Consider the following 124,972-nt stretch of genomic DNA (forward strand, 5'->3'; position numbering starts at 1 on the left):
GTCTTCATGTTTCAGAATTGCTTCACAATGCTTTAAATCAGTGGTTCTCAAAGTGAGGACCGTCTCATACAAAACATTTGCTTCAAATGAAATAAGCAAAGATAAACGGGAGATTTGATACCCTTCATTAAAATAAAAAAAATAAATAAATGTAAAAGCCACCTCTTGAATCTATTTAAATAAATGAATGACTTTCCTTTTATACACTGACCAAAAAAATGTCTTTCCTTTAAAACCTCCATAACTGTCGCACTCATATTTTCACACTCTTGAAAATTATTATGTAATAATTAATATGTTTTTTACTTTTATGTTATATGTTTGCTCCAAGGGACCATTTTGTACTTGGCACACTTATTAAATAAATAAATAAATAAATAAATATATATATATATATATATATATATATATATATATATATATATATATATATAAAAGCTATTAACATTGATCCCAGCTTTTGAACACCTATCGTTTTAATTACTAGGCCAGCCTCATTATTACACTGTCCATCTATGGCCAGACTGAACTAATGATATTTTGCTATATGTGTATGACCTTACAGTGATTAATGTGCATTATGAGTTCTCTGACTGTGATTGAAAGAGCTGCTTTTCATGCAGCCAGATGGTCTGCTTTAGTGTATGTGGCTGCATGTAGAAAAATCTGAAGTAAATAAAATGTTGAAGCAGACCCATAAGGTGATTAATGTCAATATGTTTTACATGGGGTATATTAATCAAAGATGACTAGTATTTCAGCATGGCAGGACTTGTATTATATTCTTCTAAAGTTACCTAAAGAAAAATGAAATTTCTGCTGATCTGTGGACTAATAAAACTCCATAAATGACTGCACAAACATGATTGTTTAAGACATCCAGGCATCTGGTTAACTTTACAGAATACTAGACATTTTAAAACATGTACAAATGAAATAGATGAAATATGCTAAAGTCACTTGGCTTTTTTCATACAAAAACATAGTATAGTATAAGACTACAAGTCTGCAGAATTGTGAAAGAGCAGATGAGCTTTTTCCAATCTTCTTTCATCCAGTTTCAGTGAAACTGTTTTTCGTAAAGCCTCAGATTCCTGTTTTTGGCTGATAGGATGGGACCCAATGTGGTTTTCTGCTGCTGTAGACTATTTGCAGCATGGTTGGACGTGTTGCATGTGTTTGTGTGTTTCTTGATCTCTAGATGTGTAAACCATGGAACGTTTGGAGGCAGACCACCCAATTTTTGGTGGTAACTTAATGTTTGATTGCGTATCCCTTGCTTGCATTAACTGCATCATTATGGCAACCCAAGGACATCGCAAAACTCTTGCATTTTTTCTTTTTTTCTTCTTGTTTTAGGGGGGGGGTTTCTCCTTTCTGTGTCTTCTTCAGGAGGTGATAAACTGCTCAGTTTGGTTAAAAATCTGATGATTGACTTTCCCAGTCTAAAACCTTCCACTTTTCCCATAGATGAAGTACTTTGTTGTGTTGGCAGTGTGTTCTGGATCATTGTCCTGCTGCATGATGAAGTTCCTCACAATTAGACTGGATGCATTTCTCTGTAACTTGGCAGACAGAATGTTTCTGTAGACTTCTGAATTCATTCTGCTGCTACCATCATGAGTTAAGTCATCAATAAAGCTTAATAACTCGGGTCAAGAAGCAGCCATCTAATGTCTTTTTTTCTTCTTTTCTTCCATTATCCACACTTTGTTTTTTCAATCACTTTGGTAGGTTAATCTTGGTTGAAGAACTTTTGTGGCTCATCACTGTAATTCTTTGCAAATTCAAAGCTAGCTTTCTAATTCCTACTGCTGATGAGTGGTGTGCATTTTGGTATGGTATGGCCTCTGTATTTCTGCTTTTGAGGTCTTCTTCAAATGTGGATAGTGAGACCTTCACTCCCGCCCTGTGGAGGTTTCCTTGATTGAGCTGTTCAATGTCTGGTTGTTGGTACACAAATAGTTTTTTTTCTTTTTCAGGACATTTGAAGAAGAAGACTTTATATGGCACATACATTACAGCACAGTGAAATTCTTTCTTTGCATATCCCAACTTTGGAATTTGGGTTCAGAGTGCAGGGTCAACCATGATACAGCACCCCTGGAGCATTGAGGGTAATGGGCATTGCTCAAGGGGCTTGGTGTACCAAACAAACAACCCAGAGCCTTATCTGCTTGAGCCACCACTGCCCCAAATTGGTGCATTGATTATGCCCAGTACCTGTGCAATGACTCTAATTGGTTTTGCCTCTTTTCTCCACTTTTCTCCCATTCACAGCTCTCTGGTTTTCATGTTGTTCTATCCTTTTTAACAAATGCAGTCTTCCAAAACCAGCCTGGCTTTCCAAATCTCTGAGCACACAAATGTCTCAACATTAATTACATGAAGGTTTGTATTTTCTTGTACACTGTTTGCTGCTGATACCTTCTTCTGCTTCTGTTTGCACCAGTCCCAACATGATTACATAATATCCCTCATGGGTAAATGTGAATTATACTCTGTACTTGCAGTGCTGTTGTAAAGCGCAAAAGAATAGCTATAAAGACAAAAGAATTTGGGCACACCCCCTAAAAACTGAGTTCAAGCTAAACCTGTTGTTAACGGGTGCATGGGATCAAGCACATAGCCATGCAATTTCCACAGACACACTATTCCAGTGCCATTCCATTCAAGAGCTCAGTGACTTTTTTGGCAATGCCCACTGTTAAAAATGCTACAGAAATAAAATTCCGTAAAATGAATTATGTGCAAAATAGATTTTATGCTTGTTCAGTAGACACTTTTATCTTCATGGAGGCAAAACACAGTCATCACACACACCTCGGCTGCTTACTTTCATTGACCCACCATGAAGGGGCTCTCTCACTAACACAGAATCTTGACGATTGAGCCTTGGTGCCCATGGTTTTGAGCCTGACAGCACTGACAAAGTTAAAGAATTGCTTTTGGACAAAGAATATTTTTCAATGGTTAGAAATATACAGCCATCTGGAGTGTTTAACTGAAAATATACCCCTGACTGGTTTAACAGATGGAAACTATAGCAGGAGCAGCTAGACCCGGCCCTGCAATCTGTTCACACGAACCCTACAATGCTCTTTTATTCTGTACGTCTCTGCACCATATGTGCCTTCTACAGAGTATACAGCCACTGCGCTGCACATACCCGGAATCTGTATAATCAATTAGGCCACTGGGTCTTTAGACTCCAAGTGTGCTGCATGCTAGAACTGATCACATTTATTATCAGAGGAAATATACTGTACTTTGGCGATGACAGGATTGTTACAGGATAATATGGCATGCAATATGTAATTTCATATTTTATCTCCATCTCTCATCCTTCAAAAAATGCAAGCTCTTGTGTAAACCCAGCAGAGGCCAACATATTTTAATCTATTTAATAATTATTATGGAGTGAAGACTCCTTGAAGCGTTTTCTTGGTGCATTCACCCGAGTCTCATGGCTTTGATACATATGGCTAGTTCTGAACAGCCTTGAGCATTTCTTATCTGCTTGTTTGAATGGCTTCCTCGATCTCTTTGAAGTTGATCTTGTTTTCTATAGCACTTGGAGGAAACCTATGTGAAACCAGTGCATGTGTCTCAACTTATGCACCCATGTACGTAAATGTCTGTCAACAATTTCATACCAAAGGTTTCTTTCATTTCCGTCATAACGGGTTTTCTTCTCATAGTATAGAGAAAATCTATTCCATCTGAGCCATATAAGAACAAATTATGCACATATTCCTAGAAACAAAAAAAAAAAAACATAGCTGGTTTTGATTGAGATAAATGGTTCCTGTATAATCATGATAACAATGAATGCCAAGAATTCCTGCTGATGTCTTATTAACAGCCATTTGATTTTAAATGAAAGCTTTTAAGAGTGCATTATTCAGGGTTTCGGTAAAGGCAAATTTGTGTGGGATTGTGTTTGCAATTTAATATATAGCCTCTACTGAGGACCACTGAGCTTTGCAAATAACACCAGTCTGGTCGGTACATTAGGGAAATGCTTTGTGTATATCAGAAACTGTGTACTGAATTGTCAGAGCTTAAACATCAAATTAGTCTGAAATGGCTTGTGCTCAAATTCCCTTGACACTGTGTCTACTTATTTTCTGTACACATTGTGGATACCAAGACCTGTATACAACTTTTAATTCATATAGACTAATAGGGTGCAGGTTAAAATATGCAAAACCTCTTTTTAATCTGAAAAATGAGGACTGGGCACAAAAATGCTACAGTGGAATAACTGATACTTTCCCGATTACGACTCCATTTTCATTCAATAACTCCATGTACTAAACAGATACACCAAGATGTGTTCCACTACCACAAAATGAGCTATACACATTATGCCCATGTTCAAATAAATAAAAAATAATATATTAATTTCAATTCAACTGACAAAATGAAATTCTTTGCCAAGTCATTTGAAGTCAGATCTTCAAGATTCTTTCCTCAGGAAACGTTTGGAATTGCATAAGACTCCTGTGAGTACTGCTTTCCCTCGTGGTCTTCTTCTATTCCTCATTGCTTTGTGGCACCTGAAGGAGACTCCAAGCTCCTCCATCAGCTCACTGAAAAAAATGCACTGAAAAAGAAGGTGAAGCCAGGAGTGAGTGCTCATTCAAAAAGATTAACACTGCTCCGCCTTACCTTAAAATCTTAATCAGGATTAAGTGAAAGGGCATCGGGCATGTTCATTTAAAAATTGCTTACTAATTTAAAAAACCTTTTTTTTTACTAAAAACTTACTAAAGCCTTACTAAAGACATTTTCAGCTTGAAGTCAAATTAATGCAGGGCACTCGTCATTTCATGACAGTTTCTGTCAAGTGCTTCTCATGGTTTTACGTTCAAGCGGCCTTTTGTAAAAAAAAATAAATAAATAAATAAAATAACCTTTCAGCCGACATGCACTGTCATGTTCCGAGAAGAAATGCAGCCTAATGCCTTTCTTTCTCTAGTTGGAACAAATAACCTATTTAATTACCTCAATTAATCTATGTCACATTAATGTAAATTACCATGAATAATTTTCTTAAAAGCAGACTAGATTAAATGAGTCAGAAAAGACCAATTCAAAGAATTGCCATTAGTAATGGAAGTCTTTTGTTCTCTATTATTTATCTGTGAGGGGGAGGCATTTAGACAGTGTATGTACACTAAATTGGAGTCACAAAAGAATAAAGGTCTGGTCATAGGGACGGGTGATTAATAAGGTCACACGCACCCCTTCGAAAGCTACTGAGGTGAGAGTGGGAGTGATCAATGCAAGGAGCATACATCATCCTCAAGAAGGTGCCCACTCTCTAAATCTGTGGATTTGGATGTGCCAGTGAGCGAGGGTGAATCCCGTCTCTGCAGCTGCCGGGACTGAACCCCATAATAGAAACAAAAGGCCTTGCATATGAAAGACACAAAACATATAATAAATGGAGATAAATAAAATCATGCAAATAAAAACACAAAAGCAATATGAATAAATGAGTCATTACTGAGAAAAATAAAATATGGTAAAATAAATAAAATAACCATAATCCATAAGCATGTACTGATACTCTGATGCTGAACTATGAATTCCAGTCCAACTATTCCTAAACCTGTAAAATCATTATGCTGTGAATTATAAATACACACATAATGTTTAACACACACTCTCCCATCCCCACCTCCTCAACATCACTGTTCTGGCGAGATTTGTAGACGAACTCTCCGATTGCCACAAAAACAGAGAGAACGAGGCCAGCAGCGAGTACAATGAAGATACCCCCTATGTTCTCTACTCCCAAGGCATTGGCCTCCTTGTTGTTCTCCTCGGGACAGCCATTCCCCCTCCACCACTTCTCCTTCATCATGTGGAGCTTGCCCTCCTCCTGCAGCTGCAGAATAGCAATGGTCACCTTGTCCCGGTAAGGTGAGCCTGGGAAAGACACAACAATTATGCTGCAGCTTGTGTTTGGCGTATTCATCAGTACATAGCACAGGTTCACAAACAATGGAGCCGTTTTGGACATTTTGTAGAATAAACAATATGTGAAATGATTTATTCAAATATTTCCTCTCAGCTCCAAAAATAATCCAAGCAAAATCAAAGTAGATAATAATAAACAAAACCTAGAAAATTACATTTTTTCCTGAATTATTGAACTCTTATTGAACTCACAAATCTTATCAGATAAGCTCACACAATAGAAGTATGCATTTATAAATTTCTCTAAAAGTTTTTTTTTTTCCAAAAAAATATTTCATGTGTTTGTTAATCTGTAGTTCTTGAAATCATCAGCTTACCTATAGGTGTGCCTACTCCATAGCCTTTGGAGTCTATGAGTCCCCCAACCTGTGTGAGGTTACAGTTTCTCTGGCTAATGTATTCTATGCTGGTAGACTCCATAAGGAGGGCGTAGTCTGTGGTGAGGACACGTGTGATGCCCTCTCTATTATTCTTCACCAGGGCCGTGTTCTTCCTGCTGCTCATGAATGCCCACATCTTCTCGTATGTTGAGATCTTTGACTTCTGAAGGCAAACAAAAGCAAAGCATAGTTGCTACTGACTAAACCTTCTAAGGGTTAAGAGCAGTCCTGTGTTTCCTGAGAACTATGTCTATATCTAATGTCAACTTATCAATGATATAAAGTGGGTCAGATCTGTGCAGGTGATGTGTAATAACATCGTACCCACTGCCTCTCAGGATGAGGTGAAGAAGGCAGCGTGCCACTGATATGCAGCCTGTGTGTTCAGAGAGCTCAGCCAGGAGAAATAGGCCAGCTGCATTCTGAATCTTTCTGGGTTGATTTAATTTGTTTTGTTCGCCTACATGTCACTGTTTTATCAGCTACAGGAATGCAGTAATCATGGGCTTTAATCTTTTCTGGATAAACCGTACCGGCTGTGCTAGTTCTCCTGACCTCTGCATGGGTCTCTGCTGCATGGGTCTCTCTTTTTGCTTGAGTTTTTCTTGCACTTCAATATTACTCTGTTTGTTCTTCTGCCTCCATCCTTAAAAGCAGACGTAAGTGGGCTTTTTTTTTTAATGTAAACAGCACAAATATAGCTCATATTCTACAGAAAAGGAAATATGGTCTGATGAAATCCCCCAATATCATTTACTTTTTTAGGTGCTAAAAAGACAGCACATATACAGACACTGCAGTGTGAAATCTTACCTTAAAGAAAGTCATGGTGGAACCATCTCTCACTGCTCCATATTCTATTCTGGTCTGCTTGGCTAGATCGTCAGCTGAATCGATTGGAGCGTCCATCCGCTCCACGGTGAGAAAGGCAGCCAGGTTAGCAGTGTAGGATGATATGATGATTAATGTGAAGAACCACCAAATACCCCCAACAATTCTGGTGGATAAAGCCTTGGGCATCTGGTCTGACCCTGTCACAATAAATAGAAGCATTGTTCAGTGCAATATAAGAAACACCTGTGACCTGCAATAAAAGTGCTAAACTTATAAATAATTCATAAAAAATAGTAACAATAATTTATCCTAATTTATTGTCATAACTAATTTGTGACCAATTTTTTTTTTAATAATATGTAGCACGGGCATTTTACAAACTACATGACTCTACTAATATACACTATATGGCCTTAGGTTTGTGAGCGCCTGACCAGCACACCCACTTGTGCATTTTTAATTCAACCCATTTACATGGACATGAAGCATGCATTCTGGGAGAGAATATTTACATTTATAGATAGATATTTATATAGAGAGATATTTACTCTTATATTCATTTTATAGCACAAGACCAACACAGGACAGTCCATGGAGTACAGTAACATTGTTTTAAAAATATTAACATGGACTTACTGAAGCATTTATAATGCTAACTACTTCATTATCTTGTTTGTAAGAATGTTCATTAATTTCTGTGTCTCCAGAAAGCCCTCATTACTAAGATAGTACTTAAACTCATTTCTAAATTAATGAGTAACCTGACCCATTTGTTATTCATTAAGCACTTTATTATTGGAGCTTGCATGCAGTTCTACCATGAAAAGGTAGAGGCCACTAATTTCTTTACAAGAAGTTCTTTACAGGTTATATGTGCCATTCATTGCCTTGAGATTAACTTTATTACTAGAATTGCCTATGGCATCATGGAATAGGACAGTGTCAGTGGTTCACAGCTTTGACCACTTCATGATTGTTAGCTTTACTATTGGCATGTTCAGATCTGGTATTTTTATGTGTTTCTAGATGTCAGGGGTGTACCAGTATGCAGCCTTTCACAACAATATCCGATCAGAAGAAGCTTTGTTTAACATCAGAAGAAGCTGATGTCAACTTGTGATAGGATTTAATATAGACAGATGTTAAAACAAGATCTAAATCATGACCCCACCATACACACAACACTATCCTCTCTTCAGTACCAGAAATGTTTAAACTGCATCCTGAAAACATGCATTCAAGGGTTGTAATATAGTACTGCACAATGTTTGTGGATAAATATTTAGGAAATGTTCTGTTTATGACAAAGCATATTAATTTGCCCTGGGTTTTGCGTAAGGTTAAGGCCAAACAAGAATTTGTTTGTAAACTCATGTCAAAAGACTTGATGTGTAGGAATATAATGAAAATGCAGTTTCTTAGAATATAAAGACTTTCATGCATGACTGCTCAGAAGACAGATAGAGTAGACTCAGCTGATGGTTTCTGGTTTGGCTTTGACATTTCCTTTGACTTGTCAGCTATTACTATTACCCATCAAAGTACATCAAACAGCTATGTTTAGTGGAATGCTGCAGTAAGCAAACACCAACACACAACTGCCAGTACACTGTTTTTTAATGGGCGGAAAAAAATGAGTTCACAGTTAAAGGAAATGTTCATGTGAAAGCACTAATGCTAAGCATTAAAATTAAATATAGCTCTATTATACTGATTGAATGACAATAGCCGTCAGATATGAAGCGTATGGATGGACACACACATACACTTTAATAAAGACTTATGGATATGTAAGAAGTTTCTGTCTGGCCAAAAACTGGATTATGAGCTTGTATTATCTGGAAGACCCATTCCATTAAAGGGATGCTGAATAAGCTGCAACACCAGATGTTTAAATCTCAGCTTTGACCTGGGACTAGGAAGGGCTAACTGAGAAACGTAGGATTCTGCAGTACTGAAGTACTGCAGTAAAAGAAAGTACATACTTTTCTCTTACAAGATGCATTTTGTAATAAACTTTATATTTTAATATAAAGTGTAGTGATCAAGCCCAGCAAATAGCATCATTATTCCTTACACAGCTAATTGTAGTAGTTATCAGTAAGTTAAATTATTAGTTAACAATCCAGAATCACATAATCAGCCTGCAATTGAAAGCAAGACAAGACAGGTCACCAAAGGTCAACATAGATGGGACATTCAGGCAAAAAAGGGCAAGCTCAGAGATCAGAAGCCCTCTGTGAGAGTCTAGGGACAAAGAAGGCTTGGTTCAGCTGACAAACATTCAAAACCGGACGTTAGGTGTAAGGTGACACACAGAAAGCCACAACAGTCAAACTGTAGCTGGCATAATAATCTGATCATTAATTGCTTATTCAATTGCTCAGCTACCTAAAAGTAATTCTATGCTACCAACTTAAAGCAGAGCCACTTCTGTGCAGCAAACCACTGACCATACCTTACCAGACCAGTCTATAATAGTGGCTCAGTGATTTGTTCATTTCCTACTTCTCATTTCCTATTAAAGCCACACTTGCTGCAAATTCATGCAAACTTGCGTGCACCATCCATTTATTTCTGTGTCCTGCACTGCAGAACCAGCGAGTCTTCACCAGCCATTATTATAGAATAAGCAGGATGACACTATGAGGCTAGGTTAAATTAGGTAGTCTAATATCTATGAACTCACCTGAAAAAAAAAAAAACTTAATGAAAAGATGTAATCAAAATAATTGTGAATAGCGAGTTCATTCTATTTATGGCTGTCACTCTACCTGTTTCTGTTATAATGTACACTACCGCTCAAAAGTCTGGGATCACTCAATAATTTTATTGTTTTCCAAGGAAACACACACGAAATGAGTCTGAATAGAAAATACAGCAAAAGAACAGGACATGAGTTAGAAATAATGATTTTGATGGAAATGTTTTCTTCAAACTTTGCCTTCATTAAAAAAACACCTTTTGCAGCAATTACAGCCTGGACATTCTTGCTGTCAATTTTTCAAGATAATCTGATGAGATTTCACCCCATGCTTCCTGGAACATCTTCCACAAGATGGATTATTGCGTCTTCCTCCGTAGCTGAAATATGCAAGTGATCCCAAACTTTTGAGCGGTAGTGTATGTACAGTGTACACAGTGGCATATTTTATTTAACAGAACTTATTTCCTACCTTGCCTCATGAGTGCTGCAACTCCAAACCACAAACTATTTAATAACGTAAAGTTGTTTTCCATCACATCTGATGAAGGATTGCAAGGATGAGGGTTATACCATTCATATGGTGTGAACCTGTATGGAGATTAAACAAGAGAATTATGCACAAGCGATACAAAGTCATGCCCATAAAACAGTTAAATATTTAACATTTTCAAAGTAGAGGAACAACACTTCATCATTAGGAGACCCAATTTTCTGATCTGTCTGGTGCAAAAAGAAGGTCAAGATACAGTCAAGGTTACAGCAGGTTTTGCAGACAGATTAATTCTCCTGTATTATGATGAAACTCAAACTCAACTCATTTGGATTTCCATTGCATATACGTGTGTGTAGCCTTGCTAAATTGGTTTCTTTATTCCATAAATTCTCCCTATACTCATAGATAGATGGACATGAAAACTGGATTTAAAACCACACAAAAGATCTTTTGACAACTGATCTAGCTGGATAAAGGTTATTAAAAAAAAACTGACAATAGCAACATTCTCAAATGAAACATCTTTCCATGTGAAAAACAACACATTCGGCGCTGGCATTTTTTCAGTTTCTCTGAAAGCCTGGTCTTGAAAAAAGGTGTCAAAAATGCAAAATGTCTAAGCTTAGGCATGCTAGAACACAGATTTCTTAATATACCTAGCAATAATGAACAGCACGCAGCTGACTCCCAAACACGCCAGCAGCACATACATCCAAATGTCTGGGGTGAGAGGGTTGAGGAAAGAGAAGACTCCTGGGTTGGTGCCATTAGGTTTACGGTACAAGATACTAATCCCTAGGGTCATAAATGGCTTAGAGAAATCGATGACTTTCTCTCGCACGTAAGTAATGGTCAAAGGTGCCACAGCCAGATCAGCTACCTGGAGAGAAAGTAAACAGGTGGTTGTTCATTTACAGTAAAAGAAATCCATGAACACACGACTGATGATCTGCACAGTGATATGAACCAATTTGGAAGCACTTCAAAGAATTCTAGCACTAAAACCTTGAAGACTGATGAAAATTACTGTGAATCACACAATAAGTTTTAAAACTCACAGTATAATTAAATGAGTGAATTGACAATTCACTCTTTTTAGCATTATGTTATTAAATTAATTATCCAGTTACCCATACCGAAAATATGTAGTTAATTAAATGCACATTCATTTTCTAATCAGGTTCTGAATCTGTATTATACTGTCTGCTTTATGCAGCAGCATTTTGTGCAGCAGCAACACGATCCCAAAATAATAATAATTAAAATTACATTTATTTATATGAAATTATTAACAAAACTATTTCTCCTGCAATATCTGAATGAATACCTAAAATAAGCAACAACGATATGTAAGAGGCAAAATGCTATGGAAAATGAGGCCCATAAGTGTATGAGACTCACATGGTCAATGAGCTCCCTGACCATTCCATTCCATTCTCCCTTATCATTCTGGGCACCGTACTTGCCATCCGACACCAGCCTGACCTCATAGCTGAATCCCAGAATGTTGGAGAGCTCCTTCAGCAGATCCAAACAGTAGCCTTCAAAGCGATCATTCCCATAAAGCACCTTATCAGACTTCTTATACATTACATACGGGTTCTCCTGCAAACACCCAACAATCCACCTTATTAAAATACCTTAATAGCCCTACACAAAGGTTAATAAGAATCAGTAATTATTACACAGTTAACGTTAATTGCATTAACTAATTATGTTATGCATTTCTGTTAGAATTCAATATTTGCAGATAATAGCACTTACCAGAATTGTGGTAACAATCAGAGTTCTGTTGGCTAGAGAATCTGTGATGTTATTAGAGCTGTCCCTTGTTTCGGTCAAGTTTAGACCAGTGTATGATTTCCACACCCCAATCTATGAATAATGCAAAATAAATACATTTCAGGAAGAAACAAAGCCAGCATATTATAGAGTGAAAAAAAATTCAATAACACTTTCCTATAGACAACAAATCATGGAAATATATAAATATAGGTAAAAAAAAAAAAAAGAACAGATGCATAGATTTATCTGATTTTGTAGCTATAACACAACAGTTTAAAGGTTCAGCAGAGGGTCCATTACGGTCGTATATACAATATGTTATGTATCCTATCCATATGTGTATCCAAATATGAAATGTCTCAAATCTGGATCTTAAAAAATAAATCTTTGCAATCTGTGTAACACTAGAGTTGACAAGACAGAGGATTTGTGTAAGCCCAACCTTGTTTTGTGAATTTAAGGTGAATTTTATGATGTAAATTCCCCAGAGGCAGTGGCTCATTGAATTGTGTTGAAATAATTTTTTAAAGCATTTTAGTAAGACAGTGCATTTGCAATTCAATTTCAATATACAATGTAATTTAACATTTCAAAAAATCATATAATTATTGGAAAAATCTTGTGGTTGTTTTTTTTTTTTGTTTTTTTTGCTATAATGGTACAATGACCATTGTCATAGTTATGTTTCTTTGACTCTGTTCCATGTTTCATAATGCTTGGCACATAACTTAAATGACATTCGTTCAACATTTTCAGACTTCATCTTTTACAGTGAATCAAATTTAACAATAAACCTAATAAACTATTAATCACACTAAAATCACACTTAAATATTCATTTGATCATAATTAGGATTGCATTGTACGAACTGTGAAAGGCAGTTGTAACACAACCAGTTAGGTATAGGTGCTCCAAAGTAGTATAATGAGTTTAGAGTCATAAAATGGAAAACAGAGAGAGCTGGCTGGGATTAGCACAGCATTACCGCCACTGTTTTTATCTAGAAAAATAATCCCACAATCTGACAAAAGGAATGGGTTAACAGTACTCACAGAGGAGGGATGCCAGATAAATAATTATTAATAATTTGCTGCAATACATTTGACTTACATATTCTTGAAAAGATTAAATACATTCATTTATAGATGAAACATGTCTTGTGTATGTAACACGACGGGGTGGTGATGGAGCAGGACAGAGAACTTGTGGAAATGGGTCTGAATGGAATTAAGGTTTTTAAGGAAAGTTGGAGATGGGGAGAATTTCGTTCCACTGTCAAGCTTGAATCTTGGACTTGATAAAACAAAAGATAAATAAAAAGCACTCAATTTGACAACTGCATAAATTTTCAATTATGTATTCTGGTGGATTAACTGGAGCTGTTAGCCATATGAAAACTGGGGGCAATAGCACCATAAAATGACAAGCCTGAAACAGTTTGACAATGTATTTATTCACAGCACCATAAACCACTGCAAGGATAGTGCAATTCATACAGAACCACTCCAGGGATTTCTGGAAGCCCCCCCCCCAAAAAAAATAGATTTAAAAAATAAATGAGCGCTTCTCTGCAAACACTGCCAGTGGATTAACTGTGTTTGTGTTAGAGCCACTTTTGGAAACATATTGTTTCTTAAGAATTCAGTACTGACTAATATGGAGGCTTTTCATTACTCTGAGTACATAAAAATGTAATCGGTGCCATTAGTTATAATTTAAATATTCCCAACTCAGCTCAGCTGTGTTTTATCCTTGTGAGGGTTCAGGGATAATCAGTGGAGGAAATTAATGAGGAAAGTTTTATATAGAAAGATGACTAGAAAGGAAACTTGTTTAAGATCTGAAAAATTAAAAAAAAAAAAAAAAAAAAGACAACAACAAACCTTTGTCCACAATTTTGTACGACGTGGTGCACCGTCATCTAAATGCTTTTGAAAAGTAAGCACATGAAATTAGGTTCTTTAACAATTCCTGTCTGCATTCAGGTCATTTTTAGAATTGCTAGATATTTCAATGAATAAAAAGTATTCATTTAGAAATTTCAGAATTGTAATAATATAGTACAGTAGTATGTAAGATTTAACAGACAACATATAGTGTCCTTCAAAAGTACAAGGCCAAATCTTTTCTTTTTTGCCATATTTGTGTTTTGAGACCTTTTGTTTGAACCCACCCATTTTTCAAGTGATCAAAAATATTAAATCAATTGACTAAGTCTTAGGTAGGTATTGTTGTCCAGATTTGCCTTGTTAGATTGATTGTTTAAATAATTAGTAGCTCTGGAAATCTACTCCAGGCTTGAGCCATGGGTTTCACCTGTGAAGAATACATTTGCTGTTAAAATGGATAAACCAACATGAAGATCAGAAAGCTGTTTATGGGAGAACAGCAAGGCCAACATCAACAACAACCTCCACTGTGCAGGGGTGACAGTATCACAATCCACCGTTTGAAGAAAACCTTCAGAGCAGAACTATTAGAAGCAAAACCACAAGATGCAAAGCACTCATCATCAGTAAGAATCAAAAAGGCCAGATTGGAATTTGCAAAGAGATAGTTCAGAGATAAGCCAAAAAAAAGTTTTGAAAGCAAGATTAATCTCTACAAAAGTAATGGAAAGTGTGGACAAAGAATGGATCTGCTCTCGATCCAAAACATACAAGCTCATCAGTCAAGCACGGTGGAGGTGGTATCATGGCTTCGGCAAGGCTGCTTCTGGTACAGGCTCATTAATATTTATTGATGATGATGGAACTCATGATGGTAGCAGCAGAATGAATTCAGAAGTTTACAGAAACATTCTGTCTGCCAAGTTACAGAGAAATGCATCCAATCTAATTGGAAGGAACTTCATCATGCAGCAGGACAATGATCCAGAACACACTGCCAACACAACAAAGTACTTGAAAAAGATTAAAAAGAGATAAAAGTACTTCAAAAATTTTTTAAAAAATAATAAAATCTAAAGATTTTAGACTGGCTAAGTCAATCACCAGACCTTAAGCCAATTAAACATGCATTTTACCACCTGAAGAGGAGACAGGGAGATATTTCCTAAACAAACAACAGCTGAAAGAGGCTTCAGTAAATGCCTGGAAAAGCATCATAAAAGAAGATTGCTAGAGATTGATGTCAGTGGGTTGCCAGGCTGATGCAATTATTGAAGGCAAGGGATATGCAAACAAATACCGGCCTTGCTGTAAACAAAAAGTCCCCCTCATACTCTCATACTCAAATATCAAGGTACATTATATTATGATTAACATTCAGAAAGAGGTGTGTAAATGAATAGATTGGATCTAGACAAATCTATCAATGATCCATCAGTCCAAATACTGCTGTCAGGGGCTTTAATTTTTTTTTTTTCCAGAGCTTTAACTGAGTTGCCTCACCTTTGTTGTACCTTCCTCCATAAGGCTGATGAGGTCCAAGTCAAAGTCTCTCCTCAGTCCATCAGTCTTGTTAAGGACAATGCGTCCTGTCAGACCATCCCATTGAGCCTGGAGTGTCCACCACAGTGAAGAAGAAACAAACGCTTAGATGAGACACAGTTAATTATTAAGTTACATCTCAGTCAGCTGTGCAAACCAGACTAGGATTTTTAGACAATAAACAAATACTGGTTATTCTGATATACCTGCTTAAAAACTATGTAAATAAAATGATGGAAACCACTCAATGTACAAGACATTTATAGCAGGTCCTTGTGCATGTATGATATTGTAATACAGTACCTTGCACAAATATACACCTCACCCTGAACTTTTCCACAATTTATAGTGCTATGCCATGGAACTGAAAGGGACACAACTGGTATCACAAAACCTATTACTACACAAAATAGCCTATAACACTGTAATACTTCTGGGATTGCACCTTTGATGGCAGAAAAGCGAAACCAAAATAAAACGTGCTTACTGTGAGCATGCCTTCTATCTCCTTGGAAGTATTACACTTCACTGCAATGTGGAGGTTCTTGTAGATTTTATTGTCTGCTGTTATTTGGGTTCTCTTGGTACACACTGCAAAGTTTCTGACAGTTTTCTTTGGCTGATCTGTTCCATAGTTATAAGTACACCAATGGTTTCTTTCCTTTTCATGACATTTCAAATAATTGCATTGACCATGCCCAGTGCTTGTACAATTGCTGTGATTGATTTCTCTCTTTTCTCAGCTTCAAATTTGTTTGCATTTCCCCCATAGACAGCTATCTGATCTTCATACTGGTTTATCCTTTTTAATAAAGGATTCTGTCTTCACAGGCAAAATCCAGGGCTCAAATCAAGAATAGATATTTAGAGCTAATAATGGTTTAAACAAAGAATCTAAAAGGCAATACTTGGGCAACAAGAAACATGCTCTTTTTGATCACTTGAAAGAAGGAGACAAAAGCTGAAAATTCATCGACCTATCATCTCATCTTCATCTTTTGATCTGCAAACAGTGTCTTCAGAGTATAGCAAAAACCAGACTTTCAGAAGAGATTCTATTACAAAGAAAAATAAATAAAATGATTTACATTTAACTTGCTCTCTCTATATAAATAAACATAAAAGGGCCCAAAGTCGACTTACCTAAAGATACAGCATGAAGACCAGGGAGCTATTAAAATAAGTCCACGACAATGGCACAGCTACAGGCTAGGCACTCCACAAAGCTGGCTTTATGGAATTGAAAGCCATTACTAAAAAAAAATCCATAAGAAATCCTTTTTGCAATTTGACTACAAGGCATTTTGGAGACTCAGCAAACATGTAAAAAAAAAAAAAAAAAAAAAAATCTCCGGCCTAAAAAGTCTTTAACGTTTTGGCCTTGGCACAAAACCCAGACCTCAATTTAATTAACGATAAGTGGAAAGATATAATTATAGTTTACCCATAATATCTAAAACAGATTTTTAGCAACTTTGTCAATAAGAATTTGCAATAAGGGATCCAAATGTGCAAGTGCAGACCCAAATGTGGAAAAATTCAAGGGGTGGGTGCTGATTACTTATGCAAGGCACTGTGCCTCACTGTAATTAAGTACTATATGAGACATTTATATTTTCAACGCATTTTGAATTAAATGCCATTTTATTTAAAAAAGTTAAACACTAGTTTCACCTGCAGCCACTGGGAAGAGTACCATACTTGAGTCAGATCAAGAATGATATAAAATACTTAATATTTATTCCAGTGAAAATATTGTTATTGTGGTAAGCACATTATACTCTTTTAAGGCTTCAGTTCCTTTGCCTTAAGAAAGATGCATTAACAGAATCACTGCTTGTAAAGAGGAACAGAGGGGGATGAACGGTGATACATTAATATAGACAGTTAACTCTTTTGATTTCTGCTAACCATTCTGCTAGCCAAAGACACCGGTGCTAGTCTTCACAGAAGCAGGTTTCTAACCTGTCATAACACCCAGTCATGTTCTGTCAGAGAACCAGGCCATTACACATTTTCTCTGGCCATCTCTGTGATGATCACACTTCTACTCCCTTATCTCATTACCATTCAGAAGTCCAAATCCTGTCCATGAGGATGACAGCAACACTCTCTCTCTCTCTCTCTCTCTCTCTCTGTGTTTTCTCAGATCCAACACACCGGATTCAGCTCATGAAGGGTTTGATAATTAGCTGTTAAGCCAGTCAGGTTAGGCAAAAGAAAATACTACACACAGCAGTGCCTTAAGCCTCAAGCGCTACATTTTGAGCACCCCTGCTATGAACAGTAATGAGACAGAGAAAAATGCTGTCATTCAACTGGGGTGAATGGACCATGAAACTAAAAGTGACGCTGGCCAGAATATATAGCTGCCATCAACAGGGGACCAAATTTAAAATTATGTAAATACATACTACAATCAATTACAGTTTATCTCTGTCACATACAGTACATAAAATAAAGCCTTCAAATAGACTCAAGTATATAGCTGAGATTTTTCTAAAAGAGCTAAGGAGGATATGATTCATGACCTTGCTCTTTCCAGGATACTTATTTCACAGGGCTTGTGAAATAAGAGCCCTGGTGAGGAAAGCTATATCAGCTTCAGCAATGAAATGTGGTCTTGAAGGGCAAAGCAAAGCTCCACAGTATAATCTGCACAGCAGTAAGCATATGCTTAAGTCCTCAAGCCCTAAATCAGATCCAGTACATTAGTTAGTATTATAGCACCGTGGATAAACTGTGGAAAAACATCACAATGCAAAAAAGTTAAATAACTTAACAATGATGTAATTGAGTTTTTATAGGTCATTTAAACATGGCATCTGGACTCATTTGAGACTCAGCCAAGCTGAGTGTGCCCATTTCTCTCTCTCTCTCTCTCTCTCTCTCTCTCTCTCTCTCTCTCTCTCCTCTTTCACTCAGCTGTATTGCAATAATTGTACTCTCTGATTTTCCTCTCACATCCACTATTGGAGAGTCTAATTAGTCACAAATACTGTTCTTCTATTCTGTCCAATTCATACTCACTTGTGAAATGTTATTAGCCTTAGGGTCTGAGAGATTCCCATTCATATATGTAGTGCTCTCTGAACTCACAGAATTGTTGTGTCCATTATTACTGAAGTCATTCAGTCTGCATGATATGAACAAATATCAAATTGTGATTACGTGGTTACATGATATTCTGCTAGTGTGCAAATATTCCGCAGTATTCACATAATATTACATTAATTATTTACTGAAATTATTTAAGTTATCAAGAACCCCTTAAAAAGATGGAATATATGTGACTAAGCATTTAGCTGAACAATTATTTAATGTGCAACAGAAACACTGGGAACCGTTATTCAGTAATAACTAATAAGTTATATACTAAGCTTCACTAATCTGCCAAGTGACAAAAAAAGCATGCAGCTGCATTGCATTTTCATTCGAGTCAAAGATCTGGAGCCGCATGCTCAAAATCGAATTTTTGAGGCTGATGTCTGTAAGCCGTCTTGAAGATTTAACTGGAAATGTGTTGAAGGAGTAGTACAGCCTAAAGCACCTCCAGGAACTCATTTAATAGTCATCTTTTGTGTGATGAATTCTTCGAGCAAAGAGTAAGCACAGGCTATAAAATGGACAAGGCCAGTGATTTACACTGCATTCAGAGTGTATGGAGCAACACATTTATCAAAGTCCATTTTTCTGCTCCCATATTCTGGCCTGCAAAATATCTTTGGCATCTTTGGGAGCCTTCAGGTGAAGCGAATAAAAGTGTAATACATCAGATAAACAGACATGGAGGTCAGAAATTACTTCAGATATTTCAGAACTAAAACGCCGGTTTTTAGATGCAAAATGGAATTGGTTTGTCATTTTAATCTCTTATGTTATATTTGCTGAATAATATGTAATATATATCTATATTCAATGTAATGAAATAGGGCTGTAACGGTATGTCCTATAGCCTGTAATTATGTTATGCCAATACTGTACATCTATAGTGGTATAGATGATGAGTTCAGGGTGTTTGCACGGTAGTACATTTAAAATAAATAAATGAACACACAAAATGGACTTCTCTTTATGCTCAGGTACCTGTCAGTAGTTTAAGAGCACTGCAAGTACCTTGTAAGAGTATGCAGTTTTAGAGGCCCAGTGGTGGAAGGTTTAAAGGCAGGTTATAAAAGAAACTGGAGAAAAATAGTGGGCGATATTAAATCTTGTTTTCCAGCACTACAAACTACAAAGGAAGCTGGTGACTGTTCTTCTAAATTGTTGCTCACATTGTCTCACATATTTTTTTCACATATTTAATGCAAATTTTATATAGTAATTTATTCACTTTCCACCAAACAACAAAAATAATTCTTCAGTAAACATAGCTGTGATCTTTATTTAGTGTTAATTGTTTATTTTGCATTCTTGCATGTGGTCTATAACTAAGTATTTATTAAGTGAGAAAAGAGAGAAATTAGTCAGCTGCATTTTATTTGCTGATGATATTGCTATGTTATTCAGTTGTGATTTTCAGTTATATAGTTTCACCATACTGTGAATTTTTCACACAGTCACAGCCCTAAGATGAATATGACTTCACTCACATTACTGAATAAGGTGTATTTTCTTTTGTGTCGCTTTTGTGTTGTTTGTTATGAGCACCCACCTCCTTAAACAGGTTCATGAAGCGTGGTCCATACCGCCACGGTTTGTGCCTGTGGCACTGCAGAGAGCTCACTGTCATCTGACTGGCCCGCTGGGATGCAACGGCAACCATGAACACAGCATCGTACATGAGAGCGGCTGACGTCTGTATAGGGGGAAAAAAACATTCCAAAATATTCTCGGAGATCAAATTAAGATCTTTCCTAAAATGTTGCATGACACCTGAATATGCAATGACATGGTTCAAAGCTGACTATGACTAAATTGTCAGGAAGACAGGGCAGAGAGGAATGGCTTCTATTTGTTGCCTCCAAAATATAGTAGGACAGTGTGCCCTCTAAGTGGCTTAAAGTACAGTTGGCAGCATAGCTTTTAGCACAAATTCAGTGCTGCAGCAATGGTGTTCAGCACAGTTTTATGAGGTGTAGTAGTCCCTGTTAATGTGTCACTGAAATGTGAGAGAGCCTAGGGCATGGGGACAGAGGGTAATTACAATTCTGGCTAAAATTGGGGCACTCAAGGGGGTCATAACATCCAGTATATAGGAGTATTCTTTAAAAGTAAATCTGTATTCATATACATTATATGTAAAAAAAAGAAAGAAAAAAAAAAGTCTAATATTTATATGATTAAAAATGATTGCGTAGCTTAGCATCCAGTCACACCAATTTAGGGTATGACAGGCTGTGCAAATTCTACATCTGAGCAAGTGTTATGCTGAAGCCACCTTCAAATTGTAAAATATGTGTCTGGAATACAGAGGCATTAGTTTTCAGGTTTAAACAACTTCAACCAACTTGAATAATTCTAGCTAGTGTACAGTGCTGGCTTTCTCACTTGTACATTGTATTCTGGTCTATAATCTTGAAAAAATATAATGAATGAAAAACCTTATTCATAAATAAGATGAGATCAAATGCATGAATTCTATTCAAAACATTTGTTACACCTCTAACACACATGGATGAAATGGAGCTTTAATGGATGGGTGACAAGTAGAATAGTTGAATCCTTACAGTCATCATGCCACTCATCAGGCTACTTTCAGGTCTGTATGGGGCAAACTGCCAATCCCCACTCCATTTCTGAACAACAGATGCAACATAGGGATTGTCCAGGTTTAGCAGGCGGAAAGCAGTCATATTTACACCACTGTATCGGTATGGCTCCAGGTCAAGTGCAAAGAGATCCTTAAAAGTAGGCAAGAAGTTTTTTTAGACTGATAGAAGCTGGTGACTCCTCAGAGAAAAACTGTGAGAGAGAGATAGCAGACAGGGAAACAGCAAAGTATAGAAAGTTTCCCAAAAACCAGGGCATTTTGGACAAAGGCCCTTCATCAGCTGTGTAAGCAAAGTGCTTCTGAGGCTGTAGGAGGTTAAAACTTGATTGCACTGCTGATGAAGGACTTTTGTACTAAATACCCTGATTTCCTGAAAAGATTGTATCAGGCTACAATTTTACTACCTCAACATTTACTAATAAATTGATGAATTTATTAAGTGAAAATAATACTGAAAATAATACTTATAGTACAGTATATAGAGTAACTGTGTGATCAAGACAGTGGGAGGTACACATATACAGCTCTGGATTTTTTGTGAACTGCTGACAATATTTTTCCTAAATTCAAAATATAACTATTGTTATTTAGAGTGTATATTTAAAGGAAATGACAACACATCAAGATCATGCAGTATTTGCAGAGCTTTAATAACTCAAATTAAACAAAATGCAAATAATTTGTAAACAAATTGTGTTAATGCTTTGGCTAAATAACATTTAGAAATCAGTATTTGGTGGAATAGCCCCGATTTGCATGCGTTTTGCATGCAACATTGCTGTTGGGGAACTTTATACCACTCTTTTTGCAAAAAAGCAAACAGCTCAGCTTTGCTTGATGGTTTGTGACCATCCACCTTCCTCTTGATGACATTCCAGAGGTTTTCAATAGGGTTCAAATCTGGAGATTGGGCAGTGGGCTCTTATTTTTTTTTTTCCAAAGCTGTATAGTGTGAGGATCGAATATAAAGCATACACTGGGAGTTGTAGGCATACATAATATTTGCATGTGCATTTTCAAAAATTTCTGTTATTTTTATTTATATTTCTTTCAGGCAGTAATGCATTTCACTACACGCCATACAGTAAAATTAGAATTTGCAAACTTACCAAAGTAGTGAAGAAAAAATGGTAGTATTCAGTCATCATCCCCATTGACATTAGCTATATGAAAGAAAAAACCCAAGAATCTTAATTTTTTTAAATAAATAACCATATTGCAAGTGTAATAAAATGATGATTTACAAAATAGTTGAAAAAAAGAAAAGAAACAGATAAATAAATTCACAAAAGCTTGCATAACAAACCCACATACCTTTAGCCTGACTGGAACATTTCACAATACAAAGATGTTTAAGAGTTTAAGAGTCAAAGAAACTTGTGTTTTTTTCTTTAGCATCTGACACCTGTTTAAGCAGTTCAGAAGCCATTTGGTAGGAGCAGTCAAAGATGACAAAGAACTCCTGCTCCTTCTTCATCTCCTTGAGAAGTGGACGAGCGTCACTGCTCCCTGTGGGCAGCTGGCGAATACGCACCTTCATACCATTCCTGGATGGGGCTTTGATCACCTCCTGCATGCGCATTAGGCCTGTTAAAAGTGAGCATAAAGGGAACAAATAAAGGACATGAAAGTTTGAAGGAACCAAACTCATTTTGGGATGGAGTCTTTGCATGTTTTTGATTTCCCTGGTGTGAGGATAGTGCTGCTCTGTATCACCAAAATTCAGACCATAATCGTCTATTTACCTTATTCAGCATGCTTATAATTTTCTTTACTCTAAAATTTCCATTGCATAAATGTGGGGAATGTTTGAGGGACATGAAACAAGTTTGGAAATTTTTAACTACTTCGAGGACGTTTTGTGTGTGAAGAGGGTAAACATCTATACAAATCATAGTTGAAACAACTGCTTTATCTCTTCGAATAATGATTGGTGGAATCTCATGTAGATTGACAGAGTTGTGTTCAATGCTGTCTTTAATGAGGCAATACCTTAGTATTCTTTTGAATCATAACAGTGAATGCATTAAATTTATATATAAGATTCAGAAAAGACTAGAGGAAATAATCATCTGAAGCTTTAGTTTAGTCAACTAAAGTTTACACGAACTAGACAATTCAGACAAAAAAGACCATCAGTCACATTTATTAAACGTCCAGATGATATAGTTTATATTATTATATTGCTCAGACCCATGACCTAAAATCCCCAGAACCTCTAAAAAGAATGGGCATAATAACCATAATAGAACAAAACTCCTGAGATTAGATATCAGGACACATGGGATAAAGTTGCTTCATAGCTAGCTACATGGAGTACAATTAATTAAACCTCCGAACATAAAATTGTGCTTTGTATTCAGACGTTCTATGGCAGAGAGGATGTGGTTTAACAGTACAGAATTTTATTATTGACATAAATATTGTGTTGTTATGGTGTTCTGGGGCTTATTAGATGTAATGGCTGTCAGGCTGTGGAAAACACTTTTGCAGAGGGCATGCAAACATTTGGTGTGTGAACATCAATTTACTGAATGAGTTCACTAGCGTGACCATACAATTGGAGCCATCCAAAGGTTATTAGAATATTAGAAATTCACACTACATAATAAATATAAAAAGGTCAAATTTAGTCTTGTTTCTGTAGTGACCTCTTAGCATGTGATTTTGACCTTTATATTTAATCAGTTAATGTGCATTTATTAAAGCTAGTCCACTGCCCATTACTCCAGTTTCCTAGTAATCAGTTACTCTGACAACTTACAGATTTTATTCATGATTGCTGCTTGTCACCTATGACAAACATAGTACATGATAATATAACAAATGATAATGGAAGTGCATCAAATTATTATTTAACCTCATATCTAAATATTACCCACCGACAGCTGTCAATTTTCCCTCTATAAGTTTCCCCTCACACAACTGATGGTAGAAAAGCATTCAACAATTTTTGATGTCATTTGAATTTTTTATTTTACGTATTTTGCACAATTTAAATGTAAATACACTGGAGGATGGGTTGGGGTCAGAAAAGACAGTGAACAATTATGTTAGTGCTTGAAACTGCCTCACAGTTAGTATATTCCCAGCCTGCCACTATTGTTTGCTACTGCAATGACATTTCACACCTCACTGCTTCTTCAGTGAATCCTACGATCCAGGTAAGAAACCTGGGGTCTGGTCTTCTAGCACAAAGCAACCTGGAACAAATTGTTTTCCCATTTCTACAGCTTTGGGTTCACTCCTCAAACCACAATTGATTAATTAATGCCACCGTTGGAACTGCAAATCAATTGTTTATGCAACACTAAATGACATTTGGCCAAAGATCATCTCCAAACAAATAGAATAATTGAGCTGACTGAAAATGATTGAAAATCAGTAGACCCTGCCATATCAGTCTTTTTTTTCAGTTGTGGGACTCCATCAGTGTCTATTCAAGATTAAAAGCATTAGTGAGGTTGGTCACTGATGAGAGACAAGAACGCAGCCTCAAAAAGCAAAGCCTTGACATTTATTCTCAATCAAATTGAATTTTTTATAAGCTCTGGTTTGTGGTATAATGGCTTGATCTGTGTATGACCTTTGTTTTTTTGTCCCCACGTGTAAATTACCACTCTGGATCTGTTAATGTTCATAGTATTCTGATCTCTAGCTGGCTTTTTCACTTACCCTACCTCTCTGGACCTCCCACTGTCTATTCTGAGGTATATGTGTATTGACCCTGGCCTGCTCTTTGACTTTGGGTATTGGATTGTGGATTGTTAAAAAAATGCCGGCAAAGGTGCACAATCACTGATTATCCCTCAATGTCACAAGGTCAGCTTTTGGGTGCTCACGCTCCACCAAATCTCCACCACAGATTTGCTTTCAACCAAACATCAAACAACTTAATACATACAATGGTTCTCCTAGAGAATGCAAAGAATTTTTGATGCAATACTCTAGCTTCTACTTTTCCCAGAGACATGGATAAAATCAAGTGCTCACTCTGCTCATTGGAAGAGCACCCCATCTTCGATTTCAGAAAGTTTGAAGCTTTGACAAGGTTTATCAAGTCTTGCTCAGTCTGTGTACAGTTCTTTACCCAAGACAACTCACTGGACTCTTGGAAGCTTTATGTATCCCACAGCATCCTTGGTATCACATAACTATAGTTCTTGCCACTGATCTCTCTGCTTTAATTGCCTAATATTTAAAATCTTGTGGTACATCTGCCCCACAGCCATGGAAATGCAGAAGTAATCTGCAGAAGGAAGTGTTCAGGTATTAGATTAGTGCTTACCTCATTCTGCAGACATCATTGCTAGTCTTGAGAAGCCTGCCATGACATGAGACATTCTATCACATAACAGGTTCAAAATCACCAAAGTTGTGGCAGTTCACTGGTGACCACTGAGCTAACATCAGCAACAGAGCTACTTTTTGAAGCACTATACAGGAGCTAAACCCTCAACTGCCGTGGCTAAAGTTCCTCACCCCTAACAGCAGTAGGGTTCTCCAGGCAAAACTTCTTCCTTAGCCATGAGTGTCAGGAACAGCTGGATAGTTCTCTGCCAGGCCTGGAGAGGGCACTGGCAGGTGAACCTTGGAAGCCTGCTTATTTGTGTGTATTTTGTGCCACGCCTTTCCCATTGTTCTCCTTACCCTGTTGTGTCACCTGTTCCCAATTAACCTTAATGTATAGCCATTTAAATAGGGATCCTTGTGTACCTGTCTTTGTTGGTTATTGTTGAATGTTCTGGTTAAAGTCATGTCGGAGATTATGTTAGAGGTTTTGTTTGTTTTAGTTTCGTTAGTGTTATATTAGTCTAGTGATTAGGTTTGTCTTCCCCATGTCTGTCTGTCTGTGTGAATAAAGCTGTGCTGTGTGGAATCCTGCGTATGGGTCTGTCTCCATGGTGTGCCGGCGCATGCACCACCACGGAGTTCCGGGTTCGAGCCCTGCCCAGGGCGGGGGCGACCGGACGTGACAATGAGGAAGCATACTTAATCTACAGTTTACCTAAGACCAACATCTCAAAACTACTACAACCTATTTTTCTTAGCTTTTACAGATCCTTCTCAATGTCTGTTTTATGGAATGTTTACTTTGTGGGCACTCAAATGTCTTTTGTTATAAGCGTTTATGATCTGCATACACTCCATAGTTACTTAGCACAGCTAAGCAATGCAACATTGTAAGCCACACGTCAACACTAGAATAAAGTTGATTGCTGCACCAGCTTCAACATGTAAGCAAGGACAAGTAGACTTTTTTGAAATAATAGTTAGCTTGGAAAGGAAAGCTCAATGCTATTACTCCACCAAAATATTATTACATTACATTTATGTGTCCTATCAAAACACTCGAAAGTGTTTTATAACTGATCAGCTTCTGTAACTTTTCTTTAGAAATGATGAATTTATGTGCATTAGGAGAATACACATGCATGAGTGAACAAATGTGTTTTTAATGGAAAGATGAATGACAAAATCAGCACCCATTTTGTAAATGTTAGTTAAAAAAAAAAAACAGATTTGTTTAGTAAAAGTTGCCTACTTTTTATTATACTATATGTTTTTCACTTTATTTGCCAAATGTTTTTGTATTAAGTCATATGCTTTATATTTCTCAGCAAAACTATTGTTATGACACTACATTTATGTGCCCTATCAAAGCTCCTCCTCACAATGAAAATGTAAAGCTCAGGGAAAATCTCACAAAGTTCTCCTGGGAAAATGTGTAATAGCAGAATACAGACCATCACAAGCCTTGTCAGACTCACCTATGCTGTCTTCATAGACAACTGTTATAGTTTTCCACTTATAGTAGGTCACAACATCCAAAATGGCCCTGCTAATGGAGCTGTGCTCTGGATAGAGATTTATAAAGAAGGAGTCCTTGTTGTCCACAGAGGGATGTTTCCAATGTGTCTGGATGTGAGGGACTTCCAGGGCATTACAGATGGACTGGACCGCACTGACTGAAGAACTGTGAGCAGGACCAAACACTGCAGCAACACCTAGAGCTAACTGATCACATGCTGAAAGCGGATGGATATAAAGGGGTAACAAAAAAACGAATATGCAATGTAAAAAGAGATAAAACAAGAGAAGAGAACCAGGGATTAGTCCAAAATAAAACACAGTAAACAGGCACGTTTAGACAAGAACAAATGTTCAATGAAAGTAAAATTAATATACTCATAGTGATACAGCACGATTTGTATTCTGACCTCTTCGGGAGGCTTCAAAACTGTCGAAAAAGTTCACTCTTTGGATGTCGTAGGTCAGAGTGGTGTTTGACATTAGTGTTCTGTTGCGGTTGATACTGGTCACAGCAAATTTGAAGGCTAACTCATCCACGCTCACTGGCTCATTCTCCCGAGTTTCAAATATGCCCCCTGCAAATGGAGATAAGCAGAGGAACAAACAAGAGGAAGAAGAGATTAAAGAACTGACTAATATATTTGCATACGTGAAAGCCTATTGTCATTTTGCCATTTTAAAAGGGAAACAATAATATAAACTATCAATACAAAAAAAAGCATTTTGAATAGAACAAGCATTGATAGAGATAAATAAATGATCTTTAGTTGGTCAGAACTCATAATGGTCCCAGAAATAACACTTGCAATTTACTTTAAGTCATGCAAAGAACTTGCAAAGAATTCTTAACCAAACTTAATTCCACATACAGAGGGGAAGGAAGTGATTTCACTCAGTTGGCATAATGAATTATCTCCTATAATGACATGGTAAAATAATATATTGATTTCTGTTGTAGGCACTGCCAATATTACAATAGCATTTCACTTTTCTCATGTTGGCAGCATGGAAATTGTTGAACATTTTGATTTTCACAGTATTTGATGTGTCTACTGAAATAAAACACATATTAAGAAGTTGTAGGCAAGACTGTACAGCGAGGTGATGGTGAATGTGGCTGTTGACAATTGCTCAAATTACCCACAGTCGTGGAGCTGCTTCAAAGTCATTAAAACTCAATGTAAATATTTAATGAATGTTAATATTGCAGTGAGACTCAAACACATGCCACAAATTCACAGAAACAAAGTAACATTCTGTAATGCTACAGCAACAATGATAAAGCCTCCACTGACACACACACACACACACACAACAAATAACTGTCATTCCCTCAGATATTGATATAAAAACCAAAGATATTTTACATGTATATAGCACACACATATATAAACAGACGGCTAGACCACTGGATCAGAGCATCTCCAAAACTGCAGCTCTTGTGGGCTGTTCCCGGTCTGCAGTGGTCAGTATCTATCAAAAGTGGTCCAAAGAAGGAACAGTGGTGAACTGGCGACAGGGTCATGGGTGGTCAAGGCTCATTGATGCATGTGTGGAGAGAAGATTGATCCGATCCAACAGACGAGCTACTGTTGCTCGAATTGCTGAAGAAGTTAATGCTGGTTCTGATAGAAAGGTGTCAGAATACACAGTGCATGATGGGTCAGGGCTGTTTTGTCAGCAAAAGGAGGACCAACCCAATATTAGGCAGGTGGTCATAATGTTATGGCTGGTTGGTATACATTCTTCATTTTCATATTTTTTCTCCTTTTACTGGTGCTGCTATGTCAAATTGTATTTCCCCTACAAGGGGGGGGGGGATTAATAAAGGTTAAATCTCATCTCATCTCATCTCATTAAAAGTGTAACTATAACATGGCAGTAAGAAAGGAAAATCAGTGTCATGCTCTCCTGCCTGGACACAACGCACAGGCTGCTTGTTTAAACTAATACACTGTGCTGTCATTAGATGGATAAAAATGAAATTTGGTAGGATATACTTGGAATAAGGAATTTAAAAGGGCAAATTTTATAATATGAAAATCAAACATTGTACATCATGTAAGGAAGACTGTAGGTCTAGCTGAAAGGGGTAGAGTAAAATAATTTATAGGGACTTCTAAAATAGGTCTTACTTCTGTTGGCCACCGAGAATAATATCCTAAGTGTAGTGAAAACACTGTTTATGAGCATGGTAAAAAGACAGTTTAAGACATTAACTTGTAAGCATAGAGCACAAGGCACTCATCTTTAAAGACAGACAAGGCTTAAACTATTAAATTATTTTACTACACAGAAAAAAAACTAACACACACACACACGTGGTTATAGTTAAGCATTTTGCAGGTTGAGCTGATTCACTGGAGGTCTTGTCTTATCTGGAGTGACATCTTGGGAAACCAGTCAAAGACGATGTGTGGACCAGGTGAAGTCTTGCATACAGATTTCAGATTTGCATCCCATTTCAGATTTACTCTCCTCTTTTCTAGAATAATAACCTCCACTCTTCTGAGAAGGCTTTCTCAGAAGGAGGAGGCCTGGGGTGCAAATGGTTTTCAAGTTCATCAGGTTGTTCATTGGATTGAGTTCAGGGCTCTCTGCAGTCTAGTCGATTTCTTTCAATCTAACCTTGGCAAACTTTGTCTTCAAGGACCTTGATTTATACACATTCTGTCAGTCCTAGTTTTGGGGTTCCCATCAGCCCTGACTAACTACAAGAGATCTGATGACCCTATCACTTTCCCCTTAATTTCAGAGGTTTCTTTGTCTAGATGCTACCCACAGTAGGTGTTGACTGTGCTGCTGTCAGTCATTACTATAAATAATAATGTAGTGCAAATAAGCAGCAGTGTAGGCAGTGTGTGGGCAGAATCTATGAGTTGTTGAAATATGTCCTGGGCTCTGAACAACCCCAAAAGGGATGGTGACAAATAATCCAAACAGAGTGGAAAGGACATTTGTTTTCTTGGGACATATGAGTCATGTAGATCTGCCAATATACCTTAGTCAATTCTAGTGTTGAATAAAAGGGAGCTGCACATAATCAGGTGAGCAAAAGGCCAGAAATAGGTCTATAGTACTGCTCAACATTTTTGCCCTACCCAGAATATATGTTCAAAACTTAGCAACTGCTAAAATACAGCATGTGGAGACATCTCACAGAGATGAACTAAGGTATTCTTTTTAAAAAAAATATGTATTGAAAAGGGTTTAAATACGAACTTTGTGCTATGAAGTGTGTAACAGTTGCTGATTCAGTATCAGGTCATTTGTTGTGCTGGCAATGACATAACCTGAAATTAATTTTGGTGGGATTAGAAAATATAAGATATAAAATGAAATTGCTTTCCTAACCTGTACATAACATCTGTACATTTGTGCTCATGCATTTCAAGTAGATGTTCAACAGCAGCTGGAGCAGTCATCACACCGATTTTTTTTATTTAATCAGTTAAGGCAATGTTCTGATATTAATAACATTGCCATGAAATGCATTTATTACATAGCAATAGATGAAAATAATGAATAAAATGGGTTTTTTTTAATTACGGGTAAATGACATCTTATATTATAAATCTTGAACTATTTTTCTTTTGCAGTAAACTCCAGCAGGCAACTTCTCCAGCTCTCACCTTCATATCTCTGTGCTTGTAGTGTAGATATCTGATTAGCAGCTTTCAAACAGGAACAAAAATTCATCATCCTGTTTGGGCTAATCCTGTTTCTCATCATAGCAGCTGGTATCCCATAAAATGCGATTAAAAAGGAATGCATTCATGAAACCATTTATTGTAATTAGTATAATAAATGTTATTGCCTAAAATTGCATACATTTCACAATTTCTATACTTCTTTGTCATAGAAACATCTGTTCTAATTCTAAAGCCTAGGTTATTGCTGATACTTGACAGAATATGTTAAATAAGTAAAATCTAAACAGAAAAAACAGTGATAATGGCCTTCATGGTCTTACAAATTTTTCTCAGTTCTTTTAAAAAGGGGACCTTAAATAATGGCAGGCGCAATGCCACAAATGAGGCACCACCTGCCACAAATGAGGTGAATAATCAGTGTTTGATCCTGACCTAAAAGTCCAAACATAGGACCATGATGACCACGTGGAAAAGATCTTCCTGCATTTCTTTGCATAAGTGTCCTGCGTCACTCAATATAATATATATTTAATAACAGAAAAGAAAGGGTAGGACAATAAGGGTTGGTAGACCATCTATTACATTCAATTGCTTGAGCCAAGCACCGGTCGATCTTCAGTCTGCTCCTTGAGGAGAGCCTCTTAACCTTGTAACTCAGTATGCAGCTCAAGCAGGGCTTTATACTGGCTTAGTTATATGCTGGTAAGGGTCTGGATGAGGTCAGCATGGGGCAAGGACTCCATAACGGCCTATCTTCTTCAATCCTGGGTTGAAAAACACTTGGTAGATGTGGTGAGAAATGAGGACACAGGAGGCAGGCTTTAGGAAGCGTGTCTCACTTTGCTGTTTTCTTTTTCTTTTTCTGGGGTGCTTTTTTTATTAACTGACAGATGTCACTAAACAAACAAACACACACACTTCCACGCTTTCCTCTGCTGACATGTCTGGTCGTTAGTACACTTCCAATATTTTGGATCCCTTGAAAAATGGGTGGGTTTAAAACAAAAGGTGATAAAACATCAGCCTACTTGAACTTATCCTATACATAGATAGACGCAAACTGATTAAATGATACATTGATCTTTAATAAGTAATTTGCAAATTACTTTGCAATTTAGAATTTTATGAATTATCGGAAAAAAATAAGTAGATGTTAAATCTGCCTACAACTTAAGTACGTGAGTAATTCCAATATTACAAATTATCAAACTGTATTCCTGCTCTAGAAATATCCAAATATAAAAACTGCACTGTCCGTATCACCACAATACCGTAGGTAAGCTTATAATTCTGCATAACTGAATATAAAATGAAGAGAAAAAGCAGTGAGGAATATTACAGATTCCCTTTTCCCAAGAAAAGGAATGAAACCCAAAATGCAGCCTAAAGCTATAAACAGAAAGATGGTCTATGGGAAAGTTACTTGTGTGATATGTGTGTGCGCATGTTTCTATGCAAACTGTGAGAGAGTTGCTGTTAAGACAACCTGAGAAAGACAGGTGCCTCTGGGCAGAATGAGGCTCCTGCTAAGTAAACAGAAGGAAGAGGCAAAACTGAGAAAACAACTCTTTTCATGACACGAATATAAAAATCATGTTAGTTACACAATAAATCTTACACACATCATTAGCACAAAAGCTGTATTCCAGAAATGGAATAACTACAGAATAATGTTCCATATACAACAACAGGAATTTGAGACCAAAATATATTTTAGTCCACTGATAAATGCATGCAGCAAGTTTCACAGCGTTACTAGAATAAGCAAAAATCACAATGATAAAGAACTGAAAATATCTATAAAATATTTCTGAAACACATTCATAAATGTTAAGGTGTTTTGCCCCATATATAGGGTCCATGTCAGATGTAAGGAAATGTGGCTTTAACAAAATATGATAATAATGACTATTTATAGTTCCAGGGCTAGATATAATGTGTGTGATACTGAATTGATGATGTTTATAATGTTGCCTGTAATATACACTATATGCTCAAAGGTTTGTGGACATATGACCATCACAATCATATGTGCTTGTTGAAAATCCCAAGCCCCTTTGCTGTTATAATACACCCCCCCCTCTCCTGTGAAGACTTTCTACTTGATTTTCGAGCATGGCTGTGTGGATCTGACCATTCAGCCTCAAGAGTGAGATCAGGCACTGATATCAGAAGAGGAGGCCTGGGGTGCAGTCTGCATTCCAGTTCATCCCAAAGATATATGAGGTTGAGGTCAAGTTCTACCACTCTTAAATAAAATAAGATAAATACTTCTTATGCCATAAATAAATTACTTCTTATGCCATAAATTGAACAAAAATAAAAAATAAAAACATTATTATGGCACTGTGCAAAAGTTTGGGCACTCCAGAGTGCCAGAGTCTCAGATTCTTTTTACAAGGTTTCAGACCTTAATCAGCTCATTAGATCTGATGCATGGCAACAGCTGTCATTAGTAAATGCCAGTTTCAAAGCTTTACAAATACTTTGACTCTTCAAACCTTGTGCACACACTTGCGGACACTCAACAACCATGGGTTCCTCTAAGCAGCTGTGTAAGACTCTGAAAATGAAAGTTATTGATGCCCACAATGCAGGAGAAGGCTACAAGAAGATAGCAAAGCGTTGTCAGCTTGCAGTTTCCACAGTGAGAAATGTAATTAAGAGATGGCAGTTCAGGGGAACTGTGGAGGTCAAGATGAGATCTGGAAGACCAAGAAAACTCTCGGAGAGAACTGCTCGTATGCTGGTCAGAAAGACAAATCAAAACCCCCATTTGACTGCAAAAAACCTGCAGGAAGATTTAGCAGACTCAGGAGTGGTGGTGCACCGTTCCACTGTGCAGCAATGCTTGCACAGACAAGACCTTCATGGAAGAGTCAGCAGAAGAAAACCTTACCTGCGTCCCCATCATAAAATCCAACGTCAGAAGTATGCAACAGAACATCTACAGAAGCCTGATGTGTTTCGGAAACAAGTGCTGTGGACTGATGAAGTTAAAATAGAACTCTTTGGCCACAATCAGCAAAGGCATGTTTGGAGAAAAATAAGAGACCACTGCAAAATAATCAGTTTCTCAATCAATATTTCTCCTAAATTCAAAATATAACTATTGTTATTTCGAGTGTATATTTAAAGGAAATGACAACACATCAAAATAACCCAAGATCACGCAGTATTTGCAGAGCTTTAATAACTCAAATAAAACAAAATGCAAATAATTTGTAAACAAATTGTGTTAATGCTTTGGCTAAATGACATTAAGAAATCAGTATTTGGCGGAATAACCCTGATTTGCATGCGTTTTGACTCCATGCTCTCCACCAGTTTTTCACATTGCTGTTGCTGTTGGGGAACTTTACACCACTCTTTTTGCAAAAAAAGCAAACAGCTCAGCTTTGCTTGATGGTTTGTGACCATCCATCTTCCTCTTGATGACATTCCAGAGGTTTTCAACAGGGTTCAAATCTGGAGATTGGACAGTGGTCTCTTATTTTTTTCCAGCGCTATATATATATATATATACCCCATTAATTATTCAGTTCTTTATTAAGAAATGTCAATGTGTCAATTTCAGATCTTATTTTAATTTGTACCTGTAGATGAAAGTGATGTAATTGCATGTCAACAAAATATTACTTTGTTTTCACTTATTAAACAAAAGAAATCAACAAATATGATTATTTCACTTAAGGAAAAAGTTAGGACACCCTATGCGCTAATAGCTAGTGTTTCCCCCATTGGCTGAAATAACCTCAATGAGATCTTTCTTGTAGCCTTCTACCAGTTTCTTACATGGACTGGAAGAAAGTTTCCCCCGCTCCTCAATGCAGAATTCTTTCAGCTGTGTGATTTTTGGGGGGTTATTGCATATACAGTCCGTTTCAAATCTTCCCACAGGATCTAGATCTGGGCTTTGACTTGGCCATTCCAGAATTCTCCATTTTTTACTTTTCAGCTAGTCCTTACTGGATTTACTGGTTTGTTTCATGTTGCAAGGTTTAGTTCCGCTTCAGGTACAATTGTTTGACAGATGGCCTTACATGTTCCTCAAGCACCTTCTGATACAATTCATAATGGATTCTATGATGGTGAGCTGGCCAGGTCCTGCTGCAGCAAAGCATCTCCAAATCATAACACTTCCACCTCCATGTTTCATAGTTGGTATGAGGTTTATTTGCTGAAATGCTGTATTTGGTTTACACCAAACATGCCCTGTTATGGTGTCCAAAAAATTCAATTTTAGACTCATCTGTCTGAAGCACATTATTCCATAAGCCTTGACCTTTGTCTCTGTGTTCTTTGGGAAACTTCAGTCTTGCCCTCATGTTTTTTAGACAGCAAAGGTTTCCTTCTTGCACACCTCCCATAATAATTAAAGTTGTGTAGTCTCTTTCTGATTATAGATTTATGCACTTTGGCATAAACTGTAGCAAAAGCTTGCTGTTGGTCCTGTGATGATATTTTAGGGTTTTTGGAGACGTCTTTGAGCATCTTGCGGTCTGCACTTGGGGTGAATTTGCATGGACGGCCTGACCTGGCCATGTTATCAGTTGTTTTAAATGTTCTCTACTTGTAAATGATTTTTTGGACAGTGGAATGGCTGATTACAAATACTTTTGAGATCTTTTTATGTCCCTTACCAGACTCATAAGCATCAATAATCTTTTTTCAGAAGGCCTCAGAGAGCTCTTTGGATCTCACCATGGTGATACCTCTCACTTCAAATTTTTTTGCATTTAAATTGCATTTAAAAAACTAGTTTTATTTGTTTAGTTATATTACTGTTAAAATAAAGATCAAATGCCCATATGTCTATGTTAAAAAAGCACAGGCCTTCATGGGGTATATATATATATATATATATATATATATATATATATATATATATATATATATATATATATATATATATATATACAGTGAGGGAAAAATTATTTGATCCCCTGCTGATTTTGTACGTTTGCCCACTGACAAAGAAATGATCAGTCTGTCAGTTTAATGGTAGGTTTATCTGAACAGTGAGAGACAGAATAACAACAAAAAAAATCCAGAAAAACACATTTCAAAAAAGTTATGCATTGATTTGCATTTTATTGAGTGAAATAAGTATCTGACCCCTTTGCAAAACATGACTTAGTACTTGGTGGCAAACCCTTGTTGGCAATCACAGACATCAGACATTTCTTGTAGCTGGCCACCAGGTTTGCACACATCTCACATCTCAAGGAATTTGGGCCCACTCCTCTTTGCATCCACGACCCATTTTCAATGCCCTGGCTGAGGGAAGGAGGTTCTCACTCAAGATTTGACGGTACATGGCTCCGTCCATCGTCCCTTTGATGCAATGCGGTTGTCCTGTCCCCTTAGCAGAAAAACACCCCCAAAGCATAATGTTTCCACCTCCATGTTTGACGGTGGGGATGGTCTTCTTGGAGTCATAGGCAGCATTCCTCCTCCTCCAAACACGGCGAGTTGAGTTGATGCTAAAGAGCTGGATTTTGGTCTCATTTGACCACAACACTTTCACCAGTTCTCCTCTGAATCATTCAGATGTTCACTGGCAAACTTCAGATGAGCCTGTACATGTGCTTTCTTTAGCAGGGGGACCTTGCGGGCGCTACTGGATTTCAGTCTTTCACGGTGTAGTGTGTTACCAATTGTTTTCTTGGTGACTATGGTCCCAGCTACCTTGAGATCATTGACAAAATCCTCCAGTGTAATTCTGGGCTGATTCCTCGCCGTTCTCATGATCATTGAAACTCCATGAGGTGAGATCTTGCACGGAGCCCCAGACTGAGGAAGATTGACAGTCCGTTTGTGTTTCTTCCATTTGGGAATAAAAACTGTTGTCACCTTCTCACCAAGCTGCTTGGTGATGGTCTTGTAGCTCATTCCAGCCTTGTGTAGGTCTATAATCTTGTCCCTGACATCCATGGACAGCTTTTTGGTCTTGGCCATGATGGAGAGTTTGGAATCTGATTGATTGCTTCCTTCTGTGGACAGGTGACTCTCCCCGAGAGTGCTCCTACTGTAATCTCAGCTCCTTACCTGTATAAAAGACAACCGGGAGCCAGAAATCTTTCTGACTGATAGGGGATCAAATACTTATTTCACTCATTAAAATGCAAATCAATGTAGAACTTTTCTGTAATGTGTTTTTCTGGATTTTTTTGTTGTTATTCTGCCTCTCACTGTTCAAATACACCTACCATTAAAATTACAGACTGATCATTTCTTTGTCAGTGGGCAAACGTACAAAATTCCCTCACTGTATATATATATATATATATATATATTTCAAATTTCAATTCAGTTCAAGTCAATTTATTTGTATAGCGCCTTTTACAATGGACATTGTCTCAAAGCTTTACAAAAGAAGATAAACAGAGAAAGAAGAGGGGGAAAAAATAAATAACTAAATAACTAGAAATAAAAATAAATTATTAAATTAAATTTTTAAATTATGAAACTATTTTATCCTTATTTTATTTTATCCCAGTATATATATTTCCATGATATTTTTTATGATTTTATTATTACATCAACAGTGATGTAGACTTCTTATATCCATTTCATTGAACATTACATGACAGTTAAGCTGTTTGATTCTTTTTTTTTTCACACAACAGTGGCCTCAGGCTAATGGATAACACACACAGTTTATTGCATTGAGCAAAGGTGACATCTAGCCACTGGGAAAAATAATCATGTTCAGGCAATTATGTATGAGGTGCAACAGGCCTATTTTCAGATTTTTTGTTTGTTTGTTTTTATTATCATTATTTTAAAGCATGAGCATGTCATATCTTCTTGACAGAGCATTTACTGTTGAAGATTGATACTAGTATATGAAAAGAAAATCAGCCTTACAAAATGTGTCTATACTCATGTTGAAAAATTAGCAGCAGACAATTAAAACATCTGCAACGCATTTGATTCGCTCAAATGAAAATCACAGACAGAACAAGAACTCAGCTTGATTATCACAACAGGACTCTACACAGACCAAACTGTGAAGTTTTTCGTTGCCTCTCATTGGCTGAATTTCATATGATGTTTAATGCTGAATTGTATTGTCTGGTATATTCCATTGGTCTCCATGGATACCAGAGAATTTATAGAGCAATCTGCCCACACAAACTTGGCTCAGCTTAAGTGTTTAGTGCTTAGTCTTTGAGGAAGAGATAGATAAATATGGGTTCAAATAGAGAGAATTTGGATGTGCATGCTTATATCTGTCTTCCAATCTTCCAATAATCTCTACAATCCCTTTCAATCAAGTTTCTGTTCCTTCCACAGCACTAAAACTATTCTTCTCAGAGTTGTAAATGATCTTCTCTTTGGGGCCCTTTCTATTCTTGTTCTTTTGCACCTCAGCTCTACCTTTGACACCATTTCCTATACTCCTACCCATATCCAATCCATACTTCAGCTCTCAGCCATCTCCGGAAAACAAAGTGGAAATGACGAATAACACTCAAACCTAGTTTTATGAGTGATCAGAAAACTATTACACCGTTTATACATTAGCCTGCAGTTTTAATTAGGTTTTAGTATTTCACTGAAGTTGGCTGACAAATGCACTTTAACTGCTTGTCAATTACCATTAGGGTCATGTCTGAATGAACAATAAAGCATGAAAATGTAGCCTGCATTGCAAGAAATTTCTGAAATCTCTTGCATCATCTATCTTTAGCCTAACTATTGAATACAGGTTTGCTGGCTGTTATGCACTGTTTAATGTTCCACACCATTTATTTTGATGCTGTGGCTATATTAATTTTTCTGTAGGCAAAAAAAATATCTTCTTAAACATGAGTTCCTTGCTAAAAGCCATAAAGCATCACATTGACTGACTTTCTGATAAGACAAAAAAGATCCTCCATCTTAAGAATTCTCATGGAGGAAATCTCACTGAAAATCACAAAACCCTGCGAAAATGTTAAAACGTCTCCTAACAGCAAATGAACATAATAATAATAATAATAATAATAATAATAATAATAATAATGATAAACTTTTTTAGTAATAAACTACATTTGTGATAGCACTTATGCATGCTCACCCACAGCACATTGAATGAAAATGAGTAAAACACATGACATTAGTTCACTGAAAGGAAATATGTTTCAAGGTAAGTGTAAAGACCTGTTCATACTATATACACTGTGTCATACCTTATTCAGTTCTATTTTAAAAAAAAAAAAAAACATTTTAGTGTACACTGGGTGTGTTAGTGTAGTGTCTCTTGCTTGCATGGTGCGCTGCCCTTGTTTTACACTCTGAGTCTATTTTTTGTCACTCATGAGAGTGAAACCCACTTAAAATACAAAGCCACAGTCACTTTTTGTGTAATGTGCATTTAATTTAAAATCCACGTTGTGTGACCTGTAGCTGCAAGCCTCATAGCTGCAGGTTTCATAATTACAGCTGGCATATTACTATGGAGAAAATGAGCCAAACAAACGAAGCCTAGCTGTGTGAGCTTTCCTTTCTATCAGCACAGTCTTCCCAACAGTTTCCCGAAACGCTTTAGCTCAGCAGTGGAGCAGACTTATCAAATGCGCTTTTACATCTTATTATATAGCCTTGTATATTAATGTGTTTCATACTGAGCAACAATTATAAAGTAGTAATAAGCTTATAGTTAACAAGCAAGTTTAAGTATAATTAGTAAACTGGAGAGTTCACTCAGTGTGGATGAGAGAGGGGCATGCATATAGGCAGGGGGACCTAGCAGACTTATTCCATTCTTTACTACACATTAAACAGTTAATCTCATTCACTAAACCGAAAAGAAAATAGCCATAAATGGAAAGTCACCTACTCATAACTGATGATCAAATGCTATAGATGTAGATGCCAGGACAGATAAAAAAAAGTGCTCTTTCTGCAGCCAGTAACTTGACACAAACTTTGACCCAACATTTACATTACACTTCTGAGCCGAATCGAGGGTCATACAAATGCAGCTTTATAAGGGAAAGCCAATAAAGAAAACAATAAGGACAAAAAAGAATGGAGAAATAATATATTATTGCACAGTTCACCTCAAGCTATGTGTTTCATTTATTCACTGAGTATAGCTGATGAAAAGATTCTTTTTCTACTTGTTCAGATTTTCTATAATAATTTAGTAAAGCCAAATTATTGGCTCAGATGGCAATAATACAGTTACAATGCATCCTTGTTTCAAACCACTCACAGGTAGTAATTTTTAACCAAACAACAAAATCAGCTAAATAAACAGTAATAACATAAGGTCTACTCCCAGGGCGCTGGTGGCTAAGTGGTAGGTTTCTTGCCTACCATGCGGAAGGCTCGGGTTTGATTTCCTGCCACTGCCCAAACCCCAGCCACTGGACGCAGTGCCGTTCCCAAGCCCGGATAAAATGGGAGGGTTGTGTCAGGAAGGGCATCCAGTGTAAAAACTGTGCCAAGTTGTGGCGACCCCTCATACATGTAGGGAGCAGCCGAAAGATCAACAACAACAACAACATAAGGTCTATGCCCAAAACTTAGTAAGCAGTTCTGAGAACAGGATTATTCCTGAATAAGTTTTGAATAATTTAAAAGTTTTTTTAATCCATTACAGCAAAGATATACTAGAAGAGCTGGGCTTCTCCAATGTCTCAAGTATTAAGACAAATAATATAAAAAAGAAATTTCCATCATTTCCATTAAAATGTGACATGAATGCTTTTGCCTGTAATTAGTCAAGGCACTGGTGGTCATCTTCATCTTCACTAACCACTTTACCATGAATTAGGTAGGCAAACCTTGGATGTGATGCCAGTCATAATCATAGCTAAGGGCAATTAAATTAAAGTGGAAGGGAAATAAAAAACCCAGACATGATGAGAAGATGTGAAGCAGATAGTAACCCTCTACCTATTGATTTTTTAATCAGTCTTTAATGTTCTATGGTGTGTGCCGCTATAAGGCCCTAATACATGTGATTACGTCTGTGTGAGAAGTTATTAGCAAGCTGAGAACAATTTGGGAGATGATATGTCAAGCAAAATTGACAAATGTGTGTATACAGTAAGCTTTGGTGTTTCTAATTGATTTTTAAGGCTGCTCTTTATTGGCGTCTGTTATATCCAAGCGTTAACAATGCATTAATAATGTATTCTTCTAGCTGGGAATTGATTTTTTAAAAATATTATACACAGTCACTAACATGACTCTATACAAATATGCCAATATGCTGCCTTCACCAGCAGCGCTGGGTGAAGTGATAAAATAATATCATTAGCACTATGAATTAAGTTATATACTTAATGTTATATATGTTATATACATATATGCTATATACTAAAGTTTTCTACTAAAAATCATCCTGCAACTTATTTTTGAAGACTATTCTTTAATGCTAAATAAAATATTGTTTTATTGCATTCTGCAAATCTATATATTGTGATGTATATTGTGTATTGTAGAGTCAAGTCAACGCTGGAAATGGCTGCCTTGGACTACAACACCCAGCTGTCACATTCAAGTTTCTTACTGATCACACACACCCCTGCTCATAATCATAGCTCAGTATTATAGGACGTCCTAACCACAACCCTTTGTGAAGTATACACTCTGTGTTTCTCACCAGTCATTCCCATACCCTGCTATTTGCTTTAGTCTTGCCTATTCTACATTGTTTGCTCATCACCTGTTTGCTTGCTGACTACTCTTTTACCTGACATTTTGAAATTGTCTGCCAGAGTCTGTAAAAACTCTTGCAGATAATAGCTGTTTTACCCACACTTGTATTCACTTCTGCCTCGTGACATATAGAAATATCTTCAACATAATTTTTATTTCATATCCATCCCTATCCCCAGTGCAAACCCGTTGCTAAAATTAAACACACACACACACACACAAACATTATATATAGCCATGGCAAATATGCCATCCGTGCCCACAAGCCTTCCATGCACACGAGACTAGAAAGCAAAACTGGAAGTGCTCTTTGGGTGGGAGGGATGGCATTCTCTCTCTCCCCTGTTAATCACAGAAGCACTAGCCAATTGTGGTTCTCTTTGAATGTATGCATGTAGAAGTGGGCAAAATTCAGCATGAGCAGCATGAGCAGATTTTGTTGTTTGGACTCCTCTGACTTCAGTCTCCCAACATCATAACTCTGCGATTTCTGTTCCATCAGTCCACAGCTGATTTTTAAACAATAATTTAGTTGAGTTGAATGAAAAAAAAAAAATGTATTCGCATGATTAAGGTTACATGGCAGTCTTCCCAGAAGTTACTAGCATTTGTATGAACATATTGCACATATTACAGGGTGGAGAAAGAATCATTTCCCACATGATACGTAGTGTACTTATATAGGAAATAGGAAGCTAAAGTAAAGAGACCAAAAATTAAATAAAGAAAGGAATACTCAAGTATTCAAATTGTTTGGAAGTAGCTCCTATACAGTTAAAGAGTTTGAACAGAACAGAAAAAATGTGACAAATGTGGATAGGTTTAGTAAAGAAGTGAGGACACAGCTGGGACAAAACTAGGCCACACAAGCAATATGTCAAGCCCTTCAGTACAAACCAAGTCCAGTGTTTGGCAGATGAGGCTCAGATCAAGCTCTAGATAGAAAAGAGGATTAATGGAGGTTGATAAAACTGATTTGGGGATTTTCCGAATGGCATTGGCAGACAATATACGCAGGCAAGATTTTTCTTAGACAAAACACAGCTATAAATGTCTGTGTAGTCATCCAGGTCATTTTTATTTGTGAAGCAGTAGCACGTCTAGACAACATTTTTCATACTTACTTACTTCATACCTTAAAAACAAAGCCTGCATCAGGAAGTGATCAGCTTTTACACAAAAGCAAAAAAACAAGTCGTGAGACAAACCTGAAAGCATGCAGGCATACAAGATGCATCATGATATGATGTGATTAAATTAGTTGAGAACTGTATATTGGCATGAACGAGAAAATACAAAAACCGCAGCTGATGTTGCTGCTGTAAAACATTACTTGTTGCAAGCCTGCTGTACATATGACTGTGGGTTTGCAGAAATGAGTGCTCCCCCTACTATCTCTGGATTATGCCTTAAGCATATCGACACCTGGTACATGTGATCAAAAAGAAGTAGCAAACATTTTCATGCATATGGCATGATGACTGAGAGACTCAGTGTGCCAAAGATCCAAGCTACAGCAACCTTGATTTTACCAGTTATAGCCACTGGAGACATCAGCTGTGGGTCTTTCAAATCCACATGATAAACAAAATGTTTTTTGGCTCACAGTCTGAGCTGACTAACAGGAATAGACTGACACTATACAGCATAGTTTCACAGTGCACCAACACCTCTGTCTCCCAATGTCATAAACATAAAACAGTAGCAGAGTTGCTGGAGCTTTACAAAGCTGGAATTTACTGTCAGAGCTGGGAATCAGAAACCTTCTGGTGTCAAAGACCAATATGTGAAAGTGAATAACTTGGTATACAAAGCTTTGACCCCTGAGTAATTAAAAAAAACACACAATTAGGATGGTTTGATGAGTCAACTTTCATCATTTCGTTCATCCAGAATGGATTTATATAATCGGAGAAAACCCAACAATGAATTCAGGACACAATGTCAGCTGCCAACTGTTAAGAATGGGGGAGGAGACACAATGGTATGTGCAGCCTGTGGAAATCATTTGATCTAAAGACTGATTTTTTAATAATCTTTCCTAATGAAGTTCCCATGGTGTAGGATAATACAATTATCGAAACCCCAGTGCATTTTTAAAATTCTATTATGCATTCATTGTATCTCCAGAAAGCCACTTGTTGTCCAAATTCTGCAGCTCACACTGTTTCATTTGTATCATGGTACACATATGTTGCGGAAACTAATGATTTTTTCGTTACTTCGTTACTTTACTGAACAAGTGTAGAACCAAGCATGAGTTCGCTGGAATTGCATCACAGTTACAGCGCAACCAGACTCAGACCACCTCCTACAGGTAGTGTTGGGTTATGTACCCTGGTGCACTTGCAGATCTGGATGACAGCTTTCACATGACCAAATTGTCATTGCTCTGTTCGAGACTGCAGCTTTACAGAACATAAGAAACATAGTACAAAAAGTCCAAGATTAATGTTAGACAAAGTTCAGAGTTGCTGTGGTTTAAATGACTTCTTTCGAAACAACTAACTTTAGTAGAAAATATTGCAGTTAAAAACAAAAAGAACTGCAAATGGGATCTGTCAAACATTTTGCGGCATTGCCTTGGGATTGGTCAACCTTCATGCATGAGCTGGAGGGACTGAAAAAAATATATAAAAAGAAATTACAATGAAACTCAACTTCCATTTTATAAAATGAACCCAAGAATAAGACCAACTGATTTCACCTGCACAATATTCACTCAGTCAGTGCAGGCCTGATGCACTGACAAGCACCATTGAATGAAATTACATTTCACAAAGACAGAATTTTAAACAAACAAATGTTAAAACTGTGCAAAATTGTTTTCCATTTCAAAAATTACAAACGTCGCATGTGCTACATATGAGTCACAGCATTGCATGTCTCATGTCTTTATAGATGCATGTAAATGGTACCCGGTGATGCACAATGATGCAAACAAAAGCACCTGAAGTAGACTAATGTCATCATTTTCCTGTTACATAATGCTGCATAGACAGAGCTTGATATTTGTCAGTATGCCTGGGGAAAACCTAATTGATGTCACTATGGTGGATTTTTGGATAGCCTATCCAAATGCATATGATGAGACTGAAAAAATGTGGCTAGAACATGTATTGACACCTCAAGGTTGGTGTTCCCATTTGGGTCTTGTACCTCTCAGGGTTTCTTCCTCATATTAAATCAGCTTACTGAATTGCCTTTACCATATTTACATTAAAAATTCATTTATGGCCTAAACGTCTAGTGGAATGAGAGCAATGTGTGAAACAAATCAACAAAAAAACAAGCTGCCCTCAGACACCAAAAGCTGAAAGACAGCTAACATTAGCTGTATAATTTATGAGTGCTTTGTGATATGGCAAAAAGGCCCTTCGTGGAAAAAAATGGTTCCCAATTTCTCTGTCAAGAAAGAAGGGTTCAGTAAATTGCTGCAAACAGTTGATCCTAGGTATGAGCTGCCTAGTCGCAAATACTTTGTAGAATTGCCTTGTCTGTATACTACTATCTGTGAAAGAGTAGCACATAAGTTGAAGAGAACACTGTGTTATGCTACCAAGACAGACTTTTGGATTAGCTGTACCTTTCAGTCCTACATGAGTTCACTACATCAGTGTAGCCTGGACACTGCAAAGTGTTTGCCTCCAGACAAGAGGCTTCTTCCCTGACTATCACACTGGCAAAGTAATAAGCCAGGGGCTTTAAAGAAGGTTTGGCATCTTGGAAGCTTAAAAAAGGCAGACAAGTCTGTGTGACTACTGACAGTGGAAGCAACATGATCAAAGCTATAAAGCTGATCAAGTGCAGTCATGGACTCCACAATGCCACTGCTACGTTATAACTCATTTATGTGTTATTACACTTAATTGCACAGAAAAAATTGTGTAATTGAGTAATTGTGTGTGTGTGTGTGTGTGAGAGAGAGAGAGAGAGAGAGAGAGAGAGAGCGAGAGAGAGCGAGAGAGAGCGAGAGAGAGCGAGAGAGAGAGAGAGAGCGAGAGAGAGCGAGAGAGAGAGAGCAGAGCTCCCTTTGGTGTTTTCACATACATTAGCAAAATAGCGTTTAGTGGATTTTTTTTTTTTCGTCAGAAAGAGTTGTGAGTGCTTTTTTTTCAGCTGGAAGAGAAGAAGAGATTTGGCTTCAGCTCCGGATAAGTTTGGCCCACCCACTCATTAGCTAATTACTGAGTCCAAGGCAGGTTCCAGACCAAAATTGACACACAGGATTTTGGAACAGGAGAAAGCCATAGCCTGGGTTCTGGGTTCAAATCAAGTCTACATGGCAGCACATAGGGGTCTTAGAGCCAGTAAATAAAGTCCACTAAAAGAGTTGGTGAAGAGCATGTGAGCATGTTCTACCACAAACCTGTGTTTCATCAATTTAACAACATTCTACAATCAAATGCACCACAATTCATTACCTCAAACTGTAAACACAGTGACACTGCCACAGATGAGCTCATGTCTGTTCGCCTCTCTCATGGATCCTTGTATCCAGACATTTTATCGTGAACAGGAGAATGAGGAGAGAATCAAACACAAGCTGTTAAAGAGTCAATGTCTCATCTAAATAACAAAAATACAAATCAGCCTGACACACAACAACAGTTGTGATTCAAGCAGCAAGCAAGCAAGTATACCAGTGCCCCTTCTGAGCAGGTTTCAGTACAGCTGTGTTACCTGTCAGAGGGCATCCCTCAAGCCTGAAATGGTAGATAGGCTTCTGATGCTCTCAAGAAACATATACCGATCTGCCTTATGTGTCTGTTTTTCATATTTGACAACTTGACAACAATTGTTAGGAGCTTATGTTTGCTCCTTGTTCAAAGTGAGAGCTGCTTGCTATTCTAGAAAAGAAACAGTTAAAGAAACTTATGTTTCTTACATTACTTTTTTTCTAGTTTTGTTGTGCTTGCTGAACCCTTTAAAAGGATATTTAAATGAAAACATTGTTCTTATTTTCTGATCACTATTAGAGGTTCTGTTTATTATTTTTCACACATCTACAGTACAAGTATTACTGTTCTAATAAAAAAATAACAGTTTCCCAATATTTATGTTCCCAATAACAATAGTTTCCCTTTGCAGCTGCTTTATGTAAAACAATACAAATTCAAATTTTGATCAGGAATCATCTAAAATAAAAAAGGGGATTTTATTTTTGCTGTATTGCCCAGCCCTGTTTACACTAAATGGTCAAAGGTTTGTAGACACCTGGTCTTCTCACCAATATGGGATTTTTGAACATGTGAGGTGCCAATGCTACCTGCTAATAATCAGTTAACACTAAAGTAATGTCTATGCCAGGGTTCATGAAGTTTGTTTATGCCGAGATTTCTCAATGATTTCCTACCATATAGGTTGGAGATTACTGAAGTAGCATTACCAGAATTACAGAAGAGAAGGTGAATCTTGAAGTTTAAATTATAATACAGCTCATATAATAAGGAATAGGCTGTTTTATGAAGAATAGCCTATTTTATTATGCAGTCTTTAAAATGTGTTGTTTGATTCACGGATGTATGGAATTGCGAACAAAACTATTCAATACATCGTATCGTTACAGCCCTAATACTTTACCTCTGAAGAGGTTTGGTAACGCTGCATGACCGACCAAAATTCTACAGCAGGCTCAGGTCAGTGAGTCAGATGAGGATCAATAACCCAGTTCTTTTGCAGGGAATTCAGGTTAAAGAAAAATTTAATTGCTAATGTAAATAAGAAAGACTTTATGAATAGTTATTTTGCTTCAACAAAATTCTGATTTTACACAGCCTAGACAAAAACCCCACACTTGTTGGACCACCTTTTGCTTTGATTGCGACCTTCGCTGTGGCACAAGATGCTGTATTGACAATGGGAGAATCAGACTGCTGTGTAAAGTCTTCTCCAGCACATCCCAAAGATTCACAAAGAGGTTATGGTCTGGACTCTGTGGTGGTCAATCCATGTGTGAAAATGATGTCTCATGCCCCCTGAACTCTTTCCCAGTTTGATTGTGATGATTCCTGGCATTGTCATCTTGGAATATGCCCATGCCATCTGGGAAGAAAAATTTCCCTTGATTGAAAAACCTGCGCATTCAGTACATTCAGGTAGTCAGCTGACCTCATTTTTGGTCACATGACGTTGCTGAACCAAGACCTGACCAACTGTGAAACAACCCCAGTTCATATCACTGCCCACACAGGCTTGTAGAGTAGGCACTAGGCATGATGGATGAATCACTTCATCTGCCTCTCTTCTTACACTGATGCGCCCATCACTCTGGAACCGGGTAAATCTGGACTCAACAGACCTCTTGACCTTTTTCCATTGCTCAAGTATCCAATGTTTATGCTCCCTAGCAAACTGAGGCTTTTTTTTCCAGATTAGCCTCACTTATAAATGGCTTTCTGAATGTTTTATGGTTTTTATTTGTTGTTTTTTTTTTTTTTTTGTTTTTAGCATTTTATTTCACCAAACCTTTAAGTTATCTCCAATCCTGATCATTCTAGATTTATTTATTTTTTGACCACATTTCTTCCTTGAAGATGACGGTTCAACACTATCCTACCAGGTTTAATCCTACCTTGGACCATTCTTAACCGAATTTTAGTCGTTTTAGCAATCTCTGTAGTTGTTTTCTTTCCTTGAAGCTGGCAAATAATTTGACTCTGAAACAGAGTAACATCTGTTCCACAACCACAGGATATGTCTTCATGGTTGTTTAAGACATGAGAAGCATCAGTAAGGTTTAAATAACTTGCTGCCAGCTGAAACATAGTAATCACTGCAGTCATTAATCAATGGAAGGCTCTTACCTTTTTGCTTAGTTTAATCCAGATGGTGACTTTTTTTGGACAGGTAGATACCGTCCATAACACCGATACTGATATCAATAGGTATAACAAACAATATTTTATTATTGTTATTATTTAAAATGGGAGGGAGTGTTAATGAGTGTCAATGAAGCTCACTCCATAGGTAACCACAGTCATAATTAATTTGGACATAGCCACCCATGAGGTCTCTACTTTCTTTTCGTTTTTGGCTCATCATCCTGCTCTTAAAAGTTCAGGAGCAGGGAATGTTTATCTCACAGAGACTCTTGCTTTCTCACAATGTATACATAAACTTTCTGAAAAGAAAGACGATCTCCAGAAACTAGAACAGATAAGTTCACATTAATCGTTAAGTTAAATCAAGGTGACTGAATAAGAACAACTGCTGATGTCCTATACAAAAACAAAGGCTACACAATGTCATGAAACTTACCGATTCGGAGGACCTGGTGCTCACTGAGACATAACTTCGACATGATGAAGAACAGCGAGAGCAGCAGCCTGGCTCGTTTCTCCATGGCTCCGTAATCCAAACTGGTAGTAAACTTCATCTCCAGCGTCTAATGAAGACGCTGTCGAGTCGAACGCACTCGCATCCGCTTCCCTGCTCTTTTCCCCACGCTTTCGGACACCTCAATGAAAACTGGGGAAAACACGAAGCCCTCTTTACTGACTCGAATGTCAAATATTTTTTTTCTTCTACCTTCTGTCCGTTTGCTGAGCTTTGTTTTGTCCAAATCCCAACACTCAGTTTCTATATGAAGAACACCTGGATGAGCGCGTGAGTTAGGGCGCGCTCGGTTCAGGCGCGTGCGTCGAGCGTCCACATGAACATGTTTAAACCCGAAGCATTCAGAGTATAAGCAATTATTAACATTTCGCTATATACGTGGAAATGTCAACCCAGCATTATCAAAGCTGTTATACTGATCATTTAGAGTGTTTATATTTCACTACAGTACAGCTTCGACATTTCGTATACAAGCTATATAGAGGAATGACAATAATACCGCCTTGATTTGACTTTACAGTTTCACTGGTCACTTGAATTAAATGTTGTTGTTTTTTTATTATCCAAAACTCAAGAACTAAAAAATAATGTAAACAAAGTAATAATATAGTAGTTTTCTAAGAGTGGAAACTTCATTATATCTAATAGCGAATACTAACATCTATTTTCTCCCATTTCATTTTTCATCATTCAGTTGATGAACACTAAATGGATCTAACCATAGTGTTAGCTGAATCATAAACGATTAGATTAGATTAGATTAGATTAGACAGGTATTTTAATTCCATATAGCTTGGGCCGTTGTTTTTGGACTAAATATTTTTTTTAGACTGAATTTGCAGTGACAGCTGACAATAGAGGATCACTTTTTATCGTGAGGTGGAGAATGGCGCCATCTAGTGAATATTTATTTTCAATTATATTAAGGTATTTTATATCCACAGTTAATGCATTCTTATGAATATTCTTGTATAAATATGGATCATACACTGATCAGGAATAATATTATGACCACCTGCCTAATATTGTGTTGGTCCCCCTTTTGCTGCCAAAACAGCCCTGACCCGTCATGCACTGTGTATTCTGACACCTTTCTATCAGAACCAGCATTAACTTCTTCAGCAATTTGAGCAACAGTAGCTCATCTGTTGGATCGGATCACACGGGCCAGCCTTCACTCCCCACGTGCATCAATGAGCCTTGGCCGCCCATGACCCTGTCGCTGGACCACTTTAGATAGATACTGACCACTGCTGCCATCACAATTTGGTCCTTGTCAAACTCGCTCAAATCCTTACGCTTGCCCATTTTTCCTGCTTCTAACACATCAACTTTGAGGACAAAATGTTCACTTGCTGCCTAATATATCCCACCCACTAACAGGTGCCATGATGAGGAGATCATCAGTCTTATTCACTTCACCTGGCACTGCTTATAATGTTATGCCTGACCGGTGTATTTGCTTGTTGATTAGTTGTACTGGATACTTGGACATACATAATAATCCTAAGTTTATAAGTATACACATTTCAATTCAATTCAATTCAATTTATTTTGTATAGGGCCTTTTACAGTGAACATTGTCTCAAAGCAGCTTTACAAAAGAATTGGAGAAAGGGGAGGGGAAAAATATATAACTAAATAACTAGAAATAAGTATAAATTATTAAACTATTTTTATTTTATCCCTAATGAGCAAGCCTGTGGTGATGGTGGCAAGGAAAAACTCCCTGTCACATCAGTTTATTACCATTTTAGAAAGTGTGTGCAAACAGGGTGATTATCTAACTAAACTAAAATGTGGGTAGAAAAGGCTTGCCAGACACAATGTGTTAGACCGCCAACAACATCCTACATTCCCTAAGAGCAGAACTGGTAATCATCAACCCAAATGTCAGCTACTTGCTTGTCCTGCAGACATATCAGAGAGCAGACCGGGTCGGTGCTGACTCAGGTTTCAGCAGGTGAGGATTACCTGACTGCCTATCCAGTATATTGTGCGGGCAAAAGGCAAGTTATTCAAAGTTTGGTGGCTGTAAAGTACTACTTGTCTCAAACCAAACATATGTATTCAAATCATTTAATATTTTCATAGTATTTTGTTAATTTGCTGGAGTAGGAGTATAATCTGTCCAGCTACTGTATATGTCCCACTCCCAAGCTTCCAGTGTTCTGAGTTCCCAGTGTGACCACTTCTTCTTTTCGGACCTGCCTGATCCATCCAGATGCTCTACCCCTGGTGGCTTGGTGGTGGTCACTGCTGCTGTGGATAGATGTGCATGGACAGCCTGTGATCCAGGGGACTGCTGTGGATAGAACCACTTGAAGACTATCAAGCCATCCCTGAAGTGCCATTGCATCTGTCAGCTTGTCACAGCAAGGAATTAGTGTTAAGTCTATAATGAACTCAGAAACTACACTGACCTAATAGTTCCTCAAGAGCTCTTGGTTGCTGTTGTAGGAAGGACATTATTTACTGTCCAGTGTCAACCAAATGAGGAGGGGTTTCCTTTCTGAGCCTGGTTCCTCTCAAGGTTTCTTCCTCATATCATCTTTCCTTGCATCAGGCTTGCTCATTAGGGATACAATGTACAATAGTAACTTGACTTTAAACTTTATAATCTTTTTTTCCCTCTATGTTTTTATACTCCTGTAAAGCTGCTTTGTCTTGTCTGTTGTTAAAAGCGCTATACAAATTGAATTTAATTGAATTATCAAATTTTATTATATCCAAAAGCAGGAGAGGCTCAAATAATTCTAATTGGAGCTCTCACTATGAACTGAACTGAAATTTAATGAACCACAGAAAGAACTTCTTATTCATTCTTTATAGTCTCTTTATCCTTATTATTTATAGCCATTCAGTCCTTTTTACATTGAAGTGGATATTGTTTATTATTTTAAGTGTTTTGTTTAAACGCATTTTAAAGAAATTCTTTTTTTTTGTTTGTTTGTTTCTCTTCCTCTTTAGTTTAGGGTCATTTTTGATGAGGCTGCTTACTAGCCATAAACAGCTCCACAGTATTCCTTAACATTAATTGACTGACAAACATAGATTATAAAATACAACTGCTAATTCCTGACCATAATGAATATCTCACTCATGACACTATGTTAACCTTCAAGGGGAAGAATTTCCACTGTGTATAGCTGCAACAATTGGGTTAAACCCTACTGAAACAAAAATCTTGAAGTTGGACCAATTATCTATCTATCTATCTATCTATCTATCTATCTATCTATCTATCTATCTATCTATCTATCTATCTATCTATCTATCTATCTATCTATCTATCTATCTGTCTGTCTGTCTGTCTGTCTGTCTGTCTGTCTGTCTGTCTGTCTATCTATCTATCTATCTATTCTTTCTTTCTTTCTTTCTTTCTTTCTTTCTTTCTTTCTTTCTTTCTTTCTTTCTTTCTTTCTTTCTTTCGTAAGTTGTTTTCTGTGCATTCAACAATGACGGACTTAATACTCAAGTAATATATTAAAATGCCAATATAAATAAAGAAATTTTTATTTAAAGAAGCGCAATAATAATAGTTCACAAAACTATGAGTATACATTTTCAAAAATGCACAATGTAAAAGTTGAGTAATATTTACAGGGTTTTTTTTTTACAACACAACTCTGCCAAAAAAAGTGTCAAAACAACATATACAGTAATTGATTGCATTTCACATCGTCCATGTTCATTTTAAAAAATATAACTTTTTATTAATATGCTATATCCACCATCATCTAAACAACTGTTGTATAAAATACAACAAAAGGTCCAAATTCATCAAATCCTTATGTTTCACATGATTCATTTCAAACTCACTGCCTTTGAACTGTTCAACTGTTGTTCACTACATAACAAGCGTGACTGGTGATGTTATATCATACAGTGTGTCACTGCTGACCTTGAGTGGGTATGTAATTCAGTAGTATACCATATAGAGGAGAAAATTGTGATGAGTTTGGTACCTTGAACCAAAATGCACTCACATTATTGCAGTGTGCGGGGCTAAAAGGTCAGGGCATTACACCTTCCCAAAACGACCGTGATAGAAAATTCAAGTACAGCAGGATCTATAATAATAATTTAAATCATCCCTTTAGTGAATAGGGCTGGGTAATACTGGACTGGAGGGTATACTGTAAAACCAATAGGAAAGGAATGAACAAAAATGTTGCAAATGCTTAAGAGTAAACAGTGACTTTCAGAGGAAAGTACTAGCAACACTATGCTCTTGTGCTCTGGACAAAGTGATCTGTGTGGTGCTGATGAGTAAGATAAGGCTCGAGCTTAGCCGTGATTCCCTGGACATCACGAACACACACAGCCCTTGAGTATAGAACAGTGGTCAAAAGCTATAAAAACAGGACAGACCCACGCTCCTAGTATTTTTACAAAAATAATTATTTTGGCAAATAGATTTGGAAAGGAAGTGTAGCTGCCTACAGGATAGGAGTGCACATCATGCAGCATGTCAGTACGTGTAAGATTCATAGACATGTGATTGTGCAGTAGGTCCCAGGTGAAAGTTTATATGGAGTCCACATCATTGTGCAGTTCCATTCAGATCTTTTTTTTGCAACCTTAAGTTAGTTCATACAGTCCTAATGCACTGCTTAAGAGTTTGGAAATAGTGTCACTACAGCCAAACAAGGTGTACAGGGACTAGAAGATCCATTAACAGTAAGCTTTCTTAAACTTATTGTCATATGTATTTACACCAGCAACAAAGCATCTTTTGATATTTTGTCTGACAGTAAGCTTAATCTATGGATAGAAAACTGGCTCAAATGTCTGTATGCCTCTATGTTTTTCACCATTGACTTCAGAAGATATCAGTGCCACAACCACTGTTAAAATCATCTCTGCGGACCCAGATAACCTCCATCTCCCTCTGAGCCACCTCATCCTCTACAGCACACTGCTTACGTAGCGGCGCCAACCTTAGTTGGCCAAGGGATTTTTCTGGGAGTTTGTTCTCTCTGTCTTCCTCCTTTTTGTCCTCCTCCTTTTGGTCCTCCTCAACCTCAGCAATAAGAGCTTCAAAAGACTCTTCTAGGCTGGGCTCAGCTGAGGATCCCTTGACAGACTCGCAGTATTCATCGTCATCGCTGAGGATGTCTGTCTCCTTTACATCAGTCTGTCTGTCATACATCTGCAGGTCAAACTGCTCCTCCACCCAGTGGTTTGTGTCTCCATCAGTTTGCTGATTGTTCTGGGATGGCAAGGTATGATGTCTCTGGGGAAGATCTGTGGAGTCTTGGCTGGAGCAATTGTCAAAAACAATGTCGGTGTTGATTGTGAAACGGTTGCGTACAAGTCTTTTTCGGCCGATGTTTCCAGGTGGTGCTGAAACTAAGAAAAAGAATAAGAAGAAGAAGAAGTTAAATACTGTCAGACAGTTGTGCTGAAGTTTCATGACTTGATCAGTAAATGCCAGGCAGGTTTCACACATGAAGACAGCAGATGAAGATTTACCTGCTCTGTTCATGGGCCGGACTCCTTTCAGTGCAAGAAAGCGTTTCCCTCCAAATGGAATGTACTGCTGATTAAGAGGCAAACTCTCTGTCTTCAACAACTGCCTACGCTGTTTGTCTCTTAAGACAGAATGAACTGTTTTCAGAAAGTCCCTCTTACTCTCAGAGGAGCTGGAACAGAAAATAGAATGGGTCAATACTGTACATGTTTGTTTTTTGTATAGATGTCCCAGCTGGTTTTAATGTCTGGGACCATGTAATAATGTATGTAACCCACAATGCTCTGGGGAGGATTCTTTTTAGATTCAAGCAGACTATGAAAGCAATTGTATGAAATAATTACACAAAGTGAAATTCCCCCAAAAGATAGTAGACTTTAGCCCTCCATTCTAATATCATATAGCCAAATGCCACTGCTAGTTCTATTAATAATCTATTCATGTAGGAGGAAACGCATATGTGAGGTCTTACGGTTGGTGACTTACCTACAGCACAGATGAAAAGTCCTCTCTGGCCTCCCTTCAGACTCTGATCTTACGTGAACTATCTCACATACTGCCGTTCCATCTGAAGCTTAACAAGCATAGACAAATATTTACATTTGTTTTCCGACTTTAGTTGACTTTAAACCTAGAATGTAAATCACAGGACATGACCTGATCAGATAATCGCTAATTTTGTGGTCTGCATGGACCCAAGAGATGCCTGATATACATTAAATAATCACAGGCTACTGAACTTCAGGGCAAGAAGTTAAAAGTGAACATGCAGTGTATGGAGCCATTTACCAAGAAACATACCCTACAGTCCTGCCCCAACTTTGTAAAAAAAATAAAGTACATAAAATATTTATCATCCCCTGTAAAGAATGAGTGAATGAAACGTAATTACATGTCATTAGTAATAGGATACTTTATATCTTTAGGAAATGAGATGGATAGGTTATTTCTATGTGGCTCTAATTACACAGAGTATTGATCTTCAAATGAAAAATGTCTCAACAAAGTTCACAAGCATGATTAATGGCCATAAATCGCAGATACAATGGTAGACAAACTTGTGTTTTATGTGTCAAGCTCATACAGCATCGCCATTTAACATCAAACTGTCAGAATAATTTATTTTCCAAGCTTTTAACTTTTTAGCTTTTATATGGCGAAATGCTGGAATGAAAGTAAATGGAGTGGAGAGACTCACTGGTAGTATTGCGGACTTGGAGAGCATCTGAAGGAATCATGTGCCTGAATCGAAAAGGGTCTTTCTCATCAGAAATAAAGCCTCTGTGAGACGTTCCCTACAACAAGAGAAAGAAAAAGAAGAAAAAGAGAAATATGAAGAACCGGAGTGGCAGAACAATGCATAAAGTCACAAGAGATTAATAGAATAAATGGCACATTAGATCTCACTGTATCAGAATTTTGCCACATGCCATATAAAGTTTAATTTAGGGTCAGGTTCAAAATTATTAGCACCCTTTAATAGAACAAGAGAAAATTATTGTATAAAATAAACAGCTTTAAAAACTGGAGAAATATCTTTTCCTTTAAAATAAAAAATAATTTGAATATAGATTAGATTAGATTAGATTCAACTTTATTGTCACTGCACATGTGGTTACAAGGCAATGAAATACAGTTAGCATCTAACCAGAAGTGCATTTTTCGACGTGCAAATAATTTGCGCATATAAACAATATGTAAAAATATATAAATATATAGAGTTATAATGTATTAAAATGTAGTACCTATATATTATAATGTATTCCCCATATATTTAAACTCACAATAGTATTGCCCAGTGTATTTTATTTATTAATGTATGTATTTTTGCACATTTTAATAAACTCTGCCGAAGGGTGCAGTTAGTAAGGTAAAAGTCAGTCCTTGGTGACTATACCTGTTTTGACAAATAATGGGAACTTTAAGTTTCACTTCGTGTAAAGAGCTTTTCTTTTCTGACATTTTTATGGAAATGATACACAAAGAAGGGCACAAAGAGATAACCGTAAATGCATTAACAGTAATCATGCTGTCAGGACCAGGCTTGTACTGCCCACGCTGTAATTCTCTTATAAAAAAAAAAAAAAGAACAAAAAAGGGGTCAACAAAAGCACTTACAATTTTCTTCTTCTGCTTGAAGCAATCTTTGTACACAAAAACTATGGCTGTCTTGAAAACTGAAAACGAAAAACACAAAGAAAGGCATTAGATCCAGGAATTCAAAAAGCATGTCAGAATTTTGTAGAATTCTCCAGCACAGATGGCTGACTATATTGCACTTGGGGCTCCATTTCTTTTTTTTTTTTACTATCCTTTTAGTTTAGCATTTAAATGGGAAAATCTTCCCTGACATGATGACCCAGGATAATGAGTAATCCATCTGCGGGCAAATCAGCTTTAAAATCATCTGTTGAAGCAATGTTAATGTGTATAGCACCAGCTATGTTTTCAGATGCATCCATGGACAGTGGTGTATAGTAAAAATGTAGAAACATACCCCTAAATTTTAAGAATAGTTTTTACCCCACTATAATTTTTAACTTCATTGCATATTCAAAAACAAATGGCTATTGTAACTTCTTTACTTCAATTTTTAGTTCTTTATTATTATTATTATTATTATTATTATTATTGTTGTTGTTGTTGTTGTTGTTGTTGTTTTGTTTGTTTGTTGCAAAAACAAAATGTATAACATCTTATATACGTACAAAGACCCAATCAAACAGAACGGTAATTTACTAGCTTGCTAGCTAAAAGATGATAATGTTTGAGTTGCCTTTTGATAGCTACCAAATCTGCTATTAATATGATCGATAAAAGACAATTTCATATATTTCACTATTTCTATCATTTTTGTAAAAAGGATACTACGTGACTGTTGAAGCTAAAATTGGCCAATGATTATTAAATTATTCTGTTAACATGCTTGTTTGATGAACACATGTTTTGTTTATATTCTACACTAAATGAAATCTGTTAACTAACTGATAATTGCAAATTCATGTTTGGGTTCATCTTAGTTAGTTAGCTGGCTGAAGTGCTATTAAGGTAGCCTACATTAATGCTAGGCAAATGCTTGAGTAAAACTGTGTAAACTGTTGTTAACTACTTGCATAATAACAATATAATTACTTGACTTTTCAGCTAAACAGTCAACATACTTAGTGTACACACTTATGGATAACAATAAATGAATACTAAATTAACACTAATGCCTGAGCTGTGGATATTTCATCTCTATGCTCAGAAGGTGTCTTTATTCAGCTGACTATCCTGTCATTACCTGCAGCAGCCTGTAAAGATTGTCTGACGAAAGAAGGTTTTGGCAATAGAAATATAGGTCATTGGGGGTGTTCTTTAAAACTTAATACTTGAGAAGTTTCTTTCTGGAAAGTCATTTTCCAGAAATGTACAATATCTTGGCTTTTACTTAAATCTGACTGATGGATCCTTTACACAACACTGACCATGTGAGAGTAAGTGCAGAATTCTGGTAATGAATAAGAGAAAAGATGCTATTCCTGGAAGCAGTGTACCACATTTTCCATTACCCCTTCAAAACATACATAGACATCAAGACACACAGATGCACACTTACCAAAGGCAGCAAGCTCTGGGTCTTTCTTTCCCTTCAACAGAGATGATGGAGGATTCATCCAAACCACAGTGGCATGCAGTAACAGGTCACCCATAGACAAATCGGCCACCTAGCACACATCACAAAAATGTAGGCTATTAGTATTAAAGTGAAAGATGATTATTATGTATGAATATGTATATACTACTAGTTTAGTCCAAAATGAAATATGAAAAGGAACTGCCTTTAATTGATGAACTACACATATAAACACACTAACTTACCTCCTTCTTGTCTGTACTCTGCTCACTGATGAGTTGGTCAAACACGGCTCCATACTCCTCATGGATCTTCTGCATCTCATTGATGTGACTGGCCACTTTATTCATAGCCTTCATAGCAACTGTTTATAATGAAAACCAAAGGCAATATAATCAGACTACAAAATAGCATGCACTGAGCCATGTACCTTAACCATGATGCATTAAACTGAGAAGTGAAGTGATGTACCAAAAATGACACAAAATGTTATAGATAATGGTTGGGACAAAATGTTGATTTTGAAATTGGAACAATGGCTATGAGTGTATTGTAGACTGGCAGCTGGAATTGTGTTTAGTTACATCTAATATCTAGCTAGAGATTTACAGCCATAGTAAGTAGGCAGTTTGTGGTCTAAATGTGTGTCCTTGCATCATTGGTTTCCACAAAACAGGGCTAACAAAAGGTAATGGTAGATGCTATGGCTAATGGAACCATTTGCTGTTTCTCAGAACAAAACAGTTACTGAGCAATCAGATACACGCTGTAGTATAATTAAGCAGACTATTCCTGTAAATATTGTTGGTTCAATTTTAGACCATAAAACATAAGGCATAGCCGTTTCTGTACTTACCATTGAGATGGTAGTGCTCCTCACTATCAGGGTCGGTGAGGCAGTAGAGCTCTCGGAGCAGCAGAGGGTATTTCAGTACCCTCTGGATTGGCTTAATCAGGTAGGACTCCAGAGTGGATGAGTGTTGCTGCCTTGGGTTTCTCTTGGCAAGGAATGCCTTAAACTCGGGGTCTGTTTTAGCTATATTCATCCAAATAGAGGAAAAAATGGTTCTTAGACACTTTTGACAAGAGTGTTTAAAAAAACCCATATGTGATATACAATATCTTAGTATTCTTTGCATTAGTAATGTAAAGTATTACATAATTATCTTTAACCATGCTACCAGTACACTGGTGTTTTATTGCCCCGGTATAACAGAAATCAACTCATCAGTCATTTTTAATCAGTATAAACATATGAATCATTTTATCTTTGCAAGTCTTTGCAACCCTAACCCTTGATGAATCTCAGAGAGAAGAAATTGGTTAAGTTACTGCAGTTTCATTTTTTTCTAATCCATATTCTTGAAGCCTGTGCTTTTAACAGCATATGCTTACTCCGATCTGTGCATTAAACAGTTACTCTTTTAATTTCAGTCTAACCTAGGGAGTGGGAGTGGGGGGATGCTGAAAACCTGGCTGAACACTGTTCATTTATTTATTTTTTGCTATTCTCCATTTGTACCTCACATGCTGCCAAATGTCATGCATTAAGATATGGCATAAACAATGTGCCCTGCACAGTGAGATAGAAAACAGCTGTGGGTCACTCCATGATGTGACGTTCTAGGATGTTAGGCAAGGAGACACATTTTTATTGTCTTTAATTAATCAGCATTTTGTATGGTTTGGGGCTCTAAGTATAGCTAGTCATTGGAAATTCCCACCCATGTGCTAGTTCTTTGCATTTGTATGACAAATACCAACCAGGGTGAAACCAACATGCTTGCTCTGAGACACTTTAAGCCAGCCCGCACATCTTTCTGAACTGACGATCATGCAGCTAAACACTGGAATCTTCATACATATTTTTATATGCAAGCTCACACATGCCCACAGTTGGTTTTCTGGTGGTGTTCTGGGGCAGCAAGAACTGCACTGTTTCTTGTCCAAAGTGCATGACCAATTATTCTAGGCCAAGGTTGTAATTAATGTAAAAACAGGTTTTCTGGCACAATGATCTTAAGGCTAAACAGGAAACGAGGGTTACCTTTGGTGAGGACTTTAGGGACTTTTGTATGGCTGGCACAGAAAGCACTGTAAATTTTGAAGCGGTCTGCATAGTAAAGGAAGGAGCCACCAAGGGAGAACAACACTTTCTGTGGAGTAAAAGGAAAAAAAAATTACTAGAACACTGGAGGTTTAAAAAATGAAGTTATTTACAGACAATAGATATCCAGCCCATTGAAAAAAAATGATGGTTTGAGTATAGCACCTTGAACTGATCCACTCTCTCAAGCTTGTCTAAATCTGTAACCAATCTTGTTCCATCTTCCAAAGTCTTAAGAAACTCCACTTGAAACTCAACCATCTCTGGCAAGTTCCCAAAAAGCACGTCCAGCTGCAAACACACACAAACAACACATCAGCATCCAGCTTTAACCTTTCTGCCAGTGTCCCCACTTCAAATCCATAGCATCAAAATACACACAACCCTTTCTCTATATAATCAAGTTATCCTGCATTTCATTACTCATCATTTGTTAGAAATGATTCAGTTAGTTACTGGAATCCTTCTTTCGAGTTCTACAGAACTTGATCCTAGGTTACTTTTGGCACCCACCTCATCCTGTGACAGGAAATGTTCCTTCTGCAATGGAGTCAGGTATCTCTCTATCAGAAAATGTAGGTCCTATTAAAAGACAATGTGAGATAATGCATAAACAAAATCAGTGACATTGTGGCATTCTCAGCAGTTTCAGATGTTAGCAGAAATAAGGATGTAGCTGTTTTGTTTTTGCCTACAACTTCAGCATACAATAATCAGGATTGGGTCAGTGACCTCAAGAGACACTTTGTTATTCTTCAGTCATTTCCTGATTCAGTAAATGTACTTTTCTGGCATGATATTTGTGTCCACAATTTGTGCTTGTGTCACAGAGTAATCAGTACATTAAATTGCAACTATGCAAGTGTTTAAGCTGCTTTAATATTAAATGTTTCTCTCCAGCAGGGACTGACCTTCACATAGGTGCGCTCTGTGTTCACCAGCTCACTAATAACCTTGCGCAGTTTGTCAGCATCGGAGAGCTGGCGCTGGGTGGAGGGTACAGGCACTGGAGAAATAGGGCTGGGTACACATGAGGAAGAGGCCGACGAGGAAGAGGATGCAACAGACTTGGCAGGATTCATGTCATGAAGGCTGCGGCAGAATGCAGTCATTTGCTCTGTACTCTGAAACGAGAAAGTGAGAGAAAGACCCCCATTACATACCAGGTATTCACTTCCTTCTTTTCAGGTTCACTCTTCACTTGTTGGAGAAGGAATATTTTAATTGATCATATAAAAATACTAATTTATTTATTTGAAATTATAAGCAACAGCAGTAATAACACAGAGACCAGAGTTAAGTGTAAGTAGTGAGCTTACTACTGTAGTATTGTTCTAGTAATTTTGGCAATTCGGCCTCAATAGCTAGCTGTAAATCATCTTAAAACAGGAAAAGTGGGGAACTGTGCTTGCACTGAAACATGTAAGATCAACTAATGCATCATGTCTCTTGCTTCGTCACATTGCAGCAGAATAGAACATCTGCCCTCTGCCACATAAATGAGCTCACAGACACCCACAGTTGGTTTGTGTTACTCTGATTGACATGAGGTAAAGTAATGCCATCTCTCTCACCCAGAAGGGACAGCGAAGTTTTTTTGCTCTTCTGGAGGACAGATGGTTGTGACAATGTCTGGATTTCCCAAACAACAGGGTGAAAACATTTCTTTCGTGCCACTTGGAACCCACTAAGCAAGTACCTTAACCCTCAAAATGCTGAACTCCACTAAATTGTTTACTTTTACGTTTGGACATAAAGTGCTGGAAATAAATTTTGTTTGAGGACAGGCCATGCTTCTTAAACTACACAGAATGTAATGAGTATGTGAGTCGTGCTAGTGCTTGATCTCTGACTCTCTGACTCTTAGAAATATGATTATTAAGGGTATTTTTTTTGCTTTGCTGGGAGTTGTGTACAAATTGCAGAAGGTAGGTCAAAGACAAAAAACGTGGACTAGCAAGCCTGACTGGATGCACACACACACAAACCCACACCCACACACAAATACACTGCAGGCGCCAGTTAATTATAATGACTTTTTTTAAAGCAAAAAGCTTCACTAACAACTAAAAAAATATGAGCAGATCAAAAGTTATAAATGAACCTGAATGTGCTTAGCATGCAGTCTCACATACTGTATTAGACAACAACAAAACAAGTGGAGCTCTGAGATTAATGACAAGGAACCTCTTGCTCTGGTTATAGCAACATCATCAACAAAAGATCTTTTCCAAAAATAATAATTAGGATACTGATTCTCTGCCTGCATCGGATAAAAGATTTGCAGATTAGATGAGATACCTGCAGCGATTCAAATTGAAACGGAACGTTGTACACACACACAGAGAGAGAGAGAGAGAGAGAGAGAGAGAGAGAAAGACAAAGAGAAATCCTAATAGACTGTAAAGATAAGTCTGAGAACATAGTCCTATGAATAAATTTAAAACATGACATTCCATGAAGTGTCAGTGCAGTATGTAAATCTGTAAATCATATGCTGTAACATGCCGAACGACTTCTTAGAATTCCTGATCTGAAGAATTTTCCTCGAGGAAAGGTGAGAGAGTTCTCATGTGTGTGTTCATGTTACTCTGGAGTATATTAAGGCTATGGCCTGTGTGCCTCTTGCTGTTGAGAAGAACAACATAAACACACACACACACACACACCTCACACTCTGGCACTCTGTTCGAGTTCTGTATAATCTGATAAATCGCGTGAAAGTCCATCAGAAGCAGCATACAGTCTGTGCGTGAGAAGACACATGTGAGAAGTGTTTTTGAACACTGCACAGATGAGCCATAAAAACTGGTCGTGGTGGAGGTGAATAGTTTGCCTTCTAGTACTGACAAAATATCATAAATTATTATATCATTAACAGTAAAATACCATATAATTAGTTGTTGCCTGTTGTTGTGGTTGGGTAAAAACACAAGGTTTCGATTCCTCATCGCAGCAGTGATATTGTAACAACGAAGATAACACAATTTATAATATAATTAATGCAGTCCTGTATGCTGTAATAATACCCAACAGGACTAGCAGCAGAGGTGGAACAGATCCACAAGGACAGCAGGAGGAAAGGACAGATGTGGCTGGCAGCAGCATGGCCTCTCGCTTAATACACAGAGACAGACTGACAGCCCATCACTGTCTCCTGTAAACTGCTGAGACAGCCAATGGAGAGTAGATCGAAAGCAAGCTGAAAGACTGACAGATCTTTTGGATCTACAACAAGTAATGATTAATTTTACTCTCTGTGAGAAAGGGAGAGAGAGAGAGATTAAAGAAAAAAAATGTCTGAGAAAATCAGATTTAGAAGGTCATACAATCTGTGAATGATTACATAATATTCCCCATAGCACACACATGTTCAATCAAATACACACACATACATACACACTTGGTTGGCTCACCAGCTGCAGCATGTCATAGACAGACTCAGAGGAGCGCTTGGAGCTCCTATTCCTCCACAGCACCGACATCCTAATCCTAATGTTTAAGGGTATCACAACAAAATGACCCCTAAAAGAAGGGCCGAACCCAGCTCCACCTTGACCTTATCTCCTCACAGTAGTTCCCCAAGTGTGAGAACAAAACTCAATGTTCTGACGAGAAAGCCTGCCTTCTGCTTTAGTTCAGTGTTTTATCAGCAAAACCCTTTCCTCTCTGCATCCCTTCCTCTCTCGCTGTGACTGGTCTGTTCTCTGGGTGGACGGCACAAGTGGTTGCGTTCGACAGAGAGTGCAGGAGAGAGGGAGAGAGAATAATAACAATAATAATCCCATCTGGAGCAGGATGAGAGGGACAGGAGGGGAGGGGTAAAAGGCAGAAGAAGCTCGGCAGCAGCATGTCACTCGCCCCCACTTGCCCAGCAATGCACAGCTTAGTGCTGCTAAACACCAGTAATACTGCAGATCAACAACAAGAGCTCAGCGTGTGACTGTGTGATGCTCGTTGGTTCACTTCACTTTGACTTTTCTTTTCTCAGGAGAATGAGTGTGAACAAAATTCCAGTGTAATTACTGTATACTGCAAATAAAGTGCTGTTGGTCTTGACATGCCTCAAGTAATGCCTTTTCAAATGAGATATGAATTGAATCTGTCCATGTACAGGCACGGAGCTGTGCGTGACACATAAGCCAGACATTATGCAAATTAACAACGACTTCAGCATACAGAAGTGAGAACTTTCACCAAAAGACACGCGAATCCAGAGATCCTCATTGCAATGCTGCAGAAAACAACCACGTGCAGTTCTAAGAAGGCACAAACAATATTTTCAACATAAAATTGGATATATGGATATATATATTATAGAACTGAGTATTACAGCCATTATTTACGGCAATGCCATAGGGTTAGGGTTAGGGTTAAGTTGGCAAAAGCAACTAGTGCAGATAAAACTTTTGATCAGAAACTGTATAAAGTAACATAAAAAACCTGCAAAGAAAGAAAATGAACGTGAACATTATATTGAATGTGCCATACCTCCATCCATGCACCTAGTACCAGTAATGAGCTCAAAAGATGATGAAAATAAGAACTAAAAAAAAAGGGAGCAGTCGAAAGTATGAGAGTGAGAAGGAAGCGAGTCCAAACCTGTTCACAGACTCTTGCTTTGCCAAAGGAATCTGAACTAGGACAACGTTTTGTAGGCGTAGTTTTATACTCCAAAGTTCCCACCTCCTAACTTATACACTACAGCCAAGTGCTTAAAGAAGACTTGTCTTATCAGAGAAATGACTCATGGGAGAGGATGGCAAACATTTCCTTCCCTAGAGAGCACGGATGTCCTCTTATCAGCCACTTCCATTTCAGCTCTACATTACTAATGTTAAATGGTGAATGTGCTTGACAAATTAACTGAGCTGTAAACGAAACAGTTTAACGATTATTCAACAGTTCAATAAATATTGATTATTAAACTAACTTAAAAGTGCACTCCTTCCACTGGTACACAACTGCACACACTATACTATACACTCAACAATTAAATGATTAGGAACTCCATTCAAAATCTGATTGAGACTGTGTGTTTGGAGATACCTTTCTGTTGTAAAGTGAGATTATTGGAGTTACCGTGCCCTTCCTGTCAGTTTGAACAAATCTTCCCAATCTCCTTTGACCTGTGTCATTACCAAGGTGGACCGTGTGCAGGAAGGGGAAAAAAAAGAGTAGTTCTGTTTTGTAAGCTTTTCAGTGTAGCTCTCATATGGCTAAACGGTTAAATAAGAAATTTATTGTTCAGTAACTGCTTATACTACTGTCTGGAATCCACCCAAAATGTATGAGCGTGACAAACTCATGAATTCACTTATCATTATATTTCCTAACACAATTAATTCTTGGTTATGCCATGTTTACGATTAACTAATTTTTGCAAAGGAAAAAAAGCAGACAGAACCATATAATACTGGGGTCTTGGTATGAGCTCATACATACACAGCTCATACAAAGCTGTAATTCAAAAGTGATTAATGTGAAATTAACTTGACTTTATCAAACCCATCTTTGTTTTTTCCTCAGTGCAAATTAGCAGAGCAGCGGGAGTTGTATCTAATTGGTCTAGAACTTAAATGCCGACCCTTATCATCTCATCAGAGAGGATGAGAAACCGTGTGCAGGTGTTATTCAGCGGAAAAACTAATGGAGTCCTTCTCCTCTTTGTATGCTGGACTGTCTGTTTCCTCCAGCACCTGCCTCAATTTATCAGCACAAAGCAATCTGAATTGTAATCGAGTAATTAGAATGAAGGGCTAATTTAAAAAAAAGGTGTCCTCCATCCTTTCCCTCTTTTTCTTTTGGCTTTTCAGGAAATAAAAAACAGGCGATGAGATCATAACACTGGCCACCAATGTGATTTAAAGAAAACAAGTGCACAAAGCATGGCCAGCTTAAAGGGTCTCACTTAGCAGGAGCTGAATAGCTGTTAAAGATATTCATTTGATTATACAGAAAGAGCCATGGCTTCAATAAGAACTGTATAAAGAGGGAAAATGGGGTCTAATTACAGACTCTTCACTCTGGAGTGGCACCAGGTGAGAGATGTGATGAGACGCTGTGATGGCTTGCAGGAATATATTATTACCTTCAGTAGGGAATTAAATGATCTGTGTTCACAGTGTGATTTACAGTAGCTAATAAAAAAAAAATACAAATAAAGGAATACTGCATGTACGGATATAGAAGGATAGACCAAATTATTAAAATTGTTGATATTAATCTTTTTGAGACTTTTTAAGGAATTTCTCTTGATTGTTATACAGTGGATTTTACAAGGTGAATACCGGTATAATGAGACTCCTTAAGACAAAAAAGAGAAAACGAGACAGACATAGACATGTGCACACACCTACACACACACACACACACACACACACAGATGGCATGGCATTGCTGTGCATGAGTTATTGAGGCTAAACATGAGGCTTGGCAGCAGATGGTGTGTCTGCTCACAGGCCGGAGAGACAAAGATTATTTGCTCCTCCTCTACTGTCATCAAGATGGCAGAAACAGAAATATATAAACAATATAGAAAGATGAGGTTGAAAGGACACACATGCTCAGAAAATAAGGCGGAAACCAGGTACCAACTTTTGCGCATTCAATCAAGTACCAATGCAAAGGACAAAAAACATAGATATGACAAACAGGCTAAATCAAGCATGTAAGCATCAATTTATTTCCTATTCCTGTGTGCTAAGTGAATGTACAAGGCATTATTTCAGATTTAATACCATGATGTGATCTCTGAAGCATTTATTAACTGGAGGAAATGGGCATCAGTAGTAATTGGCTTTGAATGCAGCAATGGAACATCAGAATGACAAGCATGGTGACTGCAGCATGGCTTGCACTGACAGTGAGGCAAATCGAATGCATTGAGTGTGATTACAGTCTTCATCTTGATTAAAATGAGACTAATGTGGAAATGTGTACAAATAGGGTCTGTTTTTGGTTTTGAAGCAATAAATATTAAAATGAGCTTGCACATTTCTCTTTTGTTTTTCATTTCAGATTCAATTTGGGGATGAAAATTAACGAATGATCCAGATATATATTCAGTAATCATGATGTTACTGTGTTAAAGACATCTGTTTGTGCCTGATGTACTACTAATATGGTTTAAACTAATAAAAAGGGGATGTTAAAGGAGGACTGTATGGATCAGGATTTTACAGGTGCTGCACTTCAAAATGTGAAAATTGCATACGCTGATCCCATATTTATCATTATTTATGAAAACAGAATAAGGATCCAGAGTAAGCACACACTGATTAGCAACAACAAGAAAAAATGCAAGAACGAATGTGTTTATTTTTTTTGCCTGACTAATTACACATCCACCCATGACCTAACTGACCTCAATAGAATAAAACAGTAATGTTTCATTACTACAGTTCTCTGCATATCCATGTGTGAGCAATCCCATCCCTCTGATGCTGCCTATAAAGCAAACATGATCTTTGAGATCACATAACAAAAGAACGCACTATACAATAGATTTATACAAAACCACAAAACTCCATTGCAGTGATACCCATGAGCTCAGGATAACAAATGCCAGATTTTGTGCATAGTGTAAATAAAACCTCACAGAAATATTATCAGCAATGGATTAGGCGAATGTATGGCTTGGTATAACTTATGCCTAAAGAAGAATTAGGTGTCAATTATGATGTGAAACAGGAGATGACCACATTGTGCTTTAGTCAGTGTGCTGATGGAAGAGGACAGGCAGGCTGTAAGAAAGCTGTAGGACAAAAGAATCTGAACCTGGACAAATGAAAACCAAGCCAAAGGCCCTGCAGCCAACATGGAGACATGCTGAAGACACACACTTTCTGTGTGTGTGTGTGTGTGTGTCTACAAGGACACAATGGCACACAGCTCTGTGTTTGTTTTTGAGTGCATCCGCAGTGGAGCTTTAATCCAAATATGCATATATTGTACAGATTGAACAGATAATATGTCCTAAATGAACTGTGTATATAAATATTACATGGACTATTCATGTTTATAAGAAAGCTTTACAGAAAGCTTCAGAGATCTATTGTGCTTTGGAGACGTATGGTCTACTTTCATGCAGACCTTAAAAAGACAGCTTGTGGAAGGTCATGGGGAGGGTTGCCAGGCTTCAGCAAAATTCACTAGACGAAATGTGTGATATGTGCCTGTTTTTCAGCCCTTATCTAAGAACAGTGGTGCACACACAATTCTGTGCAGTAAGTGCAGTACATAAACTGTGCATGACAAATATCTGAATATTTTGAGCCCATAACAAATACAGATAAAGAAAATGCCATTGTGTTACACCCTTAATCCTCAGGGACACAGTGATACACAGCTCTCTCTCTCTCTCTCTTTCTCTGTGTGTGTGTGTGTGTGTCTAATGGTTTTGAAGTGAGTTGAGCACATTAATAACAATACTACAAATCTAACAGCACAGTGTGTTCCAGCACTGTACTGTGCCCTGTACACACTCATACAACACATCCTATCCACTATAATGACATCTGATCTGAAACACACTGACCTACATTTAATTACATGAGGGCTAAGTGCATACAGAGCTCAGAGGCTGACTGCATTCATCAACATCATATGATGGCAGTTCTGTCTTACCTTGTGTTCAGAGTCAGTTTCCAGCTCAGCCACTGAGCCATCCACTGCATCATCCACAGCTAAAATGACGCGTTCTTCCACATCATCAGTGTCTGGGCTCTCAAGCACAAGTCCAGAGGCCTCATCCAGGATGTCCTCTAGAGGGAGTAGGAGATCAGAGCCATGCGAGGAGAGCACAGAAGGAAAGTGGAGAGAAATCAAGAGTCTTATTGGGTGTAGTATATTCTATCTGAATGTCTATCAGTTTTTTTAGCACAGGACTTAAAATGATTATCAAAAGACAATGAATCTTTTATTTGTTTTAAAAAACTGTTACAATGTAATGTCTTACCTGATATCTATCTATCTATCTATCTATCTATCTATCTATCTATCTATCTATCTATCTATCTATCTATCTATCTATCTATCTATCTATCTATCTATCTATCTATCTATCTATCTATCTATCTATCTTTGTGTGTGCTTTAAATTCCTTGTATTACCTTTCAAATTTTCTTACGCACATAACCGGGAGCTCCTCCATTATGCCTGATTTACGATTATTCACACTACCCCACCATTTCCAACATGGTCATGTCACATGCAAACAAAGCATAAATGATATGAACGGTTTCTGTTTTGTTATCAGCATCTCCGAGTTGTGTTTAGTATTTATGAAACAGAACAAGTTTAGTAATAAGTATAATATCACAATAGAACTGAATTGATCTGATCTTCCAAGAAGCATATAGTCTAGTGGTATTTATTATATTTATTACTTTTAAACTAATTTTACTGGGCTGTGATTGTCTGCTGTACCAGTGCAATTTCCATTATTGTTATTAATTAACTTAGGGTTAGAGTTCATGAGCATAAATAAGTTCAGTTAGAAAATCAGCAAGACCCTGATATAATACGAGTTCAGTATTGTTTGTAATCAGAGAAGCAGTGATTTTCTGATTCTCCAATCCAATTTGAACTGTGTTTGTGAGTTGATAATTGTACCTTGGCTTTGGGAGAAGATGTCTGTGTAAAGGTCATGTGGTGCGTCTGAGCGGCGAGGAAGCAGGGGACATCGCTGACACGGCTCAGATGAGGGCACGGCGCTGATGGTGAGAGTTAGAGAAGGCTGAGCAAATGCGGCATTCAGGTCTGACAGCTCCAACACACTCGCCTCTTTATCATTCAGCTTCAGGATCTCATCACCAGCTCTCAGACCTATAGGCACAAACACACACATTTTTCATTTTTACAAGGAATTTAACTTTGAAAAATATTTTTAATAACCTTATGGTGAAATTTGTCTAATAAGAATAACAGGGTGGAAATTCTAGATAATTGTGGAAATGCTAGATAATTCTCTATAAAAAATTGGAAGTAGTGTCTCACATTTTAAATCACCAAAATTAAATTTCTAGATTTTTTTCTTCTGCCTCTGCTGCACCATCCAGCTGATTGCATTCCTCTTGCTTGATAATCAATTAGCAGCGTAAGAGCTGACCAATCGTCATCTGATTCAGTGCAACTGAACTACTCATTATGGTACCACGTGACTGCCACTCTAATTGTTTATTGACGCTCATGACAAGCTCAGACACAGATGAGGTTACACAGGTTAGGCAAAATAATCCAGCAGCATGTTCTGAAGTGTTTTGTTCTTCTAAACTTGAGAACATCAATTAGAATTCTTAAATTATTAATGAAAAACATGGCATAATTTTAACCATACATAATTACATTTAACACTGTCCATAAGACAAGTTAGTTCCTGTTATCACTTATGTTACAGTTATAAACAGTTAATTAGAGGTTAAAGAGAGTAGAAAGCAGAAACCAGAAAGAGCGCTATACTTAAGACAGAAAACGTACACCTGCTAAAAAAAAAACTGACATCTGATTATCACTGTTTATAACCATGGTAAGCTGAAAAGCATCTTAGCATGCATCTGCTATCATGGGGAACAAGATGGCTTAGAGGATTAGAAAACAAATCATCATCAAACATCTATTTTCCAGTCTTCAACGGTTTAGTTTGGGTAAGTCTGTGCCCATGAAAGCCTCAGATTCTAGCACTTGGCTGACAGGAGTGGAATCTCATGCTGCACATTCACCTCAAGGTTTTATGTATTGTGTTAACTTTGAGTTACTATATATTTCCTGTCAGCTGAAACTAGACTGGTCGTCTCACTCATAACAGTGTTTTAGCCTGCAGACCCTCCACATACAGCATGCTTTTGTTTTTCACACAAATTCTGTGAAAAATTTTGAGGCTGTTGTGTGTCAGCAATATCTGAAATACTCAAACCGACCCATGTGGCACCAAAAACCATTCCACAGTTAAAGTCACAATTTTCCCACTTCTGGTGTTTGATGTGAAATCTGCAGGACTTTGTGCATTGTGATGCTGACACATGATTGACTGAATAGATGGTTACATAAATAAGTGTACAGGTGTACCTATTAAAGTGGATGCATGTGATATAGTTCTGTATATAATATTTAACAACGAACGTTATGAAGGCCTAAACTATTATATTAAAAAAGTGAATGTTTCATTTTCTTGCCTTACACACACACACAAACACACACACACATAGTCTGAAGTGTGATCCAATTGGATGTGAAGCATACCATCACTAAAGTGCCAGTGCTAGTGTATGCAATCTGACCTGGATTAAGAGCACCGCCCCTGGGCAACAATGCTACAGCGCTATATCTTCCATGCGCGTTCATCTCAAACTGCATGTGTCTTTAATTTTATTTTCAGTATGAAGTGCATGTTTGGGGCACAAGCTTCACACAGGCTTTGTTCTCTGGGGACAAACACTGTCTACTTGGCTTTGTGTTGATTGGCCTGGTTACTCATGGAGTCTAGCCATGAGCACTTTTCTGCTCTAATACATGTAAACGGCTGGATGACCATACTAACTAGTGCCTATTAAGCCTAGCAGACAGGCATGCACTTTTTTAAGTATAAAGTTTTAACTACAACAATCCCAAAATATCCTACAGAGTACTGTCCTAAAAATTTACATCACCCAGAGGTCCTAATAAAGACATGTGTGCAACTCCCTCATAACATGACCTCCAGTAAAACACCTACCCCTGCTCCCGGTCACTTGATTACTAATGCCATTCATCTGTTTCTAATCACACTACTCCCTTTAAATAACACAGACTCTTAGTTTAAAGGCACACACTCTTGTGCCACCATTGTGTCTGTGACGATTTCTTCTTTTTGTTATAAACCTGGTGTGATACGTTTTTTGATCATAGCATGCTTTACTCTTGTCTAGTTTGTGCTGATCGCCTGCTGATTAGACTGACTCATGTTTCAGAGTTTTACGTACGCTTGCTACGTTGGTTTAATGTAACCAGTAAACATATCTGCTCTGAGAAATACTGGAGTAAACAAGGTGTCAGAAAGAGCACTAGAATGTTTTTATTTAGCTTCTGATGTCATTCCCAGCATTTTTTTCAGGTCTGTATGCAACACATTTTTGAATTAAGTCATAACCTAGGTCAGATGGAGATGAGCTGACATTTGGTAGCATGAAATTGGTTTAACATGCTGATCCAGTCACATGCGAAAGCTTTTAAAACACATTTCCTCCAGCTGAGTGGAGATTTGGGTCAGACTGTGGTGTTTTAAATAGCTTGATATTCCCTCAGCAATGTGTCAGCAAAAAGCCAAGGGTAAAGCACTTTATTAGAGCATACTAGGTGACTACGTGAGGTTCAAAATGAAGGTCCTGCCAATCCGTTTAGTATTAGCCAGCAAATCAACTTTTGTCACTAATACTTATGTTTAATGTAGGTTAACTGGAAGATCACTGTACATTGGAAGGTTTAAGATATATAATATTAGCAATTAAACTATGTAACTGCTTGTAAAAAAAAAAAAAAACATCTAAAATATTTATTCACAAGCTTAGTTGGATCTGACTGAAATATTTAATTATTGTATATGTATTATTTTATTATTGTATATTTATTTATGGTCACTTAAAAAGGTTTAATCCAGACCTAATTAGTTCTATAAATAACTTGGAAGTAGTGTATTTTGCTGGCTCAGGAATAAAAAGCCTTATATTGAAAAATCATATTGTACTAATTTAATAATCTTCATGAAAAAAAAAATGGACTGAAGGGGAATTTTATAGTTAAAAGGGTATGGTGCTACTAAGTGACTGAATTTTATCTGAGTTTTGACTGCAAGTTGTAGAGACTCTCTGCAGATTGCAGTCATGTTTGAAAACCACTAGAAATAATTTATTCAGATCTGGACTATCTGGTAGTCATGTTCGATTTGTCACCATGAAGTAGCCTATTTTTTTCCTCCTTGGGTTCATGGTAAAAATTCAAAGTTATGTTGAGTAACTTTCACCTATGCCTGTGCAGTGTTTCAGTTCTAGCTGTGTCTTGATCCATGCTTTATCTCACTGTCTGAGCTTTGAAATTTCATCAAATTTACTCAGCACAGTTCTTTCACAACTCAATGGGAACATCTTTTATCTTTAATAAGTATGTTTTCTAGAAACAGGGACCATAATTCAGAGTAAACCTTTGAAGTTTCACTATGTGCACCATTCTAGGTAATGGGAAGATGTACCATCAACAGAGAAAGGTGCAGTTAAAAATAACCTCTTTTTTTTTCATATAGTGTACAGCATTGTTACATCAGATGCCTAATTTACATGCAGACAACAGAGCTGATCCCACCTTTAGTAAAAGCCATGCCTCCTGCCTTCACGTTTGTAATATGTAGCTGCTGTGTCCCATCCTCATCCACCACAACTACAGAAAACCCTGAGGAGAAAGAAAGAAAGAAAGAAAGAAAGAAAGAAAAGAGAAATTGGTTCCAGTTGAAAAATAGACTGTGGTGCAATACATTCAATAATACAATAACTGTATTTACTAAATGAGGTAGCAGTGTGAAAAAGGTCTTACCATAACCAATGGTACAGGATTCATTTCTGTCAAACTGGATAACTTTGGTAGTTTTGGTACAAATTTCAATCTCTTTGTAGAGCTGAAAGAAAAGGGACAGAAGAAAGTGTAAAAAAAAAAAAAAAGAATGGACAAAAACCTTATAAAAGAAACCCCATGAAAGAAAATACTCCTTTTGATTTACACATAGGGAAATTGTTCCCCCAAGCAACCCAAAAATCAGTTTTATGGAAATGGACAAATGGTAAAACAGAGAGACAATGAGAAATGTACCTACTTTGGTTCCATTTGTACAACTAATAACAATTCTTTATTTTGATTTATTATACATATAAACAATATTGCATTAAAGACCCAAAGCTCCTTCAGGTGCATGGGTGTGAATCCACATACATTAGCTTTTTTTGAGGTCATAAACTCAAGGGTTCATATACTTTATCCGCTAGCACTATGAGGTTTTTATGGTTGTTCTTAATAAAGACATGAAAGATCAGAATTTTTTTGTTATTATTTTTGTTATTTATTTTACATTTGTCAATACCCTTGACTTAGATCAGAACACATTTTATGTCAAACTTGTGCAGACAAACCAAGAAATTCCAAAAGGTTCACATAATTGTTTTTGCCAATTTATTATTCTGTTATTTCAAGGTTAAAATGACCTGCACATCTCTGTGTACAAGTATGCTATGATATTTATTAAGGATACTGAGCCAAGCAAAATCATTTCAATATTTTTCCAATTTTAAAATTGTTATTGTGATCAATCGAGTTTGAATCAGGAATTCTGAACCCCTACAGAATCCTTACACTCTGCGTTCTCTATCAGAAAATCATGGGAATCTGCACCATGCTAAACTTTGTTTTTTCTATCAGAAAATCAAGGAAATCACTGCGCAACTAGGACATCTATCAAACTTTCTATCAAGGATCTCTCTCTCACTGCCACAGCCCAGCTTTTGATTCCTGGGCAAGGAACCAACCCAGTCACTGAGGGGTCAACTCTCAGTGCTGGTCCAAAGCCAACATAAAATGGGAGGGTTGAGAATGAAAGGGCATCTGGAGAAACCTGTGACAAAATCAGATATGCGGATCGGATGATCCACTCTGGCCCCAAACAGGGAGTAGCTGAAGGACAAGAACAACAGTAAACTCATGATATAACTACATCTCACCAGGTCCCACAGTTCCTCTTCAGGCTTAGGGACATAAAATTGCACTTGATTGTCGATTAGAAACTTCAGCCGGAGATAGTGTTTGGACCGATCTAGACTGTGGGCCTTGAGAGAGGACAGAGAAAACAAATACATGATTAGCATCCACATCATGATTGAGGTCAAACGTGGTGGAGCAAAACTGATAAAACACTGACGAAGAACAACTCTGGGAAAAGCTTTTAAGCCAGGTAAAGCTTACATTATAATAATCCAAACAGTCATGGACCAACACCCTGTCCTAGTTACTTCTTTACAAGCATGTGGCAAATGGTAGTGACAAATATCTATGGAGCATTCAGTACATACCTCACCTTTTACATATATGAACATTTTGAAGAAATCGTGAGGGTGAGAAAGGATCATAAAGATCATCAATCCGAGCCACTTCAACTTGATCTAAACAACAATACGTCTTTCCAAGTGCCCTAGTTATGGTTAAATGCGATAAGCCATTTTTTTTCTCCTAATAAGGTAGCTCTGTAGACAAATGGCCGGTCCTTCGTATCATAAACCCATTACTTATTAAAACGTGAAAAAAAAATCCCACTCCATAAAGTGAAAATATACATTTTTTATGACAGAACACAAAACATTAAGTGCCTCATACTGTATTCCATTACGTTATTTGACAGGAAGCTATTTTAATGATTGAATAGGTCTGCAAACCAACAGCAAAATATAACTTATTTAAAATTCTATTTCCACAGCCGCTGCTCGTTTTTTTTTTTAAAAGACGTGACATTTGCATATGCACACAGAATAAATAAAAGCATCTCTTAGCAGCATTTATGTACCATACAGGCAATCAACCATGCAGCACATTATTAGTAACCAAGATGAAGATGAGTATTGCTTAGTTTACACTTTCATATCACATTCTGGATCAGTTTAATGCTCTCTTTTTCAAGATATCACCCTGCATCCTTTGCTTTACCTAGTTAGTGATAGCTTTTTCAAAAACTACGGTATATACTGTTTAAACTCATGGTTCAGGGTCAGGTTCTCCGATTCCTGGATTACTGTTACCTCTGAGTAAACTAAACACAGGAAAAAACTTCCTAATGTCACCAGACAGGAATTTGTCTTGCTTTAATTACACCAATCCAGACCAGACAATTGAGATTACTCTTTATTTTCATGCTTAAGTGACAACAGCACTGAGGAATTAAGAGTTTATCCCTAGTTTGGGCACATGTACTGGAATTTAAGATTTGGCCTCTTTATGGTAATTACAGGTCTTAGACTTGGAGCCCGTTTTCCAAATGCAACCCACTGGAAATATGTTTAGAAGAGTGAGTAACAATTTAAACGCTCATTGTAACTGGTACAATGTGTTGTTTTTAGGAAACGAGGCAGTCTGTGATATAGCCTGTAATGTTAGATAATGAGGTTTGCACACAGCTTGGTTAATTAGACCTATGCTGTCTAAAATGTTTCTCTGAGATATATCATCCATAATTAATACACACAGCAGATATAAATACTGAGAGGTATTCAAACTGAGTTTCAGTAAAAAAATATGACAGGAATTAAGAGCTAACCATGATCCTTTAGAGGCAAAGAGAGAATATAGCAAAATGAAAAGAATTAAGTAAATATTAAAGCTTAAAAGCTATATCTTGAGGCCTGTGCTGCCCTCTAAGCATGTATATGCACGTGTGTATGTATGCGTGTGTTTTCACCTTGCACACTGATTCCAGGGCTTCCAGGGTTGTCTCTCCTGGTTGGATAATTGCCAGAACTGGTTGATCATTGGGCAAAATGACCCAAGATGGCGTGAGATATTCAGTAACCCAAACGTCACTGTCTGCAGCATGCTGAGGAAGGCTCCTCATGGACCCTGTCTGATCCTTGCAAAAAAGTACACAATAAAAATTGTCAACATGCAGGTAATAGGGCTGTAGAATTTTGATGTGCTCTTCAGACTTCTCTTTGGTTTAAGCAATGAAGTGGATCATTTGAACATTAAATCACATTAATTAACTTTAAATCACATTAATAAATAAATTAATTAATTAACAAATTAATGAATTAACTAATGAACAAACAAACAAATATTTTTAGACTTCTCATTTAACAAAACACACAAATGCATGCACGCACACACACACACACACACACAATTGGCTGCGTCATGCCTGTACTATTTTAAATGTGCGCTTTATTTAGCCGTATCGCGATTAAACAGAGCTGTCTAAATCAATACAGAAGAAATGCATCAAGCAAGATCTGTCTCTAATTCCAGCTAATTTGCCGAATCCAATTAACTTGGCATCCAACCATGACAGTATCTGATCTCTTTTTGCCCCTTAGAGCTAAAGCTTGGCCTGTGGTCGCTGATCAACAGGGTGAAATTTGATGAACAGGAGGACATTGTGGCCAGGGTATGGGACTCTGGGACTCCCAGGCCTGTCTGCAGATCTGTCCTGCTGTCAGCAGCAGCATACTGCCCAAGTGCTGATATCTTATCATCCCGTATCAGGTGACAGGCTTCACTGTTCCCCATCCCTCCCAGCAATCTGGCTACTGCATGCCACTGATGGTGGGCTATGTAATAAATGAGAGCATGAACCCACACACGAATGTAAAGGACTGTGGTTGCACACACATGAAGCTTGAAGCTTGGTGAAAGGCTGATGAAATAGCAACAGTTCAGTCAGTGTGAGGTACTAATACCGACCATTGTTTAATTCTCCTTTTGCATCACACACACTATGGGTAACCATTCCCTTGCATTCTTTCTCTTGACCACAAACACAAATTCTCTCACACACTCACAAACACATAGCATATTTGCTCTTTTGAATGGTTCACGCTCTCATTACATACACATTCAAACACATTTCACCCACCAAGACACAAACCATCTGTCTCATCCAGATCTGTTATGGATGTGAGGGGTGGGAAAATAGTCTAACATCCCCCATCTCTCCCCGGAGACCCCTAGCAGCAATTCCCAATGAATAGATAAAATAAAACTGTTTTGTTCTCGCCATCCAAAATTTGGATGTTGTTCTCTTTCACAGTAAAGTGTTTTTACTAATTTACAGTAAAGCTGTTTTTTTCCCTTACCAAGTTCTCCTTGGTTGGATCACTAAACATTTCCTCCAGACTTTTCTTCACTGGGTCCTCTCCATCCACAAACACCTAGAACATAAAGCACATAAAGAGAAGGTCACACTGTGGCACAAAAGAGCAAAATAAATCAAAACCAACAAGCAAAAAAAAAACCATGACGGTTTTGTGTACATTAAAAACTGTCATTGTGTAGAATTAATGGCAGTAAGCCTGACTAGCTTTCCGGATTGTGTTTACATTTCACACAGACAGATGCTGTGCATATCAACTATGTCTTCCAATAGTAAACCTGGTAATCTTTCAATATATACGTCTTGTAAGGTTTTTAAATGTGGAAATCACATTTATATTCCAATGATCGGATTATTAACTGGAGCTATAATCTAAGATTAATGTGAAGACCTGGCTAATGCTGGGTCTGCTTTTGCTTTTCTTCTTTGAGGTAGTGTCCAGACCCCACAGTGAGGAAAAACGGCTCTTGCGTTTACTGGAAGATCGGGACAGGGCGTGGGTCCGCCTACGAACGCCACTCTCTGTCCGCGCTGCCACCTGGAAACCACACACAAATGAACAGAAACACAAATTAGCTATACAGGTTTTAACTGTAAATGCAGATTAATACATTAACCACCAACATTAGCCTTGACACATGATTAAATAGTAAGCCTCAAGTTACAAAATCATGCCAAATAAACCTGCTGACATAGACAGCACCCAGCTTATCTTCCCTGCATTTGGCATTTCTTAGTAATAGTCATAATATAACATGCTGACGCCTCAGCAAGCCCCAAGACTCAGATAGGATTGGAAATATAACTCTTTTGCTGATATATAGGTCACAGCATGAATATACAGATAGCCACAATGTTTTGGCATCCACATTCACCTCCTGTAGCGACCAAGAATCTGTCTGGCATTTCTAGGTTAATTCACATTGAGGCAGAGTTACACAACAAAGCTGTAACTCTGCAGCAAAGATGAGAACGTAAATCCCACATGTCATTAGTAAAGCACTAAATCACTTAGAAAATATGATTGCAACTCTCATATGAGGGAAAGTGCAATCGCTGATGGGCCAGTGCACTGAAGCACTGAAGGCTCTATCCTGGTGGAACAGGGTTTATTACTGTTTAGTTTTTGTGCTGAAGAGTGAGAGAAGAAAAAAGTTCTTTTAAAAGACAGGCTATGCTTCTTTAATCTTGTTAAACGCTCTCAAAGAATATATTACATGTAGAGACATCCCTACAAACCAAACAAAGCCAATTACTGACTCATCGCTGAAGCTTTTCTCAGGAAAAAGCCTCTCTCAGCTTAAAACTGTAAACAATTTCTCACTGAATTCCCTTCTCACAGAAAGGAAGACCAACGCTGATGCAGTTCCTTCAGGAGGAACTTGTGTTGCCATTATGCACAATAATGACAGAAGTGTAGGATGATGACTAAGTGTTAATACTAGATGTGTTACGAGTAGAGTGTACAGGTGGACCATTCCATCAATCTGCCTACATAACTCAAACCTGTCTCTTTTTTAACCTGAGGGGTGTTACATAAGAGCACTAAGACGAAGTAAATGTGTCTCTGAGCATGGGTGAAACTGAAGGTAAAATGAAAACATACAGATTAGTACTGAAGAATAGCACAGAGGTTTGCGTTTGTAGGTATGTGTATTTCGTATGCTGAATGTAGCTCAAAGGGATGTGCAGAGAAATAAAACAAAAGTAAGAGAATAAAGTAAGATATTTCACTTATTTAAAAAAAATAGCTAAAATAATCAGGTCATTAAAATCAGACAACAGAAATCTGAACCTTAAAGGAACATTGCTACATTGCTACACTATGCTACATGTTTACAGGAGTACATTAAAGCTATATATACCCAAATAAACATTGGTAAGACTTTTTCATAAGTGACAAATAAGGCTTTTCTGACACCTTACATAATAGTCAATTGATATGAAATTCTGTTCTGAGCCACCCTGAAAGAGTGCCACAACATTATTTTGTCAATTCTGTCTTGACATCATAATTGAGAAAAAGCAGATTTCAACATTTTATGTTAGAATAAAGCTTTATAAATGTTTATACCGGTTTATGATAATTGTCATGAACACTATAGGTGACATGCAGCCCTATGTAATTAGGGAATGTTAGGCAAAGCTACCAAAGACTTGTCTGTGTGCGAGTGTGTGTGTGGGTGTCTGTGGTTGGGTGTGGATGTGTGTCCATACCAGGGCATGGAAGGAAGAGACGGAGAAAATGCCCAGACGGCCCATGGCCACCTTTGTGGGGCGCGAGGCAAAAGCCAGTAGGCGCTTGGGGTTAGGAAGCTCGCCGCCCTGGAGGCTGGATAAATAACAGCGAAAGCGAAACAGATCCACATGAAACTGCTCGAGGTTCTGCTCCCACAGGAAGATCTAAGACAGAAGGAAAAGCAGGTGAGACATAAACTCAGTAAGGACTGCAAAAAAAGATCTATATGAACTGCTTCTGGTCCTACTAACATTTGAGTTTCAGATAAAGATGATTGTGGAATAAGATCAGTAAAGAAAAATATTATTCTAACATGTTCCCAAAACATGTTTGTGGGCTTTTATATTACTTTTATTACAAAAGAGTTAGAGTATGTGTTTGATTCGGAAGGGAGAGTTGATGTGGTGCTCTGTGGTGAGTGCTGTGGGCAGGAATGATATTAATACTTATATAGCGCTAGAGAACAGTGTTAGTGAGCAAACCACACACACACACACGTTATACTGAATCTATTTAAAAACCATGGAGGAGTATACACCTCCATTACTGGAACAACAAAAAACAGAGAACTCTCTCATACACAAACCCCTTGCAACCCAACAAGCAGTAAGAGAAAGTAGTTCTCAAACACACACTGCATACACCACACACAAACACACACACACATCTCCCACACAGAAATCATAATGTCTATGCATGAATCAAAGCATTTTTACCAAATACATATACATATATATATATATATATATATATATATATATATATATATATATATATATATATATATATATATATATAGTGTTTTTGTCTGAAACATATGTTAGCCTCTTTCTTTTTACTGAGCCAATAACGCAGAAATCATGAAATAAGTAGTATATTTAAGACTGAAATATTAGCATTTAAAAAAAGAGAGTGCCTAAGACTTTTGCACAGTTCTGTACTCCATGCAACTTGGATGAACTTCATGCATTTCTCATACTACGTTTGTTTTGAGCATGTTTGGAGAAAGCTCTACAGGAAGCATAAAACTAGCCCCAGGAAAACAATGACCTAACTGTAGGAAATTAAAAACAGTAGCAGAAATGCACTTGCTTTTCAGCAATCCAGTAATCCTAACCGTGTGCACTACTTTCCAGTCACATGCAAAAACACAGATTTAGGACTGTGGCCTCCTGGGCATGAAATTCTTTCCATAAATCCCTACACATGCAAAAGTGTTTCAGAGTGAAAAAAAAGCCAAACAGAACATTTGCCTTGAGACATCTAAAACAATAAATTCACACATCTGTTCCACAAACCTTGGCACTATCAACCCAAATCATTGGATGTTTTGTGAATGTTGTGTAATGTTAAATAAAAAAAAGTGCTACAGTGAATCTGGGTCTGAGAAGCTGATTGAACTCTATAGCGCACCTGTTCCAGAATAGTCTTTCTCTTTTTACTGTCACTGACAGCTGAGAGCTGCATGTCTCCCATCTTCTTCATCTTTTCATCCATATCAATCTTCTGCTCCAGCTTCTTTATCTCAGCACGTAGGAAACGCACGGTGTCCTCGCGGTGGTGCTGCCGGGCCACTGCCGTGGCACATGCAGAGTGGATGGCCGTGATCCAGTTCTCCAGCTCTGTCTGCCCTGACGTCTGATAACAGGCACACCAAAGATTGTGGTTAGACAGTAGACTAAATTAGACCTTTGCTGAAGCATGTGCCTACATCTATACTCAGCATACATCTGTGCTTACATTAGATACATATACAAAAACAGCTGTTTCTTATGAAGCCAGCTGAGAACTGAAAACACTTGCTAACTAACAGCTAGACCTTTATGTCTGAAAACAGAGTGTTTGGTAATTTACATGGTTGTTGGGTCCTCATTTTAATACGACACTGACAAAAATAGAAAATTGTGTCGCTATCTAGGAGAGTTACAGCGTGAATAACGTTAAGGTCAGTATTGTAACAAGCCTGACAGATTGGCCTTTAAAACCAAGATATATATCATATTCAACACACTGAAATGCCACTAAGGCATACAGATTTCCTGCATTATTACCAAGCACATAAAATGGTTCAGAAGAAGCCTGAACATTAAGCAATTTTCTGCTACTATCCACTTTGGTTGAGAAACTTGTAAAATGCTGAAAATCTATCGGCTAATTTGGACAACTGGAGTGTACTAAATAGTTGGAGGTCTCTAATCACCTGATGTAAACACAGTTGCTTTAAAATACAGGCAGTGGCATTGCTTTATCTATTGAAATCAGAAAAATACTGACCTGGAAGAGAAAGGCATCACCTAATGAGTTACTTAGGCAGAAAACAAAGTCTTTCTTGGGGTGTTCAGGAACAGCCTGGACGATGCTGTTCTCAGCCCACACTGCATGTTTGGGAATGCTGTTGTGATCAATTCCTGAGCGTCCATCGGTCTCGTAAAAGAAGAGGGTGCATCCTGGAAAGTGTAGACAACAAAAGAGAATAGACGTTTTGTTTGATAGCATACTGTAGTTAATAATGAACAGACGAAGCACATACAATATAAAAAGCAAGGATCAAAAAGGAATCCAGCCCATATGGCTTGTGTTCTTTTGCTTCAGAACCAGTAGATTTATGCTCTCATTAAATGCATTAGCTTAACAATATAAGCATATTTGACTGAAATCTGGGTGACATGAGATCGTCACAGATCAGTGCTCACAAGATAGACAGTGAAAATCTAATTAGAATATCACACCAGATTTGTTTGGGAATTGCAATCCACAGACAGAGACATCTTGGAACCTGGAACAGACTGCATTAAAATTCAAGGTCAAGGCTTGGCAGCTAGGTCAGAACTGATTTGTAATGAGTGCTGAATAAATAAATAAATGGGAATCTAAAAGTATAAAGATTCATCTCCACCCTCCCATGATAATGAGAAAATGAGTCAAGGAGTGGGAGGGCAGCAGTGATTTGATTTGACATAGCTAGGTTGAGGTGAATTACAGCACAAGGTCTGGAGAGAATACTTTCAAATTATTTTATTAGGTTTCAAAGGACAAGAAGAGGTGTAATTTGTTATATTTTGAGGTGCTTCTTATGGGAATAATAAATGAGATATATTCAAAATAGACTTGAGTAACAAAAATGAAACCTACATTGTGTACATATTTTGTTAAAGTATATGAAAAAGACAGGACTTTATAATAGTGGTTCTCAAACCTGCTCTATCTATTTGTTGTGCATATCCTCAGGAGGTCTTTGAGGACCGGTTGCAGAACCACTGCCCTATAATAAACATATTTTTGAGCTGCTGTGACTCGTCTATTCAATTCTCTAATAATAATTGACTGTCAGCACTGTGTCAGGACTATCTAGTTGGAATGGGCAGGGAATTTGTACTCATACAACACAGATTCGCCGAATGTTTTCACCTCAACTTCATACTTGAAAGAATTCCACACTGTGATGCATTGTGATGTGCACTCTGGTAGGGGTTTTAACTACATCCCAACTACTTTTCTAACAGACTGTGAAACAAAGTACACAGCTTAGGTAACAAAAATAAACAGAAAAGACAGATCATCCGGATAAAAAGAAAATATTAGAAAGAACCAGGTTTTAGGTTTGTTTTCTACACTGTTGTAGCTAGCAACATTTTTAATGGAAATGTTCTTCTGCAAGTAGCTCACAGTAGCATTTTTTTGTTACCAGAGTGTGTGATATTCTACAATCTTACATCCTGTAGCTGTTGTATGCATCAAACAAAGGAATCAAAAGCTCTGGGGGAAAAACATTTCAGTTGATGTGATGATTTGGTGAGGAAGAAAAGGAACAGGTGCTAAGGTATTTTGTATCATTATGGCCTGAGGCCACAGTGAGTTTGTGAAAATATTCTGTGAATATTGTCCTTTACTGGATGTGAGGGCATGATCATTGGCGGGTACAAAAGTAACCATGTGTATTTGAAAAATACCTGTGGCATTTGGCAGGATAACCCAAATCCAACCAACTACTATTAAACCAAGCAGTTATCCAAAAATAATTAAAAGTATTTGAGTTTATAGACCTTAAGAACTCTTTCAGAGACTTGAATTTATGCCAAGTAAATAAGAAGGTGCCATATAAAGACTATCAGTTTTCTTACCTTTCAATGATACCCAGTAACGCTTCCACTTGCGCTTGGTTGCTGGCTCCACCTTTTTATTCTTCTTATGCACCAAGAAGTTCTTCACAGCCAATGCGCCTGCCTTGCGTACTGTACCGTGCGTTGTCTCAAGAAACAGTGCTTCCGACAGGAAGGCAGAACTCGCTGTGCCACTGCTTCTCTCATCACTGACAGCAGACCCTGCCTCCTCCAGGCTTTCACATGTCAGCCGTGAGCTTGACTCAAGCTCCTGTCGAAAGTTCTCATACACTCCTTGGCCTTCACCCAGGCGCCGCTCCCGATCACCTCCTCCACTGCTGCTGCCACTGCTGCTCCTGGCGCTGGCTGCAGAGTACACAGAGAAAGAAGCCGACATGGCTTTGCAACGACGTGACTGGGGCTTGGTATCAGCAGTCACACCATCGATTCCACTGTCTCCATATTCACTGCCCTCGCCTGCTGTGATGTCCTATGAGGAACATTAAGAACAGGTTTTAGTCCATTTTAAACATGAACACAGTACCACTACAATGATGAATGGATATGTACATATTTAGAAACAACTGCCAGTCTGCATAGTTGCACTTATCAAGATTGTGTCCTGGCCAAAAGACCATTGTATCTATGTTTGTTCTTGAAGTTCAAAATATTGCCTTAAATCCTGGACTGGACTGGCAAATGTCTCAGTCTTGTATTAGTCTTGATTTTAAATAAGACTGATACAACACTCTTTGTTCACACCTCTGTGGGAACCTGAAAGCTTCCATGTAGCTTGCTACAACAGAATGGGCCCAAGCTGAAACTGTTCAGAAAGCTGTCACATTTAGACATCTACAAAACTGAAAATTTGTTTCAAAACCTCCATAGTGCCCTCCTGAACTACAGAACTACATGACTATTTGATGACAGTTTGATCGTAATTGCACTTGCTAGCTGTATTATTATTTTTTGGTACTTTTTGTTCAAGGGAGTAACTACTGTACATGTTAGTGGACAGTAATGTATATTGTAAAGTTCGCATTGTACTTACATGCGAAGTTTGTGCACGGCGTCCTTGCATGCTGGAGCACAGTGCCCCCTGTTGGCTGGGAGGACCTTCAGAAAGGCAGTGTGAGCGTCTGCAGGGCAGTGTGTATGCACCATAACCACTTCCCTCTTCCTCATCTGGAGAAAGCATACTATTGGTTATCATCCCAGCTGCCATCCTTTTGCTATCCCGCCTATACTTACAGCGATTCCTAGAGCCACGGTGTGTGGATGTCTTCTCAGTGCACAGATCATCTAAAGAATTGGTCCTCTCACCAGAGTGACCCTTATGTTCTCTGTTTAACTTTGCATTTTCAGGCTCAGTGGTGTGGATGATCTCCTCTGTGCTCGTTAACTGTTCCTGGCTTAGGTCAGACAGTGAGAACTCAAGTGAATCTTCACGCCACATGTCGGCTGATTTGGAACGCTTCTTGTTCTTGAAGCTTCCACCTTCACCAGGTGGATCATTCACCCTCTGGAGGTATGTCTTCTCTGTCTCATTGAGACCATCATCATCCTGTCCATCACCCACCACTGTTTCCCCTCCGTCCTCTGAGCCTGGTGCGATACTCGGTTCACCAGGCTGGTCATGAAAAGATATGGGCCGCAGGTTCACGCCAACCGTATCCTCCCAGGTGTGCCCACTCAGAGCATCTGTCTCATTAAAGGGCTCCAGGCCATTTTCACTCAGCGACTGAGGGATGCTGGGAGTGCTGCTTGATCTGGTGCTGGCTTCTGAACCATGATGCTCCGCTTTACCAGATGAAATGTTGCGAGAGTGGCGCGAATGCTTATTGGAGATCCGGAGAGAGTGTGACATGTGTTTGCGTGATAGATGGTTTTGAGTCTCGAAGTATAAGCTCTGGTCTCCATTCTGACTCTCTATATTTCCCATGGTTTAGCACCTGAGACAGACAAGAAGGAAGTTACCTTTAGGACTTTTGCCACAACGTAGCCCACTATTAGAGCTGTAATGAAAGCTGTGCTGTTCCCAACACTGAGCTACTGCAATAACACTTTAGCACTCAAGCTCTCAAACATGATCGGCCAGCGAACTGTACATCCTCCCACAATGTTACAAATGATGCACAAGCAAGTCACGGACACCACGCACCACATTAACAGGGAGTGGTTTCTCAGTCTTACTGACCAGAAATATCTCTGACACACAACAGAAAGTACAGGATGTGAAGCCTACTCACCTCCTACGTCAGCAACATTAAAACATTTCTACAGCTATACATAATGTGTTTTATGCAATTATATGTATACATAATACATTTGCATAACGTAATGTGTAGTATGCAAATGTTTTTGTTGCTGTTTGCAAACTAAATATACAATTTTAAACAATTAGATTACAAAAACTAAAACTAGCAGATGATCAAGGTCCTACAACCAGAGTGATATTCAGTTAGCAGCTCATTGCTGCAACAACAATTAGTAAAAATCATAAGAAATTTTTGAGGCCTGTGTTATTTCTCTTTGTGTATAAGTGTGCTTGTGTTACCTGTCTCGAACGATGACATCACTGGCATCTCCAAAGAGGGATGTCACTGTTCATACACCTTACATACACCTGTGAAACAAAACAAATGGGACAAAATATTTTAAAAAGGGGGATAATTAATGGTCTTTAGTTCTAAAAATTACTCAAGGAATGAGATAGGGAAATGTTAAATGACCTGCACACAACATTTGAAAGTACAGACACACACACACACACACATCCCTAATTTGACTGGGAAAAAGAACATCATTCTTGTGTAGAAAAGTATGCCTGAGGAATTATAGTGGACCAGTTCCAGCACTGAAGTAAAAAAAGTCAATTACATCTCTCTCAGTACGAGCATGACCTAATTTCCTCTAATCCATGCCTGTGCAGCATACAATCAGTCAGACGCTTAATAATATAAATGTGCGCAAAGTTATGTATATACTCACATATATGCTCCATATACACCCAACAGCCACTTTATTAGGAACACCTGTACACTTGCTTATTCATGCAATTTTCCACTCAACCATGTTTCAGCACGGCAATGCATATATTTATGCACGTACATGGCAAGAGCTTCAGTTAATGTTTACATCAAACATGAGGGAAACTTTTAAAGACCACTGATCTCCTAGGATCTTCACACACAGAGGCCTATAGACTTTTCCTCTGACCTCTCTGTTCAACAACTCACTGGAATGTTTCGCTCCTCACCATGCTGTGTAAACTCTAGAGACACTTAGAGACTATATACGAATAGTTGGATAACATTCATCAAAAGGCATGAAGTCTTGAGGAATTCCTTTTAGTTAAAGGGATACACGGCTACAAAGGTTTAAGTTTAAGACCGTGGGATGCAATCTGGACCATATGCTGGCCTCAGAAATGTATTCTCAAGCTCATTTGATAGTCTGAAAGTAGATTATATGAGACTAGGCCACAACTAACTGAGACTTTTTATATGGCTGTAAAATTGTCAAATACCAGTGTAGTATTGTTGTTTTTAAATAGTAAATATGTGGAGCGTTATAAGTATTTCACTGTTTACCAAATCTTGATTGATCAACCAAAAAGCAGAGGCAGTGAACAAAGAAGAGAGAAAAGTAAAGAGCAGAGGTTTGTGGGTTTTCATTTCAGGGTTTCACTTTATGTAATCTCTATGGGGAACTCAGTGTTTCCCACGGAAGCAGTGTGTGTGTTTGGTGGGATGGGATGAAATAAAGAAATGTCTGGATCATGTTCTATTCTGTTATCACTAAGTGTTATCATGGAGAGAGAGAGAGAGAGAGAGAGAGAGACAGAGAGAGAGGTGCTATTAGACACTGTAATTCAGCCAGTTTTAAGCCAGTGTGGAATATGTCTCTCTTGCTCTCTCTCTCTCTCTCTCTCTCTCTCTCTCTCTCTCTCTGTGTGTGTGTGTGTGTGTGTGTGTCTACTGTGCACTCTAACAGTCAATCCTGCTGTAGCCTTACACGAACTTGATTTGGCCCCTTTTTCTTCCTGCGGCTGCACTTTACTCTTCTTTTTCCAACCTCTTCTCCTTTCATCACCCCTGTGTCATTTTCCCTACAGCTCTTCCTTTCCTACTGTCGTTCCTCATCTGTCACAACAGCTGGTGGAATCTCCACCACAAAAGATGAAGATCTCAACCAGATCTCAGGGGGGACTGATCATCGCTGTAATTTGTCACAGGGATTCCTTTGTAAACTGAAACGTTTTTTCATCTGGCTTAAACTGTGATTCACCAATCCACTGAAATTTATGATTGGTATGAAAAATTCATAACTGTATTTAAGTATAATACTGAATCACAAACCCAGCCCCCTTTTCATCTCTTCTATAGTTTATTTTTATCTTGTTTGGCTGATGCAGATTAATGTGGGCAGGAATCAGAAACATCAAATCTCTCAACTAGGTCTTTCTAAAAGACAGATTTTAGTGATTTAAATAAAAAGCACATTTATTTACAGATTTGTTCCTATATTAATGTCAATAAATAAGAGAAATAATTTTAGGTGAACCCAATTCTCTCACTCTTTCATTGTCCTGTTAGGCTGCTGTGTCATTCTGGTGTGATTAAACAACAAAAACCTGTAACAAATCTCACTGTTCTGCCAGAAAGTCTCACAGAATCTCAAACAGCTCTTTAAGAAAGCGGTGACAAAAACAATACGAAGGAATTTAGAATATTAGATTTAGCTGTTTCAGCACTGTGCTGCATGGAAATATGAAACTATGTATTCTGTAATATAAAACAGCTAATAACACACACTGTGTGCAGATTGGATACATATATTATATATTGTTTTACAAGAGCATTTAGATTCTACATTCTTTAGATGATACAAAGAATTCTGAAACTATCCTGAACCATCCATCCATCCATTGTCTATACCCGCTCTATTCCTAATTAGGGTCACGGGGGTCAGCTGGAGCCTATCCCAGCGCACATAGGGCGAAAGGCAGGGGTACACCCTGGACAGGTCGCCAGTCCATCGCAGGGCCACAGAACCTACTATATAGTTAGTGATATTCAGTATGCCAGGGAACTATGAGGTTTATGGAAATACAGACCATGAATCATTTCTCCAGCTTCACGTTTCTGAGTTTCTAAAACAACAACAACAACAGCAACAACAGCAACAACATCAACTATAGAATTCCAGAATCTGTTTCAGGAACCAGAGGAAATTTTAGTTGCTGTAGCTCCAGAAACCATTTAGTTCCTGTTCCATAGTAGCTACTTGTTTGCAGACATAGACCTATATACACAATATTGCCAAAAGGTTTGGGACACCCCTCCAAATCATTACATTCAGGTGTTGTTTTTCAGGGGTTGGACTTGGCCCCTTAGTTCCAGTGAAAGGAACTCTTAATGCTCCAGTATACCAAGACATTTTGGACAATTTTATGCTCTCAACAGTTTGGGGATGACCCCTTCCTGTTCCAACATGACTGCACATCAGTGCACAAAGCAAGGTCCATAAAGACATGGATGAGTTTGGTGTGGAGGAACTTCAGAGTCCTGACCTCAACCTGATAGAACACCTTTGGGATGAATTAGAGCAGAGACTGCGAGCCAGGCCTTTTTATTAACATCAGTGCCTGAGCTCACAAATGCGCTTCTAGAGAAATGGTCAAAAATTCCCATAAACACACTCCTAAAACTTGTGGAAAGCCTTCCCAGAAGAGTTGAGGGTGGGCCTTTTAAATTCATGTGCATGTAAAGGCAGATGTCCCAGTTTTGGCCTGGCTCGTTCCTAGTTATCTGATGTTTAAGAGATTTTTTGTTGGGGCCCACACTAAACGGTAAGAAAAACCTAAACAAATCTAGATATTTGTAATGTTATTACATACATGGTATATTTGAGTTTTTATCCACCTGTGCTATATTCAAATTTATTAGAGGTGTTTGTAAAAGACTGGTTTTTAATCAGAACTCAGTTTGCAGTGACTAACTTTATGTAATTATGCAATTCAAGTTTTATTTAAGTTTTACTTTCCTCTCTTTCTGTTTGTTGCTTCCCTCTGTTTTTGTTTGAAAGTACATGAAAGGTGATTAGATGAACAAAGCAAAATAGCACACAGATGACAGTGGGCGCAAAGCTTTTATCAACTGATATGAGCACCGACATTCAATTAGGAAATGACATTCAACGGCTCCATTAAAGTTTGTGTTGTGAAATGGCTGGCATTTCAGACTCTGGTTTTGAAGTAACATTGGGACATGGATTTTGAAAAGTGCTCACTGAAAACACTCATTCATGACCAATGAAAATGCTGATGTGAGCAGTTATCTGTCTCAGATGATCGGATCAATAGTGGACAGCGCTAAGTACAGATCTGAATAGGACCTGAGAGATTGGATCAGAAGACGCATTCGACTCTTTTGGGACCTGTATTTAGTGCTGTCCACTTGTGATCTGATCATCCGAGACGGATGCTATTATCAAGTCTGAATAGGGCCAGTGTGTCAGCTTTAACCCTTCCAAAGAAAGAGGGAGTTAAAAAGAAAAGAGAGGTAGAAAGACAGAGAAGAGAAAAGGCATGTCCGTGTTCATGTTTTCATCACAGCTTGCCACGTCTGCTACCTTTCCTGCAAGCCTACATGCATAATTTCTGTGAAACTTGAATCACAGGCACTTAGTAGGAGGCCTATCTCCTCCTTGCTGTGTAGGATGTTCTGGTCTGAAGTCTGTTATTAACACACACACGCATTACCACCTCCTACAGAAATGCAATAGAGCTGTAGTGTCATCACACACTGAATCAGCGTCCTTTCCTTCCTATCAAGGAAGAGCAAATCTGAATCCACCCAAACCATCCTTATGCAACAGGGAGATAAAGAAAACATCACACATTTCTAATTATAAAATGCATCAGCAGTAACAAGTCATTTGTTGTTTATGCAAAGCCACTGCACCCCCCTTCCTGTCTCTAGCTCCATTTCAAAGGAACATGATGATCACCCAACTCAAAATTCAGCAGTCAGATTCTACAGGCTTTGGAGAGAAAGAGCGCAGGATAATGGGATAATGGAAATGAATGACTCCAGCAGCCCCTCCCCCGTATCTGATGGCATATTTTGTGAGAAGAATAGACTCCATGTGGAGTAATGTAGAGGGGGTTTGAGAGGAGGTCATCCCTACCCCCCAGCTCGAGTGGAGGTCAATGTTTCCCTCCAGCTCTTCATTCCTCTTCATAGTAGCACTACACTCCAGCTGCAACCTCAGATCAATACGGACCTTAACCAAAAATAGCGACTCTTCAGTACTCTTCTCTAAATGTTCCCTTACATCTTGTACACAGTCGCTTCACATTTAACTGCACTGAAATAAACGAATTAGCAACAGCCCTGGATATGAATCATTCAGACAGGTTTCTCAGCAGCCGGGGGAAAGCCGCAAACTCACAGTTATTATCATCCTCCCCTTTTTTCAGCTGAAAGAGCCAGCTTGCAGTGATGTGTACGTATGGAGGGAAGTGATGAAATGAAAAAGGATGCAGAGAAAAACAGTCTAAACAGACAGAGGAAGAATTGCTTTGGGGGAAGATGAAGACGTGGATGGAACTGCATATTCCCACTTCTACTTCAGTTCCAGTTAGTTGAGTGCTTAGTCTTTCGTTTTGGGCTGCTTCGCTTAAGGCCCGGGGCAATGAGTGGGGTTATAGAACTCCCTGAAGCCCACTGGTAGAGAAAAAAGAAAACAGGGGGAAGACAGACAGAGATAGAGAGAGAGAGAGACAGGGTGTTCTATTGTTCTCTCAGCTGGAGCCTGTAATTCAGTGTCTGTACTCAACCCGGCACTTTTAGTGAGAGAACAGAGACAGTGATGAACCCAATCAGGACATGCAAGGCTGTTTGTTATTATGCTGAGTCATTAAAGAACACACATACACACTGTCTCTTAGCCAATCATACGACCAGCCATGTCTATCTTTTATAATTTTATGGATTTACTGAGAGGTAAATCTAATCTGCTTTCCTTTGTTGGGATTCATTTAGACAGCAGTAATCCAGTTCTGAAAGCCAATTCAGTTGCTGAAGAAATGAAATTATTCATTACATTGTTATTATCCCCAGAAAATTGAACTGCAACAAAGATTTTTCCTATAATTTTTTTTTTGCTGAATTGCACATAAATGCAGTGATTAGAATCACTCTTTCTTGCACAGCATCCACATTCAGTGCTGTCATAGGAAAATATAACACAAAAGAAATGTGAAATGTGAAATGAATCACCTGAAAACCCATTTAATTTTTACAACAGAAAAAAAATAATAAAGAAATCTGTAAACATGCAATGTCAAGTTAGCTAAAGAATCTGGGTAGATTTAAAAAAAAATTATTAAGGCACGAAAGAGTTAATGATATTTACAAATTAGGGAGAGGATTGGCTTTCCAAACCCCCAAACATTATATGCCTTGTTTAGCCTAGTTTGCTGCATGGAAGACCCCCAAAAGAGGTACACACCAACTGCTCCTGCTACAATCCCCCCCAAACAACATTTATCATTTCACCTCTTCTGCACACACACACATACACACACCCTCAGAGCTCACAGGTATCAGGTTTTAATGGCTTCTGTTCAAACGTCTTTCCTTCATGCAGTGTTTGTGACAGCACTGCTTCTTTTGTTCCATAAAATCCAAATAGGTGCAGCTACCCTTTATACAAACCTGCCCCAACAGGAGCAAACAAGTTGTTTCTCTCCTGGCCTCTCCCTCTCTCAGTCACCTGCTTTACCCATTCATATAATACATTCATAATCCCAGCTGTTAAACATTATAACTGAAGAAAGGTGCTAATATAAAAGGAGTGTGTTCATAGAGTTTGGGGTAAAACACTGTAGGTGAAAGCCAAACAGGTCTGAAAGCGTTTATTTTTGCATTTAACCTTGTTGACAGGATTAACACGAAAATAACAGAACACCCACAAAGCTGATCTTATCTGTGCTGTATATACACAACATCACTGCCCTTGTCTGGCATCTCAAACAACATTGGTGGGAAAACTCACATTAGAGTTCTGCTCTTTTACTGTGAGGCCAAAACATCTTGCAGTAAGCACTGCAGTGAGAGAATGATGGTGCACTGTGATACAGCAATGTGAAACAGTTAAAAAATGTGAAGCTCTACTGGTATGGGTAACAATGTCAGAGGAAAAGGTGTGGCAGGTCCCCTGTAATATGTTACACTTTTTTTTTTTAAAGAAGGACTGGTGCAATGTGTTTTTATTAACCATGCTTCCTGAAAATACAGTGAAACTGTGATATCAGAAAACTATTATTAGGGAATAAATTATGTTTTCACGTTTACATCTCTGCTACACCTAGAGCCTTCAGGTCAGGTTTCCACTTCCCACATTCCTCATCAGATTCCCAGCTTGGGGAATAAAAGACAGAGTAGGGAGGAGTAAGGAGAGTCATTGTTCTTCACAAAGATTAGTGTATGGATGAGAGCTAAAATCCCAAAGCTGACAAGACAAGAGGGGGCTGAGGAAGGCAATTTGAGCCACAGACAGAGAGAGCGAGAGAGAGAGAGAGAGAGAGAGAGAGAGAGATTTTAGTATCTCAAGTCTTGGCTCGTTCACAAGAAGCTTATCAGCGGTGGTTCTGATAAATTTACGTTTTCATTTTCCCTTTTTAAGCTTCATTACCTTTTAACAGACATGTATGACACAATGCAACCACAACATTTCCATCTTCAATCAAAAGGAAATGAGCGAAGTGCTAAATGTGTGTAAGACCAGCTTATGTAGATAACATCCCAGCTTAGAGAGGCAGAGAAGGAATCCCAGTGGAGTAAAAACTACACATGAAAAAGAGGAATCCCAGTGGAGTAAAAACTGTGCATGCAATACTGATGTATACACACTGAAATCCCCAGCCTTACACAGTTTTATTTAAGCTTAAATAAACACTGGGGGTTCAGCTGAGTGTATATAGCACAAAAAGTACCACAATAGTTTCTACCATGAAAGATTACCAAGGGCTGAACTGTATAATCAAGATGCTTAGTACTAAGAAATAAGTAGCATACAGAATGTAATAAACATAACTTGTTTTGACACATTTATATAACAAGCAGCAGATAATGTGACTGAAAATTATTGAAGTAGGTAGTGGCTAGGGTTTTCTAAATACTAACTGTCAATTTCTTAGAATAAAATAAGCAGACACATACCGCCTTTATGTCTTCACATGTACTGCTTCAAAGCCATGTCTGCCCTCATGCTCTCTCATTGACCTCTTAATTACTATGTAATGTCATGAATAGCAACCAATCAGCAGCAAATCTCAGCAGGATTAATATAAAATACTGCCTCACATCCTGAGCTTAGATTACTGTGTGGGGATTTATACATGTGTATGTGTGTTTCCTCTGAGTTCTCCAGTTTCGTCCCACCACCCAAAAACATGCAAATCAGCAAAATGGCTATGCTAATTATGTGTAAATGTGTGTGTGTGCATGCCCTGTGAGCGACTGGCACCCATTTCTGTATGCATTGTGGCTTTGTGGTGCCTGATCCACAGACTGGACAAAGTGTGAAAATACATGGATGGATGGATGGATGGATCATTATTTCCTGTCAGTTGTTGGCAATATACTGTATATGTGCATGAGCCAAATATGGTATTTACTGTATAATATACTTGCCCTGATTAGTCACGTCAAATTCCTGTGTACTATAAACATTCAGTATAAGAAGCATTTTTAAACTAAATTCTACCTTCTACCCAAAGTCACAGAAATCCACACTGTAGCCTAGCCTTAGGTAAGTATAAGTACAGTAAAACCTTGGATTGCGAGTACCTTGGTCTGCGAGTGTTTTGCAAGACGAGCAGAAATTCTGAATAAATTTTAACTTGATAAACGAATGAGGTCTTGCATTACAAGTAATAAGTACCTCTGATTTATATTCTCTTTCAAGGTTTAGGGTTTAACTGCATGCAGTCAGACTCGTCAGTTCATCTCTCCAGTCGTCGGCTTACCTGAGATTAAACTGTACCGTTTCCTGCTCCCCCAGTGCTCATACTAATGATAGGCAATAAGCTGCACTCAAGGAACTGTATCATTCCAGTCTATAATAGGGCAACACACACACACACACAAACGCCATTAAAACCTATAGACAAATTATATTAGCCAGTCAACCTACTGGGATGACTCAAGCACAAAATCAAACCAAGGGCCTTCAGAGAAACACAGGCAGAAACACTATCACACTTAGTTAGGTTAGCCGATACATTACATATAGAACAATACATTATAACTGTACAAGGTTTTGATAGATAGATAGATAGATAGATAGATAGATAGATAGATAGATAGATAGATAGATAGATAGATAGATAGATAGATAGATAGATAGATAGATAGATAGATAGATAGATATTTCTTAATATGACTGTAGTAATCATGTCACTAGGGTTAAATTGGTAACCCTAAAAACAGTAAACAGTAAACTTTGCATGTTAATTTTAATGGTGATTATTCTCTGCTGCATGTCGCTGCAAAGCTTCATTATGTTTTCTGTCACTGAGTGGGTTTAATGGCTTGATTTCTTTCAGTGGCTGACGTGAAAAATTCATGTCTACATCCTCTACACATACACACCCACACGCACTCCACCCCCATGGCGGATAAGTAGGTAGAGATGGTGTAAGAATGGGGCTAATGTCTGTCCTCTGTTTTAGAGAGCAGCGCGGAGCATACAGTGATGGAGTGATGACATGCAGGAGAAGAGAAGAAGAAGAAGAGGGTTGGGGGGGGTATTTTGGGGGAGCACAGATGGGCCCTTCGGCTGTTCAGAGAGAAGGAGTTTGGCTAAGGGAACTTATCATTAACACTCTCCCACTGACACGCCTGAACAAAGCCCTGCAGCCTGACGCACACACACACACACAGATGCACAATCAAACAGGGAGACACAGGCTGAGACTCTGAAGCTGTCTGACTGGTTTAATAAATGAATGAATAAAACAGCACTAAGATTGTAGTTAATACATTTTCAGCATTTGATCTCTTTTTTTTTTTAATTATTATTATTCCAATTACAAGCCTCGTTGCCTAGTAAGGCAGCATGTCTGACACACCACACTGACAAAAAAAAAAAACAAACCCATTACATACTACCAGCACAAGCTTTGCTAAATGTTACAGAAGAAACTGTGGCGAGATCCTGGTTTTCAGCAGAGCGGTTGAGACCATGAGTGGGAAAGATGCAGACACAGCGGCTTAATCACCTGCTATTATGAGTGTTTACTCAGCACACTGCAGCTCCCTGAATAGAAACGGAATTAGCAGGAGGAACGAAGGCTAGCTTTTTTAAAAAGTTTTACTCCAGGTTTGCAGGAGGTGTTGGTAGTCATAATCAGTCGCAACAGTCGTAATCAGTAATGCTTTCTTGTATTAAACATGAAAAAAGAACAGCTCAGTAGAGTGAAAGAAAAATATGATCATCAGAAAGCTACTAACTGTATACACGCTTTCTTTCATTTTAAAGATGTTAAATTGTTAGTCTTATTCTATGTTGTTTTTTTTTCTTAATAGTCTTCCTTTCTTCCTAAAACAGCTCCCCAACAGCTGCTTCACTTTTAGCAGACAAACATGCAGTTACTCGCTAAAGCAAGCTGTGCTAAAGAATGATAGCTTCACTAGAAAGGTTTTTTGCTACTTGTAAGATGTCCATCAGATAACAGGTTGGGTGATGTAATAAACAGAAGTTACTGAATGTTTGGATTGCTGTTCAAACTAAATGGTGGCAAACAGGTTTTGTTTCATGTGTTGCTGAGACATTATTTGAGGATGTTGTTTTTTCTCCTTTAAAGTCTGTTTAGTTCAAGTATAAATTCAGATAGAAAATAGAAGATACTATAGAAGATAGATAGAAGTCAAATAGAAAGTAAAATAGAAGATACTATGCAAGTGCAGATAGTAGCGGATAAAAAAGAAACATACGACCTACCTAACCTACTAAAAATATGCTGTGTGGTAGTTCAGAATACATTAAGAAATGTAGGCTCATTCAGACCTTTTGGTTTCAGTAGCACAACAAATTACTCTACTTTTGCTGGGAAATTGCAGGAAGTATGACCTTATTTAACAATTAGTTATTGGTATAGATGTTAAACAAAGAACTATGTTATTCATGATAAGCAAAGTTCAATCATTCAGTCATCTTCAGTAACTGCTTTCTCCTGCAGGATCTCTTCCAGGGTGTGAGGTGGGAATATAAGATGGATAGAATGGCACTCCACATTCACACCTAGGCTTAATTTTAGTGTAAGTCAGAGGAAACCAACGCTGACTCCAGAGGAAACCAACGCTGACTCCAAAAAAGCTCAGGATCAAACTCAAGGTTCTGGAGCTGTGAGTCTGGGAGAAGACACGATGAAAAGGTGAATGACAATGACAAAATTGAGAGATTCATCTGTCTTTTTTGACCTCACTTGTGCTTGTAAACTGCGAGCACATGGAATGCTGATCCTCTTTTAGAATCTTTTAGTTTTTCAAGGACGCTTATCCAACGCTGTAGTACACACATTGTAGTAGCTTCAGAACTGCTAGGCTCTCATGCACGGGAAAGGTACGACAGAAAGAGAGCGAGGGGGAGATGTTCACATGGACACACCTAACACACCTGAGGGTAGTTCTTAGAAATTCCCACAGCTGATGGGTCTGTTTTCATGCAAGCCCTGGCAAGACCAGACAAGATGGGAGATAGGCAAGGGGAGGGATTTGGGTTGGGGTGAGAGGGACAATTTTAAAAAGGAGGAATGAGGGTACTCCCGTCCTGCTGCACCTGGGTCAACATGCGCTGTCTGCAAACAAAGTGTGTGTAGAAAAGAAGAAAGGAGAGGAAAAGGCGGAGAGGGAGGTGTAAGACTGAAGCTTTTGTTTTGGCCCAGGAGAAGATCAGAATGTCACACACAAACAATGAACACACACACACACATACCAAATGCTCTTAGCGATAGTCAAATGCTCAGAGAGTTATAGAGAGTTCAGAACATAGAAGAGTAACTTTTAATTAAGCTCATATCCAGGCTGACATTGTTAAAAGAGTGTGCAACCTTTTCTGCTATTGTTGGATGGTGTTTTTGTGACCCACATCACCTGTTAAGCACTCAGTCGATGTGGTTTTTGCTTTTGTGCAAATTTTGTATTAAGAGCTAAATATGTTTGAATCACAGTAGACTCATCCAAACATCGCACTTCATTGGAGAGGAGACAATAACCTGGGTTATCGTGTGTGTGTGTTTGAGTACAACCCTGTCTACAGTATTATATTTGTACTATTGCTGGTATATAAACATCGCCGGTGGCATGTAAATATAGAATTTCTTACACCATTATTGAAACCACTGGCTTACTCCAAACCCCATCACATCACACTCTCATATCTATATAAAACCATGAATTCCACACATCACTGAGCACATACACACCACTCCCACTCCTTACCTCTGAGCTGCGAGCTGTGATCTCCCACAGCAGGCACTGAGGCCAAGCATGTGTCAGCCACAAACACACAATTCACACACTGTTGCTTTTCATAAACAAACTAAAAGCACTCCTTTTAGCAACCCACACCAAAGCCTATTTTCACTCAGGAGAAATTCTGCCCTTTTTGTCAACTGGTAAACGTGTTCAGCTAAGAGAGAGCATTAAAAGAAAGTTATTCAACATTTCTGAGAAGGTTTGGCGGTAACGTTACAGAAATAACGCTCCTGAAATGTGCTGTGAGAGTGTAATAGGAATTGTTTACTTCACAATGTTCTTAGAATGTTTCTCATACAGCATTGGGGAAAAAGACTAGGTTACAAAAGATAAAAAAGTTGCAAAAAAAAGAGGACTTATTTAGCATTCAGGGAACTGGAAGTTGTAATGTTGAGAAAGGAAAAAACGGCTAGCAGAGAATGATATCAAAACATTCATTAAACATTGGCAGTTTACATGAAGGCGCTAATGTTCCTGCAATGTTCTCTAAACCCATGATATCACATTGTAATTTCATTAAAATGTTATAAGAAGCATATTATATAATAAATATTTTATATAAAATACAGCACCATGTAAGTAAAGGCCAAAGCATTAGATTCAGAAAAATTATAAATTCTTTCTGCTAATGTCTCTTTCGATGTTAATTATCCTGCATTAGATTTTCATAAAAATTTGCATTTGCAAGACAAAGAAAGCAAACTTGAAGTTTGCATAAAAAGTATATCTGACGGGCGAAAAGGAGAAGTCCACTTCAGCCTTTGTGGATTTCATGACTTCCTGCCTCTTGCCTCAGGAAGCAGAATGGCGATTTTGTTGAAATGTGTGATCAGGTAGCCTGACTGCAAGCCACATGTGTGACAGACACACTGCAGTCCAAGTGCTGTGGGGGGTTTGTGTCAAGTTCCAGTGAAAGAACACACAAAGGATCTCCTCGGTCAGCAGGTTCCAGCGCAAAGGGGGAAGACAGAAAAAAAAGCAGTGCAGGAGCACAAACAATAGGACTGCCTCAAAACATGAAGGCTGAAAAGTCAAGCAGGCTGCCATCTTGGAGTTTTCCATTAAATGATCTGATCTCTTCCACAGGTTACTGAAATAAATGTGCACAAAAGAAGCTGCTTGATCACAGAAACACTCCTGTGTGAGTGGGTTAAATACCTTTTACTCTTGGGTTCATCATTTCACACTACTGTGAGGCAGCCAAGTGGAAAAGAACCTCATCAACACTCTTCCCTCTGTACACACACACGCACTCACTCTCACACACTTATAGACTCAGTTGCTCTGTGTGCCGCCTTTTGTGTGTCATTTCATTCTTTGACCTCTGTCACCATGCTGCTATAGCATCTAATAACAAGTAAGAGAATGGCCCATGGGTTTGTGTACAGTGCTTCTCTCCCAAGCTAGTCTTTGTTACAACAGTCGGTTACAAGAGGGTGTGAGAAAAATGAAGCAAGGGCTCATGTTGATCTGAGATCAGTATTTTGCAATTTATTAAGTAATAACTGTTATTATGTAATAACTGTTAAATACTTGGGAAATAAATGCTGAGGATAACCCTGCATAGACAACCCAAAGATACATGAGATTACTGTAGATGATGTCACTTATAATCTATGAAGAAGGACTTTTGCTAGGAATGCTTAGGACTATGCTATGACAGCTTTAAGACTGCATCAGGGGACAGCTGATAACTTCAACAAAATAGACTTCATGTTAAAACTAGAATAGATTTCCTGGTTATATAATTACTCTTTTTGACCATATAGCATACAGTTATAAAAGAGAATTATTTATAATCACACTATCTGCTGACACCCAGATTTAGAGTCTGGTTCCTCTCAAGTTATTTTCCAGATACCATTTCGGGGGGTTTATCTTGTCACTATCACCTACGGCTTTCTCATTAGAGATGAATTGATACATTTATATCGTGAATTTATATATTCATCTCAAGCTGCTTTGTGACAATATCCATTGCTAGAAGCGCTATGCAAATAAAACTGAATTAATAATGAGATTATTTTTTAAAGTGAATGGGATATATTTTTTGATCAGGTCACCAGAACAGTCCCACAAAAGTTTTACTTTCAATGTACCAAACGTTTTGGCACCCGAAACCTGGAACTGTTGCAGATACTATAAACAGCGAAACACCCAATCAGACAAAGGAACAAATGTTAATCCTTACTTTTATTGTCTTCACCGTGACAAGAACACTAAAACTAGTCCCTGTCACCCACTGTGTGTAGGTGTGAAATGCAGAGGTGATTCTACTGAGGGCAGAACAATTGGCTACACTCTCTGTTTGGGTCAATGTAGGACTATTCAGGAATGCACTAATCCCAGCCATTGTAATGGCTCATTTACAGTGTGTGTGTGTGTGTGTGTGTGTGTGTGTGTGTGTGTGTTTTATCCATTTACCTAAAACTGTTTCATAATGAATCTGAAAATGTTGTCATGCAGCCAGTAAAACCAGACAAATGGCATTGCAAGACGCTGGTAGAAGAATCACACTGACACACACACACACACACACAAAAAAAAAATTCTATATGTTTTTTGCTGCTCCTTTGAAAAAATACGTGCTTCACAATGTACATGTCTTCTCTCAAAACATGTAAAGAATAAGTGGAGAAGAAGAGAAACAGGGAGGATGAGTAGAAAGATGCCAGGAGAGTGCACATCAATTATACATCGCAGGGAAAGGATGAAAACACAAATTTGTAAGCCTTTTTTCAAATGTCACATTCTTTCCCCCCAGAAAGCGTCCCCCAAACCCCCAACCTCCTCCCTTGTGTCTCCTCCTGCTCCCCCCCCCCTGGGCAATTTTGCTTAAACAGCTATACACTCCTATGCTAATACTGAGGCGGGGGGACACGGCGCATTAGGAAGACACACATTAGCTTAAGAGAGGAGGAAGCAGCAGGGGAGGTCAGGAAGCCCAGAACACGTGCAGCTCATTCATTCATGGAGCTGATAAAGGACGAAGGAGGAAATTTGAACAAGATAACACAAGGGTTGTGTTATTAATTTCATATCAATGCAACATGTATTTTAACATGAATTTTTTAATTTAAAAAAAATAGTATTCGTACAACTATCAATACAGTAGCTGTAACTGTGACATTAAAGCAGTGTGAAAAACTAGGTCACTATAAAGACTCTTTCACACACACACACACGTGGCGTGGTCTCTTATTGACTTCATTAAGGTATGCTTTAGACATGCTTTGGCAATGCTACGACCCATTTAAGCTGCATCCAACCCCCTCATTCACACATGCATACACACACACACACCTAGATTCACATGCTTCCACAGCCACTCTCCACCCCCATGCACCCGTCTACGCTTCTCCGTTGGGGCAGAAGACTGGTCTGGAGTCGCTCCAGGGTTCTTGTGCACTCAGAGCACAGTCTCTATGTCTCTTTCAAACACAATACACACTGCTGTATTTGTAGGATATTTCCAGTGACCCATGTATTACAATATCTAGACAATGCTATATCTTACCCCAACACTTAACCCTAACTTCAGTCCAATAAGCATATATCTTTTAGCTCTTCTAGTTCAAGTGTGTTTTACCATGGGGAGCAACCACATGACCAAAAATTGTATTTATTCCCTCACATACACTCCGTCCCCTTTAAGCATCTAATTGTCGGAAAGTGTCCGAAAAAAATTGTAAAAAATCTATTGGACCTTATCTCAACATGTTTTTTTTTTTTTTATCATTGTTTTGCAACTCTGATAAAATACAGCCCAAAGCGTGTTTAAAGCAGCAAGTCAGACATCCAGACTGAGCCACAAAGAGTTGTGAATGTGATAGAAAAGAGCAGATAAGGCCAAATGTTTGGAATGGAAGGAGGCTGCTTGCTGAGCATAATCTTCTCTCTTTAGTGTGTGTGTGTGTGTGGGCATGTTTTTATATCTTGGTAGAGACTAAAAGTCACATCAAGGATGATAGATTGCAAATAGTTTTCTAGGGAAACTTTGTTTTTGTAAAAGTAAACAAAATAAAAAATACTAATAGTAAAATAAAACAAACATTTACAAAATAAAACATGAAACATAAAAGTGGTTAATGAGGTTAAATTTATGTGTAGTATGGCATCAATTTTCTGCATCAGTATTTATGTCAATGGAATGTCCCCATAAAGATGCGCCAAATTTGTGTGTGTGTGTGTGTGTGTGTCATGATGTCGGGGCAACTGTAGTGTGATAAAGAGCAGGCACTTTCTAAAAGAAGCTACCCAAACACAACCAACCACTAAAACCAGAGTCAGCAGTACATACAGGCATGTAGACACACAGGCTTTCTCTTTCCCACTCTCTTACTCAAACACACACACACAAAATCGTGGCTCATTGTCTCTTAACTCTCCTCGGTGTGGAGTGGAGGAGAGGCAGCAGGTCTTTGTTTGGGTTGGCTCTCCTCCACCACACTGCACACTAAGCAATTCCATTCAGAAGTAGAGTGTGAGACAGAACATGTTTAAAGTCTAGGAGCAAGTCAGTTTCGTTCTCCTTCTATCAGTCTTTGTTTCTCTAACGCATTCTCGTTTTCCTTCACACTCCCTGTTTCATAATGCACTATACTGAAAAGCCTTGGCACACTTTCTGTGTTTCTTTCTCTCTTTTGTGTCTTTATAGTCGTCTTCCACCCCACCACCCCCACACCCCTGTCTCTGTCTACCTCATTTGCTTTCCTTCATACTTTGCACTTCAAATGGCTTTATAATGACAATTAAATGACAGTGATATTAAGCATATTAGTCATAAACACCACTGTAATAAGCACTACAGTGTTGATCGTAGTGGTCAGTGACTTCCTTCAATTGTCATTCGTAAGCAGTGCCGCGATCAAAAGGAAAACATAAAAATATCACTGAAATCAAACGTCCCTCTCTCTCTCCCCTCTGTGTGTCTGTATGCCTGCAGTGACGCTGCACAGCCGAGACGTACAGCCGCGACCTCTTGACCCCAGTAAGAGCGTGGACGTGTCTCTCTCTTTCTCTCTGCGTTCACATGAGCTTCATCTTATGACCCCTGTCTTCTATTCCCACCACTTACTCTCTGTTTTTATTTCCTTCCTGATCTTTGCTTCTCTCATCTTCCCGTTTCCTACACACTCCCCTCCATCCCTCCCAGTTTGACTTCCTTTTACATCATCTCATCTTCCTCTCCCATTCTCTTTCTTTCTATGTTCAAATCAGTCTGAAAATCGTATGAAATATGGAAAGGCATCAATCCACTACCACTGCCAAGGCACCTACTCTCTTAACCATTTCAAGAAAAAAGAAAAAAGTCCCACACACACACTGAAGGTCAGAACAGAGCACAGCTGAGACATCAAACCGAGATATAGCCAAGAGTGTGAAAGGAGGCAGCACACACTCAGAGTTCTGGGACGGCTCCAGTTTTGACAGGTTCAGATAAACACAGCACTTCCAGTACAGGCTCAGGAGACCCGTCACTCTCTTACAATGCAATTTCAAAAGTTAGTGTGGAAGTGAGTGAGATGGAAGATGGATTTCACTCCATGGACTCCACATATTGACTTCACACTCACACACTCACAGAGCATGCACGCAAGAAAGAGACAGATGACTAGGCTCTCCCTCTAACCATCTCTAACACCTCCGTCTGGAGGCAGGGGCTTTACGACCACACGGCACTTTGGTTCAAAGACCTGCATCTCCACCCAAAACAATGCTGGCCACACACACACACCCACACACATACACAAAGACACCAGTTGTCCAGCAAAGGTAGCACTCACTTGTAAGGAAGCACCAAGAACAATGTGAAACAGTTTTAAAATAACAAAATGTGTTGTATACACACACAGCAGAACAAAACAACACACACAGTAGTAATAGATAAAAAAAAAAAGTATAAGTAAAAAAGAAAGCACCAAAAAGACAATTCAGACTATTAAAAATCCACAAATGACTCATGTGTACCTCTGAAAGTCCAAGAAATGCTGCTCCTCTGGTCTCTTCTTTTATGAAAGAAAGAACTGCAGATCTAGATCCCCAGCTGTACAGGTAAAGCGATAGAGTCCACCATGAGCTGACATTCCTCCTTGTCTTTCTCTTTTTCTATCTCCACAGTGTTACTCTTGTTACGCAGCCATGTGTAGAGTAGTCTATCCGGTAAGAGCTGGCGTGTGGAGGGTGTGTGTGTGTGTGTTTCCCTCTCTCACTCACTCACTTGTTCTCTTGCTCCACCCTCCACTCTCCTCCCCCTCCTTCTCTATTCCTCCTTCACTCCCCCTCTCCAGTCTCACCTCCTCTGGATCGAGAATCGACTGCCAGCATGCAGTCTGGCACTTTGCCTCTGGGTCACGTGACTCCCACAGACTAAAGTTTGCATTTTTAAATTTTCTGTTCCACTGAAGTAACAAGAGAACTTTCTAAAGAGAGCTAGTCTCTAAAGCTCTATATCAGAGGGTTCATCCAGGAAAAGGCACGCACTCACACTAGACACAGTTCATGGATGGCTGCCTCTTTTAAAAGTCCTCCCTCTTTTTCATGCTGCATTAAAGTAAGTAAAGAGATATCTTTAAGCAAGCTGATCACATTATCATTTAGCTGCTTTCTTATCTGGATACATGGAGAGCGTGGGAAAACCTCTCTCTCACACACCCATGCATTTTAAATCACAGGAAACTGCCACGAATGGTCACAGCTTGAACAAATGCTATTATTGTTACTGTAACTGCTAGTAAATGAGTAACCACGGATAGCTAGGAGCACTGATCAGTTGTTTTCATGGTTGGCTGTGAGATCAGCGCATATTGGCCTCCTGCCAGCGACAAAACCTGAATTAACACCCGTCTACAGACGTCACACGCAACGCTGATGTTGTAACAAGGCTGAGACCATTAAATGCTATAAGCACATTTCATTCTGTTGAGTTTCATCTCAGCAGAGTGAAAAATCTAGGGAGTGAACACTCCCAGTTTTTCCAGCTCTAGCTGTTAAGAATACACACACACACTTCTGTGGACTTGGGTGTTTCTGCTGATCTGTGCGATGCACGTGACTAGATAAATAGCTATGCAGAGAGATAACTAGTCTATTTCTAAAAAATCATTGAAGGGGAAATACATTACTAAAAATATAGTATAGAAATAAAATAGCCATAATACTCAGAAGTACAATAAGTAAAGTAACTGTAAATTAATCAAATAAGGCCAAATAGAGTAAATGTTACATAAAAGACAGCCACAGAGGTCAGTTGCCCTTTTGTACTATAAAATTCAAAACTTTGGGTCATGGTTTTAGTTTCTTCACTGTAAAACCTTTCAAAATGGTTAAAAATTAGAAATGAAAGTTCACCTGCTGCCCTGTGAAAGTCAAGCCATCTTTCAAAACTTGTAAACCTGAGATAAATATTGAAAACTGGTCAAGACGGTTAGAGTTATAAAGAAGAAATAAGTTCACACAGCTTAATCAGGCTGTCATATTTTTCCGTGTAACTTCATTTAGTTCCTATTTGCTGTTTAACACAAAACGATGAAAGCCAAACATATAACCTTGGATCCAACTTATTCTGACATATATAAATATATGGCTCATTGATTTTCTGTAGAGACATTATCAAGAAGAGAAATAAATCTTGGAAGGAAGTCTGTGAATGTATGTAGGCTAGTAGAGTTTGCTTGCTTTTATTTAATATAGTATGTCAGCACCACAAATATGAAGGCAAGCGGCATGGGGGCAAGTGGTAGCTCAGTGGGTAAGGCGTTAGACTGCTGCTCCAAAGGTTATGAGTTCAATTCCATGAACCATGAAGCAAGGCCTTTAACACTCAGTAGTATAAATGAGATAGATGTAAGTAGTGCTGCAAATATAAAAAGGCTTTTTTTTACACTGATTAATACATTGTGTAATTTGTGCATTGAAGTTTTATGTATATCTACCACCACTGTTTCTCAGTGGAACTATTCTTGAATACGACAACAGTAACACTCATGGACACTAGCGACTTGCTAGTGTGAATGTACCTTCAGCAAAATTAACACAAGTTTAAAAACATCTGAGAATAAGGCATTAGGTTAAATCTGACAGGACTTGCCAACGGCTCCTGGCTGTTAAAGGGTTAAAATGGTGGAATCTTGTATTGTTGTCCTAGATTCAGCACTGTAATTTTCTGCAATCCTATGTCTTATAATGACAATGTAAGATAGATATTTAACTCTTGTGCATGCTGTCTGAGCGGTGTATATTGTGCCAGCTGTATTCATGTAAAATTAAGCGATTATGACAGCTTAATCTATAGCAGTAAAGCTGCTGGACCGGTAACGTCATACTACACCCAATCTCAGATCATTTGTCTAGCTGGAAAACTATTCATTGCTAATGATAACGTAATAGTTGCACAAGAGCAGCTGAGGAAGTGGATAAGGCTGTGAAGGCTTGTGATTTCTCAATTTCTTGCTATCGACAAACATTTGTATGTTTGTAAGGCAAAATCAAATTAGTCAGAAACTATCTACCATCAGGTTTGATTGGAGTACAATTCCTCTGTATGCCACAGTGACAAGGAAGACACACCTTCCAGGCATCTAGGCGTGGGTGACATTCCAACACGCAAGGAGTTTTCTGTCCATGTGAAAGGGAGGCAGAGATGACATTAAACACTGGCTTAGAATGGCAAGCATTCAAAGAGAATACAGTGAATAACGAGCACCAAATTTACAGAGCATTATATCAGTCAATCTCAGTGTGTGCTGTGACAGCTGTTGAGCGTGTTAAGACATGCACACAGAAGAATGACGGAAACTGCAGGATTTGCCTTCAAAATGCCATTCTAGATGGTGCATGTCGTTACTCGACCCCTGGGTCAAAGGATGTGTCCCTCTGTACAAGGTGGATAAGAATGCATGAAGAAAGCATATTGATGGAATGCATGGAGTAGAGGGCATAGGAATCATCATATCTTTAACATCTTATTGTCAAAATCCAAGCCAGTCAGTTTCTCTGTATCACATTGCCTTTTTTTATACTGATTACCATAAATTAAAAAAAGAAAAGAAACTGTAGCTAAATCAGCTTGCAGAACCAAATTAAATATAATAATATATCATAAGATATTTTTTTAAAACTTGCAATACATCAAGTTTCTTACATATTTATAATTGTATAATACATATTTTTTGTAATATTGCAAAAAAAAAATTACAATCTATTTTTTAGTGTTATTTTTCAAAAAGAGTTTTTTAGGAAAAATATTTTCTTTTTTTTTGTGGGTAACTGGATAAACACACAGTAATTATTTCGAAAAGAAAATACAGAAAGGTTTTTGTCCTGTAGTTCACCTCATCATATTTCATGACACTGTGCAGCACAGATAGATGCTGATTTGTGAACCAAATTTTATCATTGAACAATGATGTACTGTGAAAGCGATGCATTTAGCTCTGCATTACAAGGAGGTTGATTATTTCACACCCATCAACACTCAATACTGGTATATTTGGGATCTTTACACGTTTTTTTGATTGGAAACAATACGCTAAATCACTATAACGCATTCTCCGAACACAGAGCCGCACAGGCAACATATGTCTGAAATAAACATGACCTTATTATGCATTAATTTTTGCCAGCAAAGCAAAGCTTCTTCGCAGGTACAGATTCTCGAGCATGCCACTGAAACAACCAAACGTCTTTAAAAACTGCATTTGTGTGACTGTCACAGACTCAATCTCATTTTCACAACTCTCTAATTCTGATTAGAGTGGGGATGAAAGAGAAAATCTCTAGGCTATACGATGAAGATAAAGTGGAATGAGGTGACTCTGAGATGAAGAGAGGGAAAAGAAAAAGATCTCCCTCCCTTCATCCCTCCCTCTGCCTGTCCCTGTCTATCTCTCTGTCTCTGAGAAAAACTGGTGAGGTCTGCAGTGCTCTTTGTGCTAGTGACTGACATGGTTTATTCATTTGGGCTGCAATTCACTACTGGAGTCTGGCATGCGCACACACACACACACACACACACACACATTCAGTATCTCTCGTGCATAATATAGGCTTAAGGGAAGTATTAAGTGTTATCTATGTATTTGTGGGCCTGTACATTGAGGAAGTGTGTGTGTGTGTGCATGGGATAACAAACTTATAGCTATGTACTTATACTTGGTCTTATATCTGTCATCTTATCAAGAGCAAACTCCACTTTAAGGAAGTTAGATCTGTACCCCGCCTCCCCCCTCTCTCACACACACACACACACACACACCTTTTTACATATATGTGGTATTTCCATGTCCCTACTGCTGACCTTAAATTCAGTATACAAAGGGGAATCTTTTGTCTCTTTTTGTTATTTTTCTTAAAGCAATAAAGAAAATCTCTGCTGGAGCCTGCCAACACACACCAGCATTTAAGCATCAAATGACCAAAAAGTCACAGTCTATCTCTCTCTCTCTCTGTGTGTGTGTCTCTCTCTCTCTGTCTCTCTCTCTCTGTCTCTCTCTCTCTCTCTCTCTGTCTCTCTCTCTCTCTCTCACTCTCTCTCTCTCTCTCTCTCTCTCTCACACACACACACACACACACACACACACAGCAGGTTACAGCCTGTGGGAAACAGAATCAAAGGCAATCATGGCATGGCTTCTCAATTAGGCTGGCAGCTGACCACCCGGATCTGTCAGTGTCCCAATTACCATGCGGAAGAGTGTATTTATCTTGAGGAACAACATAACACACAGCCCCTTCAAGACAGTCAGACAGGTAGTACACACTTGCCACACTCTTGCTGGGATGTACAGACAGACAGCGAGAGAGGCAGACAGGTATGAGCGAGCTGTCTAGCAGGTCTGCTCTCACCTTTTCTTCCTAGAGCAAGGTCGACTCATCCTGCCTGAGGCCACCTGGACTGAAGCATGCATATTTATTTTGGGGATGCATCACCTGCTTGACCAAAGGCAAGGAGACATGACCCACCTGGAGGTAAAAGAGGGACTAATGTTTGTGAATCTTTGCTAGTTGCCTGGAAAAAAATTATGATGAAAGAACGTGATGAAAAGAACAAATATGTGTGTGTGTGTGTGTGTGTTACTTTTTTATACCTATGTACATGCTAGTCTGCTCTCTTTTTTTCTTTTAACTTTCCTTGCTTTCCTCTCTATAGTTCAATTAAATTGTAACTCTATATATTGCTAACAAAGCTTTATGGTCCTGCACAGGGTGGTGGTGGAAGGGTATTTAAAAATATTAAACTACTTTAAAACAAATTATGATGAAAATTTGACGAAAAAAAAAACATACATTACTGATGTCTCTGAGGTTTTTTCCCATGACAGAAAAGATCTCAGTAATCTGACACACCTTAGGTTTTATCTCAAACTTTAGTAGAGATCTCATCAAGTTCACACACTGTGCTCAGATCTGAGAAGTCAGTGATATGAAGTATATATAAATATGTATAATTTTAACAGATGAGAAGAATGCTAATATCAAGAGGAAACCCAGACAGACGCAAGGACGTGAGAAACGACAAAAAGCAGCATTAAAACCAGGGACCTTAGTGCTGTTATGCCTTGCTAAATAAATCAAGCACTGAAAACGTTTTAACATTTTTTTTAACAATTTTAACATTGTTTTTACTGCACAGCTCATCAGCTAAAACTTGACTAAGTGACTTGTCTGTGGTCTGTGTCAACAAACATTTTAAGCAGCATTACAGCATTTGTTTAAAAAAAACTTTTGAATCCTGTCAGTGTCTAGCATGACTATTTTCTCTATCCTGACTTTTCTAATCTCAGCCTCAATTTTTTTTTGTCTGACTCAAGAATTTTAGGAAAAGCATTTAACAACATTTATACCAAAATGACAAACAAGAGACAATCATTATTAAGTCCCCTGAGACATCAAAGAGAAAGCCTTCAGCAAAAAAGAAATCCCCTGGGAATAAAGAGTTTATTATAGTCTTGCAGAGACATATACCCAGGAGAATACAAAAAAAAAAAAAAAAAAAGATCTTGAGGATCTTGGATGAGTATACTTCTCGCATTTCACTAAAATGCTTTTGGGAATATCTTACTGTCTTTACACGTCAGTCTCAGAGTCTTGATGAATCTCTCCCTAGAATAAATGAAAGAGAAAGATACATCAATACACAATTCTCAGTTACACTAGAACTGACAGCTCTAACCAACAACATCCATAGTAATAAGTGTGTAATAATGCAGTAGTATTTCTGATGCTGGGTTCAGAGTAGGAAACACCACGTGTCACCAGTTCCCATTTCTCCTGAGAGATCTTTAATGAATAAATAAATAAATAAATAAATAAATAAATAAATAAATAAATAAATATATGAAAGAGCAGGATGATAGAGGTGTGGCTTTGGGGTGAAAGTGGGTAATATGGAGGTCACAAAAAAAAAGAAATAAAAAAAAAAAAGAAACAAAGAAAGTACTGAGGAGCAGAGCATCATTAGGCAGAAAGCCCAGCTTGTCTGTGTATAGTGTTCCACTAGAGCAATTTACATCAAAGCTCTCAGAACTCAAGTCCAGGGAGTAAATTAAGCCCCATTTAGAAATGACAAGGAAAAAGAAGAGGCCATTCTCTAACACTGACACACACACACACACAAATACTGTTTTGTCTAATTTTTATACAGTGTATTTGCATTTCCTGTTTCTTACTATTTACTATTTTTCACTGTTACACATACAGTGAGGGAAAAAAATTATTTGATCCCCTGGTGATTTTGTACGTTTGCCCACTGACAAAAATGATCAGTCTATAATTTTAATGGTAGGTTTATTTTAACAGTGAGAGACAGGATAAATCCAGAAAAATGCATGTCAAAAAAAGTTATACATTGATTTGCATTTTAATGAGTGAAAAAAGTATTTGATCCCCTGACAATCAGCAAGATTTCTGGCTCCCAAGGTGTCTTTTATACAGGTAACAAGCTGAGGTTAGGAGCACACTCTTAAAGGGTCAATCAGTCAGATTCCAAACTCTCCACCATGGCCAAGACCAAAGAGCTGTCCAAGGATGTCAGGGACAAGATTGTAAACAAGGCAGGAATGGGCTACAAGACCATCTGCTTGGCTAGAAGGTGACAACAGTTGGTGCGATTATTCGCAAATGGAAGAAATACAAAATAACTGTCAATCTCCCTCGGTCTGGGGATCCATGCAAGATCTCACCTCGTGGAGTTTAATGATCATGAGAACGGTGAGGAATCAGCCCAGAATTACACTGGAGGATCTTGTCAATGATCTCAAGGCAGCTGGGACCATAGTCACCAAGAAAACAATTGGTATGAGAAAACTCTTTGGCATCAACTCAACTCGCTGTGTTTGGTGGAGGAGAAATGCTGCCCATGACCCCAAGAACACCATCCTCAGGTGACAGAGCAACTACACCGCATCAAAGGGACGATGGACGGAGCCATGTACCATCAAATCATGGGTGAGAACCTCCTTCCCTCAGCGAGGGCATTGAAAATGGGTCGTGGATGGGTATTCCAGCATGACAATAACCCAAAACACACAGCCAAGGCAACAAAGGAGTGGCTCAAGAAGAAGCACATTAAGGTCTAGTGGCCTAGCCAGTCTCCAGACCTTAATCCCATAGAAAATCTGTGGAGAGAGCTGAAGGTTCGAGTTGCCAAATGTCAGCCTCGAAACCTTAATGACTTGGAGAGGATCTGCAAAGAGGAGTGGGCCAAAATCCCTTCTGAGATGTGTGCAAACCTGGTGGCCAACTACAAGAAATGTCTGACCTCTGTGATTGCCAACAAGGGTTTGGCTACCAAGTACTAAGTCATGTTTCACTCATTAAAATGCAAATCAGTGTATAACTTTTTTGAAATGCATTTTTCTGGATTTTTTTTGTTGTCTCTCAATGTTCAAATAAACTTATCCTTAAAATTATAGACTGATCATTTCTTTGTCAGTGGGAAAAAGTACAAAATCAGCAGAGGATCAAATCATTTTTCCCTCACAGTATCTCAAATAATTTCTTCTACGAATGAACAAACAAATAAATTATGTGATTAATTAATATCATTGCCATGCTACTCAACAACAACAACAAAAAAATATATAATTATAATAATAATAATAAATATAATAATTGCATATAAATATATCTTTTTTAAAATAAGACAATGATGTTGAGTTCATGTTTTCATTAGAGATCTGTGTGTATTCATCCAAATCACAGACTATTAAAAGTCATTTTTCAGTTGTTCCTTTACATAGAGGAGGAGCTTTCTACTTCTAAAGATAGTATGAAGTTAGGGACACGTTGTGTGTATGCTGATAGCAGCCAATCATTATGTATGTTACAAGCGGTTAATTATTTGCCAGTAACGCCATGTGTTAAAGTATTTTATTCCTCTTATCCCATAGCAACAGTAATTATTTTTAATTCAGGAAAGAACGATAAGTCATACATTTTTTTTAGCTGTTTATAGTTACCTTCAGTGTTGTGGAACATCCATGTGGCAAGATCTTGTTTCTCCTTCATCAGTTTCTATGTTTATTTCCTTGAATTGAGTAATATTAAACATCAGTTTGTCATCATCTCGAGAAACCAGAGAGTAAGCATAAAGCACTGTCCAGAAGACCTTCCCATTGCAGAAAACTTACTGACTTACAAATGCTGGAACCAAATGATTCCTTCTATGAATGTTAAATAAACAAGGCTCTTCACCAAATTAGCAATAAGATTAGCAATAGGTTTTCCTTAGTAATGAAGATTAAACAAAAATTGTAAAGCTATTTAATGCTTCATGCTTAAACATTTGTTTAAAAAATTATAGGTTTATTATTAGGTATAGATATTTGTGGCATTCTCCAACTCAAGTCCCTGTGAATGAGCTGCTATTGAAGAAGCAACATCACAGAGGTGTATGATCCATGCTGTTGAATCAGAGTTGAGGATTCATCAATTATGTCGAGTACACTGAAAAAGTAATTACAGTAGATCTTAACAAAACATGATGTAACCAGAAATACTTTTTTATGATGACGTCTAAGGAGTCATGATCTGTACCAGTACAACACAACTGTCCTTATAATGGCTTACAGTCATATACAATTTTAACACATAAATCATTACGAATAATCTACTATATGACTTTATGATTAGGTGTTCATCATAAGCTACTTAACTATTAGTGTTCAGTGTTGTGGGAAGATATTTGGCTTTAATGGCAGCTTTCTGCTTAAGGCAAAACTCTTCACAGAGGAAGCTGGCAACAGTATAGCAGGAAGGAGAGCGCTTCGAACACAACTATCTTTTCTCTCAGGCAAAGCAGATGTAAAACTATAAGCCTATGCAAACACACACACACACACAACCTGATTCTGAGATCTGAACATGTTGTTCATGAAGTCAAACTAAAACTAAGAAAAGAAAAAATGTCAGACATCAGAAAAACGTGTACTGTTGTGTGTTTTCATGATCGCCCAGAAATCAAGTCTGCATATTGTGCAGTACAGTTTGCTGTCACATGTGGAATGTAAGATAGAAAAGAGAAGCTGGGCTAGGCAGTGAGATACGACTGTCATATTGAAATGTACTGTAGTGAAGTGGATTATGAACTCCTGCATCCACTGTGATAAGGGTTACATAGCTAATGCATTCATTCATCTTCACTAACCAATTTTAAAGTAACCCACTGTCCCATCTTGCCACCATATATGGCTAATGTGATGATAAGAAAATTTATTAGAGGCACGTAATCTTTACTACATCCAGCATAGTAGTATTTTTTTAAAAAGGCATGCCTTTACAAGTTAGTATGTAAAAATCCCCCAATCTTTATACCTAATTTGGTCACTTGGCAATTCCCACCCACAGTCCAGTTCTCTCCTATCACAAGACATACTAACTGGGGAGACTGAAGACTTACACATGCTTCTTCCATGACACATGAAGCCAGCCAATTGCAGCTTTTTGAACTGCCACTCTTGGAGCATCACTGAGCAACGTAATACACTCTGAGGAAAGCACTATCTACCGTCTTACACGAACTCACAGACAGCTGTGACTGACTAGTATCACTATGAGGAGAGGAGAGAATGCCATCTGACCCACCCAGAGAACATGGCTAGTTATTGGTTCCTGGCTGTTGAACTCACAAATATTCTGCCATTAGGGTAAACGCTTTCTGTTGCTCCACTCAGCAGCAACATTATTTATTTATTTATTTATTTATCTATCTATCTATCTATCTATCTATCTATCTATCTATCTATCTATCTATCTATCTATCTATCTATCTATCTATCTATCTATCTATCTATCCATTCATTCATTCATTCATTCATTCATATTGTCTGTTTTACTCCTGGCCTTCACCATTGCACATAAATAAAAAATACCTGTAAAATCAGGTAAAATAAATACCTGATATCAGGTACACACATTTATATGGATTTGATTCTCAGTTCTTCATAATCATCACATGTCTATGTCCTTCTCCTTGGTGCACTGCTTCCACAATCCAAAAATCATGCTGGTAGGTGGATTGACAACTCTAAATTGGCCCTAGGTGTGAAGGAGTGTGTGAATGTGTCTGTGTGTGATCTATCCAGAGTGTACAGTCTACAGTGGTCCTGGAATAGGCTTCAGATTCATTGTAACCCTGACTAGGGTTAAGTGGTTAGTGAAGATGAAAATACACTATATTGCCAAAAGTATTCGCTCACCTGCCTTGACTCGCATATGAACTTAAGTGACATCCCATTCCTAATCCATAGGGTTCAATATGACGTCGGTCCACCCTTTGCAGCTATAACAGCTTCAACTCTTCTGGGAAGGCTCTCCACAAGGTTTAGGAGTGTGTTTATGGGAATTTTTGACCATTCTTCCAGAAGCGCATTTGTGAGGTCACACACTGATGTTGGACGAGAAGGCCTGGCTCTCAGTCTCCACTCTAATTCATCCCAAAGGTGTTCTATCGGGTTGAGGTCAGGACTCTGTGCAGGCCAGTCAAGTTCATCCACACCAGACTCTGTCATCCATGTCTTTATGGACCTTGCTTTGTGCACTGGTGCACAGTCATGTTGGAAGAGGAAGGGGCCAGCTCCAAACTGTTCCCACAAAGTTGGGAGCATGGAATTGTCCAAAATGTCTTGGTATGCTGAAGCATTCAGAGTTCCTTTCACTGGAACTAAGGGGCCAAGCCCAGCTCCTGAAAAACAACCCCACACCATAATCCCCCCTCCACCAAACTTTACACTTGGCACAATGCAGTCAGACAAGTACCGTTCTCCTGGCAACCGCCAAACCCAGACTCGTCCATCAGATTGCCAGATGGAGAAGCGCGATTCGTCACTCCAGAGAACGCGTCTCCACTGCTCTAGAGTCCAGTGGCGGCGTGCTTTACACCACTGCATCCGATGCTTTGCATTGCACTTGGTGATGTATGGCTTGGATGCAGCTGCTCGGCCATGGAAACCCATTCCATGAAGCTCTCTGCACACTGTTCTTGAGCTAATCTGAAGGCCACATGAAGTTTGGAGGTCTGTAGCGATTGACTCTGCAGAAAGTTGGCGACCTCTTCGCACTATGCGCCTCAGCATCCGCTGACCCCGCTCCGTCAGTTTACGTGGCCTACCACTTCGTGGCTGAGTTGCTGTCGTTCCCAAACACTTCCACGTTCTTATAATACAGCTGACAGTTGACTGTGGAATATTTAGGAGCGAGGAAATTTCACGACTGGATTTGTTGCACAGGTGGCATCCTATCACAGTTCCACGCTGGAATTCCTGAGAGCGACCCATTCTTTCACAAATGTTTGTAAAAACAGTCTGCATGCCTAGGTGCTTGATTTTATACACCTGTGGCCATGGAAGTGATTGGAACACCTGATTCTGATTATTTGGATGGGTGAGCGAATACTTTTGGCAATATAGTGTATATTAATCAATCATTCTGTCAGGGATTATTTTTGAAACCTGATACAAGTTCTTCTATTATTGATAGTACAGCTGGGGACGCGAGCACGACACAGCCGACTACTGCTGTTCTAACATACAATGCACTTGCAGATAAATAAACAACAAGTAAAGACCCATAACTACAAATCCAGGTTTCTAGACAGTGACTAAGGCTTAGACTAACTATTAGGCTTTGATTATATTATTTGTCAAAGTCAAAAGGCAGTCTTGTGTGTTACAGCATGGCGAGGTGACTCACGCTGTCACTTCTGTGAATTCATGAGTAATTCACATGTTGAGTAATAAACATGGGCAGGATTGATGCACCAACTGTCTTGTGCTGATTGCTCATTACCATGGAAATGAAAAAGCTGTAAAGAATAACAAAGCAGTAAGAGAAAGAGAGTGACAAATTGCACAACGAGTGTAAAGTGTAAAAAGTGTAAAGTACTATAATACATGTGCTAGTGTGTGTATGTGTGTGTGGGAGGGGGGCTGTATGTGTATGTCTATGCAAATGTCCCTTATTTTATAGAGGTTGGAACTTGTTCTTCATGATCAAAACAATGTCGTGAGCAGTTAACTATGAAAATTTAACACACCCAGTTTCGACATTTTATCTAGATCCACACATTCACACAGGAAAAAGCTCACGCTGCAGATCCAGAGCTCCATAAACCGATTCTTTGTAACTTTATTACTTTTCATCTAGAATTGGAATTATTACAATAAATAGTTTTGTGCTTTTATAACACAGTTACCAATTTCAGCATAATCTTCATTAATTTGCATGAATTTATCGAAAGTGATATTCTGTAAGACCTATCTTTACACTTGAATGAAAATTCACACAAGGCTCTTAGCCGGTAGACCCAACATTGGGCTATTTGGGAATAATGGTCATTAAGAAGGTCATTGGCGTGAGAATGTTTACACATCTCTGTGCTAAATATGCAGTGCGGGTTCCAACATGTTCCTTGCTAAACGTCTAATGTGCTGTTTCACTTAAACTTCGTTTAGCTAATAGTGATAGAAGTGCTGAGAGTTCCTCCTGATCTGAAACCAGTGTGATAATGGTTGTAGGAAGAAAAAACAAGAAGAAACTCTTTTACGTTTATGTACTGTGAGTATAGCACAAATGAACAGGTGTGTGCATGTGAATGCCTACCCGGAGTTCCTTGTTCTGCAAAGATACTGGAACTCATGTTGTGGTAAACACTAAACACTGAGTATCACACTGAGTATTGAGCAATTTTAAGTTTCTTAAGCGAAGTAAAATATGTATTAAATATGACACAATAATGTATCTATACACCAATCTATCCAGATTATATGTGGGAGGCCTAACTTTAAAGTGTTGTTGCACTGCAGCTTTTGTTCATTTGCACTTCTCTATATTCTTTATAGTAATTACACTTATAGTTGGCATATTGTTTTCTATTTTTCCTTAGATTTTTTTGTTGATTTGGTATCATAATTTTCTTAACTCATGTTGTTCTACACTACCATAGTAAAAGTTGAATAAACAGTATGTTATACAGAAATATGTGTCCCCAGGTCCACGAAGACATAAGTTATTTCCACATGTATTCACCATTTATTTGTTTATGTTTAGAATCTATATGCACGATAGGAAGTTTTAGAAATTCTCACCCTGTTAGGAGTCTTAGGAGAATGTACAGTATGTAACAAAATCAGTTTATCTAGAAGAAGCATTTATTATTTGTCACACATTCATAACAGCACAGTGTAATGCTTTTTCACATATCCCAGCTTGTTAGGGAGTTAGAGTCAGAGCACAGGGTCAACCATTATGCAGTGCCCCTGGAGTAGAAAGGGTTAAGGACATGGCTTAAGAGCCTAACAGTGGCAACATGATGATTGAACCCTCACCTTAAGATCAGCCTTAATCATTTGAACCACCACTGCCCACCTAAAGCCTGGACTTTGTACACTGAATAAAGCTTTTAGTGCTACATACATCGATACAACTACAAGAAGTCACAAGTGTGAGTTTCTTTCAAAACATATAGAAAGCCACAAGTAACCATAAAGGTTGGAGTTGAGTGCAAGTAGTAATAAGTGCTACTAACAACAGCATGAATGCTAAGAGTCAAAGACAATCATACAACATTTACTGATAGAGTGAAGTCATAAAGCATGCACAGTTTATGACTGAAACCTTACCACACCCATTGACCTTATCTTTACTGAAGTGAGCTTCCACAAAAGAGGAACAGAGAAAAACGGTCAAGAGTCATTTCTATTTTCATGTTCTTGTGTCGCCCAGTGAGACAGTGTTCAGCTGGTAGCTTGGAAACTAACTCACTGTATATGTCAAAAGAAATTTAGAAGATGTGAGAGCTCTAAAGCTGGGATTTTTGATTTCACAACTCAAGATTCAAGATTCAAGAAGCTTTATTGTCATTTCAACCACATATAGCTGGCGCAGTACATAGTGAAATGAAACAATGTTTCTCCAGGACCTGGTGCTACATAAACATACAACAACAAGTTCAACACAACAACAAACAACACCATAGAGCTAGGACAGAAGTTTGTCTTAGCCACCTAAAGTGCACAGTGTGCAGCTAGGTGCAAACAGAGCATAGACAAGACAGTGCAAAAAGACAATAAATACAATAAAGACAACACAAAAGAACACAGGACACTTAGCGCCAAAAAGAAATAAAAGAACATGTGTACTGGAATGTAAGTGAAATAAAATAGATAAAGTGAAATGATGTAAAAAATAAAAAAAAGTATTGTGCAAAAATATTGTGCAAAAATACACAGCAGCGGTTGAGGTAGTGCAAATAGAATAAACATAAGTATAACTATAGCAGCGGATGACAGGTAGAGGTAGTGCAGTAAGTAATGAACAGTATAAATTATGTGTGTGTGTATGCGTCCACACAGTCAAGAGAGAGTGTGTGTACACTATATTGCCAAAAGTATTCGCTCACCCATCCAAATAATCAGAATCAGGTGTTCCAATCACTTCCATGGCCACAGGTGTATAAAATCAAGCACCTAGGCATGCAGACTGTTTTTACAAACATTTGTGAAAGAATGGGTCGCTCTCAGGAGCTCAGTGAATTCCAGCGTGGAACTGTGATAGGATGCCACCTGTGCAACAAATCCAGTCGTGAAATTTCCTCGCTCCTAAATATTCCACAGTCAACTGTCAGCTGTATTATAAGAACGTGGAAGTGTTTGGGAACGACAGCAACTCAGCCACGAAGTGGTAGGCCACGTAAACTGACGGAGCGGGGTCAGCGGATGCTGAGGCGCATAGTGCGAAGAGGTCGCCAACTTTCTGCAGAGTCAATCGCTACAGACCTCCAAACTTCATGTGGCCTTCAGATTAGCTCAAGAACAGTGTGCAGAGAGCTTCATGGAATGGGTTTCCATGGCCGAGCAGCTGCATCCAAGCCATACATCACCAAGTGCAATGCAAAGCGTCGGATGCAGTGGTGTAAAGCACGCCGCCACTGGACTCTAGAGCAGTGGAGATGCGTCCTCTGGAGTGACGAATTGCGCTTCTCCATCTGGCAATCTGATGGATGAGTCTGGGTTTGGCGGTTGCCAGGAGAACGGTACTTGTCTGACTGCATTGTGCCAAGTGTAAAGTTTGGTGGAGGGGGGATTATGGTGTGGGGTTGTTTTTCAGGAGCTGGGCTTGGCCCCTTAGTTCCAGTGAAAGGAACTCTGAATGCTTCAGCATACCAAGACATTTTGGACAATTCCATGCTCCCAGCTTTGTGGGAACAGTTTGGAGCTGGCCCCTTCCTCTTCCAACATGACTGTGCACCAGTGCACAAAGCAAGGTCCATAAAGACATGGATGACAGAGTCTGGTGTGGATGAACTTGACTGGCCTGCACAGAGTCCTGACCTCAACCCGATAGAACACCTTTGGGATGAATTAGAGTGGAGACTGAGAGCCAGGCCTTCTCGTCCAACATCAGTGTGTGACCTCACAAATGCGCTTCTGGAAGAATGGTCAAAAATTCCCATAAACACACTCCCAAACCTTGTGGACAGCCTTCCCAGAAGACTTGAAGCTGTTATAGCTGCAAAGGGTGGACCGACGTCATATTGAACCCTATGGATTAGGAATGGGATGTCACTTAAGTTCATATGCGAGTCAAGGCAGGTGAGCGAATACTTTTGGCAATATAGTGTATCTGTGTGTGAGAGAGACAGAGAGTTAATATACAGTTCAGTCCTGAGTGAGAGTGTGTGTGTGTGAGAGAGTGTAGAACAGTTCAGTCCTGAGTGAGAGTGTGTGTGAGAGTGTAGAACAGTTCAGTCCGGGGTATTGAGGAGCCTGATGGCTTGAGGAAAGAAACTGTTACACAGTCTGGTTGTGAGGGCCCGAATGCTCCGGTACCTCTTTTCAGATGGCAGGAGGGTGAAGAGTGTGTGTGAGGGGTGTGTGGGGTCATCCACAATGCTGTTTGCTTTGCGGATGCAGCGTGAGGTGTAAATGTCTGTGATAGAGGGGAGAGAGACTCCGATGATCTTCTCAGCTGTCCTCACTATGCGCTGAAGGGTCTTGCGATCCGAGACGGTGCAGTTCCCAAACCAGGCAGTGATGCAGCTGCTCAGGACGCTCTCGATGGTCCCTCTGTAGAACACAGTCAGGATGGGGGAAGGGAGATGGGCTTTCCTCAGCCTCCTCAGGAAGTAGAGGCGCTGCTGGGCTTTCTTGGTGATGGAGCTGGTGTTGAGTGACCAGGTGAAGTTCTCCGCCAGATGGACACCAAGGAATTTGATGCTCTTGACGATCTCCACAGAGGAGCCATCGATGGACAGTGGAGAATGGTCACACTGTGCTCTCCTGAAGTCAACAACCATCTCTTTGGTCTTGTCGACGTTCAGGGAGAGGTTGTTGGCTCTGCACCAGGCTGTTAGATGTTGCACCTCCTCTCTGTATGCTGACTTGTCGTTCTTGCTGATGAGACCCACCACGGTCGTGTCATCAGCGAACTTGACGATGTGGTTGGAGCTGTGCATTGCTGCACAGTCGTGAGTCAGCAGAGTGAACAGCAATGGACTGAGCACACAGCCCTGAGGCGCTCCAGTGCTCAGTGTGGTGGTGCTGGAGATACTGCTCCCGATCCGGACTGACTGAGGTCTCCCAGTCAGGAAATCCAGGATCCAGTTGCAGAGAGAGGTGTTCAGGCCGAGGAGACTCAGCTTCTTAATCAGCTGCTGAGGGATGATTGTGTTGAATGCTGAACTGAAATCTATGAACAGCATTCGAACATAGGAGTCTTTGCAGTCCAGGTGTGTGAGGGCCAGATGGAGGGTTGTGGTGATGGCGTCGTCCGTGGAACGGTTAGGACGATACGCAAACTGCAAGGGGTCCAGCGAGGGTGGTAGCTGTGACTTGATGTGCCTCATGACGAGCCTCTCGAAGCATTTCATCACGATTGGTGTGAGTGCAACGGGACGGTAGTCATTGAGGCAGGAAACCGTGGACTTCTTTGGCACAGGGACAATGGTCGTTGTCTTGAGGCACGTAGGGATGATGGAGCTGCTCAGCGAGATGTTGAAGACAACTGTGTCATCTCATACAGAGAATTAAATATTGAAATGCTATGCAGTGCACTGACATCCTCAGGCTGTGGGCTTATTGGTTTAGTTGTAATACCGTACAGTATTACTTGCAAGCAATTAGGTCCTGAGGATACAGTGTTGCACATACACACACACACACACACACACACGCACACACACGTTATAGCCACAGATGTGCCCAGAGCATATGCCACATTTGATAACCTTTGATTCACCCTCTGTTCCCACTCTTGTAAAAATGTGTACATTATGAGACCTTCCACACATTATACTACATTATTAATTAAGATTCATACAAAAGCAATCTTACATGACCTTTTTCACAAGTCTTCAATTCAGCTAAGCTGATATTCCACATAGAGTACAATTCTAAGACTACACTTTGCTATATAATGCATGAGGACACCTGACCATCACATCTATATGAGCTTGTAGGACATCTCATTTCAAATTCATGACCATTAACATGACCTTGCAGCCATGACAGCCTCCACTCTTCAGGGAAGGCTTTCTGTAAGATACTGAAGTGTGTCTGTGGGAATGTGCTTGTGATATCAGGCACTGATGTAGGATGAGAAGGCCTGGCTTTCTATCAATATTCCAGTTCATCCCAAATGTGTTTTGTGGGGTTGAGGGTCAGAGCTCTGTGAAGGCCACTGAATTTCCTCTGCACCAAACTCATCAAACTATGTCTTTACAGACCTCACTTTGTTCACAGGGGCATTCTCTTGCTAAAATAGGCAAGAGCCTTCTCCATACAATTACAAAAAGGTGGAAACATTCAGTTGCATAAAATGACTTTGTGTGCTAGAACATTTCTCTTCACTGGAACTACGGAACTCATAGTGAAGTGTGCTTTATCAGTGTGTCCACTGCTCCAGTGTCTACTGGCAGTGTGCTTTCCATGTGGCATACCAAGACAGAGCCACTGATCTCTTTATTACAACCAGTTCTAGAGCCAAAATTTATCTATGGAGATCCATGGCTATGTACTCGGTTTTATGTACCTGTTAGCAATGGGTGTGGCTGAAACTACTGAGCGTTGGTTACATGTTGTTGTCCATATAGAGTACGTAGATAATGTTTATTGCAGCAAAACAGTAAAAAGGTTAGACGATAAAAGTGTAGATCTCAAAGTGCCAAATATTTTAACAAAATGGATGAATTTTCATCACTTCACTATGCCAGTGAGTGGTATAGTGGAGTCCAAATTTTGTGTCTACTACCAAGAACTTTATTTTTCTACTATGTTTATGCACCTCAAAAAATTTAGGGACATCTGGGTGCTCAGCTAGCAAGTATATGATAATGATATTCCTTCTTGTTATGGTTTATGCTTCCTTTTTTTTGATTCCTAACAAGCATTGGTTAATACTGTTTCAAAACCTTTCATACAGTCTGTATTACCAACATGATTAATGATTAGCGAAACACTTAATCTCATCTCCAGACCCACAAAAACACTTCATACATGTCTAACTATAAGCTCTTTCAACCATATGGCAACAAATTGAACTCAGAAAGCACTGTCATTTCTTTCACTATCCTTTATTTTTATAGAAATATATCATTATCTCACTGCTACTCTTCTTTCCCCACCAAACTGTTTTCCTTGAGGCCAGCTGCTTTTACTAAAAGACGGTAACGAGACTAAAAGCAGGACACTTACCAAGGCTTTCATGTGAAATTGCAATTAGCTCTTTTGGAAATTATTATTATTTAATTTGATTGTAATTATTCTACTATGACTTTCTATATATTTAAATATGGTTACTGCCAAACTGTTTTAATGTGTGTCAGTGTGCTGTTTTGCAGGTGGTGGAGAATGAATGACAAGAGAGCTCATGGATTTTGGAAGATGTGGTCATTAAATGCATTTCTGGTGAAAGCCGTTTGGCATGCATAGACTTCTGTTTCGCTTTGAGTGTGTGAAGAGTTTTCCAATGTGACAAAAAAAAAAACTGTAACAGGTTTCGTTATTGCTAAAAAAATTCTAAGAATATGACAATGCTAAATTCTCTGACAAATGCTGTTTGCTAGCAGTTCTAGGTGACTAACTAATAAGCATCGCAGCACTGAGGTGTTTTTCTCATTGACAGTCATGTATATTTATATGACATAGTAACAGTTTATTAGGCATATGGTAAATTGTATCAAGCAATAAATTATTGCCTTGCTGCACTAAAATTAATTTCATTGGCAAAATATATATATTAAAAAGACTACTTAAGAACGGGTTCATTAACACACACTGACTTAAGAGCATTATGATTTATGTGTTAATTCTGCTGATGATTATGGTATATAACACACTTTCATTAAAGATAATTATAGCCTTTTCTTAAAAAAAAAAATAATAATAATAAACTAATGACATTTTAACTCTAAACGCTACTTTAGCAATAACTTTTCTATTATACTTTTTTTTTGTTGATTTGTTGCCTGGTTGTGTTACTGATGTCTCATGTACAAAGTGTAAACAAAATTGTCCTGCAATTGATGCTGCTTTTCCAGATCATCCAGTAGATCGAATGACAAGGAAGAAAAAGATGCTTTACGGTTTAGGGCATGGAATATGTAGATAAAGTACACAAGGCATGACGCCTGTGAAATCTCTTTTCCCTCCTGATGATGATTCAGAAGACGAGGGCGAGGACAGGGTGTAGGGCAGATTCTGAAAGCTGGTATTTCATTATT

General features: G+C 38.4%; 2 protein-coding genes across 8 annotated transcripts; both read right to left on the reverse strand.

Annotated features, from left to right (window-relative positions):
- Positions 1-411: 411 nt before the first annotated feature.
- On the reverse strand, positions 412-49,096 carry grik1a (glutamate receptor, ionotropic, kainate 1a). 5 transcript variants are annotated; one of them, XM_058411540.1, is made up of 18 exons: positions 48,724-49,096; positions 27,556-27,723; positions 27,106-27,363; positions 22,740-22,921; positions 22,444-22,497; positions 21,291-21,464; positions 20,276-20,419; positions 15,583-15,690; positions 14,074-14,118; positions 12,170-12,280; positions 11,807-12,010; positions 11,062-11,285; positions 10,382-10,500; positions 7,185-7,402; positions 6,309-6,534; positions 5,690-5,940; positions 5,304-5,420; positions 412-4,609 (listed from the first exon to the last, which is right to left on the reverse strand). In XM_058411540.1, the coding sequence occupies exons 1-18, from the start codon at positions 48,839-48,841 to the stop codon at positions 4,463-4,465; spliced, it is 2,868 nt and encodes a 955-aa protein (XP_058267523.1). In that variant the 5' UTR covers positions 48,842-49,096; the 3' UTR covers positions 412-4,462. The 5 variants fall into 5 exon arrangements, with proteins under 5 accessions (XP_058267523.1, XP_058267524.1, XP_058267525.1 ...); XM_058411544.1 differs by having other exon boundaries at positions 4,470-4,609; positions 5,251-5,420; XM_058411541.1 differs by lacking the exon at positions 14,074-14,118.
- Positions 49,097-52,301: 3,205 nt separating this feature from the next.
- On the reverse strand, positions 52,302-104,960 carry tiam1a (TIAM Rac1 associated GEF 1a). Of its 3 annotated transcripts, XM_058411915.1 has the most exons (27): positions 104,728-104,960; positions 86,763-86,831; positions 85,257-86,157; positions 84,227-84,695; positions 82,380-82,552; positions 81,519-81,743; positions 80,084-80,269; positions 78,258-78,404; positions 77,850-77,924; positions 76,460-76,627; positions 74,736-74,840; positions 73,561-73,642; positions 73,333-73,419; positions 69,616-69,828; positions 68,629-68,765; positions 60,912-61,124; positions 60,514-60,582; positions 60,166-60,291; positions 59,941-60,049; positions 58,750-58,929; positions 58,139-58,257; positions 57,876-57,984; positions 56,396-56,454; positions 55,476-55,572; positions 54,764-54,851; positions 54,280-54,449; positions 52,302-54,156 (listed from the first exon to the last, which is right to left on the reverse strand). In XM_058411915.1, exons 3-27 carry the CDS (start codon positions 86,145-86,147, stop codon positions 53,627-53,629), a joined length of 4,827 nt encoding a protein of 1,608 aa, XP_058267898.1. In that variant the 5' UTR covers positions 86,148-86,157; positions 86,763-86,831; positions 104,728-104,960; the 3' UTR covers positions 52,302-53,626. The 3 variants fall into 3 exon arrangements, with proteins under 3 accessions (XP_058267898.1, XP_058267901.1, XP_058267900.1); XM_058411918.1 differs by lacking the exons at positions 68,629-68,765; positions 69,616-69,828; positions 73,333-73,419; ... (10 more) ...; positions 86,763-86,831; positions 104,728-104,960 and adding an exon at positions 64,492-64,637; XM_058411917.1 differs by lacking the exons at positions 68,629-68,765; positions 69,616-69,828; positions 73,333-73,419; ... (10 more) ...; positions 86,763-86,831; positions 104,728-104,960 and adding an exon at positions 63,417-63,749.
- Positions 104,961-124,972: the final 20,012 nt, after the last annotated feature.

Source organism: Hemibagrus wyckioides, linkage group LG16, assembly GCF_019097595.1.
Source record: "Hemibagrus wyckioides isolate EC202008001 linkage group LG16, SWU_Hwy_1.0, whole genome shotgun sequence".
NCBI lineage: Eukaryota > Metazoa > Chordata > Actinopteri > Siluriformes > Bagridae > Hemibagrus > Hemibagrus wyckioides.

What these genes read in the sequence shown, in the direction of transcription:
- tiam1a (XM_058411915.1), bottom strand. Translation starts at nt 86,147, where the DNA reads ATGGGAAATATAGAGAGTCAGAATGGAGACCAGAGCTTATACTTCGAG. An exon ending in ATCCTGTACCATTGGTTATG is followed by an intron (nt 73,420 to 73,560) that starts GTAAGACCTTTT and finishes CTTTCTCCTCAG; the next exon opens with GGTTTTCTGTAGTTGTGGTG. An exon ending in AGAGTACAGACAAGAAGGAG is followed by an intron (nt 57,985 to 58,138) that starts GTAAGTTAGTGT and finishes GATGTGTGCTAG; the next exon opens with GTGGCCGATTTGTCTATGGG.
- grik1a (XM_058411540.1), bottom strand. Translation starts at nt 48,841, where the DNA reads ATGAAGTTTACTACCAGTTTGGATTACGGAGCCATGGAGAAACGAGCC. An exon ending in CTTCTGAACTGCTTAAACAG is followed by an intron (nt 22,498 to 22,739) that starts GTGTCAGATGCT and finishes TCTTTCATATAG; the next exon opens with CTAATGTCAATGGGGATGAT. An exon ending in TGATTGTTACCACAATTCTG is followed by an intron (nt 12,011 to 12,169) that starts GTAAGTGCTATT and finishes GGGTGTTTGCAG; the next exon opens with GAGAACCCGTATGTAATGTA.